The following is a 138,220-nucleotide window of genomic DNA, read 5'->3' as shown; positions in this document are numbered from 1 at the left end:
CTCTTTTGTGTTTATCTCAACATGAAACCTTGCGATCATCAGTATCTCAATGATCGTTTAATAGCATTTGCAAGCTATGACAAAATCTCCTGTAAGCACAGACTCTGTATTCTATGGAGCTTTGCTGTGAGATCTTCACCACAATTTCCTTAGCTTTGCCACAAAGTACTATTCGCTCCATACGTGAAAAGTTGAATATTACAAGACAAACTTTTAAAGTGGACATATGGATGAGGATTGATATCTATTTCAATTTAAAAAAAAACATATTTACCATGTTTCGTACTTTGAAAAGTAGGGAGAACATTTGGAACTCAATAAATTATAAAGAAAATACAAAAAAGTAAAAGGTGTGTAAAATGTGTGCTGCTGTACGTAAAATAACAAACGTTTTACTTTTAACTTCTGTTCATTTTTTGCAAATTATTGAGATACCTACAAGGCCTTGGCAAGCTTATATGTTGTTTCACATTCATTTTCATGTACAAAAACAGTAGATTTGTTAAGAATTAAAAATACACAAAATACCCAATTCTGATCCATATACTTACTTTCATATTACCGTTGTTAGAGAGATAAAAATGCTGACTAGACTGGGTAATTCGGAAAGTGATACAGGTGAAGACGTAATCATGAGGATGTTGTAATAGTCGAGGGAGGGGAGGGGGCTTTCTAAACGTAAGAGGTTTTCTTGCAACTGTATGTACAAAGATTTTAAGTGTGCACTCACTTTAAATAAACTTATTCTTGTATAACGTGTCTATATGTCATGACGTGGTCTACTTTGTTGGTATGTTTGGTATGTGTATCTGTGTATGTGGGTGGGCAAGCATGTTTGCAGAGGATGGGTAAAATTATGCTAATGTGTGTCTGTCTGTGTGTGTGTGTGTGTGTGTGTGTGTGTGTGAGAGAGAGAGAGTAGCAAACAATCCTAGCAACAAGACTACGACCATAGCAATAGCCAAACGATAACAACAGGGATTAATAGGTAAATGAATAAACATTCAAAAAATGTATGCAAATATACCTAGCAACAAGACCGCGCCCATAGCAACAGCCAATTGATCGCGTATATTGCAAAGGTAACAACAGGGTTGGATAGGCAACAGGATAGTGATTCAGCCAATGAACACCTATACCAAGCATGGATCAGTATGTGGGTAAACAGCTTTAAAACTGCAGTTGTGCTACAACACCATTGGCGCTTTTTTTTTCACAAAACTACACATTGTGAAAACACCATCAAACTGAGTGAGGAACTTTCTCCTTTGCATATGTGCATGATCATATATATTCAATTGCATCAAATTTATCTTTCAGTTCTTTTCTTTACACTGTGACTTCTCTCTCAAATATAAGGATGAAATATATCCCATTGTGACTCTTGCCCTCCCTCCCAATTATAACTGTTTCTCTATCTCTATTTCTGTATCTCTGACTCGACTCACACTGTTCCTCCTTCATTCCTGTAAGACCCACTCCTCTCCTGACAACACAAATAGCAATTTATCCTCTGCATGGTCGCCAGCAGTGATTAAACTTATATGGTCTGATATTACCATGACTACCGTACAAAGGTGGCAGTGGTGGGATGTGACAGCGGTGGCAGCAGTGGGATGCATAAATCACAAAATCATGCAAACGTAGATAACACAATAAGGCAAAGTAAAATCACGTGACCCTCCCCTAATTACCCTTTTCCTAAAATATAGTCCACCCCTGAAAAACTATTCATACAATCAGCCACCACCCCACCCCCCATATTCCCTGGCCCTCCCCCACATGCAATTACTGAAGTCTCCCTCAGAGAGAAAGCAAGGTCTGCATAAATGTCATTCTTGATAACCATGCCAATTCTTTGTTTGATTCAGCTTGTCGTCTGACTGTAAATGTTCAATAATGAGATAACGTGATCGTAAATGCATTTGACATTTTATGTAGACCTCTTTGTGATCATTACACATCTAGGGCCACAGTATGTCATCTAGTTTGTTTGATTAACTGGGGTTATCTGATCAAAATGAATGGTACGTGCATACCGTCATTAAATATAGATACCATGGTATGTTGTCACGATGCTATACTTCACACGACTTCAACGTAATGTTGAGAATACAGAATAGCTGTTCTGATAACAACCTACCGGTCGCCATGCCTTTCGTCATACCGTTCTCATGTTCATAATTTTTTTACAATAACATGTTTCTTTGCCATGACCTTTTTCCGTGGCTATGAAGTTAGTTCTATTCATGAATGGACATTATTAGATGTGAAACCATCTTCAGAGGGGAAGGCTACCCTGCAAATTCAATACGATTAATAAAAATAAGATATGAAACAAGATGTTACAAGATACGAAAGGAATTGGTTTCATTCACTTTCAGTTGTTAGTATGGCGTTGGCATCGAACTGAACTTAGGCGGAAGTGACGCATCAGCCTAGTCTGAAAGATCCATTTGTTGGTCCCCTTATGTAACCAATTTGCATAAGCGGAAACAACGACTGAATCGTTCACGCTAATACTGGCATTGCTAGGCAACTTCTCACATATTGCTGACTGATTGTTTTGCAAGACAAATACAATAACGATAGAAATATTCGACAACGAATTTGACAGAGGTTGCTAAGCAAAGCCCAGATATCATGTCCACCTCCATTCGAATCGATGTCGGCTCCTTACTAATATTAATTTTGCAAGAACAAAACCAACGCATTTTATCTTATATAACGTCCTAGTTTTTCTTACACATACTGAATTCACAAGGTATCCTTTCCCTAATAATGTATAGCAAAATATTTTGAATTAAGAAAAAGGGCTCATTTTGTGCTACATCATAATATTGTGCATTTAATTATTACAGTAGAGGACATCAGCTGTCTGATTTTTCATCTCTCAAATGATGTAAGCTTATGCAAATTTTCAAGACTGCCAATTTTTATTTTTGACACCGGCAATTGTAAGTGATTATTCTTCTGGCAGGTTAGTAATTTTACACGTGAATAGGCAATCCATGTTGCAATGCTGTTTTAGATCATTCTGAAATACCAGTCCGTGTGAAAACAATCTCACAGCCAGACAATTATTCTTAGGTTTGGTAAAAGTTTCGGCGTGGTAGAAGGCAGGTAGTATAAATGGTAAATCACTGGCATTAGGCGAAAAAAATAACTGTGTTTCCGAAAACACGACCTTAGAAAACAGCGTTGGTAGATCGGGATTTTATTTTATTTTATTTCTTTCTTATATTTACCTTTTCATTTACCTTTTGAAAAATATTGCTTCCACCCAAAAACAAATAAACGAATTGTCGGTCAGAATACCCCTTCTGTGATAGTTTGTCAATATTTAAATATGTACGTACATCCCTGGAAAAAGAAAACAGATGCGCATGAGGTCAATAATAACACAAAGAATTTCTTATATTTATGAAAATGTTTAGGGTTGGTGGCTTATTAAACTAGGATCGGGTTATCGGACAGCATGCAGTTTTTTCGGTTATTTATTTTCCCTAAGTCACAATATCTAAGCTCGATCGTGATAAGTACCCAAGATTGGACAGGCCTCGCAGAGAGTGTATTTTTTCTGAAATTATCAACACGAACACTATAATTATACAAACTTTGGATAATAGTTGAATAGAAGCCGCGTCTGGTGACGTCATTATCAAGCCATTAGTTGACATGGGTCAATTGAGGTCATGATTCAAATGTTTCTACGTGCATCCGACCTCATCAAATGACTTTGTTTACATTTCAGTGTATTGGACCAAGCACAGGGCAGTAGTCCCGATACACAAATATTTGACTATCTAATATACAACATATGGCGATCAATGTCTGGAACATGGGTGTCATGGCAACAAACGAGTAGGTCTCGAACGATCCAACCAATTAGTCACCATCAGTGTCATTTTATTGACAAGTGAATGTATTAGTCATCGCGTTTACCACGATGCAAAATTAACAACGAAGGCAAATCAGGAGATTTTTCATTGTGTTCATGTCACACTTTGAAATGAATGGGAGGTCTTGGTGAGAATATTGCTCCCCTCAGACTGTATGTGTTTATAATCATCAGACGTACAGTTGAGTCCCATGCGATGAGCTCACTAGAAATATACAAGGTTGGTGTTACACAAGGGTTCAAATAAACTAGAAAACTCCACGACAAGATCAAAATAAGATGAATAGAATAAGCTATAACAATAGAGCTGCACTAGCCCTAACTGGAGTATCATTTTTTTCGATCAGACATCCAGCAATATATTCATTCAAAATGTCAATAATTACACATTGTATGTACGTGCTAATAAGGGGTCAATAATCCAGAAGTAGTAGAACTGATTGAAATCGTGATCACAAGGGGGGGGGGGTGATTTTTGAGTGCGGACCCTAAAACACAATTTGATTAGATTGCACCATACTATGTGTACAGGTACAAAGATACATTTACCTACAGATCTGTCAAAACTGCATGGTGCTATGATAATACAAGTAACTCATTATATCTAACAAAAACAGTTCCAAAAAATTTTTTTCCAGTTACCCCTAGTGCAGCTTTACCATGTTGATAGAAATGTTGTCAGTCAGTCAGCCAGGCAGTGAGCAAATAATGGAGCCAGTAAAATTTATCGATATCCTGTCTCGCTGGACTTCCTGACTTGCTGTTGTCTCTTTGGCAAAGTTATTATCTACCGCAACGTACGAAAAAACACCAGTGCGTTTGCTTGAATGATAATTGATATAAGCCAAGGAGACTTCACCCAAGGATAACATTAGGTAAACACAACAATACAATACAAAAACAATAGGTGGGGCCTTTATTTGATGTAGGTTCATGCAATGCTTTTGTCAGTTTTGTTATGTTTGTTGAAGTTATAATGAATTAGCAACAGTCGCGAACTGGATCATTATAATGTGTGCAGTGTTCTATCACAGACCTTGTCTGTGGTTCTATCAGTAAACAGAGTCATGGGATATCCGGGCTACTGTGGTGTATAAACTTTGATAAGTTACCTGAACTAATTACATTCTATGTCTTTACATAAACCCTGTCTCATTCCTGCTTACCACAAGCAAGCAAACGCACTGGTATTTTTTCGCTGGTTGTATCACTAGAAAATAGTTAGTCTGAAGAAGTGTTCAGCATAAGAAGTGAAATCGTTGCCTTGTAAAATAGCAACATGCCCAGTAGCGTTGACATAGAGTCCTGTCCTGTTGGGGATATTTGTAGGGGAAAGGCGAGCGCCCAAAACCCCCACATGACTGAACTATAGGTTAAGTAGGCAATTAATCATTTTATTCGCAAGACTGACAGTTTTATTATGGGATAGATTATACTCAAATCGTTAAAGGTCAAAGGTTAAATAGATTTGTAAAGTTCCAATCAAGATACAGTTGATACAATTGCACGATACCTGTGTTCTAATATTGTGATCAAGAGGTTCGAACCAGTGCACGAGAAAACAATATCATGTAACTCATGGTAAGTTAGTGAGATTTGTGGTTCGTCTACCGTCTCTTGAAAGTAGACGAAATTTCCTAGGATTATTACTATTCTTTCTTTTCAAAATTCTGAATTCACGTATGTACCTGCAGTACTTGACTCGCCAAGTTTGGCGCCACGTCTACTCTTTTTATCCTAGTTAAGTCTTTCAACCACCTTCTGCTCGAACAATCACCATCTTCTTTTTACGCAAGACGCGGTCATTTTTTAATTCCATGGGCAATTATCAGAAAGTTGACCTTTTTGGCGATTTTAATGTTTCAATGAACCAGTTATATGAATTTTAGCAGTGTGTTAGTACTGTCTCTGTCCTATTTGTGTACTGCGAATAGTTGTTAAAGTAATCTTTTTAACGAACTTGTAATTGAGCCAACCTGTTGATTCATAAATAAAGAAACTCAAGTTTTGTACATACACTAAATGTTTCTACAACACAGGCCAGGCGCGTCTCAAATCAAATCAACTTCAGTACAACACTGGACACAATTTATTTTTCGTCTGTGAAGATATTTTCTCACGTCTTACATCGAAGTTTGCAAAAGTGAAATGTTTGTCTTAGTTTTACCTCACTCTGTACATTTATCTTCATAATGTATATTTATATACAGGACCGATATTACAGGCTAGGCAAAAGTTGTGATCATCATAGTAGCCACATCAAAATTTGTGGGAGGAGAAGCTCTCAGATGGCACTGTGAACAAAACCTGGCAATTCTCTCGAAACTTTGCCGTATGACAGCTTGTTTCCGGTATTTTGAAATAATAAAAGAAATCTGGGGTTCGCCATCTTGTTTTCAAGGAAATCAACAATCTTGCATTGTCTTGGTAACATAGTATTCGGCGGCCATATTGGATTCTAAAACGAATATTTGTATATTATTTTGATCTCTATTTCAAACATGTGTACCTTGACTCCCAGATTTTTCAAATTTTAACTGAGAATAGGTTAGTTTTCTTTAACAAAGGAAAGGAAAATGTTTTAAGAGGTTATCCCTGAGGCACATCCCATATGAAGTATAATGCGCTTGCTTTCAATGAGTTTTTGTTGTTGGGGGGGGGGGTGTTATAACACAGAATCTTTGTGTGAAGTGTGTTGAACTTCATGGAGTGGATGAGAATCATGCGGAAATTTGGAATATAAACCAGCAATAAAATGCATATTTTTTCTTAATATCAACCACACCCAACCCCTTATCCCAAGGGACTAGTGCAATCTACGTGTGTCTGCGTAATTTACATCGTTAACACCTCACCTTTCACGAAGTAACTTCACACCACCATGATGTCCTAATCACAACGTGATAACGCTGATATCGGGAAAATAAGTGGACATGTGCAGGGACATGTGCAGTATATAATAACATATTATTTTTAACTGTGATATAATTGTTAGGTCGCGTGGCATCGCCTGCTGTCCGTTGATCTGAATGAAACCCCTATGTTCAATCAATGATCTCTGGGAGCCGGGAGTCCAGATCTGAAAAACGCGTTTCACGACCAGGCATTGTCTCGAAAGGCATTGCTATGGTTTGGTGCTAATGATAAGCCTACTGTGTGCACTGTCACAATCAAATCCGTTTGAAATTATTTTAACATCGAGAATGAAGTATTCTTGCTATATATAGCCAATAGCAGAAACGCCAATTACAACGGTCAGATCACATTGCCACGGTAAATGTACCATCAAGTGTTCTAACCCGAGGGAGAGAGAGACTGGGGGAGGTCGTTGGGGAGGGGTGCGAGGGAGGAAGCTGGGAAGGGGGAGGGTGGAGGGAGGGAGTAAGAGTGGGATGGATGGATGGATGGAATATTACTTTAATTTAATGATATTGTAGGATGAGGGTACTCTTCTTATCATGTTTTTTTATGGCAAAATCCCTATATTTATTCTAGTCAGCAAAACCATTTATTGAAAATCGACGCCCGCTACGGCAAAATAAATAAATAAACAATTACAATGTCACTTTTTGGTTACTGGGATCATCAAGGGAAAATAAAATGAATGTCAGGCTATGAAATACTCCATATTCATATCAATAAATATTAATAATTACAATAATTATGAAATTTTGACTTGAAGTGGAATTCAACTCAAACTTTTTTATATGCAAATTTCTCAGGAATACTCAAAAGTATTAATTGAGACTAGACTTTTTCACTGTTGACTCACAGTTATGTAAGACTGCATTATCCACTATCACAGTTATTGGGGAAACAAACAGAGAACAGTGGCAAAGAACTAGAAGGAAGTGCTCCAAATCGCATTTGCTAGAGTTCTCAATGACATCCCGTCATGATTTGTGAGGTGCTGCGATCAGAAACATAACACGAATTAGGATGGCCTTAATGTAATCCCACTGTTATGTGTAAAATACACAGACAGTGTATTTATGGAGATGTTACATTGATGAATTGATGAAGATAAGATAACTTAAAAGATAAGACAACGAACTATCAAACAGACATTATGCCCTTTAGCTGTACATGTCAAAATACTGACCCAGTGTTTGACCATAGACCCTACTAGACCCTACACGTGTAGGGTCTATGGTTTGACATGTGCAGGATTAGCAGTCCTCTACCAGAACTAATATTAAAGTTTGTGCATCGGGTGATAACCAACTCTTTGTCTGAGTTGCTGTAGAAGGTGTGAACTGGGTTGACCTTTGTAGTTCAAATAAAACCAGTCCAGCAAGCGAAGTCAGAAACCATATGTCTGAACATGGAAGTATAAGGCGAGCCTCCATGGTCTGAAGATGAAATGATGAAAAGAGTCCGGACCCCACCAAAATAGTCTGCCAAAATTACGAGAACATATTAATTACGGAGAAAAATAGTTGGGGAGAGTAGTATTCAAAAGTAAGTCATAGTACTGCACCGGTACCATAGATGGAGTAGTGACTGCATAGTAATAACTTACCATACAAAAGAAACGCTAAACGTTTAAAAAATGAATTTTACATAGGTCTTCATATGAGCTAGACTATAAGATGAGTCAGGGTGGAGGGTCTATGGATTGGCTAATCCCGCCATCCTGTGAAATTGTCGGGCACACCTACAATAGACACCAGTAGAAAGATAAACAACGCGGCTCCATTTTGTTTATCTTTCCACTGGTGTCTATTGTATACTTATACTACTAGTAGTAATAGTAGTAGTAGTAGTAGTAGTAGTATACTAGTAGTGGTAGTAGTAGTAGTAGTAGTAGTAGTAGTAGTAGTAGTAGTAGTAGTAGTAGTAGTAATAGTAGTAGTAGTAGTAGTAGTAGTAGTAGTAGTAGTAGTAGTAGTAATAGTAGTAGTAGTAGTAGTAGTAGTACATACAAAAGTCAAGTTATAGGCAAAATAAGATGCACCGTGACATCATGGAGGTATAACTTAGAGGGAACTCTTATATCTCCACGGTGACACAAACTATAACAGTGTCATTAAATTCAACTTTTGTTCCAAACACAAATGTGAAAATTATCACCTGAAATTTTCTACCGTAAGCTTATACGTCAGTCTTTGTCAACATATTGACCTATTATTCAGAACACGTGACCTTACAGACACTAAAACCTAATAAGGTGTCATTGGTGCCTGGGACGTTGTATATCGCCGAGACTGTAATGACCTCATCAGTACGGTCAGGGCTTATCAGCTTGCCCTAACAGTCGTTTGGGGAAAGGGAGATTAGACCGCGCCCACAACGGCTGATCTATTAGTCTATATATATATATATATATATATATATATATATATATATATATATATATATATATATATATATATATATATATATATATATATATATATATATATATATATATCGCCCTCCTTCATTGTACAATGATGGTTGAACCATGGTTGAACGCCCGGAGGTATATGGCTTCCTTCATTCCTCGTTTAAATTCTATGGTTGCACGACACACATTTAATACGTTTTTTTTTTACATTCCTTCATTTCCCAAAATAGATTCCACGATTGAGCAAAGGTCGGGAAACTTACACATTCTATGGTTGCACGATATACATTCTAGGATCGAGCGATGGTCCAGGGAGCTTGCATTTATTATAATACATCTTTTACATTTAATACATTTTTTACATTCTATGGTTGGGCGAAATACATATTACCGTTTTGATCCTGCAAACTAGAGGAATTACATCGCTACTGGCTTTGCAAAAACTCTTTGAACTGTGTATTTCTCATCGCCCACAACCATGGCTCCTCGAAAAGAAAATATCATACACCCCACAAGCCGGTTATCAACCTGGTGAGAGTAATATTAATGGAGCACTGTATTCTATAGACGATATATCATCATGTAATTGTTGATGCGTAGCAGAGGATTTATGTTTAGCCTAGACATTCACAAAGCTTTTGATTCTTTATGGTGGAATGGTCTATTTCACAATCTTACAAAATATGTTGTATGGCCAAAAATGACATAGACAGTAAGAATATCCTATATTTCTGGGTGCATGACAGAGAAGGATTCTATCAACAACTCTTTTCCTAATTTATGCAAACGACAACTTCGTAGAATGAGAAGTCATATGACAGTGTCGTAGGATGTTACATGGATTTGCTATTGCTTGGTTCGCCTGCTTTAGCAGATGACATTTCAATATTGGCACCTACTCGTTCTACATGTACGAAAATGTTTAGTATTGTATCGAACTACTGTTCAACATGCAAACTAAAACTCTCAATCTCAAAATGTAGATTATTAGTTTTTGGAAAAAGAACAACTTAGAGAACGCGATCGGTTTAGCCTGGAATCTATGCGGATTGGATTTTTTACATTCATCTTTCCTATCACTTGACTTGATATGACTATTTAGAATACTGTAGTTCAAACTCATGTAGTTGGAAATAAGTAATACAGCTAGAAATCAATATATGCTGAATTAACTCATTTGACTCATGACTTAACTCTTGATTCGACTCGATTCAACTTGTCTATTGACTTACCTTTACTTGACTTAGCTTGAGCTTGACCTACCTTTACTTGACATAGCTTGAGCTTGACCTACACATACATTAATGACCTGACATGACAATTTAGAGGGTGGGCAAGGGGTATTTTCGTACTTTGGGCCATTTTATTTTTCGTTTAATATTTTGCAAAATGTTGCAATAAAGTCCATACAATCGTAATTTAGTGGTCGGCGTACTGCGTAAACAACTGATTATTTTGACTGTAATAAGTAAAAGTATCACTTTTTTTCATACACGTAAAAGCTATGTGATTCTATAAGTTTCACAAAGTAGGGTGGATGGATGTATGATAGTTGCTTCAAAGGTCTTAGACGGTAATTATATATGTATTTATGCAGTACAGCTCGATATTGTTTTGCTTAACACCGAGCTGCAGCTGTGCATCAGCGTTTCAAAACCAATCCTGTAGGTTCCCTGTTTCGATACTTAGTGGTATGGCATACAAGTACTATTATACGTTATTCATTCTAATATTTCTCTACATTTTCATTGATAAAGCAATATTTCTGTTTTGATCAGAAGTGTGTATTAGTACACAGAGGATATCTTAATATAGCACCAGAGTCCAAACGTTTGGTCCCAAAATTTCAAAAATATTTCAACGAATGGAATGGAGATACCCCCCTCCCCCTCTCCCCACTGGGTCGCTCTGCTTCCTTGTTGTTGTAGTTTTACCTGCTGCTTTTAGAATTGACTATATCCCTAAAAACATATTCAACAGACATCATTCAAAATAGTTTGTCAAAAATGTAAGGAGACATTGACTGCTCATCTTACCATCAATATGTTGTCATGACTTTTACAAGGAATGGAAGATGTGTTTGAATGCCCTTCCAGCAACTTTCCAGTTATAGTTGTAAAACGTAAACGCCAGTTTATTTTTCTTCATATTTCGTCAATTGTGTTTTTTTCATCGTGAATGTGAAAACTGAAATTTTATCTCTGTATTTTGTAATTCAACATTTATTTTTGCTATTAATCGTACTGGGGAACACCCTTGCCTACCCTCAACTTAGAATACTGTAGTTCAGACTCATGGAGTTACACAAAGTACAAATATCGAACATATTGTTGAACACATGCACTTCCGAAAGCAATATTCAATAACTGTGCTTTAAACTTCAGGAATGATTCAGTATATCTTAATGCTGATTGAATCAATCTCTCTCTCTCACACAAAGACCACACCACACACCACACACATACATACTGCACACATACACACCACACACATACACCACACATGCACATGCACACACACACACACACACACACATAAATGTATTGGCAATCTATGACATCGACATATTGCAGTCTACCTCAGAGTATTCAACTCAAAGTATCGACTTCACATATAGACAATGCAAATTACAAGTACTACTACTAATTTGATGCATAAAACTTGTTTGACTTACGGTTGCTGACCTGTTCACTGATGGTGATTAACTGGATACTGCAACAAAAATGTTCATTTGCCAAACAAGTGCCAAGTCCGAGTATTTTCAGTCAAAGTTCAAAGTTAATATTGTCCAAGAGTGCACACAGTTCACTACAAGTTCAAAGCCATTAGCAAGTCTACAACAAGCACTTTTGAAGATGATAGTGACTAATGTACTATAGACCCCAAACCATGCTGACATCAGGCAACGGTACGACACGTCGGTGAAAATGTAAATAAAGGACAAAGTCTTTAGCAGGTTCAGATCTAGACTGCACTCCACATATGTAGTCATGTTAAGTAACAACGCAGGCAAAGGTGACATAGCACAGGCGAGCAGTTCATTCAATGATTGAGCTTTTTTGTGCATGGGTCGTATAATACATCCATGATTGGTGGAATATAGATTTATAGAATATAGAGTCGAACAGTCACAGTGCCATCACACAGCAAATGCCTTACAGGTCATTCTTGGATATGGTAATTAAATATTTCATAGACACTATGTGGGAACAAAAATGAAAAAAACACAAATGGTATTATTAATATATTAAAGATATGTGAGTTTAATAGGTCAAATATATGCAGCCTGATATTCATAATTTAATCTAGTCAACAGGGTTTGACATGAAGTTCCTGAATCCACTCTATAGTATATGAATAGTTAAAGGTAAAGTGAATGAATGTAACTTCTCAATACAGAATAAAACTATTGTTGAATAATGTACTCTTTGTGCGATAGGAAATTGAATTTTACTTTTTTTAATTTCACTTCCTGAGAGCGAGCAAGAGAGAGAGAGAGAGAGAGAGAGAGAGAGAGAGAGAGAGAGAGAGAGAGAGAGAGAGAGAGAGAGAGAGAGAGACAGAGAGAGACAGACAGACAGACAGACAGACAGACAGAGTAATTAGGCAGAGTAATTAGGCCCAAAAAATAATTGTTTGGTTCCAGTTACCCAACCCCACCTATAATTGTTTGGTTCTGGTTACCCGACCCGACCTAATTTTTTACACTGACCCTAAACTTTGTGAAGTCTCGCAAGAAATAGTGAATGTGGAAACTGACATCAACTTCAAAAGACAATATAAAACTGTTCTACAAATCTGTAATGGCTGTACATCTGATGAGAAGAAACCAATAACACAGAGACCATATGGAAAACAATGGAAAATATAACTACCTGAGCTATACACATGTGAAAACAAAATTTAAAATAAAATAAAAAATCTACCTACTCCACCTATTCTAAAATTGAATATAATCTGAACCACATAATTTTTTTTACACCTTAGGCCAGAAAAAATAAAAAAGCTGTTCAACGGGCCCAACCTAGGCATTTTAAACTATCTTGTGTGTGTTACACTAGTCATTTCATAGAACTTTTTGGTGTTGTTGTAAGTTTTATTGATATTTTAATGTATCAATTCTATTTCCCATTTTAAAATAATCTTCGCATGTCAGTAAAATGCACACTTTGTTGACAATTAAAGTGATTTCTTTATATTTTCGGAATGATACAAGTGACCATATGCATTTGAGTCAATCCAAATTATATAATCATATATAGTGGTTCACTTGGCTCTGATGATGCATACAAGAGTGAATTGAGATTAAACTAAGCTGTTGCATATCCAATGTACACTAAAAGGAATGAGCAAATATTTATGACCATGGGAAGGGGCTGAGCAGTCTTTGGGCCATTAATATTCTGATAGTCTGAAAGTCTTGGAATGTTTTGCCCTTTATTCGTGATATTTTGGAACCAAATTAAATTTCAGAAGTCATTTACCAAGTGCACATATGCAAAATATCTTTCAGCTTTGCCACAACAAAATACACTTCAGATAATATGTACTGCAGAGTACATGTCTCAGTTCTGGTATTTTAATATCATATTCAAGCATTGTAAGACTTTAATTTATATGTCTAAATGGCCTCCTACATTGTCCTTATTTCAAAAAAGTTTTCATCTTTGGAGGTGCCTCCTTCCAATCAATAACAATCACAGGGATAATTGTCTTTCTCTCAAAACAAGATGGAAGGTGCTTGGACACATCTCCTTATGCATGTGAAATCCGCATCCTTTGTAAAGTACTCTAGTTTGGGGGACTATTATTGTAGTTGGTTATCACTGTTATTTTAATACATCATTGTACCATATAATTTTATATCTCCACCGTAGTGTACATGACAGAAGGGGTGACTAAAATAATTCTGGAGTTTCATTTGGTGGATCTTACATTGTAACACCTCTTGAGAGGAGAGGGTCAGTGAAGCTAAAAACTTGTTTAAAAATTGTGTACATTTCCTAACTTTAGAATTGATGGAAATCGATTGCCATACAGAGAAATTACAAGAGATGAAATCAAAATGACTGAATAAGATCTAGATATGTAAACTCAATCTGAAATGTTTTGCCATCTGCTTGTTTTTCAATCCTTGTCCAACATTGTAAAAAAAATCAACCTACCTACCTACCGGTTACCTTCCCAATGAAATGGGATGGGTTGAACAGCTTTGTTATTTTTTCTGACAAGAATACACCCCTACGGAAAGGTACCCGGATGTTAATCAGAACGAGGCTAAAGGGGTAACGTTCAAAGACACGCTAACATTTGAACGTAAAATTAAATATTGCGCTAAATATTGACAAAAACTGTATGAAATATTAACAAACATTTTGACCACTGGGCGTGTTAATTCTTTAGTTACCAGCATTTCTTGTAAGCCCAGAATTCACGGCTGTCTCTTTGCACGACGGAGAAGGAAGGGACGACTTACTCCATTTAAGCAGGAATATGTATAACTTAGCAGACGATAAAAAAATGAAAATTCAAACTTACCGACCAACCAACATTTCTTTCGTACCAGAAACTGGCGCCTTCTACATTTCAGCCAAAATGAAAGTTCTGGCACCCTCAACGTTTTGGAGCTCGCTCGCCGAGACCAGAACGCGAAATATCGGAGGAAGTATGCTCAACACTATTGAGAGCAGAGGTACAGTCACTGCCGCCATTGCTGTAGTCGCGGTTGCCCAAACCGCCGTTGAGGGCGTTATACCATCATGCCATTTAAGGCAAGCCCGTTAGCAAATCCCTGGGATACAAGAGTGTCTACTTTGGTGCAAAATGAAGGCCAGGGAATTCGAGCATGAATAACAATGAAGAGTGTTCATTTTGCATCTATTTGGAACAAGACTTGCATTCAAGACCTCCTGTCCAAATCAGATACATTAACTTAGAATTAGTTTGTAAATTAAATTTAGGCTATCGATCTTGTCTTGAACAAACCTTCATGAAAAAGTTAATTTTTTATTGGTGAGAAATTCCAACTTAGGCCTAATAAAAAAAAATTGTGTAGTTCAGATTAAGCTCTAATTTTAGAATGGGGGGGGGGGGGTAGGTATATAAATAAAATATATATATATGTATATTTAATTTCATGTGCGAGTGTCTAGTTCAGAAAGTTATGTTTTCCGTTGTTTTCCAAATGGTCTCTGTGTTATTGGTTTCTTCCCATCAGATGTACAGCCATTATAGAATTTAAGAACAGTGTCATATTGTCTTTTTAAGTTGATGTCAGTTTCCATATCCACCGTTTCAGACGTGACTTCGCGATTTTACTTTTTTTTTCTCAAATATGTAAAAAAAAAGAAAAAAGTTTAGGGTCAGCAGTGCAAAACTAGGTGGGGTCGGATAACCAGAACCAAACAATATTTTTTATGGCCTTACAGTATTGTATGCAACAGTATGTGGTGTTACTGTAGAATGGTATGTTACAGTATGCAGTACTACTGTAAAACAGTGTTAATACTATGATATGCAGTACTACTGTAAAACTGCCAATACTATGCTATGTAGTACTACTGTTAAACAGTGTTAATACTGATATACAGTACTACTGTAAAACAGTGTTAATACTATGCTATGTAGTACTACTGTAAAACAGTGTTAATACTAATATGCAGTACTACTGTAAAAGTGTTAATACTAATATGCAGTACTACTGTTAAACAGTGTTAATACTATGCTATACAGTGCTACTGTAAAACAGTGTTAATACTATGATATGCAGTGCTACTGTAAAACAATGTTAAAAATATACAGTGCTATACTGTACAGCTGCAGTCAATGCGTAGGAGCTCAAGATCTACCCATTTCAAGATGGGAGCATACCATTATATTAGGGGTATATTCTCCCTACGTGTTTTCCCTACAGGCAGCTCCATTTATACTTTTTAACAGTATAGCTCCTGCCAGTGATGAACATCTCAACCAAACACACATTCTGTCACTCCAAATCAATCAAACTATGACACAAAGTTTATACAAGTTCAAAATTATTTCAATTCCAAATGGTTTTTACTCCAATTGTTTTTCAGAATACATGACACAGACCAAGTTATCTTTGCAGGACTTGAATACCGTTACTCTAGAATTGTTTATCATACATGACTGAGGGGGCAACTAAGTCACCCCCATATAGTTAGTGGAGTAGTCCACTTAATCTACCAGAAGAATGGGTTGCACTAAAATCTCTGGTATTAGAGGGGTGAGCAGATTAAATTTGAGGGGCTACTTTTTCTACAATTTTTAACTGTACAAACATATTGCTCAAGCAATTACAAAGGATTGGAGACTATTATTCAGAAGTAAGTAAAAAATGGTTGTAACTTGGTCATCAATTTTTTAAATCAATTACTCGGTATTTCAAGTCCTTTAATTAAATGAAAAAGACACATGTACACAACAACGTCATCTTCACACAGACAACACTTAAAAGAAGACAACCCCCCCCAAAAAAAAAAATGAAAAAAAAATGAAAAAAAAAATTATTGATGGACTACATGGAATTGTAAGTCTTGTCATTAAAATGAAATGAAAATAGAAACATGTACACAATGAACTCTTAAGCCATTAAGATGTAGAAGACAAAATTTGTCTCCCAACCCTACGAAGAAATTAGAGGGTGAAAAAAAAGGAACATAACAAGCAGAGAATGTCAATAGACAAGAACGTCTGACGTAACACTATCTGAATTTAGTATAAACGTAAACAGTCACACAGCATTTCAAAGTTTAAAAGGGTAACTGTTTTTGCACTAAAAAGAAAAGAAGTAAATTTTTTCCCATAATTTCTCTTTGACAGTCAAAATAAAACTGACTTCTTCTTGTAAATAACAATTTAGATTTAAAACAACAATGGATACATCAAACGTTTTTGTTTACAGTAGCTCATTAAACTTGTGTCGGTGTGGCAGTTACCAACAACCAAAATAAAATTGAGACATGAATTTTGCTGCATGTTTGTTTGCTTGATGAAAAAAAAAGTCTTGCCTCTTAACTTGACATGATTTAACATTGAACATGCAATGCAGAAAAATTTGACTAAAAAGACAACAATAAACTACACATTCTATATGTGCCATGTACAACTAAGAGACCTGCATTAATAATTGGGCCTCTAAAATGTGCAATATTCAACTAAAAGATGCTCCAATGAAGTTTGCCCTCTAGTGGCAAAATTAAGAACTACGAGACGCTCCAATAAAGTGTGTTCTCTAGTGGTAACTAAGACCTTTCAGTTCACTGACTCCTCTATGGTTAAAACATTCAACAAAGAAACCTTCAGTAAATGGAGCTCTCTATGGGTAAAACATTTCAACGAAAAGACCTTTCAGTAAACAGCCCCCCTCTATGGGTAACACATTTCAACAAAAAGATCTTTCAGTGAAAAGCGCTATCAGTTGGTGAAACATTTCAACAAAGAGACCTATCAGCAAACTGAGCCATCTATGGGTGAAACGTTCAACAAAGAGACATTTCAGAAAACAGCCCTTTATGGGTAAAATGTTCATTTCAGAGATCTTTCAGTAAATTGAGCCCTCCATGGTGTGGTACAACATTCAACTACGAGACCTCTTTCCAAATTGCGCCCTCATGATCTTCTGATAAACTGCGCGTATGCAGACTGTGTACCAATATGGATAACTTTGGTAATGTACGCTAAGTGTTCCCTATGAAACAGAATTTCACACATAGCATACCTAAAACAACAATGCTCAAAATCTACAGCTAATTGCCATAAAGCTTAAGTAGTTGACCTTTGACCCTTTTTTGATAGAGGGCGCTATTCACTGGAAGGGTAATTGTATGGAGTCTTGGTACACGGCTGAAAAACAAACATGCAATGTCATTCTGAGGCATATTAAGCCCAAACAAAAGACCTACACATGCAAAAATGTATCTTGTACACATGCATTTACTGTCCTCCCTCCTGTTCAGATGCTGAAACATCTATTTCGATTTTGGACGAAACGTCAGTGTATATTTTTTAGAAAAAAAATTGTACATTTCTGAGGAAAACTAATTTTAATATATTTACAGCTGTTCTAAGAGGATCACAGGACTACATACACAGTTCAAAAGATAAACAAATACAAAGCGCCATGGTGACAGCAACATAAAACCATGGCAACAATACACAACACCATGGCAACAAATACATAACACCATGGCAACAAGGATGGAGTTTGCATTGGTACGACAAGGATTCCTCCTACTAACAGCAATAGCATTAGCTTAGACTCTTCTTATTGACTTCCTAATCTCGCAATCATAGCCTGTGCCTAGAATTACAGTATCTGCTATTTTACAGACAAATCTAGCCAGTTACCATGCTGTTGAGGCCTAGTCATGGATGAATCAAATTAACAACGGTGCATGTCAGTAGTAATCCATCACACATCGACAGATTCTTGTACAATGAGTAACACTGAAGTAAAGCACTTTCTCTATGTGCTACACTTGTTTATAGCATTCATATCAAGTGTAAAAGTATACTGTTTCAATTGGTTTATTTACAAGCCTAGCATGTGGCCTTTGTAATGTGGTCGATTAGGAAATGAAACAGTATATTTTTACACTTGATGTTATGGGTGGTAACAGGCTACATCGTTCACATGGGTTATGTTTATGACAGTTCCACTTCCCAGGTTCTTGTAACAGGCTACACCATTCGCATGGGTTACGTTTACGACAGTTCTACTTCCCAGGTTCTTGTAACAGGCTACATCGTTCACATGGGTTGCGTTTACGACAGTTCCACTTCCCAGGTTCTTGTAACAGGCTACATCGTTCACATGGGTTACGTTTATGACAGCTCCACCTCCCAGTCCGAATGCACATCACATGTGGACGCGATAACGCCATCGCTTTATACAAAGGTTCCAGTTGGATTCAATACGGCTCTTGTGGTTATTTGAAATTCAGCACAGAAAGCTGTGCTGCAACACAGATCATTCTAGGCACTGCAGATGATTGCTTGATTAGAACACCAACGAGACTTCAGGCTACATAGGTATCTATTCACAGAAAATTCCATAGCATAGTGATCACAAAAACTTTACATAATTTGTATGGCTTCCCAATCTTGTTGATTTCCACATGTATCATTAGTAATAGCACAAGTGTCTATACAAATGACATTCTCGCAAATTAGAGCATATTTTCCCATCAACGCAATGAACGAGTACAGTGCAGTGAAAGGACTCGAGGCATACGACAAGGGAGAATGGTTACTATGAAAGCAAGACTGGAATGGTGAACTATAAAATCACAGCATGTACTATTCCTACATCTATAAAACATTTTCTAACTTGTGTAGTTATCCTTAGGATATTCTGTATTAATCTGCGAGGTATGCCGTGACAGGGCACCCTCACACATCGGTCAACCTCTCTAGAGCAGGGCGGTGAGGGCGGTGTAACACAACATATCTTACAGTCTAAATCTGTATTAGACTTGGTTTAAATAAACTATTTCAGGACACATGCTGATCTGTAAACACAAAACTATCAAAATACTGGTCTTTCTTATATCAATTTTTCATACTCAAGTTGCTTGTTTTGGTAAATTACAACATAAACAAGGTGTGTACAGTTGTGTTTCCCTCAAAAAATCGTAACTTTTACTTTTTTTTTCAAAGTGTAATGGCAAATCTGGCATCCATTTTGAATGAAAGGTGCTTTATATTTAATATCAATTTTTTTTCTTTTATTTCAAAAAAATTCACCTGGTGACCACCTCAACATTGTCATTATTTGAAATGAGGATGATTCTTAGTTTTTCCTGAGCTAAGTTTATCAAATTTTTTTATTTCTATTATCTTTGAGGAATACCCATCCTGAAATCCACACACTGTCACTACACTGTACATAGTCTGTTTGGAATGAACCAATCAACAAACTCTTGGCACCATTAACATCTATGGCTGACTACAGAAATCTACTTTGCAAGCAAGCAGGCATGTTACAAAAAGATTAAATACTTTTAATTGTCTGTTCACAAATTATGAACAGCGCCCTCTAGTGGTGCATGTTTAACTGTCTACACTTACAAGTCTTTCTATGATTAGTGTGATCTCGTGGTATGAATCATAAAAAGCTGGGGTGGCCTATCCTTGGAATATACTATTTTACGATAGGATAAAAATAATCTTTGAGTCCCTTTTACACAACTCCAGACATTACCTATTTGCATAATATCTATATCACCACAAGATGGCGCTGTTCATTGACCTCAATGACAACACTACCCACGTAACAGGTGTGACTGCATAGTAACAGTATTTTTTATACATTTTATACAGCATTTTCACCCAAAATCTACTGCAAAGCATAACACAAAATCTAGAGTGTACCAATGGTTGCATAATGTTTAGATCGAAAATCACAGACATAGTCAAGCAAATTTTCGGCACATGGGCAAACGAGAAGATCAAATTGACACCAAACATTCCTATTCTACATATATTAGGATTTAAGACAGTGGATTCTGTGGACTCTAAGATGGTGCTGGTGGAGGCAATGTCTTAACCAAGCTTCCACTTGGGATGTGTGTTGATGAGTTTTCCTGGTTTTCAGTAAATACTGGAATTTGATTAAAGTAACGTTGACCTTTTCTCAAGATTACGATGCTTTCACTTCAAGAAGCTACACGATGGTGGCTTCAACATAGTCTGATAGTCTCTACATTATAATTTACCAAGGTTGAAGAATCCAATACCTGGGTAATATAACAGATCTGAAGCTAGTGAATAATCTGCAAGTTATTAGCATAAAATTTGCATAACATAACTACAGTTCAAATATAATTACCATAAATGAATACTAATTGCCTCTCTATCTCACATTAGTTAATCTGCATGAGATATTCATGTATTTTGCATGCATTTTGTTTGTTGTTACAACGCCATTCATTGAATGAATCTGTCATTGAAAATTCATAGCTTTTCTGTACTTTCAGGAAGTGACCATCCAATTCTTTAGTATCACTAGCTTTTTGACTTATCTGTGGTTACATCATCTAGTCTGTATTAGAACGACACCCCCTGATTTTTAATGTAGTGCTTTGACTTATCTGTGGTTACATACTCTAGTCTGTATTAGAACGACACCCCCTGATTTTTATCGCGGCTTTCTGACTTATGTGTGGTTACATACTCTAGTCTGTATTAGAACGACACCCCCTGATTTTTATCGCGGCTTTCTGACTTATCTGTGGTTACATACTCTAGTCTGTATTAGAACAACACCCCCTGATTTTTATCGCGGCTTTCTGACTTATCTGTGGTTACATACTCTAGTCTGTATTAGAACGACACCCCCTGATTTTTATCGCGGCCTTCTGACTTATGTGTGGTTACATACTCTAGTCTGTATTAGAATGACACCCCCTGATTTTTATCGCGGCTTTCTGACTTATGTGTGGTTACATACTCTAGTCTGTATTAGAACGACACCCCATGATTTTTATCGCGGCTTTCTGACTTATCTGTGGTTACATACTCTAGTCTGTATTAGAACAACACCCCCTGATTTTTATCGCAGCTTTCTGACTTATGTGTGGTTGCATACTCTAGTCTGTATTAGAATGACACCCCCTGATTTTATTGTGGCTTTTTGACATATCTGTGGTTACATACGATAATCTGTATTGGAACTACACCCCATGATTTTTATTGTGGTTCTTTAAACTCATACGTGGTTACATGTAGCTATAGTCCTGTTACCTATCTATGTTAAGAGTGGTACCCCCTGATTTTGTGTGTTCTCAGCTGTAATCCTGATCTGCTTTAGAAGTCAACTGTGTATTTGGGACTCTACAACATATCTGAGTTTAGAGTGGTACCCCCTGATTTGCATTTGTGTTTACAGCTGTACACAAGTTCTGTATTTGTACCTGTGCAACTTATCAGCATTTAGTGCAGAAGCCCCCCCCCCCGTGTTGTATTTCTTGTGAGACTCTCCATTTGTCTTTACAGCTAACTCTGTATTTGCAGCTTTACGATCTATCTATGTTTAGATTAGTGCCCCCCAGATTTGGATTGGAAGCTCTATAACATATCTATGTTTAGAGTGGCACCCCCTGACTTGTATTTGTAGCTCCACAACCATTTAGTTTTTAGGGTGACCACAATCAGTGTTTAGAGTGGCACCCCCTGATTTGTGCTTGTAGCTCTACAATCAATAAGTGTTTAGCGTGGCACCCCCTGATTTATATTTGCAGCTCTACAGCCAATCAGTGTTTACAGGGGCACCCCCTGATTCATACTTGCAGCTCTACAACCAATTGGTGTTTAGCATTGACACCCTGATGTATATGCCTGTAGCACTACAAGCAATCGGTGTTTACAGTGACACCCCCTGATTTATGTTTGCAGCTCTATAACTGACCTGCATGTATAACTGTATTTACAGCTGTAAATACGAAGATAACCCGAATAATCTACAAGTCTACCGTTTGTCACATTTCTAATTCTGATTTGCAGATCTAAATTTTTTCTAAATTCTGTATTTTGTCCAGTCTTCGGTTTGTCTTGGAAATAACAGATACATCAGTACATAATTTTTAAATGCAGCAAACCCTGTTCTCCATCCATCACACTCTCTCTTACACTACTATTTTGTACACAATCTAATTCTTACTCAAAGGGTGAGGTGGTGAAAAGTAACAAATTTTGACATCGGTCAAAGTTGGCATAGAAACAGAAGAAACATCTCATTTGACCTTTGACCTGCAAATATTATGGTCGTCATTATTATTGACATACAAAGAATTTTAATCAAAATGGTGATACTGAATATTAAAGAGCTGATTTACATGAAGCCATGACCTTTGACCTGAAATAAACTTTGACCTTTTAGCATTCAGAAAATTTTGTACATATTACAACCATTGATGTAAATCACTCTTAAAGACAGAATTGAAGGTGACCCTCCCTCCCACTCCAACCCCCCCTAACTTTGAGTCTATTTGGCACAATCCTATGTTCACCTATTAATGAGGTTGATTACATTTTGCAAAGCAGGAGTGGTGACAGGAACATCTCTGTGACGTTTTTTTGTTTGTCACTTTGAACAGTTTATTTCAGGACTTCCTTTACCAACTTGGTTTATCGGGGAGATTATAACAATGCTACAGCAGTCATTTACAAAAAACTGTGGGTGGTAAAATTGCAATTCTTCAAGTGTTCCTCATCTAAAGAGTCTTGCAAAGTCCCTCAGTGCATGTGATACTGAATTCTGTTCCTCTGCACTGTAATACAATAAAACAATACAATCCATCAATCAGGTTGTCAGTGGTATAGTCAGTCAAAGTGGCCCTAATTTACAATGAAAATCATAAAACCTGATACAAAAAGTTCTCTGACTGGACAGAAATCTTACTAACATTGCTACACTGTACTATTTGGTGCCACAAAATCTCACCAACATTGCTTCTGTACATTGTATAAAGGCAGAGCTGGCCACCCTTGTGGTTGTCGTTAGCACCTTGACATCATAATCTTGAATAATTAAATATAAGGAATAGTAGCGGCTTTTCAGTACAAGTAACAAACAAGCCTCAGTCCGATTATGTTTTGTCCAAAATTGTATATACCATGTATAAATATCAACTTCTTGTAACAACACACACATTCCCAAGACATCCACACGTCCACATATACCAAATTTATTACCAAAATCACCAGCTACTCATTGTTGTCATGGACAGACAGCCAGCCACACACACACACACACACACACACACACACACACACAGATTAGATAGATAGACAGAAAGCCTGACAGACAGAGACTGACAGACAGACAGACAGACAGACACATAGACAGACGACAGACAGACAGAGAGAGACAGACAGACAGACAGACAGACAGACAGACAGACAGACAGACAGATCTGACTACAGCTCTACTGAAATTTTGATATATTTTCTTTGAAATTCTCACCTTGTGACCTTCTTATGAAATTCTGTAAGTTGTTTATGTGTTGCATTGACAGCCCCTGGTCTTGTTTCTGTAGGTAGTGCCTTGAGTGCTACTTCTAACCATCTACAAACACTCTGTAAGTAAAATATAATATATCATGTTACTATAGAATATCATAATTGGTTGTAGAGTAAAGCATCAGAGTGTACATGATCATGCACCTCCCTCTCCAATGATCACATGACTGTCACATGATATACTGGCCTATCAAACCACATCAGTTCATAGATGACATCACTTATTTCTCAAATGATTACATAACTGTCACATGATTTGTATTGGCCTATCAAAGATGACTGTCACTTAAAACATAGCGGCCTATCAAACACATGACTGTCACATGATTACTTACCGGCCTATCAAACAGCATGAGTTCATAGATGACATCACCTATTTCTGGTACCATGTAGACAGGTAAATGAAAAACAACAGCAATCATCAGATTGTTCATTAGTTGTTCTCCGTGTTGATTGAAAATAACATGTACTAAGGACTTCCTGACTTCATAGTCATCTCTGTGCTGTAAATTAAATGTAAAGATATTTCTGTTAGTAGGAAATGTTGGTGAACACAGGAATTCAACACCTTCTTTATCTCTTTTACAGCACTTGATATACTGATTTAGCCTAACTACTATTTTGTTACATAGTCATAAACGTGCTTTAAACTCTTGGAGCATACAAGTGCGCCCTCTATGGCAATCTGATGCATTACTGACACATGCCATTTTGTTACAGTCATAGTGTTTTTGTACTGTTGTGTCTGTGTCTTTGTTCAACATACAGCAGAAATATTGAAGGTTTGCCAAAAGACTGTGCGTATCATACACATTTTATGATCCCAAGAACAATTTAGATAGATAAGAAACAGGCTTCCCACAGACCACTCATTACAAATATAAACAACACCATCCCACCCCACCTCATACACAGACACACACAACCTCCTTGGAACAAAGAGGCTATTTAATGTCAGCACATTGCAGGTTCAGATTTTGACATATACAAATTGAAACTAGCACGAATTTGAGCATGGTTCCCCGTGGTGACATGTGTGTACACATACAGTACCTGCTTGTCAGCAGGAGTGCAGGGTTCTCCACAATTTTGAAAAATACAGGGGCGCCCTAATTTGCATATTTATTTGCATATCATTAGCATATTTCCAGATCATAATATTAGGAAGTGAAAAAAGTTTCCAAAATCAAAAACTCCTATTTTATTCATTCAGCAAACTAAAATGTACTGAAATGTATTGTAATCACCAATTTCCAAACCTTTCACATAATTCACAATGTAAAAATTTCAGGAAGGAGGTTGACAGTTGCACAAACGATGTTATAGTAATGTTGGCAAGCATGTTTTACACACAGGAGTGACAACACATGGCATTGTTGATGTACATGTATGCACCTCTAGGCTAGCTATCACTTAGTTTTGAGTTGTTGGTTTCACCTTGTAAATGTGCATGTCATTCATAAAAATTAATTGAAAACAATTCATTTTCCTTTATTTCTCTAAAATTTGATATCCTTTTAATTTTCATGAATGGAAAATGATTTTTCATCCAAATTTGCCGGAAATACGTACATTTTTAATGTGACGAATTTGGGCCAAGAATAACCGAATACGTTCAGTGCAAATGTACAGTAACAAACATGGCTGCCACATCGGAGCTACCTCGTGGTACTACGATCGCGATTCACATCCAAACGTGATCATTTAGGACATAAATTTTACCATGGAACCGTACCGGAGTAGTTATTTCTAAAGAACATGTATAAATTTTAGGATTTTGTTCGTATTTATCGATACAATACGAAAATTGCCGTGACATCGTACATCGTATGCGTACTGTATTACGTATACGGGAAGGCTTGGAAATTACCGGCTTGATATACCCGGCCATAGAAACTACCAACGTACCGTCTTCTACTTTACGACGGTACTACATTTACTGTTTTTGTTTCGGCTACCATTGTTATAATCAAGGCGATAAATAAGTTCATAAATGATGATAGACGCAGTGTCGCTGTTCACTTCCTTCATTAACGGCATTGAATAGAATCTCTTGAAGACGTTCACACCAAAACAAAGGGGCGCTGAACGCAAACAGAGGGGCGGTTCTGTAAACAGAGGGGCGGTCCATGAAAACAGAGGGGCGGTGCGCCCCTCAAAAACCCCTCGTGGAGAACACTGGAGTGTGGTGTTGTTTGTATTTGTAACGGCTGGGCTGTGGGAAGCCTGTTTCTTATCTATCTTAAAACTGTTCTTGGGGAACATCAAATGTGCACAGTCTTTCAGCAATCCTTCGATATTTCTGCTGTAATCATTGTTCGGAGCAATCCCTGGCACAAAAAGAGAGGAAACACATTTGCAAGAAGATTGACTACTTACCTCATTTCCTGTGGCGGTGTAAACTAAATCTCTAAAGAACTTCATAACAGATGCATTGGCGTCCCGGTGATCCAATGTCACCCCAGCTAATGCACATTGTATTAATGGAGATATTACTTGACTTTGTAAAAAGGGAACTGCACATCTTTGTAAAAACCTGTAAGACAGAAGTATACATCCATATTTTAGTCTTTATAAACAAACCTTGGTACATTTTTCCATAAAAAGCACACTTCGCTACATTTCCCATACAAGCCCACTTGGGTACAATTTTTTATGAAAGCCCACTTGGGTACATTTAAGAAAATAAAAAGCCCACTTAGGTACATTTAAGAAAATAAAAAGCCCACTTAGGTACATTTAAGAAAATAAAAAGCCCACTTAGGTACATTTAAGAAAATAAAAAGCCCACTCAAAACAATAACAAGAGATTTAAATGAAATATATATACTAGGTAAATTATTTAAATTCTGTTCAGAACTAATATGACAGAACCACATGATGCAAGAGTGCAAGTGTGGTGTACTCGGGGTATTTGCACAAGTGCGTGACGTGTTCTCTGTGCCCGTACTTTCATGAGTGCAGCAAGTGAAAGAGCAGCAGAAAACATTGTGAACACGATTAAGGGCAAATACTCCCGAGTACACCACACTGGAACTCACGTGGCATGGGGTTCTGTTATTATTACATATGTTTATCTGAAACGGCAAATTTCAATAAAAATCATACAGCGTGATCACACGATTTCATGTGTAGCAAACTATCGCGTCCTCATTTGCACATCATTTGCATGCAGGTATGCAATAATGTTTTCGGTATTGCACTGTAGTGAAAATCCCACTCATATGCGCATGCACCAGTGTAGGTCATCTCTGATACATATATATTAATGTTGAAGAGGCAGGCTATATACATAAAGTTAGCTGTCTGTACCTTGCTGCTAGCCTAAATAAATCATCCACAGTGTCAGGGTGATTTCTAAATCCATTCTGATGTAAAAGTTCAAATGTTGGACCACAAAACGCCTGTAGGAAAACCAGAAGAGATACGTGTATCAATAACTGTGCTTGGAGTTAGAGGAAATATGGAATGGTGGTAGGATAGACTGAGGAAGAGCATGGCAGGAAGAATAAGAAGAAAAGCAGCATGGAAATAAAGGAAGAGGGAATGGAAGGTAAAATGGATGGAGAAAGAAAAGAAATTACTGCAAAAATAAAAACACAGTCAAAATATTAACAAGCTTGCACATGAAATAAGACATTGACAAATATATTAAGAACCTAGAAAACAGAGATAACTTCTCAAGTTACCGTTCATCACCTCTGTTACATACAACCACGCAGAAACAAATAAGAAACTGCACAAGCTACACTTAGATAGCAAAATTGTATGAATAGCTTCTTGCATTATTTTGTGTAAATGAAATGAACTAAAGTGCCACATTGCAGACATCACAACATTGGTACCTGCATGTCTGTGACTAGTCACATTATGTTTTAATAGTTTGTTTCATTTTAGACAAAATGTAGCAAGAAATTGTGATCTTGTTCTTTTGGTGTAGCATGTACAGTTTCTTATTGGTTTCAGCATGGTTGTATCAAACAGAGCCAGTGTACATTAACATGAAATGAGCTGTAACTTCAGTCATCGAAAAAGGTATGTATCAACTTAATTTTGTTCATGACTGTTTGTTCTCATTGAATGGGGTACTATTCATGTTCTATTTTCCCTAGGGCACTATTCATTTAGTATGGCAGTCCTACTGGTGATTTGCTTTCACGATGGAAAGTATACATGCCTGGGAATGTGCTGTGTTATAAAACAATTATTGCCTGGCCTTATTCGGGCACTAGTACCCCTCACGCTGTTATATCGCAACTATTTACCTGGGCTTTCTGCCTTTGGCAATAATTGCTACATAACAGCATGAGGGATAATTTGATGACTACTAGTGCCCAAATAAGGCCAGGAAACCTACTGGAGAGTAATATTTCATAACTACATATTGGAGGGTAATATTTCATAATACCTACCTGAAGCATATCTATCAAACCTTGCACACAACCTGATTCTTTGCCAAACTCATCAACTAAAATACTACCAAGATATAAAAAGCATGAATGATGATGCGCTTGATAAATGACCACCATCTGTAATGTAAAGAAACCAAATAATCAGATAACAACCTACAAGAAATGAAACTCAAAGTTGTGCATGTTGTAAGTCTATTTGGTCTAGACTTTGGTCTTTATACTATGCACGAACCAGGTTCAACAAAAAATATGAAATATATATACTCTGGTTGTTCTACATCATGACAATGTGTTTATGTTACAACGTGTGTCTGCGTCATTGGTTTTCCTGTGTTTGAAATATGAGTCAAAACACTTAAAATTGTCATTACTTTCCCGGATTTTAAAAAATATTATTGACAATTGTATAATAAATATTATTCCCTAATATTTTTCTTCACTCAGCTGGAAAATACACTACTAAGACTGACCATGGTATCTAATGGTGACAATACTAGTTTGTACAAATTAAGACTGATCAAGCTTTCTAATGGTGACAATACTGGTTTGTACAAACTAAGACTGACCAAGGTGGCAATATTTGTTGTATAAATACTAACCTGTGAAACTAAGGGTTGCAACATAACAGCAGCACCTTTACCAATACTTCTAAGTGCAAATCGAAGACATCGACAACACCTTTCTATGATTCGTTCATCTGCTTGGTATTTTGACATTACTTCGGATAAAACAGGCCACGATTCCAATAATACAGGCTGACATGGGTGAATTTGACCATTATTGATGGTTGGGTTTGCATACCTAATTAAATCAAAACAATGGCAAGGGTAAATTCTACCATTAGGTCAAAAAAAAAGTGTTTCTGATCAGGACAATTTGTCTAAAATGGTGCGACGACGTAATTTTTTTTTAAATTCCCAACAAGACGGGCTCTTTGGTGGACACTTTCTTACAATAAAGTTTTTACAACTATGGTCACGTTTAGGTAAACATGTCATCAAAAACAGCAGCACAAACTGGCCATTACCAATTAATTACATTCCATAGATACAACAGACAGAAAACCAGTCCACTGTGTAGATAAATTGATCAAAATAAATTAATTATTTTTTTTTTTATTTTTTTTTTTTAAAAATGTTAAATTTAAAACTAAAAAAAAAAGATAAATTGATCGCAGACTGAAAAATTAAAATATTAATTTACCTGAAGACTGCTGATAGTCTATCTAACCATACTGTAGGGTCTTTACTGTCTTTAGGACCATCACCTTTCACAAGCTGTAGAAATAAAGTAAAAGACAACATTTTATCCAATCCAAAGATTTACTTTGGATTTTTAACTTGGGCCTAACAAAAAATTGTTTGGTTCAAGTTACCTGACTCCACCTAGCTTTTCACTGCCGACCCTAAACTTTTCTTTTCATATTTGAGAAAAAAATGATAAAATCGCAAAAATCGTGTGAAGTCTCGCAAGAAATAGTTGGTGCCGAAACTGACATCACAAAATAAAACTGTTCCTCCAATCTGTAATGGCTGTACATCTGATTGGAAGGAAGAAATAAATAACACAGAGACCATTTGGAAAACAATGGAAAACCTAAACTAGACACTCACACATGAAAACAAATAAAATACTGTAAACCTGGAAATGTTCACGTAAGATTTATTTTCGCTAATTTCGCTACAAACCAAAAACGCGAAAGTAAGTAGTAGCGAAAATATATATTTCTGCATAATGCAATGTACCAGTATGGTTATTAGTGAAAATTAATCTTTGTGAACTACATGAAGACTGTAAAATCGCAAAATTTTCTAGTCGTGAAAATATGCAGGTTTACAGTAAATGACATAAAAAAATCTACCTAATCTACCTCTTCTAACATTGAGCATAATTGGAACCACATAATTTCTTTTTACTAGGCCTTGTAAAACTATTTTATCATGGCTTCCTACTTGAAAAATCACTGTGCCAAGTCCTTGTTTGTAACTCTGTAAATTGCAAAAGAAAAATGAACACAGCAAACACTCTGACACAATATCCTGACTATGTCACACCTGCACTTCTGCATGATGGGGTTCTGTGATATAACTACACATGGCTACTTACTTGGCTGAGGTGATGCAACTGTACTGTTACTAGTTGTCTCACTCCATCTGTCACCTTGTCTATTGGTTGTTGTGTTAAGATTATTGCAGCACCTAGTCAAACAAAGAAAGACAGATACAAGATGACTTCATTGCTGCATCATGGGAAATGTTACTAACCATGTGATATACCTTTTATAAGACATCTTGTTATTACTAAACATGCGACATGAGTTTTATAAGACCTATTGCTGCATCATGGGAAAGGTTATTAAGTATGCGACATAACTTTTATAAGACCCACTGCTGCATCATGGGAAACATTAAATGAACCTATTGCTCTGGTAATTTGTAATAATCCATCAAAGTGGTCTTTCATGTGATTTCTAAGCACATCACAGATGCATCATGGGAAAGGTTATTAAGCATGCGACATACCTTTTATAAGACCTATTGCTGCATCATGGGAAAGGTTAAATGAATCTATTGCCCTGGTAATTTGTAATAATCCATCAAAGTGGTCTTTCATGTGATTTCTAAGCACATCACAGATGCATCATGGGAAAGGTTATTAAGCATGCGACATACCTTTTATAAGACCTATTGCTGCATCATGGGAAAGGTTAAATGAATCTATTGCCCTGGTAATTTGTAATAATCCATCAAAGTGGTCTTTCATGTGATTTCTAAGCACATCACAGATACTCTGAATAGAATGAGCTGCTGCTGATGCTAAATCTGCATGCTGTAGTCCTGCCATTAGGAAATGAAGAATTGGATCTAGAAATATAAAGAAAAAATACAAAGTTATTTTAAAACGTGGAACTCCATACCTATTTCCGTGAAATGTTCAATCATTTTGATTTGAACAATTTCCCAACTAGACATCCAGAATAATATCCTCACCAAATATCAAGATAACCAGTCCTGTGGTTTTTCACTTTGAATCATTTACACACAAAACATCCAGACACAGACAGACAGACTGACTGACAGACAAACAGACAGACAGACAGACAGACAGACAGACAGACACAGATAGACTGACAGACTGACAGACAGACAGACAGACAGACAGACAGACAGACAGACAGACAGACAGACAGACAGACACAGATAGACTGACAGACAGACAGAGAGACACAGATAGACTGACAGACAGACAGGCAGGCAGGCTGGCAGACAGACACAGACTGGGGCAGACATACATACATACATACATACTTACAGACAGACAGACAGACAGACAGACAGACAGACAGGCAAGTAGGAAGACAGACAGACAGACAGACAGACAGACAAACAGACAGACAAGACAGAATACACTATGCCTATAACTATTCACACACCTAAATATTCTGTATGTGTTTCAATCCACTCTCCTAATTGTCCAATCAAATGTGTACTGGTATAACGGACTGCAATGTGAGCATCTTTTGGTAAATTGATAATAGCTTGTACCACATGAGGAACCACTTCACCTTCATTCCTGACAGAATTAACAAAGGAAACATGTAGTCATTTATTTAAAGTAGTCGTAACTCATCAATCATTTTTATTAAAGTCTGGTCAATGAAAAACACATCTAGTCTTAACACCACTCCAGGAAATAGAGACATTTTCATACACTATAGGTTCTGGAGAGTCATTTCATGATTTTACATCACCTACAATTACAGAACAATATAAATATTCATGACTTAAAAGTGCTTATTCCCTTTCAAGTAAAACATCCCTCATGAATATTCATTGTTCAACCATAAAGGTGCTATGTATGCCGGGCCTGGGTGACTCTGGGATAGCCTGTGGACTGACTGGGAAAGCCTTGACAGTTCCACAGCAACGTGATATAGAGCATGCAACATAGCCCTGTCACGTAGTCCCAAACCTGAATGGATCTCTGTAGCATTTACGTGTGTTTGTTTGTATTTGTCTTGACTTTACTTACGGTAATATGTTCTTTGCAACAGCACACATTACGAATAGTGCAGCCTCTGTAATATCCCATGATGCACCAGCTCCTTGTACTGCCAATGACTGAAAAACCTGAAGGATCATGATTGTTACAAAAGCATTCAAACCAAGAAATTAGAAAGTATATGGGGGGGGGGGGGGGGGGGGGGGGGGGGTTAATTCCAATGTTAGAATCAAAGAATGTTTTTCCTGAGGAGATAGGACAATTTACAAAGATTACAGACCAAGTACGTGTATTGTAAAGGAATTTCCAAATATGATGGGGTTTGTGTCAAAAGGGCCTAACGCCAATTTTTGTGATTTTTCACTCCTGTGGTGTATAAACTTTGACAACATGTTGATACTAATTACACTGTGTGCCTTTGCATGAAACTTGCCTCACTCCTGCTTACCACAAGAAAGAAAACACACAGGTGTTTTTTCATTGGTTGTATTTATAAACCTGTGTTTATATTTACCTGTTGAAAACATGTGGATGATCCGACTAAGAAGACCACATCTTTAATTAACTCTGAAACTCGCAATCTAAAATCACCAAAATCATCTTTTTCATCTGGAATCCCCTCCTGTCAAAACAAGGTACAATTAGATTAATGCTATGTTATGTAAATTCATAATTAAGCATATAATTTTTGAGCTATCATTCCACCTCAGAAGCTATCTTTCTTTGAGTTACTAGTATGTGTGTATCATTCCTGTAGTGATTATTGAAATCATGAATCTGAGTGAGTGACAGACAGACAGACAGTGACAGACACAGTGACAGACACAGTGACAGACAGACAGACAGACAGACAGACAGACAGACAGACAGGCATTTCAGTTTCAGTTATTTGTTTTACTAAATTTTATGTCTATGACTTTTCATATAAATGATCCCTGAAGTGGTTATTGAAATCGTAAATCTGAGCGAGTGAATGACAGAGACAGACAGACAGACAATCTAAAAGCCGTTATTAACTGTTAAATATATGATCTAAACTACATACTAAGGCATTGTCTATCTCAAGGTTATACTTACATGATCAGGGTCCATCTGACAATGTATACATAATGCCGTTATCAACCTTTGAATGTACGGTCTAAACATTTCATTATTTTCCATGTTGTCATCTTTATAAAGCTGCTCTGAGAGTCGATACCAGAAGTTGAAAGTGATTTCGGCGACCTCATACTGGTGATGCCCTACACACGTTAGCAACAGATCTAACGATGCTAGGCTACCTAAACCCTGGATATAAAATAGAAACATTCTGTCAGATATCACACAATATATGTGAGGACATAACTTTATCAGAATATATATTTAAATGAATGATTGTTTGTGCTGTAGTTCTGTTGTGTTTGTTTATACAATAAAAAACACACATATATATATATATATATATATATATATATATATATGTCTGATGATCGCAATATGCGTGAAACTCCGAGTTACACCCAAGAAAGAGTTCCAGTACTACCAAAACTATTACGCTCTGCCACTGCGGTATAGAGCACTGTCTTATAGCAGATTGATACTCACCGAGTTATATATATATATATATATATATATATATATATATATATATATATATATATATATATATATATATATATATATATATATATATATATATATATATATATATATATATATATATATATATATATATATATATATATATATATATATATATATATATATATATATACATATATATATATATATATATATATATATATATATATATATATATATATATATATATATATCAATGACTGACTGAATGAATGAATGAATGAATGAATGAAAAATTTATTTCGCATTTAGAGGCCATCGGCCCAAAATACATATATGAACAAATAAAGCAAGACAAAAAGTATGATTGCTTACATACATGGAACGATGAAATACAATTATTATATGTATTCATAATAATGATATATATTATATACATGTATATTCTTATCAGAATATATCCAAAAAAATATACATGCATGCTAATTGCATACTTGTGCTTTCGTGAAAGTTTACACGATAGGCCGATAAACATTTTCAACTGTTTACACGAAAACATTGAAGATGGAACAAATCGTAAACGATGTTGTCACACAGACACAACCATAACAAAAGTGTTTAAGCATGTGCGTATGTAATTAATGAGTCATTCCTGACGTCAAATTTGTGCATTTTCGAATTGTTCCATTTTCGGTCGTTTACACAACCTGGTTTTTTATTGAAAATGAATTGTTTTGAAAACGATCCACTTTCAACAGCATTTTCAAATTGCTGCGTTTTCATGTCTGTTTCTGGCGTCTCCGTGCAAACCGTAGGTGCAAACGCAACTATTTTCATTTGACAACGGTATCGTGTAAATGGGGCCTAATTAGCATAAGTGAATACAAGCTGTATCTGTGCTTTGAGTTTTGGATTGAAAAATATTCATACATACTTGTCCCGGCATTTTTATCATGACTTCAAGGAAAGATTCGGCTAATTCTGTAAATATTCTGCAAAAATTGATTGACCTAAAAAGATATGAATTATACACAGAAATTAACATAGTGGCAATAGTAAGAAACGAATATCTCAATCATCTCAAAATTAATGGTAATCTAATAATCTCATCCAAAATAATTTGTAACGTGCTAGACGCTAGAACCATGGTCATGTTCAATGCCATCAACAAGGCATTCAGTTTGTTCTTGGCAGTGCTCAAATTTGATGGCATTCAGTTTGTTCTTGAAAGTGCCCAAATTTGATGGCATTCAGTTTGTTCTTGAAAGTGCTTAAATTTGATGGCATTCAGTTTGTTCTTGAAAGTGCTTAAATTTGATGGCATTCAGTTTGTTCTTGAAAGTGCTTAAATTTGATGGCATTCAGTTTGTTCTTGAAAGTGCTCAAATTTGATGGCATTCAGTTTGTTCTTGAAAGTGCTTAAATTTGATGGCATTCAGTTTGTCCCTGAAAGTGCTCAAATTTGATGGCATTCAGTTTGTCCCTGAAAGTGCTCAAATTTGATGGCATTCAGTTTGTCCCTGAAAGTGCTCAAATTTGATGGCATTCAGTTTGTCCCTGAAAGTGCTCAAATTTGATGGCATTCAGTTTGTCCCTGAAAGTGATCACATTTGATGGCATTCAGTTTGTTCTTTAAAGTGCTCAAATTTGATGATTGCTGTATATCCAATAGTAAAAAATTCGATAGTCTAGGCACAGTTTGAAAATGCATATGTATTGATCATGAACTGTTTTTTTCAAAAAAAGCCATATGGATGGCAAATTGGTGGATTTTTTATTCATAAAACAACTCTGCTATGTTTTCCTACTTGAAAAAAAGACGTGAAAAAGCATCAACCAAGTCTTTGTTTGTAACTCAATAAATTGCACAAAGCTAGAATGCGTCTGAAAAGTTTGTTATTATAAGTACAATAACACATCTTTTCAAGTTAATACAGTACATGTACATGGCATTCTAAGGGTTACTGGGTGTAGAGAGTCATGGCATTCTAAGGGTTACTGGGTGTAGAGAGTAATGGTATTCTATGGGTTACTGGGTGTAGAGAGTCATGGCATTCTAAGGGTTACTGGGTGTAGAGAGTAATGGCATTCTAAGGGTTACTGGGTGTAGAGAGTCATGGCATTCTAAGGGTTACTGGGTGTAGAGAGTCATGGCATTCTAAGGGTTACTGGGTGTAGAGAGTCATGGCATTCTAAGGGTTACTGGGTGTAGAGAGTCATGGCATTCTAAGGGTTACTGGGTGTAGAGAGTCATGGCATTCTAAGGGTTACTGGGTGTAGAGAGTCATGGCATTCTAAGGGTTACTGGGTGTAGAGAGTCATGGTATTCTAAGGGTTACTGGGTGTAGAGAGTCATGGCATTCTAAGGGTTACTGGGTGTAGAGACTCATGGCATTCTAAGGGTTACTGGGTGTAGAGAGTCATGGCATTCTAAGGGTTACTGGGTGTAGAGAGTCATGGCATTCTAAGGGTTACTGGGTGTAGAGGGTCATGACATTCTAAGGGTTACTGGGTGTAGAGAGTCATGGCATTCTAAGGGTTACTGGGTGTAGAGAGTCATGGCATTCTAAGGGTTACTGGGTGTAGAGAGTAATGACATTCTAAGGGTTACTGGGTGTAGAGAGTCATGGTATTCTATGGGTTACTGGGTGTAGAGAGTCATGACATTCTAAGGGTTACTGGGTGTAGAGAGTCATGACATTCTAAGGGTTACTGGGTGTAGAGAGTCATGACATTCTAAGGGTTACTGGGTGTAGAGAGTAATGGTATTCTAAGGGTTACTGGGTGTAGAGAGTAATGGTATTCTAAGGGTTACTGGGTGTAGAGAGTCATGGCATTCTAAGGGTTACTGGGTGTAGAGAGTCATGGTATTCTAAGGGTTACTGGGTGTAGAGAGTAATGGTATTCTAAGGGTTACTGGGTGTAGAGAGTCATGGCATTCTAAGGGTTACTGGGTGTAGAGAGTAATGGTACTCTAAGGGTTACTGGGTGTAGAGAGTCATGGCATTCTAAGGGTTACTGGGTGTAGAGAGTCACTCAACCATACACTATAATTACACACAAACTACATTCATGGGTTAATAACTAAAATCCTTACTTGTCGATATCTTCTTCAGCTACTGACATGTGATATGGTTCAGGTAACAATAAAACACCTTGGTACAAAGCCTGTGCTAGTTGGAAATGTCTGCTAAGATCCTGTACATTATCATTTAGATATAAATATATTAGTACCAGTGTTCTGTCAAAGGTTGAATTTTGCAGTGAAATTTTGTCTGCACTATACAATAACACTGAGCTTTACTGTATTGCTGAAGCAGAGTGAGAGGTCTTTAGCATGTCTGTGTCTGTCGGTCTGTCCATCAGTCTGTACACAAGTCTGTGTGACAATCAGTCAGTCTGTCTGCCTCTCTGACTGGTCATCAGTCTGTCAACCAGTCTGTCAATGTCTATCTGTGTCTCACCATCAGTCTGTCTGTCTGTCTGTCTGTCCATCAGTCTGTAAGTCTGTCTGTGTCTGTATTTATGTGTGTGTCTGTCTGTCAGTCTGTCTGTCTGTCAGTCAGTCTGTCAATCTGTCTGTCTTTGTCTGTCTCTTTGACTGTCTTTCTGTCTGTCTGTCTGTCTGTCTGTCTGTCTGTCTGTCTGTCTGTCTGTCTCACTGGCCATCAGTACAGTCTGTCCACCAGTCTGTCTGTGTCTGACTGGCCATCAGTCAGTCCATCAGTACAGTCTGTCCACCAGTCTGTCTGTGTCTGACTGGCCATCAGTCAGTCCATCAGTACAGTCTGTCCACCAGTCTGTCTGTGTCTGACTGGCCATCAGTCAGTCCATCAGTACAGTCTGTCCACCAGTCTGTCTGTGTCTGACTGGCCATCAGTCAGTCCATCAGTACAGTCTGTCCACCAGTCTGTCTGTGTCTGACCATCCATGTTATAATGTACTCACCTCTGCTACATAAAGAGCTGAACAAATACAATCTGTAGCTGCTTCATGTAACCCTGATGTTGTCTCTCTATTAAGCTGTCAACAAAATCAATAAAGCACCATTATAGTTACACTATAAAAAACACATTTGTAACTTACAACTTATTTCTAATTGTTTCCAAATCTATCTGGTATAACTTACCAATATTTGAAATGGGGCCATAATAACTTTAGTTACACTTACCAATACTTGAAATGGGGCCATTATAATTTTAGTTACACTTACCAATACTTGAAATGGGGCCATAATAACTTTAGTTACACTTACCAATACTTGAAATGGGGCCATAATAACTTTAGTTACACTTACCAATACTTGAAATGGGGCCATAATAACTTTAGTTACACTTACCAATACTTGAAATGGGGCCATAATAACTTTAGACTGGACAATTAGATCAGCTGGTATCACTCCTAGGTTGAACCAACTGGCCAGACACTTGAAGACTTTTGTTAACAAACGAGTTTCTGTAGTTTTTTCAAGACAATTTGACTGTAAAAAAACAAACAATATATTCATCATACAAATACTAATAGTACCACCTAGGTAAGTGAATAATTTAATTATTTCATACTACTACTACTATTTCACCTAGTGAGTAATTGCATAATACATACATACATACATACATACGTACGTACATACGTACATACATGCATGCGTGTATGCATACAAGCGTGTATGCATGCATGCATACATACATACATACATACATACATACATACATACATACGTACGTACATACATACGTACATACATACATGCATACATGCATACAGAGACATACATACATGCATACATGCATACAGAGACATACATACATACATACATACATACATACATACATACATACATACATACATACACACATGCATACATACATACACACACACACACACACACACACACACACACACACACACACACACACACACACACACAAACATACATAAAAAGTTACACTCTGTAAAGAAGTCATGTTCTTTTCCTTTATAGTTGGTGCAGTAAGACTTGAAAACATGGTGTGTACACTTACCAGTAAAGAAATCATCATAGTGACGGATTGACTGAAGTCTTGTGTGAGTTCTTGACGTCGATTGGCTCCAAGTCGGAGAGTACGACTATTGACTTCTTCTGGCATTACAGTTAAAACTTCTAACAGGAAGGGGAGGTATTTTGGATCATTCCCAAACCTGAAAAAATCAAAAGTAATTTCCGTTTTTAAAAAAGTGGCTTGGAACCGGTGTCCCTTCTCTGCGTAAAACTTAATAGTCTCATTCTGTCAGTCCTTTGAAAACAGTTCTTCTAAGACTCTATAAGAGACAATCGCACGAAAAGCTCAATAAATGAACTTTGTTCGTTTTGGGGAGGAGGACATGTTCAATGTGATTGCTCAACTTCATTTTCATACTACTAACCAAATTTTGAAAACTTTCATACCTTCGACGATAACAGGTTCTGTATTTACTATTGAGATGTTGATAAGTTCATCAAAATTTACTGCTAAAATGTGATATACAGTGCTGGGTTTCTGCTAATATTCTAATGCATTTACTATATGTTTTCACATTGTATCAATTGTAGTGGTGTGACTGCTAGAATTTTCATCATGGAAACATCACATATAAATGTGTCAATGTTACACTTGTGTACATTCTTTTAAGGCAGAGAGTTTTGGCCTACATCGATAAAGTTTGTTTATTGAGCTTACATGTATGTGACATTGTGTGATCGTCCCTAAAATGTTCTTTCAGTGTGCTCAATCCCTGTGGAGCTGCAAATCATAGTCTAAATGGTATCTACGTATTTCGAATTTGTCAATTTGATCATAAATGTACATTCTTCTACTTCTATACTGTGTAGACATCCAAAAAGGATTATCAGAGCTGTAATGATCCAAATTGCATCATCTGCCTCTGTTTAAAAATTGCTGTATAGCATTACTATACAAATTACAATCCAACTTGCCAACTGGCCCGCTGAAGTGGAATGACAAGATGGCTGACAGCGAGTGAATCTAATTACACAGTACATGTACTTGGGAAGAGCGCCAACTATCAATGGAAAGTGGAACGATCCCATCCATGTTCAGGTGAGCGCAATCTATGAGATCGGTGATATCAATGCTGGAGAGGGCAGGTTTGAAACTGTCTTTTGTCTTTGATTGTTGAATGGATAATGGTAAGAGATTCCATTCTGGAGTTATTGGAGGAATAAAGTGAATATATATAACAGTTTTCCTTGGCGATGATTGCCATGATGCCTTTGCCCTCTACGCGGTTTGACCCTAAACTCATTTTTTATTTAATAACAAACTCACCTGTGACCGTCACACATTTTGACCCTAACCTCACCTTTGACCTTTATAAACATGTTGACCTGAAACTTACCTTTGCATCATGTCTTTAGATGCGTTCTTCCACAGCACCATTTGAAGGGCTAGATCAGACAATGCTAGACACAACTGAGTCATAATGACAGGTGATATATCAGCTGATAATAACTCTATGTGATTAATTAGTGAATCTCGGAGGGAAGTGTGTGAGTCTGCCGGCAATTCATGGAATGCATACTGAATCTGAAATAAAACATTACAAAAAATGTCTGTGAATCTATTAAAGATTTATGCAGTGCAGACTAAATCTGAAATCAAATATTGCAAAAAAAGTCTGTAAATCTAGTCAACATTCATGGAATCTATGTTGAATATGAAATAAAATACTGAAAAAAGTGTCAATTTATCTAAAATCATATACTGCAAAAAAAAAAAAAGGGTCAGTGAAACTATTCATAATTTATGCAATGCATACAGACTCTGAATAAAATCACGTGCCATGGATTAAAATATGCAGAGAGTTGTTCGCATATCAAATAAATACTTGTCTGCCAAGGAGTCCAGTGAGGGCGACCCCTAATTGGTGCAGGAGGAAACTGGAGTGCCTGGAAAAAACCAGCTTTATTCAGTAGTTCCTGTTGAATGACAATCTTCTTACTTACAGCATAGACCCTTTCATGTACGGTCTTTAGACTCTATGCTTACAGCATAGCAAATTTATGGGATATGTCATCTCAGCTTGCAAATGCTATAAAACGATGCATCAATATCAGTGAAACTGATCACCAGGTTTCACTTTGAGATGGCACAATAAAGATAACACACAAACATCCCTTACACAGTGTTTGCTCTGTAGACACAATAAAGATAACATACAAACATCCCTTACACAGTGTGTGCTCTGTAGACACAATAAAGATAACATACAAACATCCCTTACACAGTGTCTGCTCTGTAGACACAATAAAGATAACACACAAACATCCCTTACACAGTGTGTGCTCTGTAGACACAATAAAGATAACACACAAACATCCTTTACACAGTCTGCTCTGTAGACACAATAAAGATAACACACAAACATCCCTTACACAGTGTCTGCATGCTCTGTAGACACAATAAAGATAACACACAAACATCCCTTACACAGTGTCTACTCTGTAGCCACAATAAAGATAACACACAAACATCCCTTACACACTGTCTGCTCTGTAGACACAATAAAGATAACACAAACATCCTTTACACAGTCTGCTCTGTAGACACAATGATGCAATTGTGTGTTATCTTTATTGTGTCTACAGAGCAGACACTATGTAAGGGATGTTTGTGTTATCTTTATTGTGTCTACAGAGCAGACACTGTGTAAGGGATGTTTGTGTGTTATCTTTATTGTGTCTACAGAGCAGACACTATGTAAGGGATGTTTGTGTTATCTTTATTGTGTCTACAGAGCAGACACTGTGTAAGGGATGTTTGTGTGTTATCTTTATTGTGTCTACAGAGCAGACACTGTGTAAGGGATGTTTGTGTGTTATCTTTATTGTGTTTATCTCACATGAAACCTTGTGATCAGTCTCACTGATCTTGATACATTGTTTTACAGTATAGTATTTGCAAGGTAAGGTGAAATCTCCTGTAATCACCCCAGACTAGGGCTTGACCGCAGACCACAGAAATAGGGACAAGTATTAATTTGTGTCACCCACAATGAACCCAATATCATAATCAATCAAGGGTGAAATCCAGGCCAGTACAGAGCACAAGTAATAACTTTCCACTCAAGGAGTTATTGACCATCAATACAATAGATGATACTCCCCCTATATTTATGCAAATTCTGAATACCCTACTCTACAACCTCCACTGTCTTGGGCGAATCACAAAGAAACAATAGTTAAGCAACTCTAGGGCCATTGTTATTGGACATCAAGAACCCTTGCATGTCAAATGTCAATTATACATGTATCTCTGTCTCTGCCTCTCTCTGGGCCCATGTCATTTTACCTGGGTTCCCAAATAACATTACCACAGACTCAATGCAGGAACACTGCCATTCTCCCTTTCTGTTACTGGGGTTCCCCAACCTTGGCAAAAAACACTATACATGCAAAAATTTAAAATCTACAGCAGGCTTCAAAGACTCAGTGAGCCAGAATGTGACAACTACTTGTATTAGTTTTCATTTGTATTCTGTCCTTATCTACCACAGTCGATATCAACATAAACATTGAAGGTCAAGTTCGGATTAGGATTAAAATCCAGGTGTGAAAAAAACAGTTGTTTAAAAAAGTTGATCCAGAAAAAGAAAAATCTCATGTAATCCTCATGGTAGTCAGTGTAAGATACAGACATTCATGCCATGCTATCAGCCAGCACTCATCAGTCTGTCCTCATGGTTCCACTGATAACATAACACTGATGTGAGAACCTGGGATTGAAAATGTGGGCTTTAAATATTTCATTGCCTGAATTTTAAACTACTCTGACTGAGTACACATGAATAAAAAGACAAAACTAAAACACATGTACCCAAGGGGATAATTAAAATGTTTGTTTGCACATGTTATTAACACTAATTAAACCAATTAGTGGTTAGTATATACATGTACTGGTACATTTCTGAGTCTATCCATTCAGTTGAAAAATACAAGTGACCTACATGTAGTCTGGTGACTCGTAGTGACAAGGCCCCTTAGGTCAGTTGTGTTTTCTTAGACTGAATGAAGAGAAATATGGAGGAATAATTTACTGTAAACCTAGATTTTTTCACCACCAGAAAATTTTGCAATTTTACAGTCTTCAGTTAGTTCTCAAACACTAATTTTCACTAATAACCAGACTGGTACATTGTGTTCATGTACGGAAATATGTTTTCGCTCCTAAATATGTGTGCATTTTTGTTTTCTAGTGAAATTAGCAAAAATAAATCATAAGCAAAAATGTCCAGGTTTACAGTAGTATATATATATACTATGAACATACCTTTGTTCTCATGGTTTGGGCTGCAAAATAACTACTCTCAACATTTTGATTTAATCTAAGGAGTTGGTCTGCTATCTGCCAAGCATGGACCTAAAATGACACAAAAAGAAGACAACATCATGGTGAGAAATGAAGAGTACTGCAGTCCAGCAAACACACTTAGCAAGCTACCATATTTTCTTGACTAGATGGGTTTATGGATGACTTGAGACTACCATTAGTATCCAGATTAGTATTTATACAGATAAACTGCATAATGTTTTGTTACAGGGGCAAAAGCTGAGTTTTTTTTATATGTTTTTAGCCTTACGGTGTAATTTTTTTCTGCAAGGTAAAAAAAATGTTTCTAAAAGGTACTCACAGTATTCTACTTACTAATGTATACTTAACCATCACTTTCAATTGACTGAACTCAAACCTGGTATTAGGATATAACTTATAAATGATCTAATGACGTAATTTATTATACGTATCAAAAAATGTACAAGAACACTCTACCGTAGTACTGTACAGTCAACAGTTGTTACAATGCCATAACACAAATTGTAATGTTACAGAAAGTATGCATCAACATTGACATTATACTAGAATAGTTCACTCGAAACTCTTTATAAATATTTCCACTTGAGTAAATGCTTATAAACTCAGCTTGTGCCGTCTTAGGTTGGTCAAATCTACCTGCATTCCCCATGATGTATTTTACTAGGGTTCCTCACCCAAATGATGGTAAATGGTATGGAAAGTTTTGTAAATTTTATCGGATTTCCCTCTTCTGTGACTAGGGTTTCCACACCTTAGCAGAAACACTGGCCACAGATAGTTTATCATGTATGTACACGTCAAGTCGGAACAAAAAATATGGAATTTATACCCTGGTTGTTGTACATCACAACAACACATGTCTACGACACTTGTTCTGCTATGCTCAAAATATCAAATCGTTCAAAATTGTCATTACTTTCCCCGATTTTCCGTTGATATTACTGGCACTGGTATAATAAATATGTTATGGTACAATATTTTTCTTCATTCAGCCCGAAAATACTTGTGACCTAAGGGTTTGTCACTACTCGGCTAGTGATGACAAAGCCCCCTTAGGTCACTCTTATTTTCCTTGGCTGAACATAGTAAAATATTGGGGAATAACATCTAAGCATATGCAAATCACAAAATCACAGCAGTTGCAAATGTCTATGGATGTATGTGATAACTAAGACAATATACAAGTACAATAGAACTTGGAAACAATAGAAGAACTATATGCAAATCAGGGGTGAGAAAATCCAGTGGTCCCAAGTCCAGGACCAGCTATTTTTATTTTTGCCCAGACCACACAAATTTACCTTCTTTCTGTATTATACATACATGTATGATCTATTTGATCACAATATCTTCTTCCATGATTGTTTGTGTAGGGGTGGGGGTGACCATGGATGTACAAATGTAATTAGGGGAGATACATCCATAGGGTGTGGGTGGGGGTGACCATGGATGTACAAATGAAGGGGAGATACATCCATAGGGTGTGTGTGAACATAATATCTCAGACCACAGAACTTCTAGTGGTCTGAGATAATATGCATAAGACAAACCAGTAGACTTTAGATTTTACTGTAAATAATCATTGCCACCTAAGTTTTCTGTCCATACATGTATACTGATTGACTTTCAAGACAATGAACTATAAACAAAATCTTTGTAAAAATAACAATGTAGATGACAATTACAATAATGACAAATACTCTATACTGTATACAGATGAAGTGTGAACTGATGCTATACATCTATAATACAATATCTGCTTTTATGGTGTAAATTACAGGGCAAAACATGATGCTGTATGTAGTCCACTTTCTACTACTCTCAGACTTAGTGGTCCGAGTACTACTGTAGAATTCTTCATAATACCATCAAAAGAGTATACCATACTTCTATACATTTTGATAAAGTGTTGTGTCTGAATTCAGTGTGCCCTCCACGCCAATTTGATGTGCCACTGACACACAATTTCTAGTGATGCACAACATTTGGTGTTCCCATATCTCTTACTATGTGGTGACCAGTGTGCCCTCCAAGTCAATGTGATGTGCCACTGACACACAATTTCTCGTCATGCACAACATTTGGTGTTCCCATATCTCTTACTATGTGGTGACCAGTGTGCCCTCCAAGCCAATGTGATGTGCCACTGATGCACAATTTCTAGTGATGCACAACATTTGGTGTTCCCATATCCCTTACTATGTGGTGACTCACAAGTTTTCCAGTTTCCAAATCCCATTTTTCTCATTTTGACTCACAAGAGTCACAACAACAAAATTTGGCTATCAATAGAGGGCACACTTGAACACATTACTTTTATTAAGTTTTATGTTCAATTTTACTCTGACAACATTTTAGTTAATAGTTGGATATCGTACATCGCAAAGTTTCTAGCCACTGCCACCATTGTGAGATTTTGGAGTCCTCAATAGTAAAGTATAGTAAGTCTTGCATACCATGTGATATTGGACAGACACAATGCATTTGTGTAGTTGTACACAAACTTTTAGTCTTTTGTATATAATTCTACATGTCTATGGACATTTACTTTGAAATAATTTCAGCTTACCTACGAAAACTAATCGAAAATCTGATGGAAAAATCCATAAGTAAAGATTGAGTTTTAGAGTCCTGACTTTCTTACAGGTGCTAATATTACGGAGTGAGAGAAAGACACTGGCCTTAACTTTCATTGGTCATGTGTATTGAGATGTATACATTGAAAATAAGACAATCTACGAATAAAGAATGATGGACCAACTATAAAACCTACGTTTGAAGTGTCATGCATCTTATTGAAATGATCTAGCGGTTTTTTTTTCAAGAGCAGAATATGACAGAACCCCATGATGCACGAGTGCAAGTGTGGTGTACTGCACGAGTGCTTGCAGTGATCTATGAGGCAATACTTTCATGAGCGTAGCGAGTGAAAGTGCCACAGGAAATGCTGCAAGCATGAGTACAAATATCCCTGAGTACCCACACTGGCACTTGTGCTCCATGGGGTTCTGTTATGATTACATATTTTTACCCAAAAGAACAACTTTCCATCCAGTTGTTGTTCCACTTGTGTAATGTCTCCCCAACTACTGTGGTAACACGTGGTTACATAGCTCCCCCACTACTGGGGTAATATGATTATACAGCTCCCCAACTACTGTGGTAACACATGGTTACATAGCTCCCCAACCACTGGGGTAATATGATTATACAGCTCCCAAACTACTGGGGTAACACATGGTTACATAGCTCCCCAACCACTGGGAAAACAAGTGGTTCCATAGCTTCCAAACCACTGGGATAACAAGTGGTTACATAGCTCCCCAACTACTGGGGTGACAAGTGGTTACATGAGCAGACCAATGACTGGACCTTCCAGACTCCTGCAGATGATCTTATCAAACCAAATCTTAGTGTAGTCCCCCATTTTGTCTAAGAAATGAACCACAGTGGAGGAGACCAGAACACTATAGACTCTGTCACATATAAAACAGAGGAACCACAGTGGAAAAGACCAGTGTGTTGTACAAAATGTACATACATGTACATAGCATGGAAATCCAATGCTAACATAGCTTTGTAATAATACAAATATGGCCAGAATGACATGATAACAATCATTTATATTGTTCATATAAGTATAGACACCCCCCCCCCCCCCCCAGCCAGTGGCCCCACCCATTATTTCCTCGTATGGAGACTGCAAAGAAGTCTAAAATAAGACCATCCAAGAGAATATGGTGGGATAGAAACAAAAAGTAATAATCATTTCCCATTCACAGGGATTGGCATATCAACCTTACAATTTGTCTCTCTGACCTCAAATTTGAATTTTAAGTTCAATTTCAAGTCCCTCTTAGTCCCATAATAATACATTCAGATACATACGAGTCGAAGTATCACAACTGTGATCTCGAACTACATAAAACATGCAACATTATATCGAAAGCATAATATTGGATGGTCATCGCCATTTTCGCCATTTTTGTATTCGTGGAAAACAGGCTTGCTTGGGTTACCGGTAGATAGGAACGGTCCGAAGATTCTGTATTCCCAATAATTATCATCATCATTGAGTTTTAAGAAGGGGTTTGATACCGAACACATCGTTGTATGTTCAATGGTCAACCTTATTCTGCAACTGCGACAGAAAATGGAGTTATGCGAAAGATATGGGAGAAACACGAGCCGGTAAAATCTGAGGCCTGACATGACACGACGTGGGCAAGCGTCCATGTTTGAAATTACGTGTACGTGAACCATTTGTACTGTAACATTGCATGTGGACAAAACTTGTATGTTTAAGGCGTCTATGGATGGAGCAAACAAGATCCTAGTACAATATCAGTCATTCTCTCAATGAATTCTATGTAATTTTGTATTTTAACGCTGTATGTCATGGGCCGTCATTTTGAGATGTTCGGAACCTTGAGGCGGACATGGGCAACGTCGATACACTCACCGATCGCTGGAAATCACCAAGCCAATTAGACGCTTTTTCCTTCGCTGATGGATCCGGGCTATGATAGAGTGACTGGACAGCTTGTACGACAGTTTCTAAGGTGGGTTCAGGCTCCATAATTCGATTGTCGGCTTAAAAAGTAAAAAATATCACACTGACAAACCCAAAAGTGTGATTTCAATGGAGAAGACACACAGACAGGCTCCCTATCTTAATGACTTAAATCTGACATCGCGCCCTCTAGCTAGCTCGCTCTCTGGCTCGCTTGCGTTCACATCATGAGAGAGAGAACGAAAACTCATATAGGGCTATAAAACCGTGCAGCGTTGATAATTTTCTATTTGAACTTGAAATAACTGACGAGACACATCCTGGGACAGTTGTGAAACATGTTTGTAAGGTAAAAACTGTTTGCCATTTCTCAAAATCACACCCAGAAAATCCAAAGTTAATCGAAATATTTGTTGTATTTTGTTTCATATAAGCTTAATGTTGATCATAATTCAATCATGTAATCTGATCCCAAAAGTACGAAAGCTTAAACTTTCCATATAACATATTGTAGATATTAAATTGCCATTTCCCAAATCTTTATTTGTTATGGTAGTAGTAAGTTTTGTTTTTGGTGTGCACAATAAAAGTTGAAAACTTGATAAGCCATCGTCGTAAACCACAACCTCGCGAAAGAAATAAAAGCTCTGGTTTGCGAGTGATGATAAAAGTGTAGAGACCCTCAAACAACAACAGAACAAGTAGGAGTGTGTAGAGTGCAGTGAGGACTTCTTTAGAAATACGGGCGTCACTTGAGGCAGTTTGAATTTATATGGTGGCAGATGGTTCCAGGTGGAGATGGTCCTTTAATACAAGGAGTAGTCTATATCTCGCGGTGAGTGGACTTGCGCGATCACAGAAACACGTTATTTTACCCATTTCATATACAATTGGCTAAACACGTCAATATTATCGATATTATCAACATTTTATTGTATTCTGACAGAAAAATTCTGATACATATCTCGGGACACAAGTGCCTGTGGGTTACACACGCTCAAATCATACAGCCTCCTTTGAGCATTTCTCTAGTTGGATGTTAGAGGGCGTATATATATTCATGAATTACCAAGAAGTCTACAGTATACCAAGAAGTCATGTATACAGATTGTCTGGTCTTTCCCAAATAAAAACATCGCTTGAAGACCTAATTTTGGTGACATATTGTTGAACATTTCAGATCTGACCAACCAGTCTTGTTCTATTTACATGTAATACCCAGGTATGTTTTATAGCACAGTACAGTGGTAATTATCTGTGTATACATCACACAGCCCACAAGTTTAATTTATGAAATATGTAGCGTTAAAATTTCATACTGAAAAGATGAAAATGTAAAGATATATCGCACTGTTTCAAACTTTATTTAAATAAAAAAAGATTAACATAACTTTTGTGTGCAATAGTGACCTGAGTCGGCTGAACATTTATACAAGATACGTTATGTCACTCCGCCCTCACCGGCCTCCTCTCTCTTCATAGTAAGCGGGGTTGACCGATATGTGAGGGCGCCCGTCACAGTGTACCTTCCAGACTAGTGAACACTTGGCCCATAATTCTCTTGAGAGACTACTAGTAAGTGGGTAAAATAAAAAAATGTTGTCATGACCACATTTTCCTCCACAAAATTTGAAAGGAATAACAAGTTCAAAACATTTTATTATGAGACAAAAACAAAATCTATGGGACTGGTGACAGTCTAATGTAAATGGTATTTATCATCATAACGGTAAACTGCCTACTAAATAGTTATTTCAGTATTTTCAACAACCGAACCCTTGTACATCAAATTTTGATTTTATTTCTGCCAGTGTATAATTGCACTTCTTTTCTATCTCAGTCGGCAGAAACGTTGACCCACATGTTCGCTAATCATGAAATTATTACTGGACGGCGTGACGAATGTCTTCTCTATCTATCGGACAACATTCTCACTAACCAATGTTGTAGGAATAGTCTGGTATACGCACTGCAAATCTGTACAGAAATGATATGTATGAAGAAAATATAACGTGTGTTACATTGTAATAATGCAATGAGTCAATATCAACACTGACCAGTCAGTTTTCATTCTTAGGTTAATTTGCATATTCCTTCTCGACTCCGATCCTAAGAAATGTTTCAGGTGAAACTGCTATTTATCAAAACCATCAAATTTAGCAAACATATTAGGACCCTAATTTGTGTAATATTTCACAAGCAATTAATGAATTGATCATGATATAACTTACTTGCTGTACGTAACTATGACGTCATGGTATCGGTGTTAAGGTCAAAGGGTCAATGCTATTCGTTGTAAATTGGGTTACTGATGATGACTCCGTTGAATTCTTTGAGACTGAAAATAACAAAGTTATTGTATCATAAGTCATGATAAAACAAGAAGCCCCCCCCCCCCGAACACATGGTGATATATGCAAATGAATGACGTTATACCAATTTCTTACATCGAGAGAGAATATCATGACATGGTGTGAGCAGTGAAGTCTCCCCAACATCCCTTCTCGACTGCGAACAGTTTGAGATGCAATCAGTCTCAAAGCGGAACAAAGGCAAGGCTGTTTTAGCTAACACGCAGCCGCTTGGCCAACCGTTTACTCGAGCCCCCCCCCCCCTCTCTCTCTCTCGCTCTCTCTCTCTCTCTCTCTCTCTCTCTCTCTCTCTCTCTCTCTCTCTCTCTCTCTCTCTCCCAATACGACAAAACAATATACACACACCTTTATCTCATATACACAGACCCCCCCAAACACACACACACACACACACACACACACACACACACACACACACACACACACACACACACACACACACACACAAATAGATACTAGTATAGTTTTTTCACAATATTACCTGGCGGTATAACCTCGGTGTTATTGGTGGTTACTTTACTTGACGTCATCTCAATACTTGTATCGTTCCACTGCTCATGCTCTGTTCCTATATGTTGTGACGTCAGCGTTGTATTGCTCCATTCCTTCTGTTTCATTGTTGTCATTTGTTCCGTTTCAGCCTGACTAGTTGACAACTCTGTGTTAAAATGTACGTAAGAAGCAAAGAAAAAGAACTTCAGCGAGAAAGAAGCCATAAAACAACCAGCTAACCAAGTATAAGCTGAGTTTATAAGCTTTTTTCTACTCAAGTGACAATAATACTTCATTAGATAAAAACAAATTCTAAAATAATGTTAATATAGATGCATGTCTTCATATCACGATTGTCTTCTGGTATGGCTAGAACAGTTGATTACATAGTAGGGATTTCTAGAATATTTTTTGATACGTATGATAAATTACGTCATCGGATCGTATATGTGTTATATCTTAATACTATAGGTTAGAGTTCAGTTAATTCCAAGTAATGGTAAAGTGTGCTCCAGTACGGTGAGTTCGTTTTAAACATGCATAAAAAACCACGCCCAATTATTTTTCTTTGGGGGGGGGGGCAGTTGTGTAGTTTTTAAATATCTCAGTAAACATTGAAGAAAGTAAGCGTAGACCAGTTAAACCAGTTTCAAAGTACACAGTCAGACTAATAATTAATTGTTGAACGTTGCCAATGACAACGGAGTGTTTACCTAAATGCGGCAATGTGTCACATTACATTGTATTGTATTACAGTACTTAGCGGACATTTACCGTCACGTACTTACCATGGTACGTTGACAACAAGAGTTGAATGAAGGGGCGCTTAAAAGATGGAAAATCTAGCTTTTCCTCAAGCAGCAAACACAAACACATATGTATTGTAGTCATATAATCAGACACTTCACCTCAAGATTTTTACTGAACGTTCGACAAGCCAGTATTATTCAAATTATTTACTAAACCATCCCAAATCAATATAGTTATAACTACCATTCATTTGAAAATCAGCCCTAGTCTTCATTTTACAAATTTCAAACGGTTTGGATATAAGATATTTATCTTATCCCACGGTTGGTCAAAGACGTGACTGTTGTAATAATATAGTTTTCTTTGTGAATCAATTGATGTTAATCTAAACCCAAGGCAGTAGATTTAGATAAATAGGGGCATTGAATACAACACTGTATACAATGGTCTGAGTTAAAGGTGATTTAAAATTCTCACATTCACTAATGCTATTTTGCTAAACATGTTCATTAAACGTATTCTGGTTTTAAAACTTTAAAAAAAGCGCCTGCAAACACCTTCAAATGACAGTTTTTTAGTCAGATCCCTTCGGATTTATTTCGAAAGTTTTCGGGCATTTCCGGTCCCACCTAGACCACGCCCATTTGTTGAAGTCATAGAGAGACTGCAAAAGCATTCAGACTATGACGAGAGTAGTAAACAGGTGACTAAAACTCAACAACATTTTTTTTTTTAAATGCATCGCTGATGGTTGGGAGGGGGGCATTGAAATCAATGTACAAGTAAGCACTTTTAAGTTGTAAGCTGTACAGTGGTTTGTAGTTAGATGGGTAAAGTCCTTGACACACACATCTGTTCCCATGTTGCCTTTATATACTACCTTATAAACATTTAATATTACAGCTTACACTGTAGAAATCTTTTAGTCTAGATTATGTGCGGAAAAGTTGGAAACATCACATCCCACGTCATTGTGACGTCAGATCTAATTGCTACCTACCTTTAGGGATACATATACACGTATAATTGGCTTCTTCAAGAAGGAAACTCTCGGCATCCGTACTTGCAGTTTGTTCTTGTTTAGGGTAACTATCTGTACCAGCATTTAATATTTCTCCTTGGTTTGAAGGTAATAGAGTCCCTAGACCTGTGATTGGTTATAATTTTATAAATAGGAATTTTACTCACACAACGTCCCAACTCATAACTATACGATATACATCAATAGAACCAAAATTAATAGGTTTTTTTAGCAGTACAGTGTATGCAATATATATCATTACAATTGAGTTGGTTGTAATTTTGTTCCCGTTGACCCTGCCCCTTAGCGAAAATGTGTTGAAAAAGTGTGTAACATGTGTCAATGATAGTTACAATGTAACACTCACTGACATGGTTTATTTGGTAGAGACAGAATGTTACAATGAAACACTCACAGACATGGTTTATTTAGTACAGACAGAATGTTACAATATAACACTCACAGACATGGTTTATTTAGTACAGACAGAATGTTACAATATAACACTCACAGACATGGTTTATTTAGTACAGACAGAATGTTACAATATAACACTCACAGACATGGTTTATTTAGTACAGACAGAATCTTACAATGTAACACTCACAGACATGGTTTATTTGGTGACTGCTTTGTTTTGAATAATATTTCAGACATTGTAGCTAATGTCTGGGATAGCACAACTATTACTGTTACAACCTAGATCAGTGTTGTATGGAAAGTGTGGTGTACTTAACCTCATTATATTTGAACCAATACAATGGTCATTTTCCCCTTTGAGTAGACCGCTTATTGGAACTGTCATTGAAAATAGTTTTCAACCGTATCAATAACTGTGCGACAGGTAAGTGTCAATGTTTCACTCACGCGTTCTCTGATATTAAAGTTACCCAACCCCATAAAATTGTTTGTTATGTTTGGTAAACAACTCAGGAGTGGAGATTTGATATCAATATTTGTTTTGACTAAAGTGTAACATATTATCACCTATAGTTATACAATGTTGCAATGACAGTCTCAACAAAATACTACAGACTCATTAAGTTGGTGCCCAGGCACTTAACTGAGTGGTGTTTTGAAAGTGAACAAATAAAGGTTGTTTTCATAATGATGTTGCCTAGACTACACTTTCCATACAACCCTGGTCTTGGTTGTATCTGATAACCTTCATTTTAAGTGAACCAATGTCGCAGTTACATTCAAACAATTATTACAAACTCATGACTCGATAGGCACCAAGATTTCACGGAGTGGCGCGCGGCGTTTTCAAACTGAATAAGTAGAATGTTGGTTTCATTATAATGCTGGTAGACTGTACTTTCCATACAACTTTTGATCATGGTTGAATCATGGAAGTATCATACTCCCACGATTGCATCTATCATATATGTACTGGAAGTCTTACAAAGGGTTAATGTTACTTACCATTCCAAAGAACAGCAAATACCAAGGAATTTGCAACGACTGCTAAACCAGCAGTAAGACACAAACAGATGAAAACTTTCACTGGACGGGTCTGTCCTTCCATAATCAGTTTTTCTTTATCAGACATATTGTGGATTCCAAATCATGCAGTTTAGGAACTGAGAAACAAATACATCCACACTGCTGTAGATTTTACTGCTTCTAGTTAAGACTAGGATAACTGGTAGGAATTTTGGATAACAATGGTTTACTCGGCGGTGAGATCAATAGTTCAATGCAGGATAAAGAAAATGATTCTTTTCGTTTGGGGGTAGGGGTTGAACCATTTTTGGTCTCATCCGACAAAGGCGATTTCACTAATGGAATCTGTTTTGTACCCCCGAATACAAATATTTCTAAAGCAAAATGTTGTCAAATTGAAAGTTTTCGCTATGTAGTAAATGCATGGCACTAAAATACATGAAAGTGTGTTTTACTCACTATGTACTGGCTTTATATTCAAACTACTGCATACTGATTGAAATTGATTTTGTTGTTTGAAACAATCATCAATTTTGGTCAATTATGTTAGAAGGGGTAGGACTGTCAGACCTAACAAATTTTTTTAGATTGTTTATCCTACATTGAACTATTGATCATGCCCCTTAACGTCTAGTATAGTTTTATTGTTTGCCGTCTTATATCTTTATTGGGACTCGAGGCTAGGTATTAACTGTTTTCATCGAATAATTCATTTGAATAGTGTCAGCCTATGGTTAGAATTTTTACCGGAGAAAAAATCTACAGTGGTTTGTATGCATTGTAATACTATTGTTGCAAGTGTCTGTCTCTTGCAGAGGGTGATTTATATACATTGTAATACAATTGTTGCATGTGTCCATCTCTTGCAGAGTGTGATTTATATACATTGTAATACAATTGTTGTATGTGTCTGTCTCATACAGAGGGTGATTTATATACATTGTAATACAATTGTTGCCTGTATCTGTCTCTTGTAGAGGGTGATTTATATACATTGTAATACAATTGTTGCATGTATCTGTCTCTTGTAGAGGGTGATCTGTATATATTGTAATACAATTGATGAATGTGTCTGTCTCTTGCAGAGGGTGATTTATATACATTGTAATACAATTGTTGCACGTGTCTGTCTCTTGCAGAGTGTGATTTATATACATTGTAATACAATTGTTACATGTGTCTGTCTCTTGTAGAGGGTGGTTTATATACATTGTAATACAATTGTTGCATGTATCTGTCTCTTACAGAGGGTGATCTGTATACATTGTAATACAATTGCACGTGTCTATTTCTTGCAGAGAGTCGTTTAATAAACAAGGACAGTATATGTCTGTGTCTAGTTGCAGTACTCTAAACAGTTCATTTCATTTAGATAAAATGTAACACGACATTTAGGCTAGTTCTTGATGACTAAGTTCTGATTTTACACTCGCACAGAATTCTGTGTCCCCCCCCCTACAGTGTTCATATAAACGTTATGACGTCGCATCCCACGTGATTTTAGTTTCAGCAGACTGTACTGGAGGTGGAGTTCGTTTTTTTAAACGTTTTTTACGGTTCACAGCTGTACTAAATGAATATCAATAAACAATGACAACAGCCTCTCAATTTGTGATGGATTACTACTGACATGCGCCGTTTGTGCTTCGCCCAGCCTTAGCTTTGCAGGGCGCACAAAGTGCGTCCTGAGCGATGCCGCCGCGAGAAGTGATGGACTTTGGTGAGGGACTAGTCCCTCTCTTCTCTCGGCTAAGCCGCACGGCATACATTTACAGATTAGGGACGATATAGTCACGAGTATGGCAGCGAGAGCAATTTAACGCAATGTACGAAGATAACATAGTGTAAATCGGAACACTGTCGTCAGGAACTTGATTACACGACATTGTGATCTTGCTTTCTTTAAGTATCGTTTCTTATTGGTTTCTGCGTGATTGTATCAAACAGAGCCAGTGAACGGTAATGTGTAAAGGGGCAGTAAACCTTTCAAGTTTTCCCTAATCTTAATCTTCTTGTAAGAAAACCAAATATTATAGGGTTTATTTGATGTCTAAATGCATTCACTAAAGTATACAAAAAACAACGTACTCTTTTGAAAACGCGAGAGCCTAAAGTGCATACATGTACATGTATTATTATTTGAGCCATATAGTATGTGCATGCTCAGTATGAATTCATTGGTCACCATAAAAATATCCTACAAATCTAAAATTGAATAGCTTATGTGTCTTTAAATGAACTTCAAAGAAAAAAATAGTTACGAAAGTATTAGAAAACAAGCTCATTGTAATCACACGGGACGTTTATTTAATATCTACATATTCAGACTGAAACATACATGGTAAGTTATCTATATTATTCAGATTGAAATGTACATGGTAGGTTGTCTACATTATTCAGAATGAAATATAAACGGTAAGTTATCTATATTATTCAGAATGAAAAGTATGTGGTAAGTTATCTACAATTCAGAATAAATATAAATGGTAAGTTATCTACATTATTGAGAATGAAACGTGCATGGTAAGTTATCTATCTACATTGTTCAGACTGAAATGTACATGGTAAGTTATCTACATTGTTCAGACTGAAATGTACATAGTAAGTTATCTACATTATTCAGAATGAAACAAACGTGGTAAGTTAGCTACATTTGTATTCAACTGCCAGGTAACCTTCCCCGCATTGGAGGGGGGAGGAGGAGGGGGTGGCGTGGGGGTGGGGGTCTTGTACAAAGTCGAACAATTTGATATAGCTGTAGTCAATGCTGTCACTACCAGAAATGGACCAGGTTTATGTTTATTTACTGGCTGGGCTCAAGGATACTTGCTAAACAACGAACTAGTTGTGTATATCTTACAACTTGATATACATTATAGTTGCAAATCTAGCCAGTTACTTTGAAATTCAGTATTTTTGTTGTTTCAGACATTTTTGACAAATGTCTGTTGCATGCACATGTGTACAGGTCTGTGCGTATCCCCCCACCCCACCCCACCCCAGCTCCATTCTAGATCCCATCATAGGGTAAAACTCAAAAGTTCAAATGGTGATGTACCAGTGAAAAGCAAACTTGTCACAAAATGATAAAGTACAAGTTGATTGACATAATTGACTTAACACTTCCAAAAATCATTCTTATTACAATGGTAATATTCTTGTAAATGTCTTTTTTTAAGACTGGTGTCCATCGTCAGTTCAATATATTAAAGCGGCCATATGTATAAGGATTTGGTATTGGATTTTTAATTTAAATTTTTTTTATCATGGTTTCTTATTTAAAGAATCACTGTAAAACAATGTATGCCAAAACTTTGTTTGTAACTAAATAACTAGACTGTAAGATACGTCGTGACGTTTCGCCCTCATCGGCCTCCTCTCTCTAGGGGTTGGCCGATGGTTGAGGGCGCCCCGTCACGGCGTACCTTACAGACTACTAAATAACTTACAAAAGATTAATATATGTACGTGTGTAAGATGATTATTATTGTAAGTACAATAATGACAGATTTGGTCTATGTAGTTTCACATTGATTTTTCAAGTAAGAAGCCATGGTAACATTGTTTTATAAATTCAAAATCCAAAATAAATACTCAATCCTCATCCATGTGGCCACTAGTAACGGGTACCACATGACCGTATCCTAGATGTAACGGACACCACAATCCCCACAGTCGGTTCCAAAATCACATATTTCATATATTGAGTCAGTACCACCATCGTCGCATTCCGAGTCATGCGGATGACTACAAGTATTTGTACATAAAGCTGTTGAATAATTTCAAAAAAATAATATGGTTACAGTCTGGGTGAGAGAGAGAGAGAGAGAGAGAGAGAGAGAGAGAGAGAGAGAGAGAGAGAGAGAGAGAGAGAGAGAGAGAGAGAGAGAGAGAGAGAGAGAGAGAGAGAGAGAGAGAGAGAGAGAGAGAGAGAGAGAGAGCGCGAGCGAGCGAGCGACAGACAGACAGACAGACAGACAGACAGACAGACAGACAGACAGACAGAGATAGACAGAGAGAGACAGAGACAGACAGACAGACAGACAGAGTCAGACACAGACAGACAGAGAGAAACAGAGAGAGAGACAGACAGAGAGACAGACAGAGACAGACAGAGAGAGACAGAGAGAGACAGAGACAGAGACAGAGACAGAGACAGAGACAGAGACAGAGACAGAGACAGAGACAGAGAGAGACAGGGAGAGACAGACAGACAGAGAGAGAGATACTTGACCCTGAAAGTTAATGTCATGGTCAAAGGTCATGGTCTCAAAAGAAAGTTTACACCGAATAATATAGGGAGAAACACTTGCACGAAGCTTCAATAAAGCTTTTGAGTTATGTAGTAAATAATGATTGTTAACTACAAATATGGCCACCACTCACTTATAAGTTATGTGAGCACCAAAATTTAAATTTAATACGTGGTACAGTATAATATATTTCTCTTCTCTTGGTCTGCATTACCTTCAAACATCATTTTGAAAGGAAGGGGCCACGCACAAATACTATTTGTAATATGTAAGGAATAGTTTGATTTTGATAATTGACCCAGAAGGTCAAGATTGAAGTCAAATGTCACTTTCTTACAAGAAAGCTTGCATGTGATTATATGGGGATAGACACTTGAATGGACGCTGTATGTATTTGAATTATGCAGTAAGCAATGTATTGATTTGTTACACCAAATATGAGTTCATGTTGATAGCCGTATTGTGTCATCCAGCTAGACTGTTTCTTTTTCTAACAGCGCAGATTTATTTTTTCAAAATAAGAATATAATGAGCCACAAGCATTCTTACCTTGAACTGTAGTCGTTTTGGTAGTTGTTGGTAGGGTAGTTGTTGGTAGGGTAGTTGTTGGTAGGGTAGTTGTCATTGTTGTAGTGATAACTGCAATACCAAACAAAGTTTTGTCGTGAACACACAAAGAGATGAAGACACACACACACACACACACACACACACACACACACACACACACACACACACACACACACACACACACACACACACATCCATAGAGGAGTGAAGCTCCCAACTTGTTAGTTTGCTAGGGTGCCTTACTCCAATGACAATGTACATGGCACATTTTGCAAGGAACTTGTTTATAACTCTGTTTTGTATAAGGTCATGCGGTGTACAACTTTTCTCCTAACATAGAAAAACTGCAGCTAAGATAAAATCATTTTCCCCTAAAAGTTCAGAGTATGTCGAATACTGTTATATGATTCTTTTCTAGGACTCATCATCGCACTACACTGACATCGACCATAAACGGCACATTCCTATCTGGGTGGACTGTTTTCAAAGTTTGTCTGGTTGTTCTCTTTGTTTGCCACCAACGCTAAATGTGAAACTGTTTGTTACAACCAGGCAGAAAACAACAAGAAACTGCATATGCCACACTTCAATATCAAGATAACATTTTTTGCTACATTAATTCTAAATGAAATAAACCGTTTCAATGTATTGCAGACATTCGGGCGCCAATCTTTTCTTAGTATCAAACATCCGATGAAGGGTGTGTAAAATATCATTTGTGGTGTTCATTTGATGTCTGTATGGTGCGCATGTGTAGTTCATTTCACTTAGACAAAATGTAGCAAGAACTTGTACATGTACTCATTGAATCTTGCTATCTTATTAAAGTGTAGCATGTCCACTGTATTGGTTGTATCAAACAGAAAAGCAGGATGGTATTGTGAAATTCGCTGTATTTAATTTGCTTACCAATACACGATGGTGCTGGCTGATTCCACGAACCATCGCTACATGTCAGTGTACTTGCGCCAAACAATTCGTAACCGCTGATGCATGTTATGTTTATGACTGAGCCACGACTGAAGGGACCGGTACCATACGTCTCAGTATTATTTATAGGACCTGGATCGTTACATTGAGCTGTAAGGGCAGAATGGATAACAATTAAATAATGTAATTATCTCTGTGACTTTAAATTTACATTCGACCTTTGATTAAAAAAGTATTAAAATTACTTATTTGGCTATGGTCATGGATAACTTCGTTCATTTAAGACAAAAACCCTCCCAAAAACGAACGGTCAATGATGAAAACCGTACGCGTAGCCGCGGTGACTCCTCTACGATACGATCGATGCAATGTAAAAACATGTTGTCGAAGTTCCAACCCCATGAGCCTGTTTACTGAGATGATGGTAAACACATTAAAATACTGCCATAAACCCAGCACTGTATGTCACATTAGAAGTAAATTGTATCACCTTATCAACATATCTCAATAGTAAAAACACATGTTTTTTATCATTAAAGGCGTGAAGGTTTTCGAAACTTAGTGGAAGTGCGAAAAAAAGTTCAGCAATCGAGACCCCCTCCCCCCCCATAAACGAACGAAGTTCGCCTAGGCCTGTTGAGCTTGTGTGACATTGTGCGATCATTCCTAATAGCGTTGTGGGGGGGGGGGGGTTCTTTGTTTGTTTCCCCCTGTCTACCTGGTAGGTTTTGAGGAAAATGAAGGATGGCAAACTTACTCTCCTTTCACCAAAACAACCAACTTACCAATACAAGATGGTGGTGTCTTATCCCAGGAACCGTCATTACACGTGAGTGTCATTTCTCCAACTAAATCGTATCCACTCTCACAGGTGATGTTGATGACTGCCAAATGTGAGAAAGGAGTTGTACCATAGCTAGCACTGTTGTTTACAGGTCCAGGATCGCCGCATTGAGCTTATGGGAGAGAAAACAGTAACTCTTAAGCTTGCTCAAAACATATGTACACATTTGTGCCATTTTCGGGCTTCAATTTAGGAGAGTTTGTCAAAATACCACACGAGTGTGATGAAATAATTTTACTATATGTACACTATACTTGCGGTTTTCATTATGTATATGATCAGACCAAAATGATGTTTTTACTAAAAATGCACTCCCAACCCCTCCCCCACGTGCAACTCCATGTTTTCCCCTCCCACTGTATCAAAACCGGGACTTCCCCGCCCCTATTCGTCCTTGTCTGCTCCCCTCCAGTAAAAAACTGCCCACCCGCTGAAAAATTGCGTAAGAACAGCTTTTTGCAAGAAATAAAAGTTTCGTTGATGGCACCTGCTCTTTGTTGTAATATTTCTGTACAACAGACATGCCTCATTCCTTTAATTTCACGAGCAAGCAAACAAGCAAGCAAACAAACAAACAAACAAACAAACAAGCAAACAAACAAACAAACAAACAAACAAACAAACAAACAAACAAACAAACAAAACAGACAAACAAACAAACAAACAAACAAACAAACGCACTACTGTTTTTTTTCGTGGGCTGTATTCATTAAGCGGTTTGCATTTTATTCCTTGTCGGTGATTTATATGACTCCCTCGGCCACCCCCACCCCCCACCCCTGCCGTAAATTCTGACCCCAGCCTTATCCGCATGTGTCTTTGCGTGGCATATCATATTCCTGTAATTGTAATGATTTATTGCGATCAGTGACGTCATGACGGAGCCTAATCGCTTACCTTCCGCCTCTGTTGTCGTTTCTTCAGTACTAGTCACATGTTCTGTCTGTGGTTCTTTATCAGATCTGCTTCCTGAAAAAAATAATCATATGTATGAGAGGAACAGTATTAATCCTTTGTCAATTGTTAATTTGTCATCTTAGAAGAATTGTTCTGTTCTGTACATGCATACATCCATCCATCCATCCATCCATCCATCCATCCACCCATCTATCCATCCATCCATCCATCCATCCATACATACATACATACATACATACATACATACATACATACATACATACATACATACATACATACATACATACATATATACATACATACATCCCCCCATCCCACAATAAGTAGATGTACATATTATGTTCTTGGTATAGGAGAGCCGAGCTGTTCGCATATAAAAGTGTGGGCCTAGATTCCAGTAATGTTTTTGTTTTCGATCGTACAGAGATAACATATACCAACCGCCACAGTATCTTACCTGCTAGTATTATACCGATTGCTGTGCCGACAACGGCAAGTATCACCACGGCAGTAATAATACAACATATCAGTAAGCCTTTCTTGTTTGATCGTTTCACTTCTACATAATTGCTCTTTTGTTCTTCCATCGTTTACGGATACAACTCAAGCAAATTCAATCAGTTGACTGTTCAATTGGAGTTCGCTGTCTCTCCAATAACTGTAAAACTTATTTCTATCGTTTCGAATTCGTGTGCGTTCGCCTTCGAAAGATAAATTGACGTTTGCTACCAAATACAAATGGTCAAGGTACTGAACGGATAATAACAGATGAACTTCGTTTGTCTCGACTCTGAGAGCTTCAACTACGTATCTGGATCGTCCTGTTTAAAAGGTTGACACCACGTTACTGTACCATCTACAGATTGTTCTACGTACACTTACGGTTGCTGCGTTACTCGTGGTGTACACCAGGTTTTATATGAATATAGCAGACACGATATTCCTTGACAAAAGGAAAAGCTGCTCTCGTGAGGATTTGAGAATATAATAGAATAAACTATCCCACATAGCGTAAACGACTCCCTTCAGTGGTATTTAGGGTTTACACCATGTACTGTAGTTGTTCGGAATCTGACAATAACAAGAACAAAAAACCTGAAATTCTCTCTGCATCACATGCATGCTTGGAGCACTATTTATTGCTAAGCTAACAAACAATCCACAATCGATGTGTGCATGTTTTGAGGATGTCACTTATTCTCGTCACAAAAAGTATGTGTGACATGGTCTGACAAAGTAAGCATGACATGGACTGACAAACTACTACTACTGTACGTGTGACATTACATAAACTCTCCATACTGTAGTAACTTTTCGTTCAGTTTTCAAAAATAAATGGACTTCCTTATTATCAAAACAAAATTGATCAAATAAAATTTCCTCCTATTCAGAGTAAAACTTTATTGCACAGAAGAAAAAATCAACAAATGCTTTCTTTTCAAAAGAAGTGGACTTCCCTGATAACATTTGCAGCTATTTTCTGTCGATTGAAATCTGAAATGATCGAAAGATTGGGGAGACCACACACATCAATCGATTCACAACCATAGAAATCACAAAATACAAAAAACGTATGTACAGCCAGTTTCTAGTTACCGTTTAGTGAATCTGTCTGATACAACCATACAGAAATCAATAGGAACTGAACTTTTTACCGTTAGTCGATACTTCGTTTTTACAATTTAGTGAGATAAAAACACAGACTTGGTCTATGTTGTGTCACGTGGTTTTCTTCAAGAATACCTACTAGTAAATTTGCTTTATTCCAAAATAAATACCAATTTGTCACCCTTTCAGTCGTTCATAACACACACACACACACACACACACACACACACACACACACATATGTATATACAGATATATGATCACATTATATATACACATATATACATAAAAACTCATCAATATGGAGTGAGGGAGGGAGGGAGGGATGGAAGGAGAGAGAGAGAAAGATAGATAGATAGATAGATAGATAGATAGATAGAGAGAGTATATTTTTCTTGTTCACTCCAAATTCCGACAACCACGTTAAATTTTATGCATATGAATGACGTCATAGTTCACCCATAGCGAAAGTTTTTCATAAATCATGTAAACCTTTGCTCGAAGACAAAGTTTTGTTTGCATATCCCTAGTTACCGGCTAGGATTGTAGCATGGCAACCCGAAGTGAGCGTCGACGTCAAACGACTACTGTACTTGGATTACACCTGAATATTGCGTTTTACCCAAAATAAAGCCACTAACTACCGGAACAACAGAATAGAAAACAAACGACAACAAACGAATTAAAGCGAAGTGAATGTAGACATCAAGCCGTATTTACCACATCAGATTTTAATCACTGATTTTTGACAATCAAACCAAAATATAACCCGAGAGTGTGTTTTCCCTTTCGACAGTACATATTATACGGTGATTAGGCCAAACAAAAACTGTGCGTGTGTTTCGTCCGATAACCCGACTGAACCTAAAGTCTCCGACCCTAAAACATTTTTTTGAACATTTAAAACAAAAAGATACTAAATTCTTCATCTCTTTGACCGTCATACACATCTGTTTTCTTTCCCCATCGATGTCTGTTCATAGTTCATCAAACTCTCACAGAACGGGTATTCTGATCGACATTTTTGTTTGGGGTCGAAGCAATATTTTTCAAAAATAAAAACAAAAACAAAAGTAAAATCAAATCAAATCCCGACCTACCTATCCTATTTTCTGAGGCCATGTTATATCGGAAACAAACAATTATTTTTTGCCGCCTTATTTTAGTCATGAATCAAAAGAATATATCGGACTCTTATGTGAAACGCTCCCAGAGTTGTCTGCTGTGTTATCCCATCCCTCCGAAAACGTGACGGTTCTAGATCTACAGATTTGCAAACATTATTGATAAAGAGTGAAAGAAAAGTACTTGAAATGTTCTGTACACGCATTACTACAGCGACTTTGGTTCAAGCTACACATCGAGCGCATGTGAACATTCCGTTTCACCTTCTCCTTTGTGTGTGCCATGTAGTGTTTGAGTAAAGTTAATACAACGTACAAAGATAACAACAACAACAATAATAGTAACAACAACGAACATTTTGGTCTGTGCGTTCCTTGTTTACAAAGTTTAACAATATAAGTACTTGACAACGTGTAACCGTTATCTTAAACGTTGTTAGCCAAAGGTATCTTGTAATACCGATATAAGCCATACCCAGGGTCCTTATTAGGAACTGATTAGTAGTATGCAGTACAATAGGTAACCATGGTAACAACTCTCCAATAATCAACTAAGAACGTCACGTTGTTATGGTACTGACTGGTGTGTTTTGATGTATAAGTACATTGTTTTGAAATACTAGAGTAAGTAGAGTTGTACCTCAGGCCATAGACGATATGTTAGCTAATACCACCCCTACACAGACTAGGTGAAACACGGTTTCTAAATCGTGTTCGCGTTCAGACTGATGCTCAGAAGAAATTTACCTTGATCTTTACAACTGGTATGATTTTCACTCACATCCACTGTGAAAGTTGCCACTCAATTGTCCAGTCAAATGACATTGCAAATTCTATTGATAAAATAAATGTCTGACAAGTAATTTATACTATTTTTTAGCTTCCAAAATAACAAGGTCCTGTATGTCGCCATTTTGCACTTATATACAGCGCCCGCCAGTGTTCACTTCGAGAAATTGTGACGTCACGTCATCCTATCAGTGAGGGAAAAGAAACCCTTTTATAAATTTAAGGATAGTTAATGGGGTTAAATTTAATACCAGTACTGCTTTTTTTTCCTAAGTCAGTTTTTAAAAGCATAATAAATGTGTAAAATGTTTGTTATTGTACGTACAATAACAAATATTTTTACACAATTTGTGGCTTTTTGCAATGTATTAAAGTGACAAACACAGACTTAATCGTTGTTGTTTCACATTGATTTTTCAAGTAGGAAGCCATGATAAAATTGTTATATAAATTAAAAATCCAAAATAAATACCCAATCTCATCCATATGGCCACTTTAAATCATTGTATCGATGAATGCTGGGGACAGTCTTGTAATTGGTCATGAGGGTTGTTAAGAGAGACACTTTCCGAATTCACTAAGTAAACAAAGTAATTATCTTGGAATGCATTCCTTTTATTGTCAAAGGTATATGCATTCTTATGTACATCTTGGTTAAGAGGACAGGTAGAATGTGATGTAGGTAGGTGAATTAGGGCCGGGAGAGAGAAGACGTTTGACATCTCCGGATCACTGAATTGTAACACCCTAGTTCTCACGACATAGACCAAGTTAAACGGATATGATGCTGTAGAGTGTCACTGTTCCTAGATCTTGGATACCTCTCGAGCAGAGTACGGTAATTAATACAGGGTACAATCAGTCTTCATAGCGCCATAACCAGGACCATAGGCACACGTGTTATTGCTTAGATTGTAAGGAAAATATCACACGAATCCTGTTACTACAAATGTATCAATATATGCTTTATACACGAGAAGATAACTTTTTTTTTGTTCTTTCTACAGATGTAGGGGAAATATATGTAAGTCAAAACGTTGTTATAGTTACCCTGTGGGCAATAAAAACAAGAATCTAAAAAATACTGCGCAACCTATGCAAGGTATCCAGTTTTATTCGTATTGTTTGGTTTCTCATCTGGTGGTGGCGCTGTTCAGGTTGATTGGAGAAATGTTTCAACAACCCAACAACAAGTTAAGCGTTTTAACACAAAGCACTGAAACTGCCTTATTTTGTCAATTTTCAAAGCTATAATAATACATTCTTCTTCAATTTGGTCATTTTATATTCAGCGGTAAGCATTTCATGTGTCCCTTTGGATAATGTCGTATCGTCAGAGTAATTTCAATCGTCGTAGTGGAGGGGGTCAGGGGAAAACGTGGCAAACGAGTCCAGTTCAGCAAAGACGAGGAAATCAGCGTGGTGGTGTTGGAGGATTTTCGGATTCGTTGTTATCGATACCTAGTTTGTTGTCGCTAGAAGTTGGACGCCAAAACCGACAACAACAACAACAACAACAACAACAACAGCAGCAGCAGCAGGAACGAGCCAGTTACTCAAACCGTCTCGGGGACTATGCCAATACCGGCCTTTTGGGCAATGCCCCGAATGATTTACCAAGTTTTGGGAATAATCGCCAATCGCTGCTTGGACCAGGCCCGTCGTCTGGAGCTAGCTATGGATCGGGGCTTGCAGGAAATTACGGCGTAAATCGCAATCGTGGTTACGGTGGCCGTGAGTATGGTGATACTGGTAGTAGTGGGATTGGCATGCAGGCTGTAGGGGGTCGACAAAATCTGGGAAGCATGGATGAAGCACTGGCTGCCAAAGTCCGACTACAACAAGCAATGCTAGCAGCACAAGCCTTGCAAACTCAATCTACCATGCTGAGTGGAAATAGATTCCAATCTGGAGGGGGTGCTGCTATGGCTGGCAGAGCTCAAGATTATGACAGGCGAAGAGATTTGAGTCCTCGTGGTGGTCAACAATTGGGACGTAGAGGGCAGCAACAACAGTTCAGGAATCGAGATAACAGGAACCAAGATAGAAATCGAAACCAGTTTGCTCAACAACAACAGAGAAACCGTGACAGAAATAGACAAAATCTTAACAAGAAAAATGAGAGCAGAACACGTCAGCAACAACAGCAGCAGCGACAGCAACAAAGAAAGCGAGACAGTACCTCTAAATCAAAAGAGCAAGACAAAAGAGATAGCAAAGAACGGAAAGATGAGTCCAAAGATACCAAGGCAACCAAGTCAGACAAAGATGAAGCTAAATCACATTCTGATGTAGATGATGGGGGCGTGGATGTGGCAGATGAGAAAGATGAGAATGAAGGAGGAGAAACCATGGAAACTGCAGAGGTAGCGACGTATGATCCATCAGAACCTACGGAGGAAGATACAGTAGAAAATACAGAAGGAGACGAGAGTGGGAGAAAGAGGAAGCGGTCGGAAAATGTTGAGACAGAGGATTCTCAAACACTGGATGATATCTCAGTGACCATAAAGAAGGACAGTGATGGTAGAGCTGTGAGTGAACCACCACGAAAGAAACCAGCAGTTGCTGGAGACAAGGTATGTATAATCACAGGGCAACGGTAGATTACATGTAGTAGTAGTAGTAGTGGTGGTGGTGGTGGTGGTAGTAGTAGTAGTAGTAGTAGTAGTAGTAGTAGTAGTAGAATAGTTTATTATATATGACACGAGGTAAAGTATGGCAAATCTACAAAAAGAGTTTACAATACACAACCTTGCAGCCAAATGGGCCTATATGTCACCTTAGCGAATAAACGTAGCTACATGTAGAATAGACTCTCTCACAGTCCTCGGAGCTTCGCATAAATGGCTAAAACTTGGGTTGTTTTGTATGTACTGGTATCTACTACATAATTATACTCGAAGCTCCAAGGACTGTGAGAGAGTCTACATGTCGAACAGATTGAGGAGCTTATTGCAGTGAAGAAAGTTATGTACAAGGCAAAAACAGAAGCTAATATCTGCTGATGTATAAGTTGCCCCTTCTCTTTAAAAATGCTTTCTCAATAAATCTTGTCATATTTCTTACTTTTCTTGTACTTTAGTTTTTCATTGTTGGACGAATCAGGGTAATCATCTTCAAAATCAAAATGTATATTCCGAAGATCATTGTATAAACTACGTTGTAAAAATAAAACGTACTTCATTTTCGACAACATGTAGGTGAGAGGATGGTCAAGCTGAAAGTGTCAAACGCTTAGCAACACTTGTTCTCAACGTCATCGCACATAGTCATGGCGAAAGCTTGACCACGATCACGTTTGACAACCGTTGTTGCCAGGCATATTTGCATATCTCACATGACGAGATCTGCAACGAGATATAAAATCCCAAAGTGACAGTCATTAGGGATATTAAGATTTTTATAAAATATTGGAAAATGTTGTTTCATTTGTATAACCATGTATAACAAATTTCTCTAAAAAACCGAGACAAGTTTGGCTTTTTCAAAAATTGATTTGTTTGTTGTGTTTTACAGGAAGGTGATGAGAAGTCAGTTGAAACTGACCCCAAACCAAACTGGTTTTGTCATGTATGTGAGGCTCGCTGTACCAACCTTAAAGTAAGTTATTCTGTGTGGAATCAGTAAATGTAAGATAAACGTACTAAAGGAATGTCACATGATGTCATACAAGCTCAATAAATGAAATTTGTTCCTTTAGGCTAAAACCTCCTCACCCTCCTTCTAAACAAACATTCATAAGTATGTAGGGTTCTCCCCAATTTTGAAAAATGAGGGGGTTGCCTCATTTACATATTAATTTGTATGTCATTAGTTAGCAAAGCTGCAAATTTCAGATTTTAAGATTTGACAGTGAAAAAATGTTTTCAACATAAAAAAAAACTTCAATCAAATAAATTCTTATTTTTGGCAATGATCCATTCTGCAAATGAGAAAAAGAAAATTTCAAATTACTTTAGTTCGACAATTTCAAACTTTAATAATAGCATAATTCATCATGGCAAAACAGAGGGGTGACCCCCCACCAACAGAGGGGTGCTGCATGAAAACAGAGGGGTGGTACACCCCTCAAAAACCCACTGTGGAGAACACTTTGTGACATCGACATGTTTGTTTGTGTCTGATGACCATGTAAATAGAGAAAATTGTAGAGGTCACTCCGCTATGATGATTGTATGTCACCTTAGCAGTAAATTTTAATCAACTTATCAACATCTCAGTAGTGAATACAGAATCTTTTATCACTGAAGACTTGAATGTTTTCGAAATTTGGTTGGAAGTGTGAAAATGAAGTTCAGCACTCGCGTTGGTACAAGACCCCCTCGCCGTAAAAGAGCAAAGTTTGTTTATTGATGTTTTGTGACATTGTGGAATCGCACCTTACTACAAAGTGACAGTAATTTATGTAGAAAGTCAGTAGTTAAGTTTCGTAAAGAATACAAACAAACACACACCAACTAGCATGAATGTATGAACATTATGAAGACATTTTAACATGAAGTCTGGAGGTTACAATATATCTGTTGATGGTTCAAAGATGCATTACATGTCTCCCCATACAGCGCCATGTATTCTGTATGTGTTGGGGGGTAGTTGTCTCCTGACAGCACCCTTGGTTTACATTTGTACGTTGTACGATGCAGAGATGGTGAAATTTGACTTTCAAGACTTGCTGGACATCAACTACAGCTGAGAGGACGAAATCATCTCACTTTGTCCTTCCTTTAAGGTACCAAGTGTAACATTTGACCTATAACCTTTGACCTGTTATAGAACTATGAAAACCACATGAAAGGAAACCGCCATCGTCAGAAAATGGATCAAATCAAAGAGTTATCAGAATTCCAAACCAAACAAGCCAAGGCAAGATTACAAGCAGAACGCCATATTAAGAATGTATTGGGAGAGTAAGTATTAGTGTGAGTGTGTCTGTGTCTCTGTGTGTGTGTGTCTCACTGTATGTATGTGTGTGTGTGTGTGTCACTGTATGTGTGTCTCACTGTGTATGTGTACATGTACATGTACATGTATGTATGTATGTATGTATGTGTGTGCGGATGTATATATTTTTTTAGGTATGTACATATATGTATGTGTGTGTGTATGTATGCACACACATTTTTAATACATACATACATACATACTTATGCATCATTTATGTATTTGTTCATTTGTGTATGTCTGTCAGAATGTGTGTCTATGATTGTTCTTGTGACTAATTAACTTGTTACTTTCTTTACTAGAAATGACAAGAGATCTTACTGTGAGGACTGCAAGGAGTACTTCCGAGGTTCTATCATAGAACATAGGAAAACATCTTATCACAAGGTATGTCTATGTAAATGAGATGATGATGATGATGATGATGATAATAATAATGTAACTGGCAGAAGAAGTACCATGTTTTAAGATTCTTCAATATCACATTTTGTCCCCTCTGCTGTATTTTCGATTTAGCTTGGTCTAAACTGTGGCCCCATTGTTCGTTACCAAATCATATTGCTCCCAAAATGTCGCCTCCTGAGGGGAAAAAAAACAAGAGTGAAACGTACAGTTTGCACATTGTAAATTGTAATCCATTGTTTACTCAAGGCTTAATATGGAACTACTACAAATGTATTGTGGTCTAAAATTTAATCTTCTGAAAAGCTGTAAATTGTAATGGTCTAAAATGGAGTATTCGTTTATTGGTCAGAATCGGTCTAAAATGGGGTCTGGGGTTGGCAGTATTGGGCACACACCCCTACCAGAGTTGGCCCCTGATACCACCCTTGGTTGCGGTCCCATGTTTTACTATAGTAAATTACTAATGGAGTAGTTTCAATGATTTATCATTATGGGGCTTGTCACTTCAACACACAAGTTATTGAAATGTGTTCACAATGAGAAATCCTAACATAGTAGTATAATTACATGAAAAATGAAGATGCCACACAACACACACACATACACATGTAGCACACACAAACACACACCTCACACACACATGTACACACACATCATACATACACACCACACACGCCTACACACACGTACACACACACGCACACACACACGCACACCTACACACACACACACACACACACACACACACACACACACACACACACACACACACACACACACACATGCAACTTCAATCCACCAAAAGGAACAATTATGGAGGTTCTGCACACAGTGGGATGGAGAAGTAGAGACAAGTTACCATGTTGATTATCAATTGGAAAGTGAAAATAATTGAAGCCATTAAAATAACAAAGTCCATTTGTAATGTTTTCAGCAGAAGCTTGTTTCTACTGCACTATGAAAGAATCAATATGATTGGGTAAATACATCCTGCTGTGTGTTTTTTTCTGTTATTGTTGTGTGTCTATCTATGTATTCAAAACAAGTCAACTTCATTTCTCCTGTAAAAGATGACGAATGATAGATATTTTAACCTGACACCTTGATTGTTTCTTTGTAGAATGCCAAAAAAGATGGCCGACCTCATTGCCGAGTTTGTAACGTGACTTTCAAGACACCCAAGAAGTTTGTAGCTCACTGCAATACACCGGGACACAAGAAGGTAAGGGGACTGTCTGTTTTTGTAGCTCACTGCAATACACCGGGACACAAGAAGGTAAGGGGACTGTCTGTTTTTTTAACTCACTGCAATACACCGGGACACAAGAAGGTAAGGGGACTGTTTGTTTTAGTAACTCACAGCAATACACCGGGACACAAGAAGGTAAGGGGACTGTTTGTTTTAGTAACTCACAGCAATACACCGGGACACAAGAAGGTAAGGGGACTGTTTGTTTTTGTAACTCACAGCAATACACCGGGACACAAGAAGGTAAGGGGACTGTTTGTTTTTGTAACTCACAGCAATACACCGGGACACAAGAAGGTAAGGGGACTGTTTGTTTTAGTAACTCACAGCAATACACCGGGACACAAGAAGGTAAGGGGACTGTTTGTTTTTGTAACTCACAGCAATACACCAAGAATGTAAGGGGGACTGTCTGTTTTTGTAACTCACAGCAATACACCGGGACACAAGAAGGTAAGGGGACTGTTTGTTTTTGTAACTCACAGCAATACACCAAGAATGTAAGGGGGACTGTCTGTTTTTGTAACTCACAGCAATACACCAAGAAGGTAAGGGGACTGTTTGTTTTTGTAACTCACAGCAATACACCAAGAATGTAAGGGGGACTGTTTGTTTTTGTAACTCACTGCAATACACCAAGAATGTAAGGGGGACTGTTTGTTTTTGTAACTCACTGCAATACACCAAGAATGCAAGGGGGACTGTTTGTTTTTGTAACTCACTGCAATACACCAAGAATGTAAGGGGGACTGTTTGTTTTTGTAACTCACTGCAATACACCAAGAATGCAAGGGGGACTGTCTCTTTTGTCTCTCACTTCAATACATGTACACCAAGACACAAGAAGATATTATTAAAGGGGAATGTTTGTTAAGAAAGAGCCCACACTGATACACAACAATATCTGTATTTCTTTAGGTGTATGAAATAGCCCGCAAGAATGCAGAGGAAGAAGCTAGAAAGAAAGGGAAAGAATTCAATGAAGACGAGGAAGATTTCCTGCCACCTAACATGGAAGACTTTGTCACTTTAGATGCTGTTGGATTCGAAGATAGTGATTCTGATTCGGTAAATACTGTATACAAGTTATATATAGTGTACTCTTATTTTATACCAAGGGTATTAGAAAGCTAGCTTGCAACAAGTGTTTTCCAAACTGTAAAGAAAGTATGGTGCTAACATCGTCCTTGCTACCAGGCTGCCATGCTTGGCAGGTTTCTACCGTGCTGTGTTCTCCCCACTGTAGAGAAAGCACAGTGCTAACATAGTACTTGCCACCCAGGCCACCATGCTTGGCAGGTAGCTGCCATTTCTGTTACTGCTACATTCGTCTGTAAAATCATATGCGCCATAAACTATTTAGACGTTGAACCAGTGTACACAGTTACAGCTATGATTTTCTGTCAAGTCATCTGTTCGCTATCCAGACTTTTAACCGATTTCTCCTAAATAAATGACAAAAAAGGCAAAGTCTTGATTAAAAACAGATACATATATACTATACGAACCAACTTTTAAATATTAAAATGAGAATCACTGGTAATATAAAAATATTTGCCACTTTCAATTTCATTACCTCTGTATGACTTACAGCTGAAAAAAATTCAGCATTATAAATGAGAATTTTAGGTAGAGTGCACTGTGAGGACAAGTTACACTGAAAATAAAACTTTTGAAATCTCTTTTCAAACTTTGCCGTAAGGAAGATTGCTTCTGACCCTCCTGAAAGAATAACATAAATCCTGTGTAAAATAAATGACAGCATGCCCACAGTTCTATGTAAATTCATTGAAAAATGATACCTGTAGCTGTACTGCTCAAGGGTCACAGAGAGGTCAGGAAAGTCAACTATTGCGTTTGGGTTACTCATGATCAACCACACCCCTACCTCATCTACAGTGGTACCCTTTAAAAATGAGGTGCTTCGCTAACGTACAGCATTTCTAGAGATGGACTTGAATTTGGTGTTCTCGTATTGCTTACTGTGTACTAACTCACAAGAAACCGTGTCACAGGTATTTTCTGGCTGAATGAAGAAAAAGTATTTGAGAATGTTATGATTGTATCTGCACAAGCTTAATTTAAGAAAAAAAGAAGGGAAAAAAATGAAAATTAAAACAATTGTGATTCTGATTTGACCCATTTGTTATGATTTTGTTGGACAATTTTATGATAGAAAACACTGTCCACATCACAAAGTCGGCTATGCCACTGGAATCAACGTTTATCAAGACCAGATGAGGCCCAGTCATATTTAAAAAATGTCCATATGAATTATGAAATCTTAAATTTCTTAGCTTATCATCATTGCATAGTACTATGCTATCGACTTCATGCAGGTACCACGTCTTAAGTGTTGAGGTTCATAGTATTGTAAGCTCTCCTGTGGATATCTAATGCTTCCTTTCCAGGTGTATTGCATTCCATAAACTCTGATTGCCGTTCACAAGATATCTCTTCCGTATCTAACATTAGAACATAATAGAAGACATGCCAGAGTGTTCCCAGCATAATATCTAATGATTGTAATTCACATCATTCACACCGAGTGTCCGTTTACCATTCTTCCAAGCCCTGATGTTCATTAAAATGCATAGATTGACAACAACTTCTACAAGACATTTCTTTCTTATCCAAACACTGTAAATACCGAAACGAAGGCTAAAGGCATACCCAGGCGATTTCAGTTTGAAATCTGTTTCATTCTTATCATTTATACATGGTCATGGTTTCCTTACGCCAAAGTCCTAAATGTACATAGTTTGCCCTACTGTAAAGACCCAATGTCCATTGATAAATTGACATAGTTTGCCCCACTGTAAAGACCCAATGTCCATTGATAAATGTACATAGTTTGCCCTACTGTAAAGTCCCAATGTTCATTGATAAATGTACATAGTTTGCCCTACTGTAAAGACCCAATGTCCATTGATAAATGTACATAGTTTGCCCTACTGTAAAGTCCCAATGTCCATTGATAAATGTACATAGTTTGCCCTACTGTAAAGACCCAATGTTCATTGATAAATGCACATAGTTTGCCCCACTGTAAAGACCCAATGTCCATTGATAAATACACATAGTTTGCCCTACTGTAAAGACCCAATGTCCATTGATAAATACACATAGTTTGCCCTACTGTAAAGACCCAATGTCCATTGAAAAATTGACATAGTTTGCCCTACTGTAAAGACCCAATGTCCATTGATAAATGTACATAGTTTGCCCTACTGTAAAGACCCAATGTCCATTGATAAATGTACATAGTTTGCCCTACTGTAAAGACCCAATGTTCATTGATAAATGTACATAGTTTGCCCTACTGTAAAGACCCAATGTCCATTGAAAAATTGACATAGTTTGCCCTACTGTAAAGACCCAATGTCCATTGATAAATGTACATAGTTTGCCCTACTGTAAAGCCCCAATGTTCATTGATAAATGTACATAGTTTGCCCTACTGTAAAGACCCAATGTTCATTGATAAATGTACATAGTTTGCCCTACTGTAAAGACCCAATGTCCATTGATAAATACACATAGTTTGCCCTACTGTAAAGACCCAATGTCCATTGATAAATACACATAGTTTGCCCTACTGTAAAGACCCAATGTCCATTGAAAAATTGACATAGTTTGCCCTACTGTAAAGACCCAATGTCCATTGATAAATGTACATAGTTTGCCCTACTGTAAAGACCCAATGTCCATTGATAAATTGACATAGTTTGCCCTACTGTAAAGACCCAATGTCCATTGATAAATGTACATAGTTTGCCCTACTGTAAAGACCCAATGTCCATTGATAAATGTACATAGTTTGCCCTACTGTAAAGACCCAATGTCCATTGAAAAATTGACATAGTTTGCCCTACTGTAAAGACCCAATGTCCATTGATAAATGTACATAGTTTGCCCTACTGTAAAGCCCCAATGTTCATTGATAAATGTACATAGTTTGCCCTACTGTAAAGACCCAATGTTCATTGATAAATGTACATAGTTTGCCCTACTGTAAAGACCCAATGTCCATTGATAAATACACATAGTTTGCCCTACTGTAAAGACCCAATGTCCATTGAAAAATTGACATAGTTTGCCCTACTGTAAAGACCCAATGTCCATTGATAAATGTACATAGTTTGCCCTACTGTAAAGACCCAATGTCCATTGATAAATGTACATAGTTTGCCCTACTGCAAAGTCCTAATGTCCATTGATAAATGTACATAGTTTGCCCTACTGTAAAGACCCAATGTCCATTGATAAATGCACATGCCATTCTCTGTACTATATCATGTGATATTGTAGCTGGCATCACTGTATGCTGGTTACTGGGTAGTGTTCTACACCAAGGCCTAAGATGGTCTTATTTCCCCTTTGAAACATCCTGTACATATATGTACACCGGATACTTACATATATTTGATGTGTTTATGTTCTGTTTCTGTTTCAACAGCAGTGACTACCAATGGTGTACATTGAATCAAGATGGCCCCATGTTGGGTATACATACATATGGAACCAAGTTGGCCCTCACATATATTCCCCATGTTTAAGTCAACTTTTACATACATTGACATAGCAGACGTGCTGATTCATTCCAGTTGTCCCTGCAGAGATGATTCCATGCTGTCGTTCATTTTATGTATAATCCTTCAGTTCAAAACACGCCATTCTCTGTACATATTCTCTGTACATATTCTTACTGTGATTCAACATTCATTATTATTTTGACAAACTTTGGTCTTTTCGTAAAATGCTTGTCCCATCTAGATACAGACAGTTTTGCCACCCTGGACCGGTACTTGCTGTATGACAATCATAGTCCACCTAAGGGGTCTGCTTGGTATTTCTAGTTCACCTAAGGGGTGTGCTAGATATAGTTTCTCAATGCAGTGCATGTTTCTAATACACAGCCATGCAGAACAATGTAATTTATTTTGTTCATGTACATAACAGTTAAACCATTCACTCTCGACAATGAATACATACACACACATCTAATGTAGTTTTCTCAGAAACGCCCATACTTCACATGATCTGATGTATTATTTGCATTCCAATATCTACAAGCCTTTCTCTGTTAATTCTTAATCTGTCTAAATGTTTGACATCCTGTGTTATTAAAGCTACATGTATATAATTACAGTATTCCACAACTGTTATTGATGCTAATATGGCGCATCAAACATAATACAAGGTGATACGAAATGTTACAAATTTGAACCCCTCACACTTCACCTTCAACCCTCCCCTAAATATTCATTGCATCTCTGCACCTCATTTACTACCCTTCCCCTAAATACTGATTGGATCTCTGCACCTCATTTACCATCCCTCCCCTAAGTACTAATTGGATACCCATCGTCCTCACCGACCAACCCCTTCCTCTAAATATTGATTGGATCCCTACTGCTCACTTACCACTCCTCTCCTACATACTGATTGTATTCCTTGCCCTCACTTACCACCCCGCCCCCCAAAATACTGATCAGATCCCCACCCCACACCTACCACCCCTCCCATAAATGTTTATCATTTAATGTTATCTTCCTATTCCCCTCCCTTCACTAATTATTTTCATGGAGTGCAGTGTTCTCCCTGGAATGTTACCACAAGAGGGTTCAAAGACCAGTACAGCTTCTATCCTTGCCAGTCAGAGACCAGGAAGGGGGAATATTAGATTTGTTGGCTGTTTTGATACCTTTTGTAAGAGGGCACTCACACAAATGACAAGAGATTTGATATCCTTGTTAGTTTATTCAGGGAGAACACTAGCTATTTTGATTTTAAAGCAGATGGCCAAAAGAAAGTAGATTTTGATAATATTGTGTGGTTTCTTTACTTGTCAGGCTAAACAGCACCACACTCGGTTACATGGTATCTTGTCTTGTCATGTCTTATCATTATCACATCATGTCACAAACTATCAATCATATGTCACATCACACCACATTACATCACATCACATCATGTCACATTGTGCCATCACATCACATCACATCACATCACATCACATCACATTATACCAAAATACAAATATGTTCATGTAATTATGTAATATTGTATCACATCACATCTCATCACAAATTATATCCTTAGTGCATGACATCGTATCCGTAGCACATACCATCATACTAAGTACATAATGTCATGTGACCACTAACAATATGTGTAATCTGTACAGATAACCCTCAAATTACCCCTATTCCCCAAACAAAAATCTCTCTCACTCTTAAAATACCCATACACCTTTAATATACCCTTTAAGGTTCCTCCTCCATTGAAGTCTTTATTCACCTATTGTACCATGTAGGCTGTTTTATTCTTCCGTAAAGTCAATATTGTACTCAATCTTAAAAAACACCTTTTCCTTTGCTTTCATTTCATACAATTCAAATTAACATTACCTTGTACCCAGTATACCCCAAAGACATGAAGTTATTTGTCATGAATACTGCATTAACTTGACACACTTTTACATATTGTCCCTGGTCATACAAGTACACATTGACGCCAGTTTTGTTTTCAGTTTTACATGACTTGTACACATGTTCAGGTTTATACTGCAGCACCCCCTGGACCATGGAGCTAAACTCACACACTCTACATAATGTACTTGTATATCAGATTCAGAGTCTTCATCTTTATACTGCAGCACCCCCTGGACCATGGAGCTAAATTCACACACTCTACATAATGTACATGTATATCAGAGTCTTCAGTTTTATACTGCAGCACCCCCTGGACCATGGTATTAAATTCACACAGTACACATCATACTGTTAAATGTGCATACTGCAGCACCTCTAGGGCCAAGGAATTAAATTCATACACGACATACTGTAAATATATATCAGAGTCTTCAACTTAATACTGCAGCACCCCCTGGACCAAGGAAAACAATTTATATGCGACATGCATGCATAATAAATTATCTGAATTAGTAAATAACTGGAAGACGTATGTAGTATATACATTAGATAAATCGCATACATTTTTCAATGTATTTGAATAATGTCACACACATATATACATTTTGATATCAACACTTATTCACGTGAATTACTTTCTTGACTGGATTACACATGTTTGGCTGGATTTGTTTTGTTCAACTTGTAGTTATTTGTGTACAAACAAATACCCCCCCCCACACACACACACACACACCCAACCCCACCCCTGGTAGCGAGGATTTAGCTTCAATTTTAGCCATTAGATGTACTCTTGTTGACAATAATCACATATACATTCAGATTTCAGTGCATTTGATCCCTGTCCAGATGCTACATATTAACTGTTAATGCCAACACATATCCAAATGTGTTAGTTCCTTGTAATAATAGATTTTTATTTGTCATTATTGGTTGTATTACTTGAACAAATATACTTGTATAGCAGGCTAACTTGTACATTTTCCACCCTATTTGGCCAACTTACTTGATGTAACATTTTGCCCCAAGGATCCAATAATATGATATACTGTCTAGAGTATGTTAGTGTCATGTGACCCCCTTGAAGAATCATATGCCCCACTTGAAGTATCATGTGACCCCCTTGAAGAATCATATGCCCCACTTGAAGTATCATGTGCCCCACTTGGAGAATCATATGCCCCTTTTGAAGAACCATGTACCCCACATGAAGTATTATATATGTATTACTTGAACAATCATGTGTCCCTCTTGATGTACCAGACTTGTAGGACCATGTGCCCCTCTTGAAGAAACATATTCCCCACTTCAAGTGTTATGTATGCCCCACTTGTAGAATCATGTGCCCTACTTGAAGTATCATGTGCCCCAATTGAAGTATCATGTGCCCCAATTGAAGTATCATGTGCCCCACTTGAAGTATCATGATGATATTTTTTGCAGTTGTTGCACTTTCTTTCCAAGCATTATTAGGCTTGATGCCTTAGATTTTACCTGCTATATTGTCTAACTTAGAGTTTATGTTTTGCCTGTTGTGGCCATTCTGCTTGAAGTGTAGCATTACAAATTGTTACAACTGGAAGTGTGAATACCAATATTGCCATTCCTTTGTCACAGCCACTTCCAGTTAATGTACCCCATATATTATATTTGGCTACAGTGCTTCAAACCTGCTGAATGAGTTTGCTCTTCGTGATGATGATGTCGTATTTTCTATATTATGCTTATTCATGCATATGATTATATTCTGGCCTTGTTATATTATGTTGTATTTCAAGTACAAATATCCCATTTTTGCCATGATGCACATTACTTCAAGTAGAACATTTCCCCTTTACACTTACATTACCCTTCAAATGACACATTTGCCCAGGCCATGTTACACTTACAGTGTCCTTCAAGTACATGTATAGTACCTGTCCTTTGTGGCCATACCTTTTTTGCATCTTACATATATTCCAATCTTTACATTTGACAGGAAACCCCTTTGTCTCTTCATATCATCTCATCAGCCATTTTAATTTCTCTGATTCAGGATGACGATTTGAATGTTTCTGGGTCTAAGACCCCATCTTCTGCAGCAAGTGCTGCTGCTGTTGCCACTACTAGTACTACTACTGCTGATGCAGCAAACACTGACAAACAGATGAAGGTCTCCAAAACTGACAATGTTGAAGTCAAGAAAACACAGGATGAACCAGTGTCTGATTCTGACCCTAAAGGTGGTCGTACTACAGCACCAATGAAACCCTCCATCACTGTCCCTCTTACTGCTGCACCCAAAGCAGCAACACCATCAGTCAAAGCTGCAGCCAGTAAGGATGTCCACCTTGACCTTGATCTTGGTCCCTATAACCCCGATATTGCTGTTGGTAAGTTGTCTTGAAACTTGCACTACATAACTACACAACCCCACAATGGATTCACACCTCAGTTCCACACATGGAACTTTTGAAACACAACATGACTGTTTGGCATCCCTTACATAATCTCTGCCGGAAATCTTCTAATTGTCCTACACATTTATGTTCCTATTACTCTGGGCAGTGATAGAACATCACTACCTAAAACAACGTAATGATGTGTACATTGCTTCCCTTATGTCATCCCTCCTGTCCAACAAAATGTCCTCCTCAGTAACATAACTTGTAGAGTACTGGACACTAATTTACTTGCAAGTGTTGTTACAACAAGGCAACAGTTTATGTCCTGGGAAATGTTTTCATTCATACAACATACCATGGTTCATTTATCTCCTCCTGAATGACTAAAACATCTCCAACTAATGTACCATGGGTTCATGTCTTTATTGGAAATGTTCCTGTATTTGGGTGACCAATTTATCTGTAGACACGATTTAACAGAGTATTCCATTCAATTTGTATTGTGGTAAGTGTTACAGACCTGTATTATCCCAGTGCAGATAATTATCGCTACATAATTAACAGTATTTCATCACAATTTATGATAACACATCCCTCTTGTACAGTATAGCAGAAGATACAGGAGAGATATAAAGCAGTGTTTTTTCATGGTGACCGTTCAATAACCCTGGTAACATGAGATACAGTCTAGCTATAAAACTTTGTTTTTATATGCTATGGTAACCATGGTAACAGGAGATTTAGCCACCTTTACACATTTCCCTGTGCAGCAATACATACGTTTTTTTTATAACCCTATTGTTATTCTCGGAGAGTATGAAATCTTGGTAGTTTTGGACTGCTCCCTAGAAGAGCTAATCTTAACTCTAGTTACAAGGAATGGAATATCTTGTAAGGTTCACATTTAGACATTTCTTTACTGACAAAATGTTGTAAACAGCATTTATTTTACTTAATCCCATTTTGGCAAAACACACGTTATATTTTATACATGTTGAATAGTTAGAGTGGCTAGCTTGGAATCTGCAGGCTGTGGGTTCTAGCCCTGTAGCTGCCATTTGTTTCTGAATGGCTAAAGTCCTGGGCAAGATTTGAACCATGATTGGCTGTAAAATTGAGGACCTGGTAGGATAGAGGTGAATGCCTTAATCCTATGTGCTTATAGAGGCTGCAGTGGATTGTATGCTGCCCAGGGAGTTGAGGAAGTATAAAGGACTGTTGTGCCATTATAGATCCGTGCCAGGGATAATAATTATAAAGTGCTTTGAGCAGTGTGGGAAAGTGCTATATAAAAACCAACATCATTATTATTACGAAGCTCTCACTATGTGATAGCACATTAAATGTGTGTATACAGTGGTTGCATATATCAAAAATGTGTATTTTGTTCCTATGTATGTATGTATGATATAACTGTGAACCTTACCAGTCAGGCCAGGTGTTGATTGACTACAGAAAATACAAATGTCTTCAGTTTTTCTTCATAAATGACTCATTTTGGCATGCCATCAACTCTCAAGATTATTTGCAGACCTTTTGCCAGTAAGACTTCATCAAGCCTTTCCAGTTGTAAGATTCATGTAAGATTACAAATTATACAATGTACACAATTCAAGGAATTTCCTTTAACAAACACAGAGCAAATTATGATGTGGATGGCATCCTGAAAAGCTAATACATTAAAGACCAGATTCAATGCCAGATTCTTGCATTAGTGTTATCTTATCAGTGGAGACTTAAAGGCCAGGGTTTCAGTCCCAGGTTCTTGCATTAGTGTTATCTTATCAGTGTAGCCATAACGATTACATAGAATTATTCTTTTGTTCTGGACCAACCTTTTCTATTTATATATGTCTGCCTGGCAACTTTTTCACACCTAGATTTCAGTGAATCCTAACTCAAACTGGGCCTTGTTCAATTTGTTGCAAAGAAGACTGTACTGTGACTATGTATCATAAGTCCCATGCATCCAGCATGTCGCATAGTTCTGTATAATTATCCTCAGATACTGTAAATTCTGTAAATCATATAATTCCATGCTTACACATCAGTATTATCTAATCAATGGTGCAGAATTGGATAAGTAATTTGTTACATGTATATACCTGAAAAGACAAACTTCTTGAATAGATTTGTTGTGCGGAGTTATAAGTTTTTCATTTCCAAGTGAACGGCATTGTATAGCTAAATGTGTAGATCAAGGTAGATCATACATATTGTACTCATATTGCATATTAATGAGGTAATTTGCATAAATTAGTGGATGTACTATAGGTATGCTAAAACCTGATTTGGTTGTTTTGTAATACATTTTGCGATATAATTTACATAATAGATTGACATTTTGATATTAAACCTGACTTGGTTTGCATATTAATGAGGCAGTTTGTTTGTACAAATATATTTACTATCATAAACTAAAACTGGACTTTGCATAAGTAATTTGCTACATGAGTAATACATACCTGGTTTGCATATTAATGAGGCAGTTTGTATACACAAATATATTTAAGCTAAAAACTAAAAGCTGGCTTGGTTACATACTAATGAGGTAAGTTGTAGGCGGGAATAGATTTATTATCATAAACTAGAACTTGGTCTGGTTTGCATATTAATGAGGTAATTTGCATACTTAAAATATATTAGCTATCATAAATGGACACATGCATATTCATACATGAAGTCATGAAAATGACACAACTTTAGTTTTCTTAATAATTACTGGCTGTTAATTTAAATTACCATTCTGTTCATCACATTAATTTGAAGCTACGATTTCATTGCATTGCTGATTGTAATTATTAATGTAAGGTAACAAATGAATTAGGGGGTGCAGAGACTACTGGGCACCGTATTGAGACTACCAAATTTACAAGGTGGTAGTTTGTTAGACCAATGGAAGTCAACAGAAAATTGCGGCCGAAAAAGTTACACGGGTAAATCTGACTACCATGTATGAAAATTAAAAACAAAATCCTGTACAATTAGTGTATCATGCTTTAGGCTGCGTTTACACTATGACATTTTCAAATAAAAATGGTAATGTTGTTATTTTAATACGTTTTCATGTGTTTACATGAAAAGCCGACAAGTGTTTTTGACGGAGTTGGCATCCATCAGAACTTAGTGGAAGTGACGTATGGGCATTGGTGGCGAACTTCAGTTTAACACATTGTTGACTGCCTGTATTGTTATAAAATTACAATAACAATACAAACAGTTGATAACAAGTGTAACTGAAGTTGATTATTAAGGCCTGTACATAACTTCCACCTAAATTCTGATCAATGTCAACTGAACTCTTAGTTTATAGCCATGCATGTGTAGCTCTTGGAGCAGAAGTTGTGGTGTTGACCAAGAAATTGAATAGTTTTCCCGAAGGCTTTATTTCTGTTGAAAATTGTCTGTGTTTTTAGATGGTGCTGAGACAGTTTTACTGACATACACACAAAATTTCACTTTTACTCAATGTGAAAAAACAGTTTCTAGAAGTGAATCTCAAACTTTCGATAATATCTCATCAACATCATAGTACACCATGGTGTTGTCGGTGGCTGAGTGGTAAAACCAATTGCCTCTTACCACTGCGGTCGGGGTTTGAACCCATTCAGGGTTTCATTAAATTTACCATGCTGTAAGTAAGAAGAGTGTCGTTCAGTTTGACTCTATCGAACAATGCAGGTTTTCCCAGAGTACTTCGGTTTCCTCTTGCATTAACACTGAACCCACACTGGACTTCTTGGGAGACAAGTGTTTATATACTTAAAGAACTATCCAGTATAAATAAAGATTATTATTTTTAAAAAATGCCGATGAGATGTCGGCGAAAATTCTTCTTGTAATGTAACTTTTATTTTTACAGAAATGTCTAAAAAAAAGCTGTTTTCTTCATAAAAGTCAGCTATACTTTTCTTGACAGCTATCATTTTATCATTTTAATCATTTCTGTGCACTGAATTTAGTTTGGTTTTGATTTGTTTTATGTTAATCAGGCCAGGAACACGTGGTACCAGTGGCTGGCTTCTTCTGTAAACTCTGCCATAAGTTCTACAACAATGAAACTAATGCCAAAAGTAGTCATTGTAAATCTAAAGGACACTATCAAGCAGTCAAGGTAAAGTATCAGTAATTTTCTGTTTTATGAAAAATTATTAAAATGCATAATTATATCATATCCCTTCAGATGTACCTTTATAAATAATTTTTATTGAATTGAAATTTGTTCATATCATTTTATCAAAAAAATTATTACATATTTAGATATTAATGCCCTTATATTTGCAGTCAAGGTAAAATATTACTATTGCAAATTACATATTTTATATTTTATTGAACAATTATTAAAGTTACCATATGGATGAGGATTGGGTATTTATTTTTGATTTTTAATTTACAAAACAATTTTATCATGGTTTTCTTCTTGAGAAATCAATGTGAAACAACATAGACCAAGTCTGTGTTTGTAACTCAAGACATTGCAAAAAGCTAAAATATGTGTAAAAAGTTTGTTATTGTAGGTACAATCATAAACATTTTTTACGTTTATTAATATTTTGCAATTTATTGACTTACAAACAAGGACTTGGCATGTGTCTTGTGGGTTTATGATACACCAGCATGTACATTTAGCTGTATGTGGTAAAAATGTACAGAAACTGGTGTTTTCTAGTCTTGTGTGTGTATAATACACATGTACATCAGTGTGTACAACTTTTCAATATCTTTGATTAGTCCATAATTTACATCTACTTCATATGTTGGGTTAATAAATGGATTTATGATTTCATTTTATTTTAGAAATACATGAACAAGCAGAAAGAAGCACTGAGCAAGACAATAGAGTTTGACAGTGCTTCAGATGTTGAAATGAAATCACCAAAAGCTGTTGAAAAGGACAGTACAACAACAACAACAATAACAACAACAACAACAGCAGCAGCAGCAGCAGCATCAACACCAACAACAATGGAAGCAGAGACAAAATCAAAAAGTTCCCTCAAAAAGGTAAATATGATAAAAATGTCTAGTTTGTTGGAAATTGAATTTCATGTATATTTGTAGATGGTGTACAGATTATACCTGCTGCATGGCTATATTTTTCTTGAATTAGCATTATTCTGTCATAAGTGACATATTAGTCACACGATGGTCACATGATGATCACATGACCTTGCCTATCAGGTGTGTTCTTCCATTTTCCTAATTCTAAATTACAAATACTTTGCAGGACAACTCTGTGGATGAATCTGGTAAATCCGAAATACAGAAAGAGGAAACAGGGAAAATGAAAGAAGAAAAACCAGAGACATTGAAGTCTGATGCTGCAGATAATAAACCCAAGGAAGATGACAGCAAGCAAAGCAAAGATGATGATACAAAAGGAGTTGAAAGGTTAGATGTCGAAGTTGAAAGTTCAGATGCAAAAGTTGAAAGTTCAGATGCAAAAGATGAGGTCAAAGAAACTCCAGTGTGTGAGACAAAACCAGATGAAACTGATGTAAAGAAAACACTGGAGGTGAAAGAAGAATCAAAGGAAGACAATCAGCAATCTGAGGTCAAAGTTGAGAGTTCACCAAAAAAGGAAGAGTCAGAGGTCAAAAATGACGACATTGTAATTGAAGACCCAGATGTTCAGACACTATTGGATGACATCGATGATGCACTGGGTAATAAAGATACTGGAGAACCTAAGATAGAGGTACTGGGTAATAAAGATACTGGAGAACCTAAGATAGAGGTACTGGGTGATAAGGCTACGAGTGAACCAGAGGCTGAAGGGATGGCAAAGACGACTGTGAAAGAAGAATGCAAAGATGAAGCCATGGAGGTTGAGGAGGCTACGGTTAAAGACGAGACAATTGAAGTAAAGGCAGGAGATAAGAAAGTAGAGGAAGATGTAGTGAAGGAGGAGTCTAAGGAGGATGAGAAAGATAACACTGAGGACAAAGATGTCAGCGAAAAGATGGAGACTGAGGAAGCACCAAAAGATGAAGAGGAAACTACGGAGGTAGAAACTCCAGCTGTAGGTGGAAGTACTATTACTACTCCACAGAGAGCTAGACGAGGTAGAAGTGCTAGAGGCCGAGGAAGGGGTAGAGGAAAGAAACGATAAACTAATAAACAAAGTCTGGTTGTAAACTTTTAAAAACTTTTCTATTTTGAGATGTTACCCAATATAAAGTCGTTATTATCTTGGTCTGAATAAAAAAAACCCTGTTAAAGTCTCAGTCTGTCTCTGATATGTTGTTTGTGATGTAACATGTAGCGCAAGCAGTGTTATTTTTAGGCAAATACATTCTGTAGTGTCAGAAAGTAGTGGGTCTATTTTATCATTTGAGGAACATAGAGTAAAATAGAGTAAAGTTTTTTCTACGTTATATGTTGTAGTAAGGGGTTCTTATTTTCTTTGATGAAACCCAATGTTTGCATCCTATGTTCTTGTATTAGTACTATCTTATCGGTGGAGTCATAAGGACTTGATAGCAGTAAACTTCTGTTTAAGGCCAACTTTATATACAGATTGTCAGACAACTGTTTTTCAACTCAATATCAATCGTAATCAACTTTTCACACAACAAGAACCATGAAAGCATTATTTGAAAGCTTTCAACCAAAGATTTCAAGCCTTTTTCACTATCAGTTACTACTTATCTGAAATTGACCTTCAAGTTCAAGTGTACACACTGTCATTCAAAGGCAGAATTGAAGTTGTTATTTGTATGTGACCAAGCTAATGAATGCATGTAACTGACTTTAGGTCATAGGTCAAATATTGCATGTTAATGATGTGATGTCATAGGTCAAAGGTTATGGTTGACCAATGACTGCATCACAAAGGAGACAAGTGTAAAGAGGAAAAAGTGGGACAGTTTAGGTTGAATATTTTGAATCATTTTGTCAGCATTAATGGTTCCATATTTGCATTAGTTGCACATCCCGATATATTAGCATATAATAATTTCAGCATTTTCTATACAATTTCAGCTTTTTTCGTAAGCAGTATTTTATAGAATTGTAAACTTTCTATAGATGAGCATTAAAACATTTGCTGCAAACTGTTGTAACTTTTCTAAAAGGTTGTACTGCACAGTTTTTTATTTCTAAAAAATTACAATGACAGCATTATCAGCGAGCTAACCCAGATACAAACTAAAAGTATTATTGAAACATGCTGATATAACCGGACGATGTAATTCTCGGTACCTGCCATATCATTTTAACTCGTGCTAGGAGGTCAAAATAGAACAAGACAGTCGATGTTTTCTCAGTACCTGCAGTAGCATTTTGCCTCATGCTAGGGGGTCAAAGTAGAAGAAGGTTGACTTATTCTTAGTACCTGTAATAGCATTTTAACTCGTGCTGGGAAGGTCAAAATAGAACAAGACAGTCGACTTATTCTCACATACGTCTATAGTCATGCATGTGTAGTGCGTGGAGCGGAAGTTGTGATGTCGACCAAGAAATCCAATAGTTGTTATTTTTATGGCAAACCTAGGTGGTAGAATTCTATTGCAGGTACCAACAATTACTCTCACAGGAGGGCAGTGTCTCTAATAGAGAGTTTTACTGAAGTGGCTGCATATTTAACATCACAGTGTTTACACTATCTTGATTACAGAGTGATTATATCCACATAACCACAACATTACTATCATCACCCACTTGTGTAATCTATGACAGGCAACAACAACAATACTTATTTTAGTTTGTATCTGTCTCAGTTTGACGATAGCTTGCTTTCCATGGTAGTACGTCCCTGTACTAAGTGTTTGGATCATATCTGCTGTTTACAAAGGATTGAAACTCTGTAAAGTTTTATCTTGATCACAGAACATTAACCAATGAATTATCAGGAATAACTGAATAGGAGTTGATTTTTGGAATAAGTGGAAGATATTAAAAAATGGTTACATGCTATTACTATACAAGGCAATGGAGAAGTACTAAGAATATTCAGTTTGCTTCTGAATCAGTTTAATTTCCATGGAAATAAATCAAAACCTCTCCTTCATATTTCAGTCTCGTCTGAAATATTTGTCATGTGTACACTGTTATTATCACTCAGTGTTTAGCTTAGGATATACCAGGAGTACCAAAAATTATTGGTTTATTTTCACAACTTTGAAAAAAACAGACATTGGAGAGCCTATCATTTTATGGTTTAGTACTATCCTTCATCGAATCTGAAGTTCTCTCTTTAAGGGTTAGAGATGATTCGAACCATGTTGGCATCCGGACTAAATGTTTCATGCTCCATCATTCATTATAGTATTGTATTGTATATGAGCTAACTGTCATGTGTACCACTCCTTTTTTCGCAGTTTCATTTTATTTCATTTTACTGTTGTCAGTGCATTGTAACAGTTGTATGTATTTTCAGTAATAAAAAGTATTACTAGTGCAAAATTGTACAAGTGTGTTTTGTTTGTATGATAAAGAGAAAAGTTTGCTTTTAGTTTGAACTTTCTCATTGTTGTGATGCTAGTAAGTATACCTCACACAAGCCAAGTTGAATGTGTGCAAACAAAAATATGGGATTTATACCGGGACCCTCATTGTTCTTTGTCACAACAATGCATGTTTATGTTACTTGTTCTGCTGTGTTCAAAAATCAGTCAAAACGTTCAAAATTACCATTAGTTTCCCCAATTTTTCTTTGATGATACTTGTGTTGGTATAATTATCCAATATTTTTGTTCATTCAGCTGGGAAATACTTGTGACATATGAGTTGTCACTACTCGTCTACCAACTCGTGGTGACAAAGACCCCTTAGGTCACTTGTATTTTCCTTGGTTGAACGAAGAAAAATCTTCAGAAATAATTATCTGCCTTTACTATAATTAGATGTTACAATATTTTTCTTCGTTCAGCCAATAAAATATGAATGACCAAAGGGGCCATTGTCACTACAAGTCGCTAGACGAGAAGAGGCAACCCTTAGGTCATGAGTATATTCCGGCTGAATGAAGAAAAATATTGGAGAACATAATTATACCAGCATCAATAACATCAAAGAAAATTCAAGAAAAAGTGTTGGCAATTTAATGTTATGATTCATATTTTGAACACAGCAGAACCAGTGATGTAGACATGCTTTGTTGTGACACAGATACGTGTTGTATAACAGCCATTATGTGTGGTCTTTCACATCAATCATTCTGAAATACAGGATAAACAGTGCACTAATAACAGACTGAGTTTATATGACAAAAATATTCTAAGACTGATAATTCACTTTAATTTCCAATCACGGTACAAATATACAGACAAGGGTTCAAATGAAGGGGTATAAAAGTACAAAAGATTTCAGCGCTGTTTTGAAAGATTTCAGACTAAATTAAATTACAAATTGTATTAAATACTGAAAGATATGTTTCATTCTTGCTTAATTTTGATACATGCATATTGGGACGATTCTACGGATTTGATCTCTTTACTACATCCACAAAGAAAATATTGAGGAAAAAAAAAATTATATGCAAAACAAAATATTCCTTGCACGTGGTTGGAACTATGCTGTCCTGTTCTACAGTATTGCCTGGAATTATTTCATGATTATTACAAATTAAATCAGCCATTAATGACGCAAAATGATGTATGATGTCCCATACCAATGCCCTTGATATCAATTCCTTGTAATGTGCATCAGTTTCTGGCTAGACTCTAAGAGTCATCGTGTCATTCCGCCCTCACCAGCCTCCTCTCTCCTCTCTGAGAGGGGTTGACTGAAATGAGGGTGAGGGTGACTCGTCATGGCGTACACATACTTTACAGACTAGTTTCTGGCTAGCTCTTGCACAATTGTACAAAGTGGCTGATATTAGGGGGTCTACCCATAGCTAATCCTGACTCCCTAGTTTGAAGTAAAAACACTGTGCAATCTATTGAAATGAGTGTTTACAGGGTGTGTACAATGCCAAGACTGTTTGACACAACAGACTGTCACCTCAATGTATACATGTTAGAACATGCCAATAATAGCCACAGTACTTTTGTATAATATACCTAATGTCATATCTCAATAAACTGCAAGGTGAGCATATACAACAGTGTTTTTGCTAAGGTTTGGGAACCCCGGTAACAGAAATGGGGAAAGAGGTAAAACTGGTAGTGCTTCCCATGCAATGTATCATAGTTTAGGTGGGGAACCCCGGTAAAATGATGTGGGAACCCCGGTAGATTTTACCTACTTACCGCCCTTAAATAAAACACTGCACAATCAGATATTGTACAAGACAGCACAAGTTTTGATCAAGAACTGGGTTCATATACGTCACTCAGCTGAAATTTCTGAGTTTACTAACCATGTGTACAGGCTGAATCTGCGACTCTGGGTCAAAACAGACATGCTAAGCTTCCAGGACTAATTCAGTCAGTTTTTAGAAGTTTTCATGATTTATTTGTGTCATATTCGAAATATTAAGTCAATATTCATACCAATTTATCACAGCCAATGAAAAAATGCCACACCCTAACATTTTAGGCAATGATGAATTTTCAATTTTAGCATAAATTATAACCATGCCCTAAAATGGCGATGATGAATTTCAATTTTAGCATAAATTACAACCATGCCCTAAAATGGCAATGATGAATTTCAATTTTAGCATAAATTATAGCTATGCCCTAAAATGGCAATGATGAATTTCAATTTTTGCATATATTATAGCCATGCCTTGATCATCTACTTTGCCTGCTTTGCAACATGTATAACAATAAAAAAAATTCAGTACTGTTAAAATTTTGAAAAGCAGATCTGAGATTTGAAATGACCAGACACAATATATTATCATAAACTTCTTTTCCAGGCCTCACAGCACTGTATAAGGACAAGACTATATTTGATAAAACATGACTTATGAGAGTGCAGGGGTGAACAAATCATTTTGTGAACTGGTGGTCCCTGGACCAGTGCCTTAAAAAATCCAGTGGTCCTGCTGAAAGAATTAGTGGTCCAAGGTCCCGCTAATGTGAAACATTAAATCTTACCAATGAATCTGTATATTCAGACGACTTTTTAACATAGTTATTAACAGTAAGGTACTGGTCCAATGGACCAGACAAGGTAAAATTTGTGTGGTCCGCCCCAAAAAAATTACTAGTCCCGGACCTAGGACCAGTGGATTTGTTCACCCTTGGAGTGAATACAATATTCATCAGTATGCACTCTAACCTTCCACAGTGGGTGTTTAATTTGTAAGTTACATGTACCATAAACTTTGAAAGTTTCATACTTGTACTGATCATGTATTGCAAATATTCTTGTGTGTACAGGCATTACCTCACAGTTCACAATAAAAATATTAAAAGGGGGATAATGTAAGAACAGAGTCCTGACTAACTTTGTCTGCAAGAAGGACTAAGTTTACAACTGACCTTTTCTACACAGTGTATGCTATTACTACGCTATCTCACACCTGTAATTTGCATACAAGAAAATTCTGTCAAAATCTATTGAAGTGGTCATATCGATTAGGATTGGGTATTTATTTACGATTTTTAATTTATAAAACAATTTTATCAACATTGAAACAACAATTGGCAGTCTGTTTGCAACTGAATATAGTACATAAAGCTAAAAAAAGTTTATTTTTGTATGTACAATAAGATATTTTACACATTTATTAATCTTTTCCAATATATTGAGTTACAAACAAGTACAATGTAGGACACATGATTATGATAAAATAGTTTTATAAATAAAAAAATCCAAAATAATATATCTCTCATCCATATGGCCACTTCAATTTGCAATTACAATTTCTGAATAATTAGCTCTGCATAAATATTTAAATAGACATTAAATCCTAATAATTTTCAAGATCAGCAACTTAGGGGTTCTTGTTACTACTCTGAGTCATCAACTCATGGCTGCAGCCTACTTAGGTAATATGTGATTAACAATTTACAAATCTTTAACATTCTCTGATCCAAGTCTCGACGTAAATTCAAGTCCATTTCCAGGTAAGGGTGATGATATAAGTGGAAACAGCCAGACAAGATGCCATTTTTCACCGAGCACACCTCTCAAATTTTCTTTCCATCCAAGATCATATTGTCTGTCTTTGGTTGCCTTCTCATGTGTTGTCTGTCCGTTCAAGACGACCTGCGCATGCCAATATAGAAGAACTGAAATGAATATACCGGCGAAAAAACAAGTACCGCAAAGGAAAGCCATTATGAATGTGTATCCATGTGTTAGTCCGATGATGTAGGCAAGTAATGGTAATATCATGGTAAAAAATGACTGCCATGTGAGTCCTCCAAGTATTGCCCATGCATGGTCGAAATTTAGAAAGTTCGCAAACAAAGCTCCCAGAAATAGGTATAGCAACGCCATCATATAAAACCGTTGATTGTAATGGCCGATGCATTTTCCTGTAAATGCACAATGGTGGTCTCGTTTTAAAATACAATTTTCACATGAGAAGCAATGAAAAGATCGAGGCGGTGAGTTCTGTAGGCAAACAGCACAATATCGCCAACCAGGTTTCAGAATGGACGGCAAGACGTTGCTACCAGAGGTCGCGTCGACATACATTACCATTAAAATATTGCCCATGCAGTTTATGTAGAGGGCCAATCCGATGGCAATGTATACCCAGAACATAATGCCATACTCGGGATAAATATCGGGTAGAATTACAGTCGCTTCGAAGATTCCGACAACGAACAATATCACCACTGTGAAGCAGAACGCGAATCGGTCAGCTCGTGATTTTGGTATGAAACGTTTTGCTCTTGGTAGATCAGAGAAAGCCATGATCACCACAGTAAATATCCACAAACTACAGCCAAGTGAATGTGGTACCCAATACAACAAGTGCAGTCTCCTGATTGGTGGTTCCTTGGGATTCCCTCAAATTTACGGCTTTGAACCCAGTGTGTAACAAGGAAGAGGAATGCCCTTTTCCGGGGGTGTCACAACATCAGTTAATTTGGATATCTGTTTAACGACAAGCTATACCTTTATTGAAAAGTAGCATAGGTGTATTTCTTTGACTACAAGTGATACTAAAATTCTGGCTATTTCTTTTTATATCGAAAGCACTTATTTGTATTTCCTAGGAAAAATGACTTCAATTTTCACCCGCAACAAGAATACGCTTTGGTCCCCCGGAATAGTCTATCAAGGGTTTGTTTGGTCGTACGGTTCTTTTCTCCAATTAGGACACCACAGGTGTGCCCAGTTCACCCAACTTGACATGTGACATTCACTGCATTCATTCAATGGTAAACTGATTTTTAAAGACATATTATTCAAACATTATAATCTGTTCGAAAAGTTTATGAAAAAAATTCATATTCTAAGAGCTTTTGTGGCCGAATATTGTTTCAAAAAGCAACCCAAACACACAAATTTTGTGAACTAAGAAAACAAACAAAAAGTAGCGGTTCAAAAGACATTTAAAAACAAACAAACAAACATGCACTGGCATGTTTCTATATACACAATAGTAAACAAGTTATTCATCCACAAAGGTAATAGAGGCAACCATACATTGTCACCTGGAAGTGACTAGTCTTAACAATTACTGCATACTTACAGAGGGGAGGGGCGGGGTGTGTGACATGTAATATGACGGTAGTTTTAACAACTTATATGCTTCACATAAATATAATCTAGAAAAAGTACTAAAATAACTATGATTCTGTTAGAAAATGGTTTTATTTTTTACACTGGTTTCAAAATTAGTAGAAAATATACAACTTTAAATTTTTATTTTTAGTACTGTTGTTAATGGTTCTAACACAGATAACATTGTTTCCTATGACTAACTATTTCTGCCAACTGCAGACTACATTGTACATTAAATGGGGGCACAAGCTAAGTTCACATGTTTATGTGTTTGCTGTATATTTAAAGGTAGTCTAGTTCCTGATGGACTGTATTCCGTACTACATTAACTTTACACTTATACCGTCTAGTCAGGCCTGTGACTCAAGGCGTTAATTTTGGTTCAACCCCCATGGTGAGCGAAGTGCAAACGGCGCATGTCAGTAGTAATCCATCACAAATTGACATTGTCATCGCACATTAATATTCATTGGAGTTAAAACTCATAGGCTTGACTAGACAGTATATCGACGGTGAACAAGAACAAAAGACACAAACGATGGAAATAGAGGTTAATAAAGCATTTAGCCACTTTCACCACATCAGATTTTAATCAGATTGTACTTTGATATAATTCCAAAATATTTGTATTAATTCAGCCAAGGAAAATATGAGTGACTTAAGGGGCATTGTCACTACAAGTTGAAAGATAAGTAGTGACAAAACCCTTAGGTTGAGAATATAATTCCCAAATATTTTTATTCAAGAAAAATATGAGTGACCTAAGGGGCCTTGTCACTACAAGTTGAAAGATAAGTAGTGACAAAACCCTTAGGTTGAGAATATTTTGAGGAATAATATGGTGTACCTATTAAAAGGGATACAAGCTGAGTTTATAAGCTTTTTACTCAAGTGAAAATACTTACATAAAAATTCATTTAAATTATTCCATTATTAGTATATTTAATGTTAATGCATATCTTCTATGACATTTTGTGTTCTGGCACTGTTAGAACTGTTTATTCCATAGAAGGGAGTTCCTGGTATGTATCAATAATTACATAATTGGATCGTTTATACGTTATCTTCTAATACCAGGTTTGAGTTCATTCAATTGCAATTTGCAAGTAATGGTTAAGTATACATCAGTAAGCGGACTATTTTGAGTACTTTTAAAATGCAGAAAAAAGTACATCCCCAAAAACATATTAACTCAGCTTGTGTCCCTTTAAGGCATAATTTATGAAAAATGGAGAAGAGTAAATCAGTAATGATGATTTTGAATGTTTTGACTCAAAGTTTGAGCATTGTAAAACCGATGACATAGATGCATGGTACAGTAGTAGAACAACCAGGGTATAAATTCTATGTTTGTGTTTTCAATGTGTTCAACTTGCCTTGTATAGCCAATAATATTGTCTGGGTAGCACCCTGATGGTAAAGTGAAACTATATAGGTGACTCTATAATCATGGTAACTAGATATTATTCCCCAATACTTTTCTTCATTCAACCAAGGAAAATACTCATGACCTAAGGGGGCTTTGTCACTATGCTTAGCTGGACAAGTAGTGACAAGGCCCCCTTAGGTCACAAGTATTTTCTGGCTGAATGAAGAAAAATATTGGAGAATAACATAATTATACCATCGCTAGTAATATCAAAGAAAAATCAGGGAACGTAATCGTAATTTTGAACATTTTGACTGGTATTTCGAACACAACAGAACCAGTGATGTAGACACACGCTGTTGTGACATAGATGTCCATTATTATAATGTAGAATGACTGAAATATATATTCCATATTTTTTGTTGAACGTACCACATGTACATGGTATAATGGACTTTGAAGAAGTAGTCTGTATACTATGGCATGCTGTGTGTCATGCTGTTTGCTGTCACTTCACTGATAGCGTTGCACGGACACGCCGAATCTTACAGAAGTGACTAAAGAAAAGTTTTAGGTAACCAAGGTAACCAAAAACATTATTTCAGTGCAAACATCTTGACTGTATAAAGCCCAATAGGAAAATCTGTTTGTATTTCTTCTTTTAAGATAGTAAGTCCAGCTCTATCAAAAAGTCTTCGTAAAAGTTTAGAAGATCTTGTCACACTACTATCGTCTTCATCCAACTCAAGTCCTTTTTTTGTGATGTTCTCCTTCACGCCAAAAAACCCTTTGTCACTTAGACCGTCTTTACATCGCTTAAAAAAATCAACAAAGTGATCATCAGTTAGATGTCCCAATACCCACTGACACCAAATCACATCATAGCGTTTCGGTTCTGGTTTGAAGTTTTGGAGTCCTGAACAGATGTATTTCTCAACTTTTTGAACGTCTTCCCCCAAGTAGCTTCTCTTGGCTTCGTCGAGGAAATCTTGGTTTAGTTCGACCAAGTCGACTGTATCGACATGTCTGAGAAGTAAATTTTTTGAAACTCTTCCTATGCCAGCACCACAGTCTAAGGCACGATGAGCTCTTGAATTACCAGTATGTTCCTGTGTGGAGAAGGAACAAATATTATAAAAATCACTGCAATTTCTCTCATTATTCCGTTATTTTAAAAGTGACAGCATCCTATCAGCAGCTAGAACATAACACATTCATTAATATATGCAAATGAGAAGTTTAATTTGAAAAACCAGACCGCTGTGTTTCATACTAGATATAATGCATGAATTGGGTCAGAATTTTCCGAATCTTTCAACTGCTTCGATTTGGAATGTTTCAAGTAATTTGGTTGATATCAAAGCCACTCTTAGACTACAGGCTATCTGTTGACTTTGAATTTCTCTCAATGTTTTGGGAAGTCTGTTCTTTAGAACGACTTTCTCTGTTAAATTTTAAATTACCTCCAAGAGCTTTATTGAAATCCATTTCATGCCATTGTAGCATTGATATTAACCAATGATGTTATGGCAAACATACATAACTTACTTTGGAGTATTACTGACAAACAATGTTACATAATGATATTGGGGGGGGGGGGGGGGGCTGGGTAATTTTGAAAGAAATCTACAATAACTTAAAAGTTAACTTTAAGCTTTCTTTTAATACTAATATTACCAATGGTTTACTGTACGGTTCAACGGGTACAGAACAATTTAAAATGTACCTTTTAATATCGAATTCAGTATTAATTGCTTTTCATCATGGCGGTGAGACGAATTCTACTGTTTTCTCATAGCAACAAGGTATTTGTTTTCATGAAATTTATAGTGAATACATTATGACAAAAGCTATATTTTAAACACAAGTTTCATATTTCAGTAATTGCAGAAATGTAAAGATTGAATTTGAAGATCTCAAAATCATGTACTGATATACAGAGTTTCAACTGCGCTGATAGCATATTATACAGTTATAGACAAGTTATGAAGTGCTTCAACGTGTAAACGTGTTGATTACAATGTGCCGTAGTGTTACTGTCAGTTGATCAGACAGCTCCAGGAAGCTGATATTGACAATGAAGGTGAACTGTCCGAAGCCATGTGGTACTTACAAGAAGGGTTTTTCTAAGAAACTTGGAGGATCCTTCTATATCGACTGTAGAGATGTGTGAAAAGCCTCCAAGCATACCATCAGTGGTTGCAGGGATACCTTTCCAGTAGTTTTCCGCATCGGAATACCAACCGTCTTTGGTCATTGCATATCGAGCATCTGCCATCTTGGCTGTAAAAGCAACGTGTGTTGAATAGCGCCCTCAACAATTCTGTATTGTGTACATCGATCACTTTCGTTTCTATGGTCACGAATACGATCAGAGCTTCGTCTACTTACGTTCCGCACATTAGTGCACGTGCACGGAGCGGAGTGTGCAGTACACATCTCTTCCATTACAAGTCAATATAATTTGTAAGGATTTATTCTTGCAAATTACTTTTTACAATAATTATGAATTATCAAAAATGTATCTGTACGTGTTTATCAATAACCATCACCAGCTAGCTGCAGCTGGAAAGTTGCGATATTTTATCGATAAAGTTACACATGTTAATTGTCGTCTCCCGTCATTTGTTCAACGTTTATTGTACACGTATATTTTATTTCAAGTGATGTTTTCCTTTAATATCCACTGTTTGATCTCATAGTTTACCTAAGGTAATTCTGATGGCACACTGTACTGTAAGCCAGCGGTCAGTTTAGAGCAATCTTTTCACTTTTAGATTCTACTACTGCTACTGCCGCAAACATGGATGGATGTATGTGGTCTTTCGAACGCATTTCTTTACAATAACGGTTTGAGGAATTATCAATAAATCAAATTTCATTTTTTGAATGAAAAATGAGAGTTAAAGTTAGTTCAACTTGAAGAAGAGAGTCTTGTTGTACGAAATTGTGCCAATCGGAAGTTCCAATCAACGCCATTGGGACAAATACCGTTTTATACGCTTACAGGTGTATATTTTTTATGCAAAGTAATTTTTTTGTTTCATTACGTAATAAATATTAATATTCAGACGTGTATTTTCTTATTAGAATCGACAGCGTCGTACCCCGAGCGTCGAACACCTTCTCATATATCATCGCAATATCTCGCGAGACCATTTAAAATATCCCATCATGCACCATGCAAAATATTTTGACAAAATGGCGGCGACAAGGACTCTCCGGTGAAATTTTACTTCGAAGTACTGTGTTTTAAGTGTTTTTCAGTGTTTTAGTCATATTTGGTATCCTGAATTTGCTGAAACAATATGCAGGCCGAAGACGCAAGATATTTGAAACGGTAAGTTTGGATATTAACCTTTTATTACATGAAACAGGTGTTCGTATTTTTTTAGACTTTTCATCTGATGATGACTTGGTGATGATAGCCTATCATATCATATTATCAATTTGAACAGCGTAATATAACATTTTTTAGTAATACAACTTCCGTCGTGTTTTTTTTTACGTTAGCTGTTGATCCAATGGATAAGTAATTAAGGCAATCTTCTTTTTGAAAAAGAATGGTTGATGGATTGAGCCGCTGATCTTCAAACGATCAAGGTTCGCGAACCATTTGACAGATATCCCTAAACAGTGAGTCACCATGACAGAGCTGTCAAGCAGTATGGGTACCATAGCGACAAAATATGTACTGTACTCTACAGTTAGATTTCTCAATTAATTCAGAGTTTCCTCCCCAGAGCCAATATAATGGGTCATGTTTTACACACAATTACACTAGTAACGATACACAATTCACACACGTATTTCTGTTGAAATATGTGCTCAGTCCAGGACTCGAAGTGAGATGTGCCAGAGTCCTTGGAGCATATATTTCTAGAGCTAAGAGAAGGGGAATGTGGTAGTAAAGTATGAATTACTAGATATGATTACTTTTACGTTTCTTGAATCATGGATGTTACAAGTCTCCCTAATACAAAAATGTATATCCATGGTTGAATAAACAGAGATCACTCCAACTACAGACATTGGATACTGTGTGAGGTGGCTAGAACTTGAAGGAAAATCTATGAATTCAGTATGAAAAAAACAACGTCTTGCTTGCTCCTACTTTTGTGGAGCCATGCACACAAATAGGGATTGTAATATATCATGTTTGGGTTAGACCATTAGTGTAAGAGTTTTCTTGAGATGTTCCATCTTTACTCATGTTGTAAACAACTGTTTATATAGGCTATGTAAACAGCTGTTTACAACATGAATAAATCGAATGCTGTCAATTCCTATTATTTTAATAAATTTAACTTTTTGACATCTGTAACACGAAAAAAGTCTCGTCAATGTGATGTAAAATTACTGAAACTGTGTGACTTCAGTGTCAAATATTCATCATATTTTATTTTCATTTGTAATGAGTCAGGATATGTAAAATGTTGTTCCCATCTCCTTGTACCCATACATATATCACATGGTTCAAAATTAACTGTTTTCTTTGCTCGTCCTCGTGGTCTATAAATTTCAGAAATTGTTAGCCCAAGGATGGTGACCAATAGTCCTATATTCCTGCACTCAAAACAGAGTTCCTCTATTGGAAAATATATGTGTTATTGGAATACTTTTATGTCTGTAGATCTGCCGTTCTTTAAATCTTCACATAATCAGTGGTATAATAAGTGAGCTGCCAGCTGCAAATTATGTAGTTGGTAGTCTGTGGATTTAGGACTACTGGTAATTTCGTACCCTGTATATATGACACAGTTTCAGTGATGTCAGATTGACTTGATTGTGTGCATGATACAGTGCTTGTATTTGACTACTTAGACAAAAGTTACATTATACACTGACTTCACTCTCATCTTTGTTGGAATTGACAGGAAAGTGAAAGGAGGAAGTATTGATGTACATCCGACAGAGAGGGCGCTGGTCGTTAACTATGAATTAGAAGCTACCATCCTAGGGGAACTTGGTGACCCTATGCTGGGAGAAAGAAAGGAATGTCAGAAAATGTAAGTAAAGAACAGTGGACTCGTACAGAATGTACTGTTATATTCAAAGTAACTCCCTAGCATGAAGAGGATTTATATCATTGACTTAGGGGGGCCTAAAGATTTGCTATTGCTCACATTCCTTTAGTCACTCATTCTATAGTTCAATTTTAGGATAAAAAGCTTTTTTTTTAGTTAGGCCTCAGCCCCCCCCCCCCTCCCCCCCCTCCCCCACCTTCTATGTAATTGGACAAGATAAAAAATTGTTTCATTGGTACAATCAATTTCAAATCAGTGTGTATTACTATTAGTATGCAACTTGCTATAAATACAAAGCCAGTATGTAGTGACAGCCATACTGTATTTTATTGCCATGTATTTACTACAGCGAAAATTCTTCCTTATCTCAATTTGATGACATTTGTTAGAATTACTTGTCTTTAGTGGTACAAAAGAGATCCATTAAAAGTGAAATTCTTTTTGTAGGATGAGAACTAAAACGGTTCACACAACCCCAACCCCCAAACTAAAAGAATTATGTTTTTATCCAACATTGAAATATTGATATCACCCCATAGGAACTCAGAGATATAACTTGTGCAATACTCCCTAGCATACTGGTGATTGTATCGCTGTCAATGACTACACACTGATTGGTATCACCTTCAATGACTGGACTACATGAATATCATAATTTTCATTGACATGACATGTTCTAATTTTTTTCAGAATTCGTCTGAGGAATCTAAATGCCGCAACTGATGTTGCTGCATTGGCTAGAGAAGTTGTCGAAAAATGTAAATTAATTCATCCTTCAAAATTACCAGAAGTTGAACAACTTTTGTACTACTTACAAAATAGGAAAGAGGCATCAACCACCAAAGGTAAATGTAACATCCAAAATAAATGGTATTAGGCAGAACAAAAATTGTGAGGTTCTGATAACGTTCAATTTTAGCTCCACTGTCAGCAATAGGGTTAGGTTGATTCTCCGTCATTTGTCCATCAACTTTTTCTATTTTCATCTTCTTCTCTGAAATCGATAGGTCACTTGTAGAATTGATGGGGTAGGTAGTGGGCACACTGTGTGTATATCAGATCACATGTGAATTACAGGTAGAATTTATGCTGTTGATTACATATGTATAATGTATTACTTATATTTTGTTGCCTAGGAACAAAGAAAGGACAGCTAACAGGGAAATTAAATGATCCACCACCCTATGAAGGTACAGAGGTAAGTTATATGTTACACTGTGATTAGTATCATGACTTGTAGAATAGCACAGACAGATAGATAGACAGACAGACAACCAGACAGACAGAGACAAAGGTAGAGGTAGGACACTGCACACTTTCATAACATTTATGTCAAATAAGTTCAGACACACATACTCAATATGATACATACATGTATGTACACATGAACAGTGACAGGCACAACAGTTAATCAGAGACAGAGACATACAGACAAAACACATACACACACACACACACACACACACACACACACACACACATGCGTACATATAATGCAGTGGCACTTACACACTTCCATTCACATACACTATACATTCACATACACAATACTTGTCAAGTCAGCCTGTGTCACTTTAAAATATCACATTCTGTCTTGACTACTCAGAATTATGTAGATTGACTTCACATTACATATTTAGTTTAGTTGACATGGATTTGACCAACCTTTCTATTTTTTTCCTAGCTGGATGAAGTTGCCAATGTCAACGACATTGATGATTATATTGAACTACTTTATGAAGACATACCAGAAAAAGTACGGGGTACAGCTCTTATGTTACAACTTGCCAGAAATCCAGATAACCTAGAAGAATTATTACAAAATGGTAAGATCAAAGGTCAAGGATGGATGGATAGATTGGTGGGTGAATGAATGAATGAGTGGATGGATAGATTAATGGGTGAATGAATAAATGAATGAATGAGTGGATCAGTAAATAAATAAATGGGTGAATGAATAAATGAATGAATGAATGAATGGATGGATGAATGAATGAAAGAATAATGTGGAAACAAATGAACTTTCTGTACATCAATTTCTTGACCCATTTAATACAAATACATGAAAACTGTTACAGTGTTAGGTAGCTGAATTGATTTATCATACTCTGTACAAATGTATTATACATATATGTAGCTAAACTTGATGTTTAGGATTGCTAGTACCGGTATGTCGTGATTTGCTGTGCATTGTATTAACGATTGTATTGACATGAAGGTGATTTGGACTGACTGCATACCACAGATGCAAAACGGAAACAGCCATGCCCTCTAATGATAGCCAAATGTTGTTGAGGCATTTCTTGTGAGTCACCACACTAGAAATTGTGTGCATCAGTGACGTGTCAAATTGGCGTAGAGGGCACACTTACCACATCATAAGAGATAGGGGAACAGCAAATTTTGGTGCATCACTTGAAATTGTGTGTGTCAGTGGCACGTCAAATTGACTTAGCGGGCGCACCCTCTAGACTCAGTGTGCCACCAACAGTGTAATAACTAAGATGTATACAAAATTCCAAAAATGAAAGGGATTTGTGCAAACATTATTTTAACAAGATATTTGTTCTCTCTTGTTTTCAGAAACTGTTCTTGGAGCCTTGGCTAGAGTTTTACGTGAAGATTGGAAAAAGAGTGTGGAATTATCCACCAATATTATTTACGTGTTTTTCTGTTTCTCCAGTTTCTCTCAGTTCCATGGTGTCATAGCTCATTTTAAGATTGGTGCATTAGTTATGTCTATAGTTGAACATGAACTCAAACGACACGACCTCTGGAAAGATGAACTGCTGAAGAAAAGGAAAACTGATATCCTTTTATTTTCTAAAATATAGTTTTAAGAATTTTTATAGAAACTAATGATATGTGGGTGACATCAAATTAGTTACAATATCACCCTGTTGTCTTTGTTCAGTGCAGTGATATTGTGATAAAACTAAGTTGATTGGAATACGTAATGGCGTAAGTTTATTTCAAGAAACTGTAGTCCTAAGAATTTTTATAGAAACTAATGATATGTGGGTGACGTCACATTAGTTATGATGTCACCCTGTTGTCTTTGTTCAGTGCAGTGATACTGTGATAAAACGAAGTTGATTGGAATACGTAATGGCGTAAGTTTATTTCAAGAAACTGTAGTCATATGAATTCTTAGAGAAACTAATGATATGTGGGTGATGTCACATTGGTTACAATGTCACCCTGTTGTCTTTGTTCAGTGCAGTGATACTGTGATACAACTAAGTTGAATTGGAATACGTAATGACGTAAGTTTATTTCAAGAAACTGTAGTCATATGAATTCTTAGAGAAACTAATGATATGTGGGTGATGTCACATTGGTTACAATGTCACCCTGTTGTCTTTGCTCAGTGCAGTGATACTGTGATAAAACTAAGTTGATTGGAATACGTAATGATGTAAGTTTATTTCAAGAAAGTGTAGTCATATGAATTCTTAGAGAAACTATTGATATGTGGGTGATGTCACATTAGTTACAATGTCATCCTGTTGTCTTTGTTCAGTGCAGTGATACTGTGATAAAACTAATTTGAATTGGAATACGTAATGATGTAAGTTTATTTCAAGAAAGTGTAGTCATATGAATTCTTAGAGAAACTAATGATATGTGGGTGACGTCACATTAGTTATGATGTGTCATCCTGTTGTCTTTGTTCAGTGCAGTGATACTGTGATAAAACTAAGTTGAATTGGAATACGTATTAAATGGCGTACGTTTATTTCAAGAAAGTGTAGTCATATGAATTCTTGTAGAAACTAATGACATGTGGGTGACATCAGATTAGTTATAACCTATGATGTCACCCTGTTGTCTTTGTTCAGTGCAGTGATACTGTGATACAACTAAGTTGAATTGGAATACGTAATGACGTAAGTTTATTTCAAGAAACTGTAGTCATAAGAATTCTTATAGAAACTAATGATATGTGGGTGACGTCACATTAGTTACAATGTCACCCTGTTGTCTTTGTTCAGTGCAGTGATACTGTGATACAACTAAGTTGAATTGGAATACGTAATGATGTAAGTTTATTTCAAGAAAGTGTAGTCATATGAATTCTTAGAGAAACTAATGATATGTGGGTGAAGTCACATTAGTTATGACATCACCCTGTTGTCTTTGTTCAGTGCAGTGTTTGTATTTTATGTTACATGTGTTTAGTTTGTGGTATATTCTTTGGTATATTCTTTGTGTTGGTAGTGAAGGTGTTCTGTACAGAGTAAGGTAATGATATTGTAATAAAAGTTGAATTGGAATATGTAATGACGTAAGTTGATTTCTAGAAATAATAACTGATTTGGGAGTTTTCGAGAGATGCCTGTGACTAGAACATTGGTTTATTAGTTGTGGATAATTAAAGTCACCATATGGATGAGGATTGGGTATTTATTTTGGATTTTTAATTCATAGAACAATGTTAGTATGGCTTCCAAATTCAAAAGTCATAGGTCACTCATAATTGATGAAATATTTTACTCAGACAATTTTCTCTTTTAATGTTATTTCATTTCCTTGACTAACATGTTCACTAGAAACCAAACCCGGTGATCCATCACTGAAAAAAGATTTTGAAAGAAGTTACAAAAAATACCAAAGTCTTCTAAAGAAACAAGATCAACTCCTTCGAGGTAAATATCATGACTTTATTAAAGTTTTGTAAGGTTTTCATCTTTTGTTGTGTTTTTACTTGTAGATATTTTGATATGAATAGTCAATGTACTTCATTTTTAGTCAGATATGAGTACACGACTCACAAGATAAGTTGTACACATTTGAACAGAAAATATGGTGTTATCGCTGGTTGTATTTGGCAGTAGTTTCCAAAATCCAGTTTCCAAAATTCCATTTCCTGCATATCTCAGACACTTTTTAGTAATTATTTGTTGCCACTAATTTCTCTTAAATCATGTCACCATTTAGTCACAGAGAAGTAATCAAAGTATTTGAGGAGCTGGGTCTTCAAGGAAGACTTGTTATGCAATATCTTCGTTATGCAAATGGTTTTATATAAATTATAATTAATTTGGCAATTAAGGGCTTCATCATGCATGATAACTATATCTCAGGTTTTTGCATTCTAACAATTACTGTGCATAGGAATAAAATATAAAGGCTTTGCTGTTACTGTACTGAAGGCATTCATTTTAAATCTGGTATTTTCTCTTTTGTATATTCCAGTGTCATTTTATTTACTCCTAAACCTGGCTGAGGATGCCAAGGTAGAGCTGAAAATGAAGAATAAAAATGTGATTCCAATGTTAGTGAAGACACTTGACAGAGACAACTATGAATTACTAATTTTAGTTGTCTCGTTTCTCAAGAAACTTAGTATATTTGCTGAAAATAAAGCAGAAATGGTAAGATTTTAAGTCTGTATGATTTGACAGGTTTCATGCCATGCTTATCAGTTAGTACTCATAGAGAGAAAGATATGTATACATGTCACATATCTTGAAGCTCACATCATTTTTTATTGGAGGAAAGCCAAATTTGCTGATAAAGGGTGCTGTTAAAATACATGGAGTTTGTTCTTGATGTAGACCTAGTTCTTACCAATCAATTATGGAAAAAGTGTTCCTCATTGTCACTTACATTATCTATCCTCTAGCACCTCTCCACAATCTCACTGTTGTATTGGCCTATCTTGCCTCATTCCTCATATCATCTTTCCTGCTCCCTCCTTCTCTCTCTCTCTCTCTCTCTCTCTCTCTCTCTCTCTCTCTCTCTCTCTCTCTCTCTCTCTCTCTCTCTCTCTCTCTCTCTCTCTCTCTCTCTCTCTCTCTCTCTCTCCCTCTCCCTCCCCCTCCCCCTCCCCCTCCCCCTCTCCCTCTCTCTCTCTCTCTCTCTCTCTCTCTCTCTCTCTCTCTCTCTCTCTCTCTCTCTCTCTCTCTCTCTGTAAATTAGTGTACTTTTCAGTAATTCTACATATCACCTTTCTTACAGAGTCAAAGTCAAATTATTGAGAAACTAGCAAAACTGATACCATGTGACCATGAGGTAAGTTAACATATGACATCACTAGTAAATGAACCATACAAAAAGTATATTATCACCGATTTATTTCTCCAGGAGAAACATTTCAGATAGATCTGACATAAGAAAATAACACACAAACATCCCTTACACAGTGTCTGCTCTGTAGACACAATAAAGATAATACACAAACATCCCTTACACAGTGTCTGCTCTGTATTTTGTTAATGATAACAAAAGCAAAATACAAATGTAACAAAACACAGAGCAGACACTGTAAGATTCTGTTTGATATTTAATAATTTTATATTCTTAATTCTTTTCAGGACCTTCTTAATATTGCACTGAGGTTGTTACTGAATTTATCATTTGATACCGAGCTAAGGAGTAAAGTTGTCAAACTTGGACTTTTACCCAAACTAGTTGGACTTATAGGTAAGGAGGATGGAAGGTCACATTGTATGAGACACATTTTGCTGAAAAAGTACTCTCCGATAATATCATCGTCAGTTCTGGTAGTCCAATCAAAAGTTTCATGTTTTCTGGAATTCTGTGTAATTTGTTTTAATGGTGGAACACTTGAAAGGGGAACACCACTTCCGGAAATAGAGACATTTTCATAAACTATGGGTTCTGGAGAGTCATTTCATGATTTTACATCACCTACAATTACTTGCGATTTCAGAGAAACATCAAGTTGATCTTGCTCAATCATGTATATATATTATTTCTGCTGGCTCCCATGATTGTATCACCTATAGCAAAGATACCCTATAAAGGCACAAGATCAACTTGATGTTTTTCAGAAATTGCAAACAATTGTAGGTGATGTAAAATCATGAAATTAATCTCCAGAACACATAGTTTATGAAAATATCTATTTCCTGGAGTGGTGTTCCTCTTTGAAACTAAAATGATCAGTGATCATTTTTATCAAAATAGAGCCTCTACGTCATAAATTTCTGTTCTCTGTTGGAGAGTGGATGGGTCTAGATGCTGAATGTATGTTGGCCAGGAAGCCCTTAGATGTAACAAAATAAAGAAAGAAGAATAGGGAAATAATATGTTAATATCTTATTTATTCCATGAATTCTCAAAGTTCTGTATTCCCAAAGAATACAGCTTTATTGTGAAAATTACCATGTCTAAAATGTTTTGTTTTGTTTTTTTTTCCTCAGGCAATGAAAATCACAAAGTAATTGTGTTATGTTTGTTATACCATGTTAGTATGGATGACAAGGCTAAGTCCATGTTTACTTACACAGACTGTATACCAATTGTAAGTAGATTTTGTTGTATGTTAATTTACTTACTTCCAGAGCATTAATTATTACATATGTACTAGAGGTTACTTGTACACCTGTGCTTATGCATACTAGTGGTATTTACACTGCAGTGCAATACCTGAAAACATTATTGCATACTTGCATGCAAATGATATGCAATCATTCGATGTACACAAAAGTGTGTGTTCACACAGTATGATTTTTATGGAAATTTACAGTTTCAGATATACATAACTATGTAATAATAGTAGAACCCCATGCAATGAATGCCTTTGATTGAAGGCTTGGATTCATACAGTATGAAAATATAGTATTACATCAGTTAATACGGTGGAAATTTTGCCAGTGACTACTAGTCATTAAACAAGTGATAGTGAAAGGTAAAATATAAGTAACCTTTTATTTGGAAACAAAAATTATGAAAAATATGTACACACTGCAGACTATGTCTGTAATGAAAATAAGCAAGCATGCTTTGTGTGTAGACAATATAAAGCATATACATAACTCCTCACCATAAATCACAGTACAATAATGATGATGTCTAACATGTTGAACATTTTTCCTTTCATCACAGGTGATGAAGATGATCCTAGAATGTCAGGATGAGAGAGTAGATCCTGAATTGATAGCATTGGGAATCAACCTGGCATGTACCAAACGGAATGCTCAAATCATATGTGAAGGCTCTGGTCTAAAACTACTTATGAGAAGAGCTTTTAAATTCAAAGATCCACTTCTTATGAAGATGATTAGGAATATATCTCAACACGATGGACCTGCCAAAAATCTCTTTGTTGTAAGTCATGTAAATATATTTATCTCTATACAAGATAAATTCACCAAAAACCCTTCTGTTGTAAGTTAGAAATGTTTGTCAGTGTTCCTAGTGTGATGAAAAAAATATGGTTTGTCTTAAAACTAAGTTTTTAAATGTCTCTTTAAAGAGAGGCACAAGCTAAGTTTATAGTTTGTTTGGGCGTATTTTTGCTGCATATATTAAAAAGATACTCGGAGTCGTAGTATTCTACATACTAGATCAGAAGTATACTTAACTATAACTTGTAATTGACTAAACTCAAATCTGGTTTTAGGATATAACTTATAAAATGATCCTAGGGCGTAATTTATCATATGTATCCACAGGGGGCAGCGATCAATCAGTTACATGCTTGCTGCCTACTGTGATGTATCAAAAATTGTTTAGGAGATCCCTACTATGCAATCAACCGTTCTAACAATGCCAGAAGACAATTGTAATGTTAAAGAATACAGACATTGATCTTAATATTATACTAGAATAATTTAACCAAGGTTTTATATAAGTATTTCCACATGAGTAAAAAGTTTATAAACTCAACTTGTGCCACTCGTAAAATATCCCTCTATACAGTACCTCTAGTCTATATACTTAGTATACGTTATACATTGTATGAGACACCTCTAGTCTATATATACGTTATACATGTCCTATATCATTTTATCGTCTTATTCATTTTTTCCTAGGATTACATCAGTGATTTAGCTAACGTCATCAAAAGTTATGACGATGAAGAATTTGTTATTGAGTCGCTAGGAATCCTGGGTAATCTAACAATACCAGATTTAGATTATGAACTCTTGTTAAAAGAGTATGGTTTGGTACCATGGATACAAGAGAGATTGCAACCAGGTAACCACTTTTATCTTTTATGATTATGTCTGTGTTAAACAGCTGCATTTTCTTTTAATGTGAAATGCATGCAGAATTAAACTGAGCTGATAAGTAAAGCAGTCAATACATTGTTATTTTACACCTGATGTGAACGTTTCAAGTGAACAGGTTGTGTAGCTGAAAGTACTTTAGTTATCCGTTGTAAAAAGGTCACATGTAAGTAAGACATCAAAAGTTGTGATTCAAAATATAAATAAAACAATTTCCAATTGTTTGTAACTCACTAAGAATACAGACTTTTCTCAGAAACCAATTGCTGTTTTGTGAATGGTTTTACTCAACATTTATTTTGCTTTTGTTTTTACAAGGTGCTGCTGAAGATGATCTAGTCCTTGAAGTTGTCATCTTGGTTGGCACGGTAACCAGTGATGATTCTTGTGCTGCAATGCTGGCTAAGTCTGGCATAATACAACATCTTATAGAGCTATTGAATGGTAGGTACATACCACAGGGGACAGCAAGCATGTAATTGATCAATCAATCGATTTATTGATTTATTGATTGATTGATCATTTGGTTGAATGATTGATCGATTGAATGATTAATTTTTGTGGTGAAATAAAACTTTTTTTTGTGTGTGATATTGATCAATTGACACATTGAGATTTGTGGTGATATAAGACTTCTTTCCCTGGCTACTTTTCTCTCATTCAGCTGTATATAATTCTCTCTTTATTGACAAAATAAAGACACCTTGTCCATTCTTCTCCTCTTATCTAAATTAAAACACCCCTAATCTCGTAATTACCAGTGAGATCGGTTACCAAGACAATTTACCTTTTATCTGCATGGAGATTATCACACCAAACAAAGATTTGGTGATGTGCAAATTAGTATAAAGAGAGCTCTTTTTACCAGTTTGCACATGACCGAGTCTTTGTTTCTTCCCCGTGTACATACCACTGTGGAAAGCCAGTTATCGGTAAACTATGATAGACAAACTAATGTTACTGCTGTTCAATGCAGTACATTAGTACAAGTGGGTGATAGTACTGCCTAGGTTATGTAGATATTATCACCTTGTAATCAACGCATGAGAATGAATTTTGGGTCATTTGAGTAACATTTGCTATCAGAAATATTGTCCTACTGTGAGTGTAATTTATAACAAAAATAAATGTGGTCTGGGGTACACTGAGGAACTCTGACAGATTTTACGTACTTAGCACCCCTAACAAAAACACTGGTAGAGAACCTTGGTAAAATGACTGGGGTACGCTGGTAGATTTCACCCACTTACCACACTTAACAAAAACAATGGTACCCTGGTAAGATGACTGGGGTACTTCGGTAGATTTTACCTACTTACCACACTTAACAAAAACAGCAGTACCCTGGTAAAATGACTGCAGTACTCAGGTAGATTTTACCTACTTACAACACTTAAAAGACACACTGGTACCCAGATAAAATGACTGGGGTACTTCGGTAGATTTTAACTACTTACACACTTAACAAAAACACACAATAATGGTATCTTCAGTAAAATGACTGGGGATGGGAACCCAGGTAGGTTTTACTGAGTAACCATCCATAACAAACAAAAAAACCACAGCTGATCAAATTGCTAACGTGAATGACAGCTTGTGACAGAGCAGAATATGAAAATGATCATTTTTAACTCGTGATGGAACTATTTTGTCATTGCAGCTAAACAAGAAGATGATGAGATTGTATGTCAGATAGTCTATGTATTCTATCAAATGGCATTCCACCAGGCAACCAGGGAAGTTATCGTCAAGGAAACGCAAGCACCAGCCTATCTCATTGATTTAATGCATGATAAAAATGCAGAAATTAGAAAAGTGTGTGATAATACACTGGATATCATTTCAGTAAGTTGGATTGAATAGACCTCTACAGAAATAGCGCCCTCTAGAGACAAGTTAGAATGTAGAGATTTGAAAAGTCCGACAAAATGCTGGACATCATTTTAGTAAGTTGGATTGAATAGACCTCTACAGAAATAGCGCCCTCTAGTGACATGTTAGACGCCAAAGATTAGACAAGTTTGTGATAATGCACAGTATTATTTCAGTAAATAGACCTCTACAGATATTTCAGTAAGTTTGATCAAATAGACATTTTCGCTAAATAGCTCCCTGTTGTGACAAGATAGAATGCAGAGAACAGAAAAGAGGAAGAGAGAGAAAGAGACAGACAGACAGACTGAGGCAATTAAATCTTAATGAGTGATGTTATTTTGATAGGAATTTGATGAAGAATGGGCCAAGAAGATCAAACTAGAAAAATTCCGGTGGCATAATTCCCAGTGGTTAGAGATGGTTGAATCCAGACAGATGGATGATAATGACGGATTGATGTACGGAGATGAAGGATACGGTCCTTATATCCAGGAATCTGATATTTTAGACAGACCAGATCTGTTCTATGGACATCCAGGTAAGGATATGTAATCCCTGTACACAATATACAGGAAAGTAAAAGCCCTTTCAGGAAGTTATTACGGATTTCATGGATTTCTTAATTTTTGAAATTACAAATATTTAAATTGAAATTCATATTTCTAATCTGACATAATATCCACTCATCAAAAAAAAAAAAAAAAAAATTATTATTATTATTATTATTATTATTATTATTATTATTTCCAGGTGGTTATGAGGATGGAGAATTGATAGACGGAACTGTAAGTCCGGAATACATGGATGAGTATGGAATGGTTAACGGAGATTACATCGGACCACATGGATCACCAATGTACAATAGGTCAGCATCATGGTATTCCAACACACAGCAACACTACTAATCAAATCAGTGTCAATAAAAAACCTACTAACAGAAAAATTTACTTGACAGAAAACTTTGCAGTGGTGGTATGGTTTTATTAACAAGCTAACAACTACACTGACATGCATATTACTGCAGAAATGGGGTTGCTCTCAGACTGGTATTTCACTTTGATATGAGACATGCTGTTTTTACATAAAGATACAGTCAATTTCACAATACCGTGCAGCTTTTCTGTTTGATACAACCACACAGAAACCTACAAATGCCACACTTCAATAGCAAGATCACATTCGTTGCTACATTTAGTCTAAATGAAATAAACTATTTAAATGTATTGCAACTCCATGCAGACATTCGGGCGCCAATATTTTTCTTAGTATCAAATGCCCTACACCTGTATACAGACCTTTGTAGACCAATCGATTATCATCTTGTGAAATTGAACAACTCTGTCAAAGTTTATAGCACGCAATTTACCATTTTATATCCAGCCCTACACCTGTATACAGACCGTTCTAGACCAATCAATTATCATCTTGTCAAATTGAACAACTCTTTCAAAGTTTATGGAATTCAATTTACCATTTTATATCCAGCCCTACACCTGTGTACTGACCGTTCTAGACCAATCATTTTATTGAAGTGAACGACATAGGTGTACGCAATTTGAAATTTTATATTTGGTTCTTCAATTCTAGACAGACTATTGTAAACAAATCATGTTGGATTCAATAACTTTTCAGTGCACTAGTTCCCATTTTATATGAGTTGTGACATCTCTACACACACAAAAAGCGTACACTTGTCATACTAATTTCAACAACTGAGTAAGGCTCAAACTAGTATTTTGTATTTAAATCTTCATGTGTAACCTATCGATTATATTGAACAGAAAAATTTACAAATTTTATATTGCAATTTTCACCTGTACACCAACCATTGGTAACCAATCATGATGGAGCGCTTAACTAAGTCTTACCTTAGGTTGCAATTTTCACCTGTACACCAACCATTGTTAACCAATTGCACAATTTACCATGTCCAACTTTGACCTGTGTACTAACATTTCAATTCTCAGTACCTGCAATAGTATTTTACCTCACTAGTGGGTCAAAATAGAACAAGAAGGTTGAGTTTATTCTCAGTACCTGCAATAGTATTTTACCTAATGCTAGAGGGTCAAAATAGAACAAGAAGGTTGACTTATTCTCACATACGTCTATAGTAGTGCATGTGTAGTGCCTTGAGCAGAAGTCGATGTGTTGACCAAGAAACCGAATAGTCCTTATTTTTATGACAAACCTAAGAGGTACAATTCTCTTTAGGTAACGAGAATTGTAAACCAGTTATACTAAATATATACAGAAAATTTGAAGTGCACAAATTACTACTTACACATAAACTCCAAATAAACCAACTTTTTTGTGACGTACAAGTTTTGGTTACTTGTCAAAGCTGCACTAGTATGTCGTACAAATCTTTGTTATCCATTGTTAGCATTTTTCTCATTGTTGTCATAGCAATGTACTGAATATTTATTATTGTTCTGAGGGATTGGAAGTAATACAACAAGAAAGAAAAATTGTTCTAACTTTAATACATACATGAGTACTTTTGGAAGTATTAACATAAACATCGTTCATTAACATTATCATCATTATCATGCTTCTGGGTTTGCGCATGGAGTGCTGTGTTTATTGCTGTGATCTGTATTGTGTGCATTTTATGAAGTGCATGCAGAGTTCTGAGTACTACATATTGTCACTTAGAATCTCTGGCTGAATCTGAAACAGATATGTATTCATCATCATGCTTGGATTTTAACATTTAAAGTCATTGCTTTTACGACAGGAGATCTTGATGCATGAGTGATGTAGACATGTTTGTGGTGTTTTCTGCTGACACTATTACTACACGTTTGAAAGTACCGATGCAGCGAACACTACAGATGCTTAGCAATTGAAAGTAAACCTGCAGAGACATGTGAGCACTTGAATATGCAAATGCCATGAGTACCCAAAACTGGCACTTCTGCGCCTGCGTCATGAGGTCGTCATATTTGACAGAACTTCTTGATATGCGAGTGCAGTGTGAAATAGTCGTGAGTCATGTTTGCGGTGTCTTCTTCATCTAAGTATGCATGTGAAAGTATAACTGCAGAGAACCCTGCAAGTGCTTTAATGTGCAAATGCTTTGAGTACACTAACTGGCAGTTGTGCATCATGAGGGTGTCATATTATACCTTAGAAATGAAAACAACATATATAGTTCAGACACTCGACATTAGTAACCCATTATGCAGACAAAAACGAAGATGAGACAGGTTCTGTAACGTTTCCACAACAGTTCCAATAACCCAGTGATTTTTATGAAATACTAATATGGCATTCATTATTTTGTAATAAACACACAGTTTGTATGCCCATCAACGGCTTGTGATGTGGTGTGACGTGAGATTTTGAGATTTAAGCCAATGTTAATGCATGCCTACTTTTGTGTTTTCATGTTTGTGTTTGCATGTAATGTTAAATAGTCTGTGTACTAGCTTTGCATCATTCATCAGCCTTCTACTTAGGGAAGAAAACACCTCTACGATCAATTTGCTGTGAAAATTAAAAATTGCTGAAATCAATCAAAATATAACCAATTTGTTTTGAAAATCACAGCTGCTCAAATCATTCAAACTGCAACCAATTTATTATGAAAATCAAAAGTGTCTCAAATCATCCAAAGAGTGATTGATTTGTTCAAAAGTGGCTTAAATCACCCAAAACACGACCAATTTGTCTGACAGTCAAAATGACTTAAATCGGCTTACATCACTCAAAATGCAACCAATTTTTTAAAAATCACAGCTGCTCATAATGTGACCAATCGGTGTAAACTCAATTTGAAAGCGTCTTAAATCGGCTTACCTCACTCAAAATGCGACCACTTTGTTTAAAATCAGTGGCTTAAATCGGCTTACATTACAAAAAATGCAATCAATTTGTTTAAAATCAAAGTGTCTTAAATGAAATATAATGCATATTTCAAATTGCCATTTAAATAAAAAATTGAGAAAAATAATTTTAATACATTATAGAAAATTTTTTTTTAAAATTATGAACAGGTAGAAGATTTCTCGGATGTAACAAACCTCTTGTAAAAAATAAGAACACTTTTCTCCAAGTGGATAGCTAACACACTCCAAACATTGTTTGTATAAAGCCTTCTTTTTAAATTTTTAGACAAGTAACATCGTCAGATCAACAGATCTTAGAAATGTCATGTACTGTAAAGTCAGAGTGCTCACCAAGTCCAGCAATTTCTTGTGGTTCATCACAATTTGATGTTCCTTTATATCATCAATCTGTTTAAAATTTGATGTAGTGAACTTGGCGTGATATCTTTATTTATCACCTACTTTTGTTGTTGTTTGTTCTTTTTTGTTCAGTACACCTTTTACATACATCTGATAATACTAGGAGTTCACATAGAAATCTTGTACTTACGTACATCCAATTAGAATCTGTCTTACAAAATGCGATCGAAATTGAAACAGAGAGAGAACCACAAAACAATAGCTCTTTTCGAACAGAGCATTCTGAGGTACTATATCCATACGTTTTGGCATATTGCGTGTTCTATTTGGTTGATTAAATCCAGTCAGCGCTCAAGATTTGTATATGAATTCCCATGGTATTGTGTCATATTATGGTACAAACCACTCACAGAACAAAAAGAACAAACAACAGTAAAAGTAGGATATAAATAAAGATATCGCTCCAAGTTGACTTTAATTTCAGATTTTAATCAGATTGCCTTATCCCTTATTATGGTATGTTCTTATTCACAAGAAAATACTTTGACCTGCAGCAACAAATGTCGTCTTTTCTTAAAGGGCACACTGTGTGATAGACTATAAGATATGTCCAACTTCACCAGCCTACTCTAAGGGGTTGACTGATGTGTGAGGGCGCCCCGTCACGGCATACCTTGCAAACTATCTGTAGATGCTCTCATGAATGATGTATTTGCATGTACTTTGCATGTTGATAAGATAAAAGTGTGCTGTCTGTATGTATCCCTGTCTTAACCCCTCCCCTTTGTGTTTCCCCTACTCTTGTAGCTACGGTCAAGATGCCTATCAACAGCACACCCAACCACAAGTATCGTTTATGCTCGAAGGTGAGGAAGTTGACCAATATGGCAGACCAGTCAGTGCGTATGGTAACGCTATAGATGAATACGGTAGGCAGGGTACGTACGGTACCGCCGTAGATGAATATGGTAGACCCATACAAGATTATGAAAATGAATATGACGGCTACGGATATTATGAAAGAAGATAAAAGTTTATATATTACGTTTAATTTCTGTGTTATATTAATAAATAAATAAATAAATAAATAAATAAATAAATCAGATTATTATCGTAGTAGCTTATATGCAAATATTACATCCAGAAAAATATTGCCTTTCGTTTGTATGTAAAGTGACTACTGATTGGTCAATTGCCAGTTGTGATTATAAAACATGAATTCTTATTCGCTACTTAATAACCAGTAGTCGAAAAAACCTGATTCTGATTGGACAATTACTTCAGCTGTAGGATTAACATTGGTTTAGAACCTAATCACATGAGAGATCAGCACTGATTGGTCAGTTGCCAATGATGATCATAAAACATGAATTCTTATTGGCCACTGGAATCTAACTTTAACAGGGGGACACAAACAAGAAAAAGTTAGGGAAAAGAGGATTAACCAGACGTAAAAAAAAAAAAATGTGAACAATTGAAGTCAACTCTGAGGTGGGTTTTAGTTGGCTAGGTGCAAGAGGATAGTTTGGGGCCAAGATAAGTTTTATGTCAGACACAAAATTCCATTTGATCATCAGTAGTGTTTAGTTTCCTAGATAAGGGGTTCGGTTTAATACAAGGTCAAAGTTCAAGGTTACTGCTAAATGATTGGGGCAAATGAAGGCTATGGTAATTCAGGATGATTTTGGTACGTGATTCATGTCCACAGTGAGTCAAGTAGAAAATGCAATATGAATGGGTCCAAAATCCAGTCTTATGAAGTTAGTTGTAAGATTTATGTCGCCTTAGATCGGAACTCACATTTGTACTACAACCCGTGAAAAAACACCGGTTCATTTGCATAAATTTGCATAAATGGAGTGAGCCAAGGAAAGACTTCACACAAGGCAAAATTTGGTAAAAAGAACAATACAGCTGATACTAAAAAAACAGGGGGTGCCTCGTATGTAGGTTCAGGTGACAGCTTTGTCAATTTGTTTATATCTGTAGAAATAACAGTAACTGTCTTACTCAATATTATAATATGTATAGCATTCTATACGTAAACAGATCTAGGCTCCTGTGATGTTTATACTTTGATAAGTTACTGACACTAATTATATCATATGTCTTTGCATAAAACTTGTCTCATTCCTACTTACCGCTAACAAGGAAAAGCTCTGGGGGTTTTTGCGGGTTGTATTTGATTATTGGGATAAAAGACCAGAAGTTGTAAGATTTTGTATAAATTTCAACTTTACACACAAATATATTTGGACCCTAAATGTGCACTGGTATGTCATGTATATATACCTATGCAAATAATGTTGTCTGTGTTGTAATACTGTCAGAGAATATGTATGTATCTGTTACATATTATATAGTTATTGTAAGTTTTGTTTAAATTTCTGTTTTTGTCGAAAGAGATATGCTGATGCTCTTTTTTCTCATTTGTTGTAATTATGCGTGATAATTAATTTTAATATGCCATATTTCAGTTATAGGAATGATGAAATATTTAATAGTTTGCAATGAGCCAGGGTGGGCGGGCTGAATTGAATATTGTGATTTGTGGCATAAAGACAGTAGATACAAAATTATCACTCATTTTCTATAAAGATGCCATCCATTTTCGATGTTCCCACTGTACTATTTTATTTGTGACTACCAGTATCCAAAACTGACCTAGCCACCAGAATTTTCAATCAGTGATAACCTTCTGAATGTCTTACAATAGTTACATCACCACCACATTTGTACCTTGGTCTAAAAGATCAGCTGCTTCATCAGTGACAATTCTACACAATTTGTACAGATTTTATGTTGCAGATATTTCAAATTGCAACATTCTGTGTTTAGGTGAAAGTCTATTTGTCGGCAGCCTGACTCTCTTTACAAAATCCATTTAAAATATGCATAACATAACTCATTTTGTATTTTTGTATTTGTTGTTTACGCCACCAATAAATATCAAAGTAGTTATTAAATTATTAATTACAAATAGAGAATTATTATGTTGTGGAAATGATTTTGCTGATTGTTATGCAAAACTATAATTTATTCCTTGTCAAGCCTTCCTCATGTAATGAATTTTAACTGATAATTCATGTGACATTGACTGACTCCTACAATGTAACACCTTTATAGATTGACTGCTACAGTGTAACCCTTTTTGAGACTGACTGCTACAATGTACTGCTTCCATAGATTGACTGCTACACTGTACCGCTACAGTGTAACACTTCTATATATGGACTGCTGCAGTGTAACACTTTCATAGATGGACTGCTACAGTGTAACTCTTTCATAGAGTGACTGCTACAGTGTAACTCTTTCACAGATTGACTGCCACAATGTAACACTTTGGTAGATTAACTGCCACAGTGTAACACTTTGGAAGATTGACTGCTACAGTGTAACACTTTGGTAGATTGACTGCCACAGTGTAACACTTTGGTAAATTGACTGCCACAGTGTAACACTTTGGTAGATTAACTGCCACAGTGTAACAATTTGGAAGATTGACTGCCACAGTGTAAGACTTTGGTAGATTGACTGCCACAGTGTAACACTTTGGTAGATTAACTGCCACAGTGTAACAATTTGGAAGATTGACTGCCACAGTGTAACACTTTGGTAGATTAACGGCCACAGTGTAACACTTTGGTAGATTAACTGCCACAGTGTAACACTTTGGAAGATTGACTGCTACAGTGTAATACTTTGGTAGATTGACTGCCACATTGTAACACTTTCATAGATGGACTGCTACAGTGTAACTCTTTCATAGAGTGACTGCTACAGTGTAACTCTTTCACAGATTGACTGCCACAATGTAACACTTTGGTAGATTAACTGCCAAAGTGTAACACTTTGGAAGATTGACTGCTACAGTGTAACACTTTGGTAGATTGACTGCCACAGTGTAACACTTTGGTAAATTGACTGCCACAGTGTAACACTTTGGTAGATTAACTGCCACAGTGTAACAATTTGGAAGATTGACTGCCACAGTGTAAGACTTTGGTAGATTGACTGCCACATTGTAACACTTTGGTAGATTGACTGCCACAGTGTAACACTTTGGTATATTAACTGCCACAATTTAAGACTTTTAGTGCCATTGAATAAACATAATCATTTAATTAGCATAAATTGCATGGAATAATTCACATGTCACATGAAGCATTTTAATAAAGTTACCTTTACACAATATAATACGTAAAATAAATTACATTGCACCAGTGTACCATTGTAACAATTACATGATGAAACTCAGCTTTGATACTTCCAGGTTTAATTCATATTAGTCTGTTCCTCATGTGTTGTTTCATCATCAGTGTGTATTCCAGTACATTTATCTTTGAAAATATTAAGTATGCAAAAACTGTCAATTTAATAACGATGGTAATATATGAGAGATAAAATTTGGCTCAGTGCCAACAAATCTGTCACTGATGTTAGATTATGGAAGTACAATACTACATATAGCCTCAGCAATATGGAACTTGCAAACCCGCCATCTTGAATATCCTGAACGTTGCATCATGGGAATGTGATAAATATGAATTAATCCATATTGTAAATAGTGTTGTTACATTGTTTGTAGACATAAATAATGTAGTCATGGTTACCCTGACTATTGTAAATTAGGTATTGCGATAAATACAGATAGTCCCATAATCCTTTACATCTGAGCATGCTCAGTCAGGATAGCAAGTTCCCCATCATTGAGTTATTGTGTGTCGCTATGTCTAGAATGATACGTGCAAATTATTTTACCATGGCAGGAAAGTGAAAACAAACAAACAAACCAAAGACAAATGCTACACAAGTCACAAGGACAAGGTTACAGCAACGTTTCTTGTTTTAATGTTGATGTAATATATAGTCCTTGTACATGATGTGAAAATTAGGTCCTTGGTACGGGTCAATATAAGATAAATCCTTCTGTAAAATAACAAATTTTCTTCTTTAGCTAATACAGTCAATGTTGAAATTCTGAGACAGACCCTAAAGATATTAAATTCTCAGACGGTCCCTAAAATGTATGAAATTCCAAGATGTTCCCAGAAATGTATTGAATTCTGAGGTAGTCTCTAAACGTATAATTCCAAACAGTTCTCAGAAATGTATTGAATTCCAAGGCATTCCCTAAAATGTATGAAATTCCAAGATGTTCCCAGAAATGTATTGAATTTTGAGACAGTCCCTAAACATATGAAATTTCGAACAGTTCCCAGAAATGTATTGAATTCCAAGACTGTCCCTAAAATGTATCAGATTCCAAGATGTTCCCAGAACTGTATTGAATTCCAAAACATTCCCTAAAATGTATGAAATTCCAAGATGTTCCCAGAAATGTGTTGAATTCCAAGACCGTCACTAAATGTATTAAAATACCATAATGTTCCCAGAATTGAATTGTGAAATTCAGAGACAGTCCATAAAAATGTACGTAGTACTCTGTAGACCGTCTGTTTTTGATGTGTATGTTTTTGTGTCTATAATTGTATTCTTTGTGGATATTTCTATCTTGTGTATATATCTTGTTTAGTTTTGTTTCTTCTGTTACCGTGGAAATAAAGAATTGATAGTAATAACCTTTACTTAATAAATCGTAGATATTTCCCATGTCTGACGGCATTTAAACCATGCGTTCTGAATATTTTAATTGAGAGGGTCATATTTTAGAGAAATTGAAGGGAGGGTCACTTTGTAGCACGACGGAATCAGGGGAGGGTCACGTTTTACGCAACATCCTGGGCCTGATTTTCCCCCAGCCTCCCCCTTATAATTACTGAAAGCCCCTTTATTGCTCAGGTTAATGGCATTGAATTAAATTGGAAGTGATACTGAGTATATGATACATCCCTAAATTGCAAAATGATGACTCATCATAAAATCAAAAACTATCGGTATAAAAGAAAGATTATGATTTAAAAGCTATTATCATTTTCTTCTCACATTTAGTAGACTGGATGCCCCAGAAATGATGAGAATAAATATAAAATAAGAAAGTTACCATGAAAAAAATGCAATAAAATGAGCCATTAATTTAAAAGCTTTCTTCTCTGTGTTGCTGTAGTCAGCTTACTGCACCTGGAACATGTTTTTGTTGAAATTTTACTTGTAATATCGTACACCCTGAACAATATTGAATCACCTGTTAGTAGACATAGCTATACACATAGTATGGTGTTGATCAAATTGATTTTTGGGTCCGTACCCTAAAATAAGTACCCAACATGACGATGTCAACCTGTTACTATACTACTGGAAGTGTATAAAATCAACCTCTATCAACATATACAAACTCTAATTATTGGAATTTTAACAATTTTCAGTGAATATATTTTGGTTGTCTGATGAAAGAATAACTCCAGTTACAACAGGCGCATGCGCAGGTGTGGCATAATTTTCACCGTCCGGGAGATGCACGCTTCCGATGTCTTCATTATCTGTGAAGTTTTTTCTGATCCAGCCACAGGGGGCGCGCTTTTAATGGTCAGATATAAGGAGCTTCAGAGCCGGTTGGGTCATTAGAAAAATATGAATATTAAACAAAAATGGACCGCCCTAATACACTGTAAAGCAGACACAGCTGACGATCATATGCAATCCATTTATCCGGGATTATAGCATATCATTTGATGAAATTCAATAGATTATACTTGTACAAATACCCTTGTGTACGCAGACCGTTGAACACTTGACATTTCAATGATACATCATTATGATGGTGGTATATTACTGGATGTCGCTTACCTTATAGCCACGTATGTAGTTCCTGATTTATAATATTACACAGCAGACGTCTATGCACAGGGGACATCCATCTATGCATCCTGGTCACCGTTAAATGTCGTGAGAAGAGAATTCGTTTGTCTTGTTGGGTTCATTTTTAAATGTGATCATATAGTTAATTGAACCAACCAATCCTGTCAGATATAGCAAGTATATGATATACGCACTCTTGCCAATGGGTATGAGGGACGTTACCGGTTGCAGTCGACGTAAAGTGTCTGCACTACTACTGTTCGTTTTAACTCTGGGTTTTCTGACACTGATGAGTGGTTTTATACGTCTTCCAATTTTTCAATTTCAAGTTCATTGTGTGAACCAAAGGTAAGAACTGTTACATATTGTTATATATATATATTATTTGATGCATTCAGTGAGTTACATGTATACATTAATGATATAAGTTTATGTGTGTGATATCGTATAACTACCCCGGATGTTGTACGTGATATCAACCGACGTCACAAGCAGGTAAAATCAGGTATAGTCTTTGTTCAGTGTCATAGAAGACATACACATAAACAAGAACGCTGTGTAAGTATTGTTACGTGAGTAAAGAGCATACAAACTCAGCTTGTACCATTTTCAACTAACCCATGTCGCCGAAATGCAAATTTTGTAATAAAGCGTCGTCTCATACTACATCAGAGGCTAGGCACCCCCTGTTGTATTCTTGTTTGGCCAAACTTTGTCATTGCCTGAAGTCTTTCTTTAGCTCACTTCATTCAAGCAAACGCACCGGTGTTTTTTCACTGGTTGTATTATCATTGCTTTGACATTAACTATTTTTCTCCTTGGCTTTCAGAATTCGACCTGGCGATGAGTCAACTGAGAGACACTTAAAGGAGACATCTAAGACGTACCTTCCAGAAGGCGAAAAAAACGGGAACCAAAAGATTCCAACAAACCGCGTTTCCATCGATGATGTAATATTACGGTATCCTTGGTTACAAAAACATAATTTTATGTCGAATTTTTACACAAAGAACAGAGAAGGTGGTAAACTTTACAGCGACCGAAATACATCTGTCGTTTTTGTGCATTATCCCAAAGCAGAAGGTCGCACTATGAAGGAATGTCTGGATACCATTGCTGACTTGCGTTCATACCCTGTACCGACCAGGATGAACATGCGCAATAGAAACCGTATCTATGAAGTCATATCACCTCAGAAATTCTACGTTTCCGAATTTACATTTGGTATATGTGACATTCTGCAGCAACCGTGTTCATATTTTACAATTTTGAGAGATCCATACGAGAGACTAATATCGTGTTATGAGTACTGTCGGTCTGGTATACACGATCCAATATGCACCGTTGGGGATATCAACACTTCATCTCTCAAAGACTGGGTACTTATTCACGGCAGCCATTTTTTTCGTCAACTGCTCTACAACTTCAGGGAGGTTTGTTTAGAGACTTCACTTCGCGATGAACTCGTCAGCAGTGTGGGCAACCGTACACACACAGGATCCCTCCCCTGTTGGTATCTCAATAAAGTGCTTCTCGATCGCTTCACCGACGACGAAAATGAAATTTTATTAGAATACATTTTAGATAATTTAGAGAACTGGTTTTCAGTTATTGGTATCACCGCAGAACATAATATGACACTTAAACTCTTAGAAAAAGTGTACAATTTACCGTTTTATGAGAAATGCTCTGATATTCATATAGTAACGACCAAACGCTATGCTGCTGGAGAGAAGAAAACACAAACAACAGACGCCAAGGAAACTGTGAACATTGACAGGAAAACAGAACTAATGCAAGACATTGAAGTACAGAATGCATTGAGATATGACATACGCATTTACGAAAAAGCGACGGAAATATTCAAGAAAGAGGAAAAAGAATACATAAGATTGTTTTCAACGTAATGATGGAGATTAAAGATCTTGGACAGTATTTTTGTCTGTCTGTCTGTCTGTCTGTCTGTCTGTCTGTCTGTCTGTCTGTCTGTCTCTCTCTCTCTCTCTCTCTCTCTCTCTCTCTCTCTCTCTCTCTCTCTCTCATCTGTCTCTCATTCATTTATAAATTCCGTATAATTTATAAACACAAATGACAAACAATGTGTATACATTTATGAATTTCTTTATTTCATAACATTGAAAGGTATTTCTGTTTCTGACGTTTAAATATTTCTGTTGCTTTATCATAGATAAGAATGTCAAATTTCAATGCTTCCTGAACTTTACCATCTTCCATTAATATTCTCTTTTTTTCCATGACGTCATTTTCCTTGATTATTTCCACATCTTCATTATTCTCAATTTTACCTGCTACTATATGTACTTGTGTGCATTGTTCAACGAAGGGTAACCCATAGGCCTTTTCTAACATCTTCAGAGAAAGGTCATACTCATCAACCATCCCAATCACTGTAAACCAATTTTCTAAGTTCTCCAAGATATATTTAAGCAGCATTTCGCTTTCATATTGAGTCAGGCGTGATTGTAGAAAAAGTTTATTTAAGTACCAACACGGTATTTCATGTCCACTTTTCGCCTTAAATATATTGTTGTCCACAAGTTCTAGGAGTTCTTCGTGTATGGGTGATTCGAAGCAGGTTTCCTGAAAGTTGTACAACAGCTGACGAAAGAAGTGGCTGCCGTGGTAAAGACTCCATTCTTGAATAGTTGAATTGTGAACATCACCCACCCGACAAATTGGGTCATATATTGGTAAATGACAATAATTATACAAAGAAATTAATCTTTCAAACGGATCCCTTAAAATTGTAAAATATGAACATGGTCTTTGAAGAGTATCACAAATTCCAAATGTAAATTCAGAAACGTAGAATTTCTGGGCGGGAATATCGTTATAGGGGTATTCAGGCACGTTCACTTTCAATCGTGTTGGTTTGGGGTACAACTGCAGACGAGCTACATCATCAAGACATGATTTCATAGTGCGCCCTCCTGCTTTAGGATAGTGCACAAACACTATAGATAAATTTTCGTCTTTATAACCCTGCAAACTTTCATCTCTACGAGTGTAAAAATTTGGAATAAAATTCTGTTTAAGCAACCATGGATGTTGTAGCATTATTTTATCGATCGTGGCTTGGAAGAATGTATTGGAGTTTCGATCATGGTCATGTCCAAATCCTGTGGTGGCGCTGTTCTGCACTGTTTCTAGTTTACGTGTGTCCTCGTTTTCTACCGTGGAAAATATTCTATGGAGGAAAGTACATGTTAAAAATTAGTGACATTTTCTACCTAGATACGACATTTATTATTTATAATCTTTAAATGATTTGATTGAAAAACACTGTCAAAAATGCAGCGAATACTTGGATACAAAACCAGAGAAGAGAGTCGTTGTTGCCTCCATAACTAATATAATATAATATGATATGATATGATATGATATGATATGATATGATATACAATTTGAGTATAGGTTTGTAAACAGTTAACGTTTTATTCGAAAAATCGGACTTGAAATCGTTCCACACTCTTCCTAAAGTAGGACATGTGTCAGATTTTAAACGCATCTCAAATTTTATGTGTATGACGTCTGAACTTTTACACAACGACAATACAAAATATTAATATTGGATTGAAAAAAATAGTCCACGTTGTTTGTATAGCATGCAAGTCAGGATAATGTTACGTGAAAAGAAATGTTATTACTGCAGTACCAGTGGATTGTTTGTTATCAAAGGCTCTTTATCACTACAGGTGGTCACAGGTCATAGATCTACGTCATAGGTCACGTGATCAGATTAGCTCTACACTGAATGCGGCAACAGGTGTCGTTTCAAATCTGACAAAATTGTTTTGATAATCTCTACCTACAATGTAGTCAGTATTATTAACTCAGCAAAGGCATATAACATGTTTTGATATTGTCAATATCTCGTCTACTATAAATCTAGTGACAACAGACATATTTTGTCAGATGACGAAATAGGAAACCTTTCGGCAGATAATTAGTAAACATTTGTAAATTGTTTTAAACCTATCCGAACTGTCGACTGTCAATTATAAGTAAGAAATGCTAAAAATCGTTGATCATCACTGGATATTAAATATTTCAACATTCTACACTTACCTGGCAGAAGCATGATATCTTGACAGTGTTTCTATACAGGTACTAATGACAACATATCCCATAATGACAGCGAATATCAAAATAATAATTACACATAGTTTACGACTAAAGAAAATTTTCATGGTAGAATGTAACGAAATATGAAATATAGAATCGTTTATGAATTATGCACTATTAAGTACACAAGGCGCATGCGTCGAAATAAACAGAAATGCAAACGTCACTTGATATCACGTAGAATGATGGGAATGGGAAAGTGAAGCTGATAATGATACTGATACAAGTTAAGGGGTCCAATATTTGGAAGAAATAATTATGTGTATTTTAACCATAATGTAAGTTGCATCAAAATGGGTCCATTCACTGTATGTATGGAGTGCTGGAACGGGGTATTTACATGAAGTTAGAACTCAATACACTGACAGTAGAGATCAACAATTTAACGATTTGTGTCTGTCTGTCTGTCTGTCTGTCTGTCTGTCTGTCTGCCTGCCTGCCTGCCTGTCTGCCTGCCTGCATGTATAAATTTACACTTGTCAAGTATGTATGTGTATATATGTTTATGTAATGTATATTGTTACATAACAATATGGTGATGATCGGCATCAATAACTTGGACAAATCGTTATATTTTTTCAATAGAGCGTGAAGGATTTTTCCCTGTGTGAATTGTGTCAATCTGTATACATAAATGTCAAGTGTTCTGTTTTGACTTTATTTACAGACGCATTAGCTGCAACAGGAGCATTATTTTTTATTACCTATTTTAACCAACAATATATTCACTGAAAATTGTCAAGATACCCATAATTTGACACTGTAAATGTCAAATAAAGGTCTATTTTATCTATAAGTAGTATAGTAATAAGTTGAAATTGTGATTCATTGGGGTGCTGGTTTTTGGGTGCGGACCCCAAAATAAAATTGTTGGATATATTGCACCATACTATGTGTACTTAAACATAAATACAGTATATTTACCCACAGGTGATTCATAGGGAAAGTAAAACAAATGAATTGAATTAATAACACTTGGCACAGCATTTTGGAACATAAGAGGCTTGTATTAGAAAGTACATTCCATCCTTTGATAAGAACAGTTGTATCCATATGGTCTCTTTACATAACAGTTTACGTTCACAAACAAATTCGAAGTTCTCCTGGCATTTCATGTACACATAAAGAGGCCATAAGACAGTTCTTATCAAACCATGACATGTATAGCTAAAATGATAAAGGCTTGGTGTTTCACTCATGGGACACAAAGAGAGACACACTTCAAGACTAACAATAACAGAGACACAATACACACAATCTGATCCTTTGCCCAGTCATATTGACCAGAGATAAGCATTGCTATTCTTCCACAGTGCAATACAAAAACTTCTAATGAAAACATCACACATGGAATTGATGATTTTAATGGCTGCAGCCTGCAATAGTTTATTTTCTAACTGATAATCAACATTTCAACTTGACTACTTCTACATCCCCACTGTGCGCGCCACATATGTAATTGTTTCTTTTGCGTTAGAAATGGTGCATGAGTGAAACATCAAGCTAACATCATTTTAGCTGTAATACAAGTCTTTGTACTTCCAACATACTGTGCCAAGTTCCATTAATCCAATTTATTTGATTACTTTTCTTCGTATATCCGACTTGATTTGTGTAAGCACAATGGACAGCATTTGACAGAGAACGTGACAGATAACGTTAAGATTGACACCTTTCCTTCAATCACTTAAAACCGTTCTCACGCGTTAAGGTTTCGTTAAGTAGCTCTTTTACACGAACCCGTTACGTACATCATACAACTGCAAACTCATTGTTGTGAGGCTTTGATGAAATTCTACTCTTCGTTTAGATGACCTCTCATTTTCTGATGAATAAAAGGCGTGATTGATCATTAGGCAACTATTATGCTGCAAGTAAAAAATATATTTAGGACTAATATATTCACCAAAAACTATTAGGAATATTTCTTCTAAAATACTACAGTAGCAACTAATGTTTCTGCGTACTAGGATATTCACAAATTAAATTAAAACTATTGTTATTTGGTGTGGTATATTACAAAAGTGTGTTGTAGCAATGCCTCTGTTGTGGGATGTAATCACCCGGCCACCATATTGGATTCTGAAATAGCTTAATTTTGATAACATTTGACCTCTACTCAAAATATTTGTATGGTGACCCTGATTTTTTTCTTTATTTTCACGGAGATTTGGTTTGAGTTTTCTTAAACAAAGTAACAGCAAATATTCAAACAGTTTAGTTCCGGTGCACATTTCTCATTTTCCCTCCTCCACAGTGCCAAGTTACCAAGTATATGTGTGAAGCAGTCATCATTACAGGGTTTAAGCCCAGGTCAAAGTCTGCACCCAGTGATGACCCTTCCTTGCCGAACAAACTCAATGAATTTTATGCGCGGTTTGATAAACCCCTGGGCACACTACATGTGATCAGTAGCGACAGTCTACCTCAACCGTTTGAGGTATCGCATGAAGACACTCACCGCGTTCTATCCAAACTGAAAGTGAAGAAGGCTCCAGGCCCTGATGGAATTAGTCCCCGTCTTTTGCGATCATGCAGGGATGAACTGTGTGAAATTATTTGCACCATATTATGTCCCAAATATATTAAAGAAAGCGATCATCATTCCTGTGCCAAAGCGTTCACCGGTTACATGTTTGAACGACTACCGTCCAGTTGCGTTAACATCGATAGTTATGAAATGTTTAGAGACTCTAGTAAGTCAGTACATTAGATCTAAACTCCCACCGTCTCTTGATCCATACCAATTTGCTTATAGAAAGAACAGATCAGTTGAGGATGCAATTTCATTAGCATTATTCAATGTAACGAGCTTCCTTGACCAGAAAATACCTAACTATTCCAGACTTTTATTCATCGATTACAGCTCAGCTTTCAATACAATTTCACCCTTTAGATTATATGACAAACTAATATCGCTGGGACTTACTGCTAGTATATGTAAATGGGTGTTACATTTTTTATTAGATCGATCACAAGTTGTTAAAATTGGAAATAATTATTCGAAATCTCTAGTTCTTAATACTGGTACACCTCAAGGTTGTAATCTGTCGCCAATGTTATACTCATTATTTACCCATGATTGTGTTACTGTGTCTGATAATAATTTTATCATCAAATTTGCTGATGACACCACCGTGGGCGGATTGATCAAAAACGATGAAACATCATATCGTAATGAAGTGAACTCTATCATAACATGGTGCTCTGAAAACAATCTTGAACTGAATGTCAAAAAGACCAAAGAGATTATTGTGGACTTTCGAAGGAATCCATCTGATATTGTTCCTCTAGTCATCAACAACTCAGAGGTTGAAATAGTACAGTATTTTAAGTTTCTCGGTGTTTACCTCTCAGCCGATCTGAAATGGGAAATCAATAATGATCATATTGTGAAGAAAGCACAGAAAAGACTGTTCTTCTTAAGACGATTGAGAAGTTTCCGTGTCAGCCAGGGACTGTTGATTAAGTTCTACCGAGCGGTGATTGAGAGTGTCCTGACACTGTCAATCATCGTTTGGTGGGGCAATGCCACAGTTGATGACCGGAAACGTCTCAATCGAATCGTTAACACTGCCAGTAGCATCATTGGATGTCAACTTCCTTTTCTTAATGAGTTGTACAACGCTCAAGTAAAGAAAAGAGCTCAGTCAATTGTAAAAGACGATTTCCATCCAGCACGTAATTTATTCCAACTTATGCGCTCAGGCGAGCGGTACCGTTCGATCAAATCAGGTTCTAATCGCACATTGTTTAGCTTTTACCCAACTGCAGTCCGCACTCTTAATGAATCAATTTAAGTTCTCTATTGACGCATCAATTTCGTGTTAGGAGTCCTCTATAGAATATTGTTTTTGTAAATTTTTTCATTACACGCAAAATCAATGCACATTTCATTATATATGTATCAGTATATATATGACAATAAAACACATATCATATCATATCAAATTGAGGTATTGTATGCCATACACGTCATAATCACACTCATTGAATTTTGACGACGAATATTTTTGTTTTGTCAAGGGTGGGGGTGTTCTTTATCAGCACTTTTAGAGCTTATAAACAGTCTCCGATTCGTTAAATAATGACAACACAGTTCGCATTATGTCATCATGAGAACGCAAGTATTGTGAATAAATTATAATAAATTAATATCTCACTTTATGATTGGATCAGAGCAACAACATTAAAGCTATATTGGAACTTATCATCACATTGGAAGGGCGTCGTTACAACTGTGCACACACTATCTCATCTTATTTCTAGTTGGGTATACGGTAAGTTAGCGATGTTTTATTTCGTTCTTTCCCTCCTGATAAATATTAAATTTTTCTGTCAGAGTGCTTTATTTCTGTATACCCTGTTTTACAGCTAAAATGGTGTTGGTTTGGTTTTTCATTCAATGCAACAATACACACTCAGACAACTTCTAATGCAAAAGAAACAATAGTACATAGGTTCCATACGCATTGGGGATGTAGAAGTAGTCAAATTGATATGTTGATTTATTATCAGTTAGAAAATAAATAATTGAAGCCATCGATATCAAGTCCATTTGTAATGTTTTCATTAGAAGCCTGTTTCTACTGTACTGTGTAAGAATAGTAATGCTTATCAGTGTTCAATGTGATTGGGCAAAGGATCCTGTAGACTCTCTCTTGCACAGTACAGGGCTAGGGATCCAGGGATACTAGTATACGAGTACAATTATGCAGTAGATATATACAAAACAACCCAAGTTTTAGCTATTTATGCGAAGCTTCGAGAACTGTGAGAGAGTCTAAGGATCCTGCTGTGTTTGGTGTGTCTCTGTTATTGTTAGTCTAGAGTTAACATATGTCTATCTTGTAATATGTCACAAGCGTACGCGTAATGTCCCATGAATGAAACACCAAGCCAACATCATTTTAACTGTAATGTCCCATGAATGAAACACCAAGCCAACATCGTTTTAGGTGTAAATCGTGCAACAATCTTTTCTCATTTCAAGTTGGATATACGGTAAGTTAGCGATGTTTTATTTCGTTGTTTCCCCACCTCTTAGATAATTATTAACTTTTCCTGTCAATGTTCTTTCCGTACATTGTCAACACTATTTAAAATTTACAAAAACAATATTCTATAGAGGACTCCTAACACGAAATTGATGCGTCAATAGAGAACTTAAATTGATTCATTAAGAGTGCGGACTGCAGTTGGGTAAAAGCTAAACAATGTGCGATTAGAACCTGATTTGATCGAACGGTACCGCTCGCCTGAGCGCATAAGTTGGAATAAATTACGTGCTGGATGGAAATCGTCTTTTACAATTGACTGAGCTCTTTTCTTTACTTGAGCGTTGTACAACTCATTAAGAAAAGGAAGTTGACATCCAATGATGCTACTGGCAGTGTTAACGATTCGATTGAGACGTTTCCGGTCATCAACTGTGGCATTGCCCCACCAAACGATGATTGACAGTGTCAGGACACTCTCAATCACCGCTCGGTAGAACTTAATCAACAGTCCCTGGCTGACACGGAAACTTCTCAATCGTCTTAAGAAGAACAGTCTTTTCTGTGCTTTCTTCACAATATGATCATTATTGATTTCCCATTTCAGATCGGCTGAGAGGTAAACACCGAGAAACTTAAAATACTGTACTATTTCAACCTCTGAGTTGTTGATGACTAGAGGAACAATATCAGATGGATTCCTTCGAAAGTCCACAATAATCTCTTTGGTCTTTTTGACATTCAGTTCAAGATTGTTTTCAGAGCACCATGTTATGATAGAGTTCACTTCATTACGATATGATGTTTCATCGTTTTTGATCAATCCGCCCACGGTGGTGTCATCAGCAAATTTGATGATAAAATTATTATCAGACACAGTAACACAATCATGGGTAAATAATGAGTATAACATTGGCGACAGATTACAACCTTGAGGTGTACCAGTATTAAGAACTAGAGATTTCGAATAATTATTTCCAATTTTAACAACTTGTGATCGATCTAATAAAAAATGTAACACCCATTTACATATACTAGCAGTAAGTCCCAGCGATATTAGTTTGTCATATAATCTAAAGGGTGAAATTGTATTGAAAGCTGAGCTGTAATCGATGAATAAAAGTCTGGAATAGTTAGGTATTTTCTGGTCAAGGAAGCTCGTTACATTGAATAATGCTAATGAAATTGCATCCTCAACTGATCTGTTCTTTCTATAAGCAAATTGGTATGGATCAAGAGACGGTGGGAGTTTAGATCTAATGTACTGACTTACTAGAGTCTCTAAACATTTCATAACTATCGATGTTAACGCAACTGGACGGTAGTCGTTCAAACATGTAACCGGTGAACGCTTTGGTACAGGAATGATGATCGCTTTCTTTAATATATTTGGGACATAATATGGTGCAAATAATTTCACACAGTTCATCCCTACATGATCGCAAAAGACGGGGACTAATTCCATCAGGGCCTGGAGCCTTCTTCACTTTCAGTTTGGATAGAACGCGGTGAGTGTCTTCATGCGATACCTCAAACGGTTGAGGTAGACTGTCGCTACTGATCACATGTATGTGTACCTAAACGTTTTTTAAGTATTTGAGAAAAATAATAATAAAATCGCGAAAATAGTGAAGTCTCGCAAGAAATAGTGGGTGCGGAAACTTAAAAAGACAATATGAAATTATTCTTCCAATCTCAAATGGCTGTACATCTGATAGGAAGAATTAAACAACACAGAGACCATTTGGAAAAAATGGAGCACCTGAACTAGACACTCACACATAAAAAATATATATAATAAAATAAAATAAAATAAACAATCTACCCGCCCCACCTATTTTAAAATATATTGAATGTAATCGGAACCAAACAATTTTTTTTTTTACCCCTAATCATCTTTTCTATTTTTATTCTAACAACTAGGTTGAAACTGATGATGAATGATCGTGAATTGACGTAAATTAGTATTCTCTGATAATGTAGGAAGAGGCGCTCACTTACGGAACAAAAAAGAACAAATGCCAATAAACGTAGGAAATAGATGCAAATAAAGAAACCGAGTTTTTATTCACTGCATCAGCTTGGCACAGAGCAAATACACCTTGGAAGTAATTAATAAAGTTCATAATTTGTAATATTTTAGTTTCATAACGTCATATTTGTAATTACGCTGAAAAAATCTCTGCTTATTACGTGTATCCTGGAAGCTATCACAGTGCCAGTCGACGAGCGAGGCCCTGAAGTTGATTAGGTACAGTCCGTTTCTTGTTAGTGTCTGATACAACCATGCAAAACCCAGTAAGAACTACATATTCTATACTTTAACAAGATCGCAAGGGATATTTGCCAGTACAATTTAGTGAAAACAATGTATTCAATTACAAATTACAAAGATAATCACGTAACTTAATATTTTTGCATTCGACTGACAAATATCCAGTGGTGTTATTGACCTACAATTAACCAAGAACAAAGATACCGTAAACCAATGCAATGTGCTTATTTATGGGAAGCCGTTCAGGCCAAAAATATTTTTTTATTTTATCTGTAGTATTTTATATTTTTCGTACTTACAAACTAATTTTAACAGTTTATGTACTTTTATTCCATGTTCACATTATTTTAATTGAAATAAGTTTTCATTTATTTGAGAATATTGTTTTACTTTTCGTCAAACCAGAATTTTTTTAAGGATTATATATAATTGAAAGTCAAAATATATTTTTTGTTAAAGTTTTTTTTTTTATTTTTTAAATTATTTTTTTTTTAAATTTTCAACTTTATTTTTTTCTTTCCCAACTTTTTTTTTTGGCCGAGTCTGCTGACAGGCGCCGGTGCAGAGCACGTCGTGCTCGTACCAGGCGCCTGTCACGAGTACGAGGCGTGACCTTTGACATCACGTTCTTATTACCTTCGAAATTGATCGCTCAAACATTATATCAGATCTCAAAACTGTTAATTGACGTGTGATAGTATCTGTTTTTTCCAACAACCGCGACTTCAGCCGCGTACGATCCATGTGCAACGGGTAAAGGTATTTCCAATGGGTCAGTCAGGTACTTCTAAGTTCTAGTACGAGCGCACATGTTGACGTCGACCTGCTGTATTACATACGTAGACGTGTTGTTCTCAACTTTGCATGTGTACTCAGAACACCGAGAGAATGTATACTACAATGTACGATGAAGTAAACTGAATCTTTACAACAACAACAACAACAACAACAACAACAACAACAACAACAACAACAATGATAACAAGGCGATAATAGCTGGTTTAGGTTGATATGTAATACAGCAGGTCGACGTCAATATGTGCGCTCGTACAAGAAGTAGTACCTGACTGACCCATTGGAAATACGCGTTCGCTTTTCCTCACGTTTTTGTTCCTAAAGCTGTTTTGCTCACGCTCACAGTATAGTGTACCATCTTATTTCAATTCTGGTCAGTTTCACAATAATGAATGTAATTGTTATTGATGCAACAAACTTTAGTTGTTTTAGATTAACTACCTATACCCTTTGCACATGGATCGTGTCCTACGTAACATCATGTAATACATCATACATGCGGTCGATAACCTTAACGTGACGGTGTACACATGTGTGTACGCGGCTGAAGTCGCGGTTGTTGGAAAAAACAGATACTATCACACGTAAATTAACAGTTTTGAGATCTGATATAATGTTTGAGCGACCAATTTCGAAGATAATGAGAAGGTGTATTTGACGCCGAAACACGTCGTAATGGATGTCGAAGGACATGCCTGTCACGAGCACGACGTACTCGTGACAGGCGCTGGTCAGCAGACTCGGCCCAAAAAAAAAAAAGTTGGGAAGAAAAAAAAAAAAGTTGAATTTTTTTTTTAGATTTAAAAAATGAAATAAAATAACTTTAACAAAAATATATTTTGACTTTCAATTATATATAATCCTTAAAATAATTCTGGTTTGACGAAAAATAAAACAATATTCTCAAATAAATGAAAACTTATTTCAATTGAAATAATGTGAACATGGAATAAAAGTACATAAACTGTTAAAATTAGTTTGTAAGTACGAAAAATATAAAATACTATAGCAAAAATAAAAAAATAATTTTGGCCTGAACGGCTTCCCATACTTATTAGGTAGTGTATCGGATAAATATTTCCAGATGCTTTTTTATACAAATAGGCGTCGTCTATTTGTTTTGTTTTTTCCATCGGGTCTCGTGAGAGGTTGTAGGGCTCGGTTGTTTTTGAACAAATTGCTTTTTTGTCAATTGTTCACGTTTTTCACAGTATAACATAGCTTTAAAAATCCGTTTGGATTAATGAATTGTTACAACCCGAGAAAAAAACCCATCATTACCAAATACTTTCAAGAAGATTAAACTCTACACACTAAGTGAAAAAGCAAAGGTTTCAGGCAACGAGTACAGTGACAAAACCTGCCTTTTTGAAGGCATATCATGAGCCACGATTCCATAACCCTGTTTACTGATATAATGCGACATGTTATGATAATCAAGTATGGCTGTTAGTGTTATATGTTATAACTTCCACAGATGTAAACAAACCGATAAAATCCGATGATCACCCGAACCTACATTAGAGACACTGCCCTGTTGTTTTTGCATCAATACGGTATATTGTTGTTTTTGTCCAATTTTCTTCTGAGTGTGTGAAGTCCTCTATTTGTTATTTTTCAGACCAAGAGTATTTCAGATATGTTTACTCTCGTCGTCATAGCAACTCTGCTGACAGTTCCAGCAAGTTATTGTGTTGATCTCAATGAATACAATTTGTGCTACGATGACGTCACTGGACGCAGACTTGATTCCTGTCTCTCTGAATCTGGTCAGCCAATATGTGGTACAACCAGAACCCACAGCTCCAACACACCAGGACGACTCTGGAGTTGTCACTGTGATGCCAGTTGCTTAGCAATGGGAGATTGTTGCTATGACTACAAAGAGATTTGCTTATCTAACTCTCAAAATGACACCTCTTCTTCAACTAACATGGTTGTGAACAACATCAAAAACCTGATTGCTGTCTGTGTCTATAATGTCTTGATGACACAAAGTTGTCCGAACGACTGGATTGACCACTACACTCGTCATCTTTGTACAACTCCCGTTACTGACAAAGGTATAAAGTGTGTGTATCTGTGTGTGTGTGTTTGTGTGTGTGTGTGTGTGTGTTTGTGTGTATGTATGTATGTATGTATGTATGTATGTATGTATGTATGTGTGTATGTATGTATGTATGTATGTGTGTATGTATGTATGTATGTATGTATGTATGTATGTATGTATGTATGTATGCATATGTGAATGTGTGTGTGCGTGCGTGCGTGCATATATGTATGTATGTATGTATGTAAGTACGTACGTATGTATGTATGTATGTATGTATGTATGTATGTATGTATGTATGTATGTATGTGCGTATGTATGTATGTATGTATGTATGTATGTATGTATGTATGTATGTATGTATGTATGTATGTATGTATGTATGTATGTATACATTTTGTCTTTATGTCTGTTTCTGTGTATGAAAATGAAAATACCGTTGTTTCTGAATGTAGTCACTATCCTGGTATAGAGTGATGTTGATTTTCGTAAAATTTGACTGTCAATGTCCTGGCTTTGCTAATCTAAGGTATTCCTACAAAAATCAAGTGATATAAATGTCTGCATTAACCTTTTCTTACAGAATATTCCTTGAGAGGGGTTCCTGTGACAGGACCTGATGGCACGGTATTTCGTAATATATTCTGTGCAACATGTCATGGGGTGGGCAGCCAAGATATGGAAATTTGGAAAGTAGAATGGTTGTGTCCACTTTCTGTCCATAGATCAATTGGTGACTTTCAAGCAACTGTGGATTTCGACTATATGCAAACCATAGAATATGCTAATTCTACTTACACCAGATCAGACTGCTACATCACACCAGTTTTGAGAGAGATGTCTAATTCTAGTCTTAGGCCTTGTGTTGGATTCATTGACGAATGCCAACCATCTCTTTACAGCAACGATTCGCAATTAGCACAACTCGAAAACGACACAGCAATGTGCAAGTCCTACTTCTCATTAGTTGAAGACAATTCACAAGGGGTAGGAAACAAGCGCATTTATAAAAACGTCCACTGTGCTATTTGTAATAATGTGTTTACATCCCTATGTGGAACAACTGGTAATCCCCATATTAGAGGTAAATCCACGTTCTCCTTGTCAATTTTGTTTGATATGCCGACGTTACAGCAAGTAAATATGAACGTTAGATTTTTATTCACCAACAGCCAAAAGTCCCATCAAGTGTCTTGCCCGACAAATAGTTTTTTCGATCCATTGTTAAATAACTGCATCCGCCTTTTTAGCTCTATCCAAGACACTAGCACCATAGACAACACTTGGAACACAAGCGATCACTCGTGGAACACAAGTTTTGATTCAAGTTTAACCACGTCCAACCATTCTTTTGATTATCCTGTCAATTTGACATGTAATAAAACCGAGAAGTTACGTTTAAACATATCTGAATATTATATTGAAGGTAATACCCTAGTGTATCAATTTAGGGGTTACACGTTTCGAACCATGGACTTTCATATCGTAGTACATAATGCATTTGTTTATATATGTGCCAATATC

General features: G+C 36.5%; 7 protein-coding genes across 7 annotated transcripts; 3 read left to right on the top strand and 4 right to left on the bottom strand.

Moving 5' to 3' along the window:
- Positions 1-23,238: 23,238 nt before the first annotated feature.
- On the bottom strand, positions 23,239-48,225 carry LOC144452631 (transportin-3-like). Its single transcript, XM_078143757.1, has 22 exons — positions 48,059-48,225; positions 43,555-43,644; positions 40,625-40,812; positions 39,271-39,427; positions 38,586-38,726; positions 38,195-38,269; positions 37,344-37,444; positions 35,181-35,256; positions 33,764-33,973; positions 33,201-33,308; positions 32,717-32,814; positions 32,118-32,257; positions 31,357-31,548; positions 30,791-30,882; positions 29,888-29,961; positions 29,284-29,485; positions 28,685-28,801; positions 27,585-27,676; positions 26,652-26,808; positions 24,608-24,775; positions 24,217-24,329; positions 23,239-23,521 (listed from the first exon to the last, which is right to left on the bottom strand). Exons 1-22 carry the CDS (start codon positions 48,173-48,175, stop codon positions 23,461-23,463), a joined length of 2,769 nt encoding a protein of 922 aa, XP_077999883.1. The 5' UTR covers positions 48,176-48,225; the 3' UTR covers positions 23,239-23,460.
- An 18,323-nt stretch (positions 48,226-66,548) lies between these two features.
- Positions 66,549-88,994, top strand: LOC144453162 (uncharacterized). Its single transcript, XM_078144442.1, has 10 exons — positions 66,549-67,805; positions 68,746-68,829; positions 70,003-70,136; positions 70,473-70,557; positions 71,696-71,797; positions 72,743-72,892; positions 80,297-80,633; positions 84,638-84,759; positions 85,443-85,649; positions 85,873-88,994. Exons 1-10 carry the CDS (start codon positions 66,549-66,551, stop codon positions 86,755-86,757), a joined length of 3,363 nt encoding a protein of 1,120 aa, XP_078000568.1. The 3' UTR covers positions 86,758-88,994.
- Positions 88,995-92,253: 3,259 nt separating this feature from the next.
- LOC144453004 (putative palmitoyltransferase ZDHHC24) lies at positions 92,254-93,524 on the bottom strand. The gene has a single exon (XM_078144257.1). The coding sequence runs from the start codon at positions 93,408-93,410 to the stop codon at positions 92,553-92,555; it is 858 nt and encodes a 285-aa protein (XP_078000383.1). The 5' UTR covers positions 93,411-93,524; the 3' UTR covers positions 92,254-92,552.
- A 2,667-nt stretch (positions 93,525-96,191) lies between these two features.
- LOC144453065 (N-terminal Xaa-Pro-Lys N-methyltransferase 1-like) lies at positions 96,192-97,873 on the bottom strand. Its single transcript, XM_078144336.1, has 2 exons — positions 97,709-97,873; positions 96,192-96,704 (listed from the first exon to the last, which is right to left on the bottom strand). Exons 1-2 carry the CDS (start codon positions 97,871-97,873, stop codon positions 96,192-96,194), a joined length of 678 nt encoding a protein of 225 aa, XP_078000462.1.
- A 924-nt stretch (positions 97,874-98,797) lies between these two features.
- LOC144453220 (kinesin-associated protein 3-like) lies at positions 98,798-119,109 on the top strand. The gene is made up of 18 exons (XM_078144498.1): positions 98,798-98,935; positions 100,473-100,604; positions 101,313-101,467; positions 101,759-101,820; positions 102,307-102,448; positions 103,206-103,430; positions 105,173-105,271; positions 105,822-106,000; positions 106,587-106,640; positions 106,943-107,051; positions 107,795-107,895; positions 108,480-108,701; positions 109,409-109,574; positions 109,925-110,050; positions 111,267-111,451; positions 111,827-112,019; positions 112,232-112,346; positions 116,482-119,109. Exons 1-18 carry the CDS (start codon positions 98,904-98,906, stop codon positions 116,702-116,704), a joined length of 2,520 nt encoding a protein of 839 aa, XP_078000624.1. The 5' UTR covers positions 98,798-98,903; the 3' UTR covers positions 116,705-119,109.
- Positions 119,110-122,468: 3,359 nt separating this feature from the next.
- Positions 122,469-124,340, top strand: LOC144453161 (uncharacterized). The gene is made up of 2 exons (XM_078144441.1): positions 122,469-122,781; positions 123,263-124,340. The coding sequence occupies exons 1-2, from the start codon at positions 122,615-122,617 to the stop codon at positions 124,338-124,340; spliced, it is 1,245 nt and encodes a 414-aa protein (XP_078000567.1). The 5' UTR covers positions 122,469-122,614.
- A 220-nt stretch (positions 124,341-124,560) lies between these two features.
- On the bottom strand, positions 124,561-126,680 carry LOC144453160 (uncharacterized). The gene is made up of 2 exons (XM_078144440.1): positions 126,523-126,680; positions 124,561-125,641 (listed from the first exon to the last, which is right to left on the bottom strand). Exons 1-2 carry the CDS (start codon positions 126,642-126,644, stop codon positions 124,561-124,563), a joined length of 1,203 nt encoding a protein of 400 aa, XP_078000566.1. The 5' UTR covers positions 126,645-126,680.
- Between the last annotated feature and the right edge of the window lie 11,540 nt (positions 126,681-138,220).

The sequence above is a fragment of the Glandiceps talaboti genome, chromosome 23 (genome assembly GCF_964340395.1).
Source record: "Glandiceps talaboti chromosome 23, keGlaTala1.1, whole genome shotgun sequence".
Classification (NCBI taxonomy): Eukaryota; Metazoa; Hemichordata; class Enteropneusta; family Spengelidae; genus Glandiceps; species Glandiceps talaboti.
Note: the sequence above shows the minus strand (reverse complement) of the source record. Positions and strands in the feature narration are given on the sequence as shown.

What these genes read in the sequence shown, in the direction of transcription:
- LOC144452631 (XM_078143757.1), bottom strand. Translation starts at nt 48,175, where the DNA reads ATGGAGCCTGAACCCACCTTAGAAACTGTCGTACAAGCTGTCCAGTCA. An exon ending in GTCAGATGGACCCTGATCAT is followed by an intron (nt 33,309 to 33,763) that starts GTAAGTATAACC and finishes TTGTTTTGACAG; the next exon opens with GAGGGGATTCCAGATGAAAA. An exon ending in AGACTATCAGCAGTCTTCAG is followed by an intron (nt 29,486 to 29,887) that starts GTAAATTAATAT and finishes TGATTTAATTAG; the next exon opens with GTATGCAAACCCAACCATCA.
- LOC144453162 (XM_078144442.1), top strand. Translation starts at nt 66,549, where the DNA reads ATGTCGTATCGTCAGAGTAATTTCAATCGTCGTAGTGGAGGGGGTCAG. An exon ending in ATTAAGAATGTATTGGGAGA is followed by an intron (nt 70,137 to 70,472) that starts GTAAGTATTAGT and finishes TTTCTTTACTAG; the next exon opens with AAATGACAAGAGATCTTACT. An exon ending in GGAAAACATCTTATCACAAG is followed by an intron (nt 70,558 to 71,695) that starts GTATGTCTATGT and finishes GTTTCTTTGTAG; the next exon opens with AATGCCAAAAAAGATGGCCG.
- LOC144453004 (XM_078144257.1), bottom strand. Translation starts at nt 93,410, where the DNA reads ATGGCTTTCTCTGATCTACCAAGAGCAAAACGTTTCATACCAAAATCA.
- LOC144453065 (XM_078144336.1), bottom strand. Translation starts at nt 97,873, where the DNA reads ATGGCAGATGCTCGATATGCAATGACCAAAGACGGTTGGTATTCCGAT. An exon ending in TTCTTAGAAAAACCCTTCTT is followed by an intron (nt 96,705 to 97,708) that starts GTAAGTACCACA and finishes TTCTCCACACAG; the next exon opens with GAACATACTGGTAATTCAAG.
- LOC144453220 (XM_078144498.1), top strand. Translation starts at nt 98,904, where the DNA reads ATGCAGGCCGAAGACGCAAGATATTTGAAACG. An exon ending in CTGAAAATAAAGCAGAAATG is followed by an intron (nt 106,001 to 106,586) that starts GTAAGATTTTAA and finishes CCTTTCTTACAG; the next exon opens with AGTCAAAGTCAAATTATTGA. An exon ending in GGATCACCAATGTACAATAG is followed by an intron (nt 112,347 to 116,481) that starts GTCAGCATCATG and finishes CTACTCTTGTAG; the next exon opens with CTACGGTCAAGATGCCTATC.
- LOC144453161 (XM_078144441.1), top strand. Translation starts at nt 122,615, where the DNA reads ATGATATACGCACTCTTGCCAATGGGTATGAGGGACGTTACCGGTTGC. An exon ending in GTTCATTGTGTGAACCAAAG is followed by an intron (nt 122,782 to 123,262) that starts GTAAGAACTGTT and finishes CTTGGCTTTCAG; the next exon opens with AATTCGACCTGGCGATGAGT.
- LOC144453160 (XM_078144440.1), bottom strand. Translation starts at nt 126,644, where the DNA reads ATGAAAATTTTCTTTAGTCGTAAACTATGTGTAATTATTATTTTGATA. An exon ending in AGATATCATGCTTCTGCCAG is followed by an intron (nt 125,642 to 126,522) that starts GTAAGTGTAGAA and finishes TTTCCTCCATAG; the next exon opens with AATATTTTCCACGGTAGAAA.